This window comes from Tenrec ecaudatus, unplaced genomic scaffold (genome assembly GCF_050624435.1).
Source record: "Tenrec ecaudatus isolate mTenEca1 unplaced genomic scaffold, mTenEca1.hap1 Scaffold_328, whole genome shotgun sequence".
Classification (NCBI taxonomy): Eukaryota; Metazoa; Chordata; class Mammalia; order Afrosoricida; family Tenrecidae; genus Tenrec; species Tenrec ecaudatus.
Window position 1 is genome coordinate 94054 of NW_027459052.1, and position 144179 is coordinate 238232.

The window sequence follows — 144179 nt, forward strand, 5'->3', positions numbered from 1 at the left end:
AAATTCCAGGGAGAAAGAGTGGAAGTTCCCAGAATTCTCATGAGAAGGTCAAGCCCACCAGGAAGCATCATGGAGCTGTGACATGAATGACAGGCTAACCTTCACCCCTAGACTAATTTATCAGGTGAATATGAAATTATGTAACTACTACACCTGCTTTCATGTGAGGTTTTCTGCCCCCATGGATAAATCATGAATTGTCAAAAAAATAAAACAAGAAAACAAAAAATCAATCACTGTGATCGAGTCAATATGGACTCAGAGGGATGCTTATAGGACAGGGTAGAACTGCCCTTGTGAGTTTCCAATTCAGCGTCCAAATTAAGTTCCCATGGTTCAGATGTTTACATATTTTTGCAGTAGTTGATTTCACAGTACATGATTTTACATTTACCCTGTAATTATAATTCATGAAGTGTTGTTTTACTTCCAGTATTGCTGCTTCCAACCCAGTAGCTGCTTTTAACAGACTAGATACTTTCAACACAGCAGCTGCTCTCTACAAAGTAGCTGCTCTCTACACATGTGTTCCTGGTAAGCAAAAGCACATTATGGCACTAACCCTGTCACACACACTTGCATTTGTACGGGGTGTATGTGATTGGGTTGGAGTTATGATATCATTACGCCAGTTACTCATATGTGGGTGTTTTTTGCATGTGGGAGGATCTGCCTGGAGACAGATAGAGGATTGGTGTCTTGGTTCCTAAGACCATCAGAAATATGTGTTTTCTGATGGTCTTAGGCGATCCCTGCAAAACGGTGTTTGTCTGGGTATTTTAGAGAAACAAATCCAAAGAAACTCGTGTATCAGAGAGAGTTTTATATAAAGGTTAAGTACACATCGAGAAAATATACCAACCCAGTGGTACCCAAGCCCACAAGTCCAAGATTAACCCTTATGTCTGACACCAATCCATTAAGTCCTCCTCCACCTCACAAAATACACACAATGACTGGAGGAAAGCCAAATCAGAGAACATGTAAACTTCTCAGTGCTGGAAGGGGTCTGCCACGGCTGCTCCAGGGCTGTATTGGGGTAGGTCCATGCGACTTCTCCTTGGGGATGTCTTGCAGGAAGTGAACCTTGTCAGCTTAAGCAGAGAACTGGCCAAGGCCGCTGCACCCTGGTCCGACCATCACAACGCAAGAGACCTGGGAACTAGAAAGGCAAGGCTCACCGAGTCATTTATCCCTCGGCCCTTCAAACAATCCCACATGTGTTTATCGGCCAGGTAGGCACAATAAACTAATTACCTTGAGTAGTTCGACCTTCAAAGGGGTATCGACCCTCCAAGTTGAGAACCAGTGCTCTATAGGGTTTATATCAGTCTTAAGTGACTGGACAGATGTGAATTGTATGTTTGGGGTCCAGCCTCTAGCGTTGCACCTGAGATAGACCCAAGGTAACAAGGACAATCACAGTTAGCCATGTGTTCAAGAGGAGCATCTCCCCACTCTCATGTCTGAATTCCTAAGGTACTCTCCTCTGGAAACAGCTCCCAGAATGGACTCACTTGATTTGATTTTTCTAAATATAAATCAACCAGTTTTTAGGGAAGAGGCTGAAAAGAATTTATTTCTACATAAGTCCAATGGTCACAAATCATAATATGCTTCATAAAGGAAAGGCAGATGAACCACTCAAGAGAGATTTGAAAACAGTTTCCCCTTGCAAATTAATGGATTGAAACCTGAGGACACAGGCTTGAATGACCCAGCAAACTATAGTGAAGAGCAGTCATTGTGAACTCCAATGAGGCTAACCCTACTCTCTACCCCTGGTTTTTCCAGCTTTCCACCTGACCACTTTTTAGCACTTATTTCATGGAATATATTTGTTTTCCCTTTCCACAACTTTTTACCTTATGCTACTATTTCCTTTCTAAAGCTTTACAGCAATCCCTTTCTCGTTGTTGTTCTACTAATTCTACTACTTCTGCTTCATCTTCGTTTTCTTTTACATTAAGAGAAAATAGAATGGTTCCTACTGGAATTCCTACTAAATCTGTTGCTAAAATGCAAATTTTGTTTGAACAAAATAAACTAAAAACCACAGCAGACCATCCTATTTGTGCTCTCACTTGCACCTACTCCTGGATCCTGGGCCTGTGCTTTTTGGGCCTGAGCACACCCATTGCCCTGAATTCCCTTCAGTTCAACCCCAACCCTGTGCTGCAGGGTGGTTTATATGGGAACTCACATTAACTTTCCCTCACTGTGTCTTCTTGCACAGTCATACGCAGCCGGGTCCTCCACGGTCACAGTGCTCAGGAGCAGGGAGAACTGGTTCTTGGATGTGTCTGGGTTGATGAATAGATGATCTCTGAAGGATGGTGTGTATTTGCTAAACCACTCTTACCTGTAGAAGCTCCTTCCTATCCACCCAGGGCCTCTCCCAGGGCTGCCTGATCTGCTCCCAAATAGCGCTGGTTCTGGAGCCTGAGTCCCCAGTGATGGTGCAAGTGTGCGTGAGGGTCTGTGATGCCCTCACCACCTCATGGTCTGACTCCTGCAGCTTCACTTTGGACGGGACACAAGGAGACTTACAAAACAAGTATTAAATATCCCACCTGTCATTAAAACTGCTGTGACCTACTGTATCTCCCTGCCACTGACACAATGGGAGACACAGTACCATCAAAATGAGAAAAAGAATGCAAGCAGACCTTTCTGTATCAGAGTCTCCCTGGTACAGCAGGCTCTGGAATTCTGCTGGTTCCAGAGGGGAATCTTGAGGGTGGGGTGGGTGTTCATATCATTTAAATAATAAACCACACCAGGCTTTTGCTTATGAGTGTTACTGGCTGTTATCAGGGGGTCAGAGGATGACTATTAAGAGTGTGCTAATTGACAGGGCTCACAGCTCCACATGGAAGCTTCTCCAGAGCTGGTTCTTGAAGCACGTTGTATGGCAGTGATATGTAAGCAATGAGAGTGGGGTGGCCCACAGGCATACACTGAATTTATACCCTCCCAGATCCTAATATTTGCAATCATAAAATTATCCGAGTTCCAGTGTACCTTGTATTGTTTGATTTGAAAAAATGCATCCACTAGTGTGTGCATTAATTTATTCATTTGAGTTCTGAGAGCTATGAACACGCCAGACATTCTTCTGCACTGAGGGAAAATCAGTAAACCACGCAACTGAGCTAGGAAATGAATGATCTCTTCCTCAAAAACTAAACCCACTGCGAGTGCACCTGTCCTGATTCATGGGAACCTTATAAGATTGATTAAAGCTGCTCATAGAAATTCTCTGACTGTAAATAATAACAGGAAAAGACAACCTCATCTTACTTAGGAGGAATGGTTGGCTGGTTTGTGGTGAGCAACCCAATACTTATCCCATTACATCACCACATCTCTGTATATCTTTATACTAAGAAGCCCATATTAAGGGCTTTTTAAATGTCACTTTGAGAAGCCAAGTGGTGATACTTTCAATATTATTATATGAATATGAGCCCTGGACTATGAATAAGGGGGTCCATAACCAAATTTATGGCCATTCACTTACCTTTTGGAAAAGAATGTTGAAAGTACCATGGACTGGGCTATCAATATAACAAGCAGATCTCTTGTGAGGGAAACATAGCCTGGGAGTTCCTTAGAATGAAGGATGGTGAGACTTAGTTTCATGTACTTGAACATGTTATCATGACACCAGTCCACTGAGAAAGACATCATCAATGATAAAGGGGATCAGTAAAGAAGAAGGTGATGGACTGACACAGTGGCTGTAACAATGGGCTCAAACATATTTATTGTGATAATGGTGCTGAACTAGGCATTATTATTCAATTCTGTTTTGCGTTGAATCACTGAGATTTGAAATTGATTCTGTGGCACTTAACATCATCAAAATTAAATGAAAAGACACAATATTCTTCCAAAGTTGAATGACAGTGCTGGGGAAAGGATATATGTTTTATTTTCCGTAGCAAAAGGAAATATGTAACAGACTACACTCTTTATAATTGTTCTTATGTGGAATTTCATTTTGCCTTGGTTAAATATTGGTTGCAAAAGTCTTGTCTTCATATTTATAGAACATTAAGCATCCAAGGTTGTTTGGGTGCAGGAACATAAAGACTCTTAGTGACCCTACATGAAAGAGAACTCTCTGAAAGGATTTTCTTTTCTGTAATAATGATGGGATAACCTTATCAGGTCTTTAACCAACTGAGTCACCATGTGGTTTTGAACTGCCAACCTTTTGGCTAGAAGTTGAGCATTTAATCATGCCCACATAGTTTTGTGGTCCAGGTTCTACTACATATAATTTACATGTATCTACTTTTACTTCCTACAGGTGAATATTTATGTGTATGTTGACTGGTCTTAAGACATTATGTAGAGTTCTTCTAGGTCAATACTGTTACTATTATTTGTTCCTTGAGTGTTTAATATGGGATTCTGTCCAATGCATTGTGTGATTTTAGTAGTAACCCTGGGCACCGTCTTCAGTGCCAGAAACACCTCCAAGAATTGTGAAAACTAAGAGTGACTCCTGTAATGGCCAAATACCCCATAAGACATATCAAGGAATTGATGCATTTGGGTTATGTTGTGGCAGTTTCATCATCTCTTGTCAACTTGGGAAGGGATGGAGTCTAGCCTGTCAATGAGATCTCAGCTTGATGACTTCATTTGTAGGTGCAAAGGAGATGAATATCTCCCTGGAAGCCAGACCCAGATAGCATCTCTTCTTGTTGAGACATTCCTGTTTACAAAGCCACATGGAGCTACACTGATGCAGCTAGAGCCCTGGAACTGGAGGGGCCATGTGCAGACCCATGACAGTGCTGAGATGCTTCCATCACCATAAGAACCACAAGACTTTCCACCCACCGGCCTGTGATCTACATCATTGCATGTGTTTCATGAATCTGAAGAAGAATTTATAGACTGATATCAGACATAGGGGCTAATATTGGACTTATGGACTTGATCTAAGCTGGGATGTTTTCTTAATATACAAATACTCTTTGATATAAAACTCTTTCTTACACACATGTGAGTTTCTCCCTGGATTTGTTTCTCTAGTATACCCAGAATAGCACATGGTGTTACAGAATAATATTAAATCTGTCATGGGCTGCCTGAAGGACAAGCAGGTCTGTCTTGGAGTAAACACATCTTGTTTAATTCTTGTAATCATTCAAATAAGATTGTAACCCACTTATTTGGGCATGACATTAAGGAGAACCAGAACCCAGAGAATGATCTTGTACTTGGTAAAGTAGAATGTCAATGAAAATGTGAGAGACTTTCAATGGGACTGATTGTCATAAGGCTGCAATGATGAGTCCAAAGAGAGGGATGATTGTAAGGATGGCGCACTTTCGGGCAGTATTTCATCCTGTTTGTATTAGTCTGGGTACTTTAGAGAAACAAATCCAAAGAAACTCATATGTATAAGAGAGTTTTATATAAAGGCAAGTGCACATCAAGAAAACATCCCCAACCGGTGCTGCCCAGGCCCACAAGTCCAACATTAGCCCATACGTTCAACACCAATCCACAAAGTCCATTTCCATCTCAAAAATACATGTATTGACATTGACTGCAGGAGGAAAGCTGAGTCAATTAATGTGTAAGCATCTCAGCTCTGGCAGAGGTCTCAACATGGCTGCTCCAGTATCTAGGGTGCATTGGGGTGGGTTCATGTGGCTTCTTCTCAGGGATGTCTTGCAGGAAGTAACCCTTGCCAGCTGAAGCAGGGAACTGGCTAAGGCAGCTGCACCTTGGTCCAACCATCAGAAAACAAGAGACCCGAGAACTAGAAAGATGAGGCTCACCGAGCCATTTAGCACTCTGCCCTTCAATTAACACCACATGTTTATCCGCTATATTGCACAATAAACTAACCACCTCACTGTTGTTCATGTGATCACTGTGAACTTAAGCCAACTTAAAGATCCCTAACAAAATATTATGCAGGTTATTGTAAGTTAAAATTATTACATAAACATATATTTGTGAGTATTCACTGGAATGAAAATATTGGACATGCAGCTGATGGATTGGAGAAGATTTGAGGCTCACATAAGAATTTTATACTGCATTAATATTTTTATAAGGAGTTTTGGTGGCATAGTGGTTATGCATTGTGCTAAGATTTGCATTCACCAGTTTGCAACTACTAGCCACTCCATGGAAGAAAGACAGGGGATTCTACATCAGTAAAAATCAGAAACTCACTATAAATTGGCATTGAAATAATGGCAGTGGGTTTGGGTTTGGTTTTCTTTTAATATTTTTAACTTGACAACAAATGGCACTAGTTAGTATCCTGAATTGTAAACTGAGATCTGAGTACATATTGTTGTGAAGTCTGCCTTTGGGTAGATGGTAAATAAAGGCCATCCCTATAAAAAGAAGTATGGTCAGATGCCTGGAGATTCCCTAGAATCACACTCTGCACAATGGTCCCTAGAGAGGTGCTGACAAGGCGAGGGAACCACAGCTTCTGAGAGGAAAGCATCACTGACCTAAGTCTCTTGCATCTGCTTAAACCATGACCTGATGTACTAAGGTTTGTGTCTGGGCTCACACTGACTTCCCATCACTGTGTCTCTAGCACAGTAATACACGGCTGTGTCCTCAGGATTCACAGAGCTCAGTTTTAAATAAACTTGGCTCTTGGAGGTGGCCCAGGTGATGCTGACTTGGGCCTGGAGAGCTGGATTATAGTCTGTGCTCCCATCACCCCGTATATCACCAACTCACTCCAGTCCTTTTCCTGGGGCCTGGCAGATCCAGTACACACCATAGCTGGTTAAAGAGAATCCAGAGACAGTACAGGTGAGAGACAGGGTCTGTGAGGGCTTCACCAGTCCAAGACCTGACTCATAATTGCACCTTGGCCAGGATACCTGGGTATAAAGACAAACACAGTGAGTCGTGTGCTCAAATGCTGTAATCTCAGACTTCATGTACGAATCTCTGAAGCACTCACCTCCCAGAGTTGCCACCAGAAACAAGAAAAGCCATACACAATTCATGTTCATGTGGCTGAGATTCATGATAAAGGAATGCTCTCCAGGGTGAGAAGGCATATGACTTTAAGTACATGTATGCTGTGGTTTCATCTGAATGCATATTAGGTATTTGCATGTGGGACGTGCGGTTGTATGTAAAAAGGTGGAAAGGGCAGAATGGTGGTGTCCAAGTGTGTAATCTAAAAAGACTTTTCCCCAGCTTTGTCTTCCCTAAAAATATGCCAAACATTAGAGGCTATTTGCCAGCGTATTGTGGGAGGTAATTGTTTCCATGGAGAGCCAGAGAAATGGTCAAACCTGCTCAGTGACATCCAAAGTTAGGCTGCCATCCTGAATCTGAGATCCGTCCATCTTGGCACAGGTATACCCCAATCCCTCCCCTTCCTATTGCCTGTATACCCCTAGATTTTCATCCTCTCATTACTGTATTACCTATAGTATGACCCCTCCCTGTGATGTGTGTCTTTACCTGAAATTAGGGGGCTTGCACACCCTCAAAGATATATAAATCTTGGTTAGAAATAAAGAATCTCTCTCCCGTGGTGCTCTCCTCTGCGGTCCTCGCTTCCGTGTCCCCTCTCCCCTTGTTCTCCTTCCCCTCACTCTCCTGCCCTCAGGTCTCCCATCTCTATGGGAATCACCGAGCGGGGCTACGGTGAGCATGCTAACATGAAATTTGTCTGATTCCATCATTTTACTCTTTCTTCTATCGCCTGTATTTCTCTATGAGTTTACTATAATCTTTAATTATTATCACTGTACAATTGTGCCTACCAGACCTGGGATGATTTGTGAGGCGCTGGCTACCCTGACAGCCATGGGAGAATACAGTCTTCTCCCTGAGGTCTTCACTCTAGCAATCATACAAACATCTGTGCAGATTTCATGTTTAATGTAGCTTTATGTCATTTCCATCAAAATACCCAGATGTTCTATTGAAATTAAAGACAATCTCTATCCTAACGATTTTTAGGTAACAAGACCAGGCCTACCTGAATCTTTCCATACATCTGAACACATAGGGAAACAAGAGTATGTCATCCATAAAGCTCCTTGGCCCTATGATATTTCAGAATATTTAGAAAGGAGTAAAAATACTTTAACCCTATCTTCTAGATTTAGAGTTGGAATAAAAGGTTTCCTAACAATATGGTTATTGTGTGGTTAAAAGAAACCACAGAAATAAGAAAAAGTGCATTTATCCTCTCATGAGTTATTACCGAGGGTGGGCATTGGGCTCAGTGTATTTTGAGAGGCGCCTGCTAACAGCGAGAGGCGTTTCCTGGACTTACACTGTCTTCCACAACTGTGGGTACCTCAGCAACATTCTTTTCTGGTACTGAGCTTTCAGACTCTTGGTCAGGAGTATTACCTGGAGTTGTCTCTGCAGGTTTCCTGCCATGGGCAGTAGAGCTACCATAGTGGTCAGCACAGCAGTTCTAGCTGACCAGGCACTGCAGTCCTTACCCAGACTCCTGTCTTCACTTCTATCTTCTCTTGGTCCAGAGCTGGTGGATCCTTAGCATCCATGCAAGTCTGCTTTCTCCCTGAGACTGGTTTTCTGTCTGGACTCACACTGACTCTCACTCACCGTGAAAAGCTTGGGCCATAGAGAATGATACAAGTTGCGAACACTCTGAATTGGTTGCAGTGAAATGAAGTGAGATCGATTCATGTAGATATTTATATAGATATTGTTATGAGATATATGCCACAATAAAATATCAATCAAGAAAGACATTTGCCTGAAAGACAATCAAAGTATTAAACAGAGGTTAGGGTTCATTCTGTCCACAGAAATAGGAACCATACTTAAAGCAGATTTCTATTCAAAGTAATTCAAGCAAGAGAGTTATAGAGTTATTTATTCCATGTTAAGGAAGAAATTGTCAAGTGAGAATTCTTTTTATGGGTTTCTGTGATGCGTTTGGGAGGGAATTTTGCAGCTGTTGGTAATTGTTGAACACAATAATAATCTAATGCCATTTGTGTTAGTCTGGGTACATTAGATAAATGATCCACAGAAACTCATATGTATAAGAGAGTTTTATATAAAGGTTAAGTGCACATCAAGAAAACATCCTAACTCAGTGGTACCCAAGCCCACAACTCCAACATTAGCCCATATGCCCAACACCAATCCACAAAGTCTTCTTCCATCTCACAAAACATGCACAATGAGGCCGATGGCAGGAAGAAAGCCAAGTAAGAGAATGTGTAAGCATCTCAGCACAGGCATGGTCACCCCTCAGCTGTTCTAGCACTCAGGGCTTCATGGGGGTAGGTCCATGCAGCTTCTCTTAAGGGATGTTCTTGCAGGAAGTGAGCCTTGCCAGCTGCACCCTTGTCTGACCATCAGAAAACAAGTGACCCTAGAACTAGAAAGGCGAGGCTCACCAAGCCATTTATCCCTCGGCCCTTCAATTGACCCCATAAGAGTTTATCGGCCAGGTTGGCACAATAAACTATGTACCTCTCCATTGAATTATGTATGAGAAGAATGTTGAAAATATTATTTTGTAGCACATATATGATAAAAATAACTTAGAATATGACATAGTTTTCATTTTTTACTCACAATTAGAAACTGATGGAGAGTGTTGCTGGTACAACATTTCAAAAGACTAGCTAAAATATTCAATCAGAAAAGAGATTATGATATAAGCCAGAAATTTGAATTTATAAAAAGTGTTAGCAATGGAATAAATATTCTTTATTTAATATTTTATTTATTGTCTCACTTTTCCTCCAAAACTGTTTTATTGGGAGCAAATGCAGTTGTCATATCCATCCGTAGTTCAAGTGCATCAAGCAGTATTATACAACTGCTACCCCAATTAGCTTGAAAACATCATCTTCCTTTCTCAACTAGTGGCACCATCTCCCTTTATTCCACCACCACCACCACTCCACTGTAGTCCCAGAAACCCTTATTCTACTTGCTGTCTCTTTATGTTAATCAATTCTGGCTTTCATCTACCATCAAAAAGAAAAACATATCGCTGAAATTCAAGAATGCTATCCCCCAATGACAAAATACATGAGATAAACTCCAATAAGAATTTAAATTGAGGAAGCAGGCAGTCCAAGTGCAGTCAGCAGCCCTTCCTCGGAATCCATAACAGACCTAGGTGTGCTTCGGATGTGTCAGTCTGGCTACTGGAATGTGAGGATCTTGTCAGTTGACTGCCTTTCTCAGGATATTCTGGATCCAAAAGAACTCTTTAGTAGCTGGTGTCCTGCAACACGCCCTGTGGCTCATGCTGAACACGCAAACTGCTTGTCATATGCATGATATTGAATACAGCAAGAAACAACAAAAAACACCTACTCCCTGCCTTCAAGGAGATTTCAGCTCACAGCACAGCCTTATTTCTCTATGTTTGCTGTTCTTCAACTGCAGCACAAAGGAGGGATGCTTGCAAACCTCCCTCCCTGCACTGGCCACAGAGTGAAACCACTGGCTGTGAGGACTGCTGCCTACTCTGATGGTGAGCCGGCTCTGTCTCTTCTCTGTGAGCAAACTACTGTTGCACACAGAGCCTGTGTGTGAGCTGAGCTTTTGTCAGTGACTTCCGACACTGGTTTAACAGAAATCAACAGTTATATGTGTGCAGTACACAAGAAGGGGAGTAATTCAACTTGAAGGGAGAATAAGGTTATTTTTATAAAAGAACCTTGTAAATTGAAGCACAATCAGGAAAAATATATTTAAAAGGAAAACCATTAACATGTTAAGAAAGATTTTTAAAATAATATAAAAGATGTCACAGAAAAGGATGATATAATTAAAATGAGAATACGATATATGAAGTTTTGTGGAGACCAGGATGATGGAAAAAATAGAACAATTTTTAAAAATAGAACAATTCCTGATAATAATATGAAGTATGATTAAACACAATGCAGAATACACAGTAAACAAATTAATGGACATAAATAAACAAAACAAGATGCAAATTCAGAAATTCGATAACTATAAGCCATTGGCACCGTTGAATCCCGAATCACAGTGATTCTAGGACAGAGTAGAACTGCTCCGTAGGGTGCCAGACACTGTTAATCTTTTGGAGGAGCAAACAGCCTCATCTTTCTCGCTTGGAGGAGCTGGTGATTTCAAACTACTGACATTGAACTTTGCATCCCAATGTAAAATAGATAAAAAGATGGCAAAATGAAAACCTGTGCCAGGGGAGGCTAAGAGTTAAGTGAGAAAGCCCTAATTCCAACAGGAAATCCTCCCTGTCATCCATCTGTGCCTGTCTAAGGCTGGGTTCTCTGCGCCCCCTGCTGCCCAGTGTCTTCCCTGCAGGGGAGGTTTGTGTCTGGGCTCACACTGACTTCCCCTCACTGTGCTCCTTGCACAGTAATACGTAGCCGTGTCCTCAGCGGTCACGGAGCTCAGCTGCCGGGAGAACTGATTCTTCGATGTGTCTCTGGTGATGGAGAGTCGGCTTTGGAAGGACGGGTTATAACCTGTATTACCACCATAATCTATGCACCCCATCCACTGCAGCCCCTTCCCCGAGGTCTGGCGGATCCAGCTCCAACAGTAACCACTGCTTGTTATGGAGAAACCAGAGACAATGCAGGTGAGGGACAGCTTCTGGGACGGCTTCACCAGTCCTGGACCCGACTCCTGAAGCTGCACCTGGGACAGGACGCCTGCAAATTAAAAAAATATATATTCCATGTCAGTCACGTGAAGTCATAACTATCTACATAGACCCAGGTCAGATATCTGAATCTCTCACCTTGGGGAACTGTCACCAGGCACAGCAGAACACACAGCAATAGCATCTTTAGACCACAGCTCTGTTTCCCAAGAGACCCACAGCCCTGTCTGAAGAGAACTGATAGTTTTCCCACCCCAAGGGTGAAATTGTACCCTAGTGCCTGAAAGATAATTTGCATATGAGGGAGTCCTGTCCTTATAAACAGAAAGTGATAGAGGCCAGGCACCCCTTTATCTTCTGAGCCCATGGTACGGTAACTGTTTGAACTCATATGTTAAGCAGGGACCCTCAGTTCTTGCTTCAGCCCCATTAACACTTTGGCAGAGTTGGGGGGTTGGGTGTTTCCAGTTTGTTAGGAGGATGCACATCCACACCCAACGTACATGGTTCTATCTCAACCATGTCACCCATGCACTCCCTCTGCAAAGGGCCAAATTACTGGTGCCTCAGCCATTGTTATCTGAGTCTTTGCCGCTGGAGTTTCAGCCACAGGTGTGGGCCCTTTGGCGTGGACCGCCTCTCTCCTCTCTGGCTCCTCCCCGAGCCCCGCCCCAAGCCGGCCAGGCCCCGCCCACCCCCTCACCAGGTGCCTGTGCTGGCATCTCAGCAGAAATGGGCGGGGAAAGAGCTGCCTTGAGAGGAAGTGAAGGCAGACCCCTACCCCTCTCTGACCCCGCCAGCTCCTCCCACCCCGGGTCACGCCCAGACAGGGCAGGAAGTGGCGGTGTCTTATTCTGAACTGCAACTCACTGCAAGGATTCCACTGTCGGTACTCTGCTTGGGGTGCCAGAGAAGCGCCCACAGCCTGAGCACCCTGTTGCCGGCGCTCCCAGGTGGGAGGCTCTGGGCTCCGGGACATGTATGTGGGCGGAGGCTATTTTAGTCCAGCTGACTAGGGTGCAAGCGCCCTTTCTCTCCCCCAGGAACCCTGCCAGCGCTTCTCTTGGTGAGAGGTGGGCGGGTGTCCCTAAGGCCAGTCCTATTTCCCCGCTTTCGGATTGGGTGGGGTTCATGGTGGGAGTCCCTGTTGGAGAAAGGGGATCACGGCTGGGGTTTTGGGGTCCGGGTTCCCAGATTTGTTGCTTTGTGAGTTTCCTAACCCCCCTCCCTTGTTTCCTTCCACACAGCGATGCCTGCTCCCCGAGACTCCTTGCACCTCCTCACCTCAAAGGTGAGCCCCGGGGTCTTGTTCTGCTGACCTCCCTCTGGACCCGATCAGAGTCCGTTCTAGGCACAAGATTTCTTGCCGAGTTCGTGACAGAAACGTCTTCCCTGGCTTTAAAATATTGGTCGCGGCCCTTTTTTTTCTTAACCCCTTGTTTAGAATTCTATCTATATATTACTATGGTTTTTTAAACCATTCCCATTTCCTTTCCTTGGTATTCTTTATTGGTTCTGTTGGGTTCAGTTTGTGAAGCACAGAAGGAGTGGATATCTGGAGATGAAATAACATGCGATGGTTTGTAAGGATGTCTGGGTGGGGTCGGGGTGGGTGGCTGGCGGAGTTGGGGACTAAGAATGAAGGATTGAGGGGACTGAACACTAGAACTGAAAGTGACTAATAAGCCTTTTTAAAGGCGATTTAATCATGGTGGGAAAATAGACAATATGAAATCGATTGTGGTAATGATTTTGCAGTGCTTAAGATGGCTGAACTATGGAAAAGTGGGAATTTGTGGGATATGTGGATTCAGTGCCCCAAAAAGTGTTAAAGAAAAAAAGAAAGTTCTCCATCATAAAAGCAATCTAACTAAACTATGCACAGAAGAATCAAAAAAACAAACTGAAACAAAGAAAAAAAAAAGTAATGCTAAAGTACTTGACTTCCATTTTGGGGATGAAAATGGAAGTGACCCTGAAATGGGCCCTTGGGTTATGAACGTTGTGAGGCTGAAGGACAATTTACTTTACCAGAGTGCAGCGAGAGCTGGCCAGCCTGCCTGCAGGGCAACAGCAGGCGCACAGTTGCCAGGATGTCCCAGGCTTTGATGGTGGAGCAGTATGGAATGTGCCAGTTGAGATGCCTGGTAGGCGATGAGCCCACAGTTGTCGATCAACGAGTGCACGATGTCCATGGCCCTGAATGAGATGCTGAAGTCCAAGGGGACTTACTGGAGCACCTTGTGCACATACACAAGAGTAAGTCTCTGCTGCTGCACTGGCATTTCTTACAGTGCTCCCTCTGAGCCTTAGCTAGAGTCTCCATGGACTTATCAGGGTCAAGTGGGTTGTTTGACTGGGACAGTACACCTGGCAAAGGTAATGTAGGTGTCTTAAGGTGAGCTGAGGGAGGACAGAAACCTCCCCTGGAGCAGAAGGGCTAAAGCTTGCTGGATCTTGATTTTCAGGAATATAGACTGTGAAAGCAGGACCTCCAGATTCCTCTGACCTTGTGGGTTTTCAGCAGGAATTGCTGGAAAAGTTACCACAGGGATAACTGGCTTGTGGTGGCCAAGTGTTCATAGTGATGTCACTTTTTAATCCTTCAATGTTGGAATGATTTGATCTGATCTCCCCTGTAAGATGGGGGTGGAGAGAGAAGGGCTGGGTTAGAGGAGAGAGGAGGGAGGACAGAGGAGCGGAAGGAGGAGAGAGAGAGAGATTGGAGCAGCTTCCACACACCCTGATGGCCCCTAATCTGGATTCCCAGGCTGCCCCCTGCCCGACAAGGTGGGTATACCAGCCACTGAGTGGGGACTTAATTGTTTTTCTAGACACTACGTAGGTGGTCGACTGGTAGATCCTATTAGGAAAACACGTTGGAGATGCTCACATTGTGCACTGTGTGTCAGCATGCCAGTTGGATCCCTGGCCCACTGTCGGCGCTCTCCAACCCTGGGGTCCCCAGGCTCTCCCTCCTGTTCTCACAAACTTTTAAATAGTTGAGTTGGATTCCATTTTAGTTTCTTAGATCTTATCATTGTTTCAAAATGTTTCACAAAATGTCTATTTTCAATTCTATTATTTTACTTACGTGATTTTTGTGTGTACATATGTGCATGTGTGTGTACCATGCACACGTTTTTGTAGTATCCTTTTGGATCACCACTAAGGAGGTCGACCAGTAGTCTTGTTCGGAAATATGTGTGCTACCTGCCAAGTGCGTATATAAATCCGCTATTCCTGTTTGTGCCCATTTTAGCCCTGCAGCCGGGCTGGCCAGCTCACTATTCGCTAGCAAACAGCATCACCTCCTCCTCCTCTTGTGTTTTAGGAGGGTATCGGTGTGTTGGAAAGATGGTCAGCATCTTAATATATAAGAGTTAATAGTTTGGGAGTTGGAGATTAGCAGTTAATCACTAGGGATTTAAGTACCAAATTATTTTTGAGTGTTGAAATGTAGCCTACAACTTTTTTACATTTACTAGCTATAGCATTTATCACCTATTTGGCATCTTTTTATATGAAATCATCAATTTATGATGAAGAAGGAATTTTCATTTGTTTCTGGAAGTTTTTCTTCCTTTTATTAATTCTTTTTTTCTGATTAATCTAGCTAGTACAATTTTTAATATGAGTGGTGGAAATGGACACGTATGTTTATGCTGATTCTGAGGTAGTGTGAATTTTTTCCTCTTCTACATGTGAAATTTGCAGTTTTTTTCATGAATGTGTATTAGCATATTGGATTTGACCTATTTCATGTTAGATTTGTAGTTGTTTTTAACGTGAAAAGCTTTTGACTTTGTTTAGTATGTATTCTGTGTCTATTTAGATAATTGACTTTCCCCCCCATCAGTAGACATATTTGAGTGTTTATTTTCTTGTGTTAATTCAGTTCTGGGATGAACTAGAATTAATCATGATACATACTTATTTTAATATATTATCTGTCTCAGTTTCCTGCTTTTAATGTAACTTTTTCATTCAGATCCCTTATCAACACTGGTCTACAGTTTTCTTAAAGTATCATCATCTGACATTGGTCTCAGGTTACTTCTGGTCTCATAGATGGTGTTACTAAGTACTCTCTCAAAACTATTGTTATGTTGGAACCCAATAAGTTGAACTTAAACAACAAAACAGTAAAAAAAGTGTTTATTCATCTTTTGTGAATACTCTGCCAAAATTTTTAGTTTTCATGTATCATACAGGTAGGCTGGAAGTTTCTCATGACACTTTATTTTGATTCAATTGATTATAGACCTTCTAAACATACTGAAATCCAGTGAGTTAACTATTGTCAGTCTCTTGCTCTGCTAGATCTCTGATCTTCCAGCTGAACCCTCAGTGTACAGGACTACATGATTCACAGTTTCCTTGAAAGACAAATAGCTACTCAAAACTTAGTGACTTTGGTGTATGTGCTTGGCTGGGGAGCCAATGGGGCGAAGCTACCATCTGTGGGATTATGACTGAACGCCTCTAAGTCAGAATCCCGCCCAGGAGGAACGATACGGCAGCGCCGCGGAGCCTCGGTTGGCCTCAGATAGCTGGCGCTCCGCCGTCCCCGCCGGCAGGTGGGCCACGAGCGCATCCGCCTCGGCAGGCCGCGCGCTTGCCCCCGCTGTGCTTCGGAACCGGGGTCTGGTACAGAGTGCCCCACGTCCCGGGAAATGGGTCGCGGCCGGAAAGGCGGCCGCCCCCTCGCCCGTCACGCACCGCACGTTCGTGGGGAGCCTGGTGCTAAACCATTCGTAGACGACCTGCTTCTGGGTCGGGGTTTTGTACATAGCAGAGCAGCTCCCTCGCTGCGATCTATTGAAAGTCAGCCCTCCACACAAGGGTTTGTAAAAAAAAACAAAAAAAAACTTAGTGACTGTGCTGCCCTTAGACTAGAGCTCATGTTTGTGAAAATACTCTGCCATCTGGCATGCTGTGAGGCCCTTAGAGAACTGCCTTCAGCTCACCAAAAGAATGGATTAATGAGGGGTAGGAATGCCTCAGTGATTTCGTTGTCACCTTGTTTGTTCCAATTTTATTAACTGAAGAAACCTCTTCCCTTTTTTAATGAGAGAAATAATACCTTATGTAAACACACACTAATGTCTTTGTGTTTGTGCTGGATGCATATTTGTGGATTCTGAGACTGTTATGTCAGCTGTCATTGAGTCAATTCGATTTCACAGGGACCCATTGCACAACAACAAAGCACTGCACTCTCCTGTGCCATCCTCACAATTGAGGATGAATGTATGTTTTTAAAAATTTAATTAATTTATTTATTTTAACTCATTTTATTAGGGGCTTATACAGCTTGTATTACAATCCATGCATACATCCATTGTGTTAAGCACATTTGTACATATGTTGCTATCAATTGTTTTTAAAAAATTTTCTTTATACTTGAGCCCTTGGTATCAGCTCCTCGTTTTTTTCCTCCCTCATGAAGCCATGATAATTTATGTTTTTATTGCTTTTCGTGTCTTATATTGACCGATGTCTCCCTTCCACCCCTTTTCTGTTGTCCATTCCTGAGAAGGAGTTATATGTAGATCATTGTGTTTATTTCCCCCTTCATCCCCCACCTACTACTTACCCCCCTGGTATTGCTACTCTGATTATCGGTCCTGCTGGGTTTTATCTGCCCTTGATTCCCTGTGTTTCTAGCTCTTATCGGTAACCATGTGCTTTCTCTAGTCTAGCCAGAATTGTATGGTAGGTTTGGGTTCATGATAGTGGGGCGGGGGGGGGGGTGAGGGAGCACTAAAGATGTAGAGAAAAGTTGTATGTTTCATTGGTGCTATACTGCACCCTAACTGGCTCTTCTCATCCTTTCACCTTTTCTGATAGGTTGGTTTATTGTGCCAACTTGGGCAATAGGAACATGGTATTAATAATGTTGCAGTTTGATTGGAGGGCAAATAGATAAATGGCTAGGCAAATCCTGCCTCTCTCTCTCTCTCTCTCTCTCTCTCTCTCTCTCTCTTTCTCTCTCTTGCTCCCTTCTGATCAGATCAGGGTGTGCCTGCTAGTTCTCTGCCCCAACTTGTGAGCTACACTAACAGTGGGACTGCCAACCTGTGGATCATGTCGCTAGAACTTGAGATTCCTTCGAGAAGTGGTTCATCATGTTGCTGGTTTATACATCACTTGAGCTTGGGACTGTTGGATCCTATTGTCTTGCTGACTGTTGATGACCTGACCTTCTGTTTGCTTCCTGTGTCCACACTGCCTGCATTGCCCTACATAAGACTCACCTGTCTGCTTCCTTGACCTTGGACCCAGGGGCTCTCATGAGTTGAAGGATTTCCAGTATATTAAATGTTTCATGGAAGTGAGATGAACTGAGCACTTTGTACAGCTGTGTGGACTAATTAGCTGCTATATTCTTTTGTGCTTTATATGTCTATCCATTATATATAATACATAATAATATATAATGATTATATATATTATATAGAATGATTTTATATATCATGATTATACATAATATATATAATAGATGTATACAGCACATAAATATATATACATATATATGTATATATATTTACAAGTGTCCTGGTTTAGTTTATAAAATACCCTTCTGTAAGGGGGTGTCCACTTGCCTACAGATGGACTGTATGTCTCATTCCATACTCCCCCTCTTTCACATTGATAGGATTTTTTGTTTTGTGTCTCTGATGCCTGATCCCTGATCCTATTGATACCTCATGATCACACGGGTTTGTGTGCTTCTTCCATGTGGAGTTTGTTGCTTCTCAGCTAGATGACCTTTAGGACCCCAGATGCTATTATTTTGATAGGCAGACAGCATCAACTTTCTGCACCATTTTGTCTTAATTGATTGTGTCAGGAAGCTGAGCATCACAGAATGCCAGGTTATTAGAGCAAAGTCTCCTTTCATTGAGGGAGTACTGGAATAGAGGTCCAATGTCCGTCTGCTACCTTAATACTTAACATTTAAATATATGTACATAGATTTATTTCCGTTTTATCATATATATTTAAATATGCAAATGACTGTATTTAGAAATTTATAAATGCCCTTTGTCTCCTAGTACTTTCCTCTATTTCTTTTTACTTTCCTCTTGTCCCACTATCATGTTTGGCATTCATCAGTTTTCAGTAATTCCTCTCATTACATTGCCCTTGATCACGCCCTACCAGGCATCCCAGACTATCTTCGACATCGATTTTAGGATTTTAGATTACTTGTGTCCTTGACCCCAGGTTAACAACCACTTCCTTTCCCCCCCGCTTTCCAGTCTCCTGTATCCCCCCCCAGAACCATCAGCCCCATTGTTTTCTCCTCTGGTGTGTTTATCTTGCCTATCTTATCTAGATAGACATGCAAAGACAATAGTAAGCACAAACACAAGACAGAGCAAAACAAACAAAAAACAACTATTGGAGAAAAAGAGAAAAGACTAGAAATCGTCCCAGGTTTGTTTTTTGACCATTAAGAGTATTTTACTATCGGTTGAGTTTGATGTGGTACCATGCCTTGGCCACACACTCTATTTTTTTATTTCCCGGGCACTTCATTGCTTTGCTCCCCTTGCTGCTCTGTTGCATGCCCTTAGCATTTTGCCCCAGTGTGGTGGAGTCAGATCGAGCACATTTCCCACACTGTGCCACTAGTGTTGTCCCTCATAGTGCTATGGGTCATTGAGGGATGTTGTGTCTTGTGGTGTGGCTGGGCCTATGGTCCTCTCTGTGCATTGGCCAATTTGAGCAGGAATATCATGCTTGGGGTTTGGTGGGCCGTGATGTGAGGGTGAACAAATTGTCGCAATCACTTTGTTAATCCATTTAGTAGAGGGATTCATGTTTTTCACTGCCCTTCGTCTTTTGCAAACAGAATATCCTTTTCAAGGAATGATGTTTTCTGATAATATGTCCAAAGTATATAATATGAACTCTCACCATCCTTACCTCTAAGTAGCACTCTGTCATTACTTCTTCCAAGACAGACTTGTTTGTCCTTTGCCTGTCCATGGTAAGTGAGATATTCTTGACCAGAACCACAATTCTAATGCATTCATTGTTCCTCAGCCTTCCTTTGTCCATCTTTGAAATGCACATGAAATCAATTGACAATAGCATGTTTTGGTCAGGTGAACCGAGTCCTCGAAGTAATATCTTTTCCTTTCAATACTCTAAAGAGGCATAGTTCAGCAGATTTAGCTAATGCAGTGTAACTATTGATCTCTTGACTATTATTTTCAGTATTCAGGGTTTTTGTTTGGTCTTTTTTCCATAAGCTAACCAATTTTCTGGAAGGAGTTAAAATTTACTCAAGCTTTAGATTAAGAATTTTGATAAATGAGAGGCTGTCAGAGCCAGCCAACTAGTCAAACAGTCCTGAAAGGGGGAGTGATGATTAAGGAAAAAGGAGAGACAAAAAGTATTGGGAGGGCAACAGGGAATACTGAAGCCTGGAGTTTATTTTACATATTTTTTTTATCCATGCAGATACAACCGGGGTTAATTATCTCATTGTTAAGCAACTACATTTGATACATTTGCATACTTCCTTGTTCTTGTTTTTAAGTGTCTATTCTAAACATAAAGTCGCAGAAGAAATCAGCACACAATGATACATAGGTCATGAGAATTCTGTCCTTTCAAGGCTGAGTCTTAATGGCCTTCAACATCTCCCCCTTTTCTATTTACTGAAGGTGTCTTTACTCAAAATGTCGGCAACTGACTGTGCCTGTCTTAGGTTGTGGAGTCCTCAAATCACCCTTACCTGTCATCAGTCACAGTCCTGTTGGTGACTATGACCCGTCTTAGTTTGGGAAACTCAGACTCCATCTTACGCATCTCTGACTAACCAGCCTCCGTCTTACACCCCTGTTTGGGGAGGGGGCAAAGTGCACAGGTGTACTTCATGAAGCTTTGTTCTTAAGTCCAATAATTCAACCATAACCCTGTGCAGTATCATAGGGAGTATGCATGAGATCAACAATACACACACTCCCGCTCTGACTAGAGACATAAGCATGTGAGGTAGGCCTCTGAGATTTCCTAATGAAGGGAAAGCAACTCAAAAGTGCTGGAGCCAATCCTCAGCAAGTTTAGCGGCATCAAAATCAAGAGACTTAGCATATTTTATGGCTAATATTTTTTGATGGAGTTGTAATAAATCTAAAGACTCATTAGTATTGTGCTATATACCTTGAAGATGGTTCTTCACTTTAATCCAGCTATACTGACTGTTATTGTACTATTTAGGTGTAACACAGATCCATGTACGTACAGTATGGCACTGTAGACTAGACCTGGCCTTAAGCCCTTGCACCTCATCTCCTAAATACATGACCATGTCATAAAGAGCATTTACTTTTTGTTCTAACTTCCTGTCTATATCTTCTTGAGTTCCCAACACAGTAGTCACATTTTTGGATAATTCATTTACACAGTGGGCAGTTTGTATGATTTGTGAAAGTACAATTGCTGCAGTAGTAGCAGTAGCACCTAAACTTAGTATATCTAAAATACTTGCTATAAGCAAACCTACAAAGCACATGGGTCTGGTTAATGCTTTTCAATCTCTTCTAATACCTGTAACCCTCTTTCTGAACACCAAGCCCCAGTAATATTCACTGGTAGCATAACAAAAGAAGATTGATACAAAATGGCGATGATAATATCTTCAGGGGACCAGGTAATAAAAGTAGACAAATTACAATTATTACAAGACATGTTAAACTTAGAATCATCATGATCTATAGTAATATTCCCTGCCAAAAGTACATAAGGCGATGGTACGCAGGCAGTAACGTTTCCCTGCGGTCTGGAGGAAGGGCCCATAAGCTTCGTGTCCACTAAAGCAGCCCCTATTTTCCACCATTGAATTTGTGGAAAACCCTAGTCTGACCACCAAAGTCCTGCAGACAGCCCCCTTTCCCATTCAGCAGTGTTTTTTTTTTAGTATTGTCCTGGTTGCGAGACCAAGCTATGATATATAATTCCTTTGAGATATTATACCTGATGGGCTTGTCCGTGAGACACAATCTCTACAATACGCTTTTATTCTTTTGAGTCTCTAGTCCACAAGGGGAAAAAGACTGCGGAGTGGGTGAGATTACATTTCCTTCACTTTGTACAGGGAGGGCATGAGTCATTAACTCACACCTTGATTTCCGGACCTTCCCAGACAGGAGGATGTAAGAAGGGTAAATCAGGAACAGAAGCCTATACTGCTCACTGAGCAATGTCCTCAGAAACACACCGAGGCAAATTACCATCCGCATGGTTTGCAAACCGCACCAACTCTTCAGGCAGCCACCGTGCTCCATCAGCATCCTGCGTAAAAACACAAACATGCCCTCGTCCCCATATTAATACCGGTTCGGGGCCAAGCCTTGAGGCAAAACAAGCCAATGAGATCTCTTCATAGGCTCTTTGAAGTTGGTGGAAGGGACGCTAAAGGCAAATCTTTTACAATCATTTGGATCCAAGGGCATGGTATAAAAACAATCTTTTAAATCTAAAATGATCTCATATGTATTGGCTGGAATAGCAGAGGGGGAAGGGAGCCCAGCCTGCAGGGCTCCCATAAGTTCCATAGTATTATTAACCCTCCTTTACTGTTTTTCCTTACAAAGCAGCTGCTGTCGCAAGCCCCTGAGTAAAGAAAGGTCCAATGTCCGAGCATAGTCTGATATATTCGGACATGTTGCCCTTTTTTCTAAAAGGTCTCAGCACTGCCTGGCATTTTCAAAAGCCAATTGTTTCCATTCTGTGAGGGCAAGTACCGCGATGGAAAGTGTATCTAATAAAGATTGAGTAAAAGGGTACTCGGGACTTATTGGTCACAAGCAACCTTGAATTCTTTTAGCTGTTTGAAAGGAATAGGAGTATGATCTCTCATCAGATTACCCTGGGCATCCTGTCACTCAGTTACAGGGAACTGCATACTGAACTCCCCTATATCCTCTCCTTGTTTTGCTGCATGTGCGGCAGCACTAAGCATAGATCCTTTCCTGGAGCCCCAGTCACAACCAGTGCTGCAACTGGCAAGTCTTCTAGAAAAGGATTCCTTTCACTGAATGCACTCTGAAGCCTCTGAAATACCTTGGCCCCAGTAAGTTTTGGCACCCATTCATGGGACTCTATCTCAGAGTGCTTTTCTATTAACTTGACTTGCATTTCCCTCATCTTTGCTGCTAATGATGCATAAGCTTCCTCCCAGCCTACCACCTTTGTTTAATCTGGGCAGGACTTCTGAGTATCTTGCACCAGGTTTTGATTCTCAGGTTGAAGTGCCTCGGAGGCAGCGAAAATACCCAAATCCTCATCATGATAATGTGCCACCTTGTCCTCTAAGGGCTCCACATCGCCTGGGTCAAGGGGTTCCTCATCCTTGCTTTCAAAGCCCTCCAGTTAACTTTTCAGTGACTTCAGTGGTTGAGGAAGAGGCAGAGGCGCAGAAGGAAGTTTACTTTCACTTTTGTTTGAGCATGCAAATTGGTGTTCAGGCTGGAGTCCCTCATGCCTATGGTACAGGCTATCCCTAACTAAATCCCATAAGCTAAACGTGTCTATGGGAACCTTCTATGCCCATTAGTGGTATAGTGATCTTTTAACCATTTCCCTACTTTTTGCCAAGTTTCAATATTTACAGTCCCTTCCTCAGGAAACCAAGGACATACCTTAACCACAAAATCTAAAAACTTCTCTATTCTTTGGTAGCTTACTTTTGCTCCTCTAGCTTTTAACATATCTTGAAAAATATTTACACAAATCTGTTTGCTATTTCCTTGCCACATTTTTCTCCCAATAGCTACTCACGTCACCACCAATCTCTTTGTGTACACCTTTGTAATCCACGGTGTCCTTCACTTTGTCCCCCGTTTTCAGTGTCCCTGGTTTGGGCGCCACTCTTGTCCAAGCCAGCCAATGAGTTGAACAGTCCTGAAAGAGGGAGTGAGACAGAATTTATTGGGAGGGCAATAGTGAATACTGAAGCCTCGCGTTTATTTTTCATACTCCTTTTAACCATGCAGAAACAACCTGGGGTTAATTATCTCATTGTTAAGCAAGCATATTTGATACACATAGCAACTCTTGTGACCTATTTTCCCAGAGCTTGCACACGTTCTTGTTCTTAACAGTCTGTTCTAAATGTAAACTCACAGAAGAAATCAGCAAACAGTGACACATAGGTCTTGAGACTTCTCAGCCGTTTCAAGGCTGAGTCTTTATGGCCTTCAACAAGGGTCCTAGAATCCAACCTTGTTCTTCAACCTGCCTGCCCCAGAGCTCTGAAATTGGAACCTGGACTTATAACATAGGGGAATGGTGAGCCTTATATTCCACATATGCATGATGAGTGGGTAGGAGAAATTTTATGAAATGTGTATTTCTCTAGTAGGCTGATTTGCAGATTAGTTTTACAGGGGCACTAACCTACACCTCTGTCAGATAACTGCCACTTCACACCTCCTTGCCTTAGAAACTCACTGGTGCTTGCAAAAGGCCAATGGTAATGATATCCAAGTAGCCACTCAGGCTAATGCCTCCCCACTTGATCGCAGCACAGCCTCTTCCCTCCACACTCATTTTGTCTTCCTACCCCTTCAGCCTCCTGGTGGAGCATGTTTTACAAGCTCATGCCCACACACTAGCTATCCACCCTCTTCCTAGAAGCCCAAGTCTATGGATGGGACATCCTAGAATACAAGTGAATAATCCCTTTCCAACAGTTTGTGTTGTTTGTCATCAGTTGAACATTATTTAGAGAGCTTGAACCTCATGCTCTGGGCAAAGATGACGGAAGATTAGTTATCTCTTTCCTTGATCCATCTCATTTACCTTCAAGCTTCTGCCGTCACCTTGGATCTTGGCATTACCCATTTACCTACAACTAGGCATTCTTTGAGTATAGCATGCATCCTTTTACAAAGGCTTTATCATTGCCATCTGTAAACACAAGAGCTGCAGAGAGGAGAAAATAAGCATCCCCCTTGGCCTGTTTCCTAGTTAAGGCTGTCTCTGCATTGACCAGCTCACCTCTAGGATTTGCTGTTCATGTCCCTCTGTCTCTTATTGTCCACTTCAAAAAGAAGTTTCACTGATTAGCACACTCTGCTGTGCATATTACTATGGGCCTCTAATGGATTCCCCCAGCCTAAGTCATTTCTTAACACTCAGTAGATTATTCAAGGAGATGCGAGCTCATAAAGTTTGATGAAGAGCCCAGATGAGTTGGAGTGAACACACACTAGCAGGAAACTCACAAAATGACATTTGTATTCTAACAGTCATATTAACATACACATGCATATTGTGAACAAATTAGCACATCTACTACAACTAACAAATCTTCATATAATACCCTCAGATTAATAAATACACATGCATTTACTTAAGAAAAACCACAAAGACACACTAAAATATACTAGAATTATAATAATAAAATAAATGCAGAACAGACTACAAGTTCTGTCACATTGTATAACATCTTAAGGCAATGTGCTAGCACACACAAAACACACAGACATAAAGTGCATACAAGAACATACACTGAGCTACAAGAATGTGGAGGTCTGTGGTAGGGACATTTTCTCTGCAGGTAGAGGAAATAGGTACCTAATTTAACTAATCCTTCTTAGGCTCCTCTACATTTCTCCCCTGAGGGCCCCTTTTATCTGTGGGCTTTCAGTGACCCCTGAGCCCAGCCATATCCCTGTATTGGTGTTTGTGTCTGGGTTCCCACAACCTTTCCCTCTGTGTGTCCGACTCAGAAATACACGATCGTAACTACAGCAGTCACACTGCTAATTGAGGGAAAATCAGTTCCTGGTCATGTCTCTAGAGAAGGATATTCTGCTCTCAATAATATGTGGAGGCATAGCCACCCACAGAACTTGAAGGGAACCTGTGGGTGCCCTGTGCAGAATAGGACGTGTATAGCCCATGCACAAGGGGACATAGGGCACAAAGGGAGGTGAGTTCTGTGGAGGTACCTTGAGACTAAGCATAAAATGTGTCTTGTCTCCCTTTTCCCACTCTTGTATCAATATTCACAACTACCGAATTAAACAAACAGCCTTTGGAGAAAAAAAAAAACTCCAAAATCAGTCTGTGGTGGACAAGGGCAGACAGGAGCTGTGAATTAATAAAATGAATGAACTCAGAGAAGAAAGTCTCCGATTGGATGAATGGAGACAGGCGACTTGATATAGGATTGGGCTACTGGTGATAAGTTCTTGTAATATGTTGTCTGGAAAAATATATATACACACAAGCTAATAAAGTGAGATCCTTTGCACAGCAGGGACTGTTGTCCCAGGGAAGGAGGGAATACAGGAGGGGTATTGAATGCAAGGCATAAAGAGCTTGATGAAGCAGATGATGTGAACAGAATTCATCCTAGATGTAGGAATTACCAATTATATGGGAAATGTGGCGCGATTCAAGGGGAAAACGAAACAGAAACTAAGTTCAAAATAATCCTATCGTCACAGGGAGATTGGGTGAGTGTTTGAGAAAGACGTGAGGAGATGCACTGATTCCCTGAGGGATACCGAGAAGGAGAAGAATCCCCAGACACAACAGGAAGCCAGTAGTGAAGCTCCATCTGCACCTGCTCCTCGGTCTGAGACCTGTGCTCTGGGTCCTGAGGGCCCCTGCAGCCTAACCTCTTCCACTAGAGTACATTCGTGTCTTGGTTAACTCTGACTTCCCCTAACTGTATGCGTTGGTCTGGGTAGATTAGAGAAACAAATCCATAGACACACGCATATTGTGTATAAGAGATTTAATATAAAGGGCAATTGTACATTAAGAAAGCATCTCAACCCCAGTTAGGTCCAAGCCCATACGTCCATAATTTGCACATATGTCGGATACCAATGTATAAATTCCTCTTCAGACTTATGAAGTACATGCAGTGATCCAGAATGCAAGATGATCACAGGAAAGTGGGCAGAAAGTCTTTGGATCGAGTGGCATTGTAAGTTTCTCAGTGCTGACGGGGGCTCTACATGGATTCTCCAGCACCCAGGGCTTCATGAGGTAGATCCACATGGCTTCTACTCAGGGATGTCTCACAGGGGGTCACCCTTGTCAGTAGGGTGTCTCCCAGGGATTAGAAAGAGTGTCTTCCCCTCAAAGATGGAATATGGGATTTCCCAGAATTCTCAGGAGATCGAGATGCCCACACATAGGCGTCATTGGCTATGATCCAATTGACAGACTCCAACCCTTCCCTCTTTATCCTCTCAAGTCCCAAATTTACACCAGATTATATAACTACCACACTGTTGAGTCTTTTGCACAGAATTACAGAGCTATGTCCTCGAATTTCAGATTGTCCGTTTGAAGTTATAGTATATTCTTACTATTGTCTCTGGAGATGGTAAATTGGCCCTTCAGAGAATCTATGTGGCTTTTCCTACCAACACTATTAATGTATGAAACCCACTTCCGCCCATTCTCTGGGCCTAGGCAGACCCTCTGTGTATTATACACACAGACAGTGAATGCAGAGACAGCAGGGGAGAGTCTCAGAGAAGCCTCAGGCTGCCTAAAGTCTCCCTCAGATTCCATAGCTCCACCTCACACTGGACACCTGCAAACACACAGACATCCTGATGATGAAAATCATAACATATTCACTGCCTCTCACTCACGCCCCCTCATACACACTTTATCTGCATCAAAGCACCATTTGAAATTCCAAAAAGGAAAATTGAGCTCAATACAGATTCCATGGTGACTTGATGTGTTCAGTCCTGAATGTTGGCACCTGGGAATTCCAGAGTTGGAGCACCTCTCCAAGAACTTCAGAGTTGGGACTTGGATGGTTTTCATCAGCAGGGGAGATGTCTATTTGCATACCTTTTGCCTATATAGTCATAAGTAATGTTGAATGACTTCTAAGAGAGTCACTCCAAGAGTAGCTAAGGATGTTCTAGATATCTTGGAGAGCTCTGCGTGTGGAGTTCATTATGCGATGGGCTGCTAAATGCAAGGTCAATCATTTTAAATCTCCAATGGCTGTGCAGGGGAAAGAATGCTCTCCACACCCATGAAGGTTTACAGACGCAGAAGCCTAGAAGGGCAGTCCTATTCTATCCTATAGGGTTGTTATGAGAAAGAATTGACTTAATGGAAATGTCAACCTACAGTTAGAGACACTTCCTTGAAATGTGCCCACCTCCTCCCCACCCCTTTGTGTGGTGCTTATTCTTTTCTTGATGCAGTTAAATATTCCCCGTAGAAATATATATTTAATCTGACACAAGCTTCCCTTGTCTAATTCTGTTTTAAATTATCTTTTGGAAAGGAAATTCATATGCTAAAAGTAAAACCCTCATCATCACCTTCTAGACCTTCCCTAATTGTCCACTAGAGCTGAATATGACAGTGGCTCCTGAGTTTTGCTCCTTCCCTGCAGGTTTGTCTTGCCTTAATCAAGCTTGCCTTCCCTTCACAAATCTTTTGCACACCAAGAATTTTAAGGTATCAAGTTACACTTAGATGTTCTTTAAATGCTGAAGATCTCTACATCTCCCAGAGAAGCCAATGCTGTTCGTGAATTTGCATAACACATCAGGACGTTTCCAGGGCATCTTCTTAAAACTAGAGGAAGTCTCCCATGGTTAAGGAGTTGATTTTGATCTCCAAATCTAGGTATTATGCTTTACAATACTAATGCTTTCTTTTTTATTAAATACTTTTATTGGGGGCTCTTATGGCTCATATCACCATCCATGCATTCGTCCATTGTCAAGCTCATTTGTACATATGCTGCCATCATCATGTTGGAAGTGTTTGCTTTCTACCTGAGCCCTTGATATCAGCTCCTCATTTCCCCCCTCCCTCTCCCACTCTTCTTCCTTCATGAACCTTGATAAATTATAAATTTTTATTTTACATTTTCCACTGTCTCCCTTCACCCATTTTTCCATTGTTTGTCCCACTGGGAGGGAGTTATATGTCAGTCCTTGTGATTGATGCCCCCTTTCTACTCCCATCTTCCCATTATCCTCTTGGTATCTCTATTCTCATTATTGGCCCTGAGGGTTTTATCTGTCCTGGATTCCTTTTGTTGTGAGATCTTATCTGTAGAAGTGTACGTGCTCTGGTCTAGTCAGATTTGTAAGGTAGAATTGAGGTCATGATAGTGGGGGGAGAAGCATTACAGAACTAGAGGAAAGTTGTCTGTTTCATTGGTGCTGTAGTGCACTCTGACTGACTCTTCTCCTTCTTGTGACCCATATGTAAGGGGATTTCCAATTGTCTATAGATGGGCTTTGGGTCTCCACTGCACACACTTCTTCATTCACATGGATATGATTTAAAAAAAAATTTTTGTTCTGGGTCTTTGATGCCTGATACATGATCACATGGACACTTCATGATCACACAGACTGGTGTGCTTCTTCCATTTTTGCTTCTCAACTACATGTCTGTTTGTTTATCTTCAAGCCAGTAAGACCAGAGCCACTATATCTTTTGATAGCAATGAACCATCAGCTTTCTTCACCACATTTGCTTATGCACCCAATTTGTCGACCGCCATCGTGTTGGGAAAGTGAGCATCACAGAATGCAGGGTTTTAGAACAAAGTGTTCTTACATTTGGGGAGTACTTGAGTTGAGGCCCAGTTTCCATCTTCAACCTTAATACCTAACATATCTATTTCCCTGCCATTACATATAAATATATTTACATAGGTATATGCCTATATTTAGACCTCTGTAAATGCCCTTTGCTTTCTAATTTTTCCTCCATTTCCTTTTACTTTCCTCTTGTCCCACTAACATGTTCAGTCTTAATTTGAGTTTCAGTAATTCCTCGCTCTGACTTTGCCCTCGATTAATCCCCACTAGGCATCCTATGCTTTCTCTCCAACGATTTTAGTTCATTTGTTGTTAATTTGTCCTTGGGTTGGTTGATCCCCTCACCCCCACCTTCTATTCTCCCACCTCTCCTTCTCCCATGTCCCCCCGGGACCACTGGTCCTGTTTTTCCTTCTCTGAATTGTTTATCCAGTCTTCTATCTAGATCGACATGCAGAGACATTAATAAGAACAAAAACAAGGCAAAGCCAAATAAAACAACAGAGGAAGACAAAACCAACCGAACAAACAGAAATAACAACAAAAAGATAGCCAGTGACAAAACAAGAAATGCATATAAATCGTTGCAGGCTGGTTTTTGACTTCTAGGAATGCTTTCAAGTCGAGTCTGAAGGGGTGCTGTGCCACACTGTCCCCAACATCTAATTTTGGCATTCCCCGGGGACTTCATTGCTTTGCTTCCCTTGCTGTTGCATGCCCTTAGTATTTTGCCCCAATGTGATGGGGTCTGATCAGACACAAGTCCCACCCTGAGTCTCCAGTGTTGTCCCCCATAGTGATATGGTTCAGTTAGGGACATCATGTCTTGTGGTGTGACTGGCCCTATGATCCTCACTGTGCCTTATCTGCTATGAGCATTAATATCGTCCTTGGGGATTAGTGGGTCAGGATGTGTTCTTCTCACACTCCTACCCTCTTCGCTTCTCCCGTGTGCTCTAATCACAGATGCACATGTCCCCAAGCTTCAGCTTCAGTTCTGTTCTCTGAAGTGCCTTCTTTAGGTAGGGGAGGGGAAGGGAAGGGGGAGAGTCCACATAGTTGGGATTGGGGCAAGCGCCATTATATGATTTCTAATGACTATGAGACATTTTGATGCTTTATTAAGAATCTCAAAATGTCAGTTTCTCCAAGTTTCAAAAATACATGCAACTGTCAATTATTTCAGAAATGGTAAAATCAGGTTTGCTTTTGTTTTCTCTTCACAGGAGATATTTGAGCTGGGATTCACACACATATAGTTTCAACCTACAGTAACTGGTAAAAAAGAATTAGGATGGAGAGTAACTGATTGTGTTGAGAGAAGCACATGGAGGTCAGATTTTAACAGCCTAGAGAGATTATCGGTCCTTCTGGGATTGATTTCAACTTGTCCCAAGTGTGATTTCTTTCTCCCCTGTCTTCTCAGGAAGAACAAGGAATTTTAATTTTTAGGATCTTCCCTTCAGGAAAATAAGAGACATGAGAACTGTAGTTGCTGAAGTGTCCTTGAAGAGGTACTCCACGTGGGTGAACTGGGAAACTCCAGACACAAGAGGAAACAAACTTGGCATCCCCTGCACCTGCTCCTGTGGCAAAGATTGTGTCCCATGTACCCTGAGCTCCCTCTGCTGCCCAGTTAGTGTTGTGATGCTTGAGATGTTTGACCATTTAGCCTTCACTGTGTCTCCTGGTAAGTTTCCTACATTTACATGCCATTGTCCTCAGGTTTCAGATTGTTCAGTTAAAGTACACCCAGCTGGTTGAGCTACTGTGGTTTCAATTATCAATATGTGAAAACTGAGTTGTTGCTAAGACTCTCATCACAAGACTTCTTTGCCACCTAACACAGGTTGTGTTTCCCAGAACCTGATAGATCTAGAAACTTGATATCTGCAGACCTGAAAGTTAGACATAGCACTTTGAGACATTGCACATAGCTTTCCCAACTCCTGACTGGTCTGTAGCAGCTCTACCTGAGCAATCACACCTAGGAATAAAGGGGGGGGGGATATAATTTAAAACCATTCTAAGATGAAAATCATTGTTTTTGACATGAAGGTGCTTACAGGGTAGGACATTCATGTCACCAGGAAGAATCCAGAAGGGCGTTACCTCCACAGGCATCTATGATCAACATGGTAAGGATGAAGACCTAAGAAGTCTGACTTTCATTTGTGACTTGGAGCTCTGTTACCATATTTTACTCTAGGTGATTCACGTGTGCTGTGCATGTGGAAGCAGAAGGAGGATGGTTCTGAGTAGGAGCAGCCGAGTAATGGCCTCTAGAGGGAATTTTTCTGACCTTTGTTCTGTGAGGTCAATCGCTACCCTTCATCATTTGCACTCACTATGGACAAACAATTTCTTCCTGAAAACCATGTGTAGATTTGTAGAAATGCAGACAGTTGGCCTGAGGTGTGAGCCATAACGAAGGGAATTCCTGGGGATACTATTTTTCTTGGAATGTTCCACTTTCTCTCTGGGCAGCCCAGTTCTACCCTTAGTACAAGGGTACCCCATGAGATGTGCAGGCTGTAGGGTTAAAGTGGGAGGTAAAATGATGAACATTTCTGAGAATCCGCTTCTCTTCAAAACAAAACAAATCACTTTTATTGGCACTTTTCAAGTTATCGTATAATTCAATACCTCAATCATATCAAGAAGAGTTGTACAATCTCTACCACAGTCAATTATGGAACAATTTTCCCCTCCATAATCATTATTCATGTAATATATTTCACATACTTGCAAAAATGTATGTAACAAAACTTTCACCAGTTCAACAACTTCTGCATGTGTAATTCAGTGCCACTGAGTATTCTTTTCATGTTGTACAACCATTATTTTAATCACCCTGCATATTTTTCCACCACCATTAAAATTAATTCACTATCCCCTAAGCAAAAACTCTTCCTCCTTCACACATGGTAACCATAGATCAAGTCCCCCCCCTTTCTTTTGTAATGTTCCTGATATAACATTCAGATTTCCATACTTAAAACACTTCTAGAAAAGAGTTGTATATCCATTGTCAAATAAGCTTAATGCTCACTCGTGCCTCACAGATCCACTAATTACTCCCTAATTCCCCTCCCCCTTCCATATAAACCATTGCCTCAGTTATTGTCTCCATGCATCCACTTCTTTTTTGCTTCCAAACAGGGAGACAATAACAAAAACAATTAAAAACCCAAAAAAGAAACATAAAGAAAAATAATAATAACATAAAGATACAAATTTAAGTAGAGTATAAAACAGAGAAGGCACCTACTTCTCTTTTCCTGTCCTCCTCTTCATCTGCCTCCTTGGTTGCTGTGGTAGTTGCATAATCTGTTGTCAATTTGAGACTTAAGAATGAAGGGGTGGAGTTTAGTCTGTCAGTGCGGGTGCAGTTTGATGACCTCATTTGGAGGCATTGAGGAGATAAATAGTTCCCTGGAGGCGGGACACAAGCTCATGCCCTGTGAGACATTCCTGTGAACAAGACACATGAAGCGACACTAGAGCCCTGGAGCTGAAGGAGCCACGTGGAGACCCTTGACAGCATTGAGATGTTTCCGCCTCCACTGGATCCAAAAGAATTTCCACTCACTGGCATGTGGTCTTCCTGCATTCGACATCATTGTATATGTTGTGTGAGTCTGAAAAGAATTTATAGTCTGGTATTGGATATATGGGCTAATTTCAGACTTAGTGACTTCAACTGGACTGGGCAGGTATGCTTTCTTAATGTACAATTGCTCTTTGATATAAAGTTCTCTCTTGTACACATATGAATGTCTATGAATTTTTTCCCTAGTCAACCCAGAGTAACACAGTTGTGGAGTTTCACATGTTCACTTTCCAGGCACTAGGTAGAGGTGCCCATGGTTTATGACAAGATTTAGCTAGATCCATCCTCTAGGTGATCATATTCTGGGTACAAGATCTTAACATGGCTCTGTTCAATACTTACCTTCATTGAAAAATGAATGAAGATAAGGGCATTACAGCAAAGTGGGGTGAAAAAAAGCAGATGGTGCCAGGCTATCAATTATCTGGGGTCTAAAAGGCTTGTCTTCAAAGAAGCAGCCATCTAAGTCAGGTGTCAAGGAAGTCCACAATGAAGAAGCACACCAGCATGTGGGATCCAAAGATAGTGACAATTAAATTCAAATGTAATGAAGGAAAAAGTCCCAGAGCTCAAATGAAGAACATCCATCTTGTCGAAGGGTAGGTGAACAGTGAGAACTCAAAATCCATCTGAAGAATATCTAGTCATATTAAACCTCTGGTACATCCCCTTGAAAAGGTTTACCATCAGACAGAGATGATTGTGAACTTGATCACAGTGGATCAGACCATGGCATAATATGACAATTGGTCAGTTGACCTACCTCTCGATCCAACCTGTACTTGCTCTAAGGTAAAGTATTTCCCACTTGTTCCATAACAGTATTTTTTTTGCTGAACTTTAAAATATTGATGGTAGTCTTTCCTTTCTCATTCTTTATTTTCATTTTTATCTTTATATTATTATTATTTTCTTCTTGCAGCTTTATTTTAGTTTTGGTTTTGGTTGTTTCTATTGGGTTTCCAAAGTTGTAACGCACAGACACGGATCCCTAGAGACAATAACTGATGCAATGGTCTATAGGGCCCTAGGGGAGTAGAGGAGTAGCATGGGTGAGGAAATTTTGGGAGCAAACAATGAATGTGGGAGGGGGAAAGAACATAAGAATTCATTATGATATATATGCATATATACATATATATTTTACAACACTTTAAACATTAAGTCAGTGAATATTTTTTTAACATTTTATTTTATTTTTTCAATCTTTTTATTGGGGCTCATAAGGCTCTTATCACAATCTGTACATACATCAATTGAGCAAAGCACCCTTATACATTCATTGCACTCGTCATTCTCATAATTCACCTTCCACTTGGGTTCCTGGAATCAGCTCGGTTTCCCTTTTTTGCCCCTGTCCCCCTCCCTCCCCGATGCCACCCCTGGTCCCTTGATAGTTTATAAATAATTATTATATCTTATCTTACACTCTCCGGCGTCTTCCCCTTACCCACCTCCCCATTGCCCATCTCCAAGTGAGGAGGTTACACATAGGTCTCCGAGATCGGTTCTCCCTTTCTACACCCCCTTCCCTCCTGGTGTCGCCACTCCCACCACTGGTGTTGAGGGGTTCGTCTGTCCTAGATTCCCTGTGTTTCCAGATCCCTACTGCACCGCTGTACATCCTCTGGTATAACCAGGTCCGCTAGGTAAAATTGGGGTCATGATAATTGGGAGGGGAGGAAGCATTCAGGAACTAGAGGAAGGTTTTTAGTTTCATTGTTGCTACACTGAACCCTGAGTGACTCATCTCCTCCCCACTACCCCTCTGGAAGGGATGGGATGTCCAGCTGTCTACAGTTGGGCATTGGGTCCCCATCATTTACTCCCCCTCTTTCACGGTGATATGATTCTCACCACCACCCCACCTTTGTTGTTGGAGACCTGGTCTCCTCTGCCCTTCATGATCACCTATATGTTGGTGTGCTGCTTCCGTGTGAGCTTGGTTGCTTTTGAGCTAGATGGCCGCTTGTTTGCTTTCAAGCCTTTAAGTCCCCAGACGCTATGTCTCTCAGTAGCCGGGCACCATCAGCCTTCTTCACCACACTTGCTTATGCACACTTTCGTCTTCAGTGATTATGTGAGGAAGGTGATCACACAATGATTGTTTTTGTTCCTTGGTGTCTGCTACATGGTCCATTCAACACCTTGTATTCGCTTAGGCCGTGTGCTTCTTCTCTTTGGGCTTTGTTGCTTCTGAGCTAGATGGCCGCTTATTTGCCTTCAAGCCTTTAAGACCCCAGACGCTATATATTTTTGATAGCCGGGAACCATCAGCTTGTCTGCTAGCTTAAGGTGGGTCTCTTGCAGGAAGCAGATTGATGGGTTATGTTTTCTAATCCAGTCCTCCAGCCTCTTACTTTTAATGTACGAATTGAGCCCATTGGTATTCAGAGTGATTATTACTATCTCTGGCTTCATAGTTTCCATACTCTGTTTTGTGTTTTGGGTCTTTACCTATCTCCCTTCATATCAGTGTGCTGCGTTTGAGTGGAGGGTTTCTATCATGTCCTCTTTTCCATCTGAGACCCTGTTGTCCTGGTACTTGTTGCTGGCATGTTGACTTCTAGATGGAGATGGGATATATGGTGGCCTCCCGATGGTTCTAGTTGGAGCTTGATCTTCTGGCCATAGTGAGTCCGCCAGTATCTTCTGCAGGGTCGGGTGACTTGAAGCATATTTTTGAGTTCTTCCTTGTCCTGGAAGACCCTTACCCTCTATCTTAATGGATAACTTGGCAGGGTATAGGATTCTGGGTGAGGCATTTTTATCTTTCAGTTTTTGGAAGATGTTGCTCCATTCTCTCCTCCTTCATGGTTTCTGCTGATAAGTCTGAGCATATTCTTACCTGCGCTCCTTTGTATGTGACTGTCTTCCTTTCTCTTGCTGCTCATAAATTTTCTCTTTTTCCTCTAAGTTGGATATTTTTACTATTATATGTCTTGGCGTGTTGCTCTTGGTGTTTACCTTAGCCGGCGTCCTCTCTGCTTCCTGTATGAAAGTCTGATTCTCCTTTGCTAGGTTGGGAAAATCTTCTTCCAGAAATTCCTTTGCTATCTTTGCTGTCCATTTTTGTGTTATGTTGTGTTCCGGTAGACCGATTATTCGAACATTATTCCTCTTCATAGCATCTGTCATTGATCTCAGGCTGTCTTCTGTTTCTTTAATTTTCCCATCTGATTGTTTTTCTTGCTTGCTTCGTTCGGTTTGAGTGTCCTCAGTTCACTGATACGGTTCTCAGCCTCCTCAAGCCTAGATGTAGCTTCTGTGACCTTTTGTGTGGCCTCTGCTACCTCCTCTGTTAGTTTCTGCAGTTCCCTTTGGTGGGTAGAATTCATCCCCTCTATTGTGGACTTCATACCCTCTATTGTGTATTTCATCCCTTCTATTGTTGCATCCTTATTCTGGGTTGCTTCTCTTAGCTCCTGTATTACTGCAAGCAGAGTTCTGAAGATTTCCTTTTGTGGCTGATCCATATCTGTTTCTTCTATGAGTGACATTAGGTCTGTTTAAGTGCCTCGTTTCTCTTATTTCTTTGTTGGGAGTGATGTGGTCTGTTGATTTTTTCTTGATTCTTTCATAGGCCCCATGCTTCTGTGAGACCGGGGTAACCTTATCTATGTTATTGTTAAGGATTCTTTCAGGCAATTGCCTATGACCTACTGTAAGGGTGGGTCAGACTGCTGTGTAGACCGAGTTCCCTGTCGGGTTGGTAACCCGCAGTGCAGAGATGTATCAGCAGCTGGAATGGGGGCTGGAGACTCAGTGAGTGTCCTCAGGATGCTTTGACCAGGTGTGACAGGGTACCCTTAGCAACCCCCTTTATGGGGAGTGGAGGTTAGTAATAAAAAGGATTTAAAAGGTTAACGATTTAAAAATAGTTTTTAACAAAATATTGGGAAGGAGGAAGAAAAAAATTGGAGAGGGAGGGAGGAGAATCTGTAATAGAAGAGGGACAAGCTGTGATACTAGTAGAGGTGGAAGGAGAAGAAAAAAAGAGAGAGAAGGAGAATCTATAGAAAAGGGGCAGAAGAGAAATAAAAGCATTAATGAAAAAGTAGGAAGGAAGGAGAGAGAGAATACAGCACAGAAAGAGTTAGAGGCGGTGGCTGGGCACCATCTAACTCTCCTGGTCTCCAGGACAAGGATGGAGGGCTGTGGTGTTGGTGGTCCGTTAGTCCTGTGGACTGCTTTGTTTCAGTTTTTGATTTTCTTCACTCGTCAACTCCAGATGGGGAGAGAGGGGATCCTAGTTGCTAGAGGTGGCTTTGCAATGGAGACAAACATTTTATACTAAAGTGGGATTCTTACGTGACATTTGCGTGACTGCAGCAGCCCCTGCTCATCTTTCTCCATGCTCACCCTAGCTGACCACCTTCCTGCCTCAGAGGATGGGGCACTCCCTCTGCCCGTCCACCCTCAGGTCCTCACTTTCAGTCCCACAGGATCCTGTGGTATCAATCCCCCACCCACCCTATCAGCCCCACCTCCAGCCTACACAAGGATTAAAACCCTCGCTCCACTCAGATTCTCTGTAGCTAGTGTCACCTCCCCTGTGTTCCTCAGAGTGTGCTCTGCACCCATGAGATTATTGATTGGTTTCCACCCATATTGACCCTCTGTGTCCCACAGGGCTTGCTCTGGGGGCAGCTCTCAGAGGGGGACACCAGGAGGAGAGGGTAGAGAGCAGTTGGGCAGAAGAAGCTGTGAAGGACCCCACAGAGCCAGACTGCCCATGGAGGACAGGACCCTGTGGCTGTTTCCCCGAAGGTGTGCCCCTCAGGGCAGATCAATGCTGTGGAGACCCCGCCGCAGGTGGAGGCCCCCCGACCCCTCCTCAGTCCCGCCCTCCACACCCTCACCTACATTTGGAGCTGGGTGAGCTTCTCCTCATGGGCCGCCAGCTGCCTTTCCAAGTCCTGGTGTCAGGTATGTGGCCCTCTAAGGGGCGGATCCCTGCTCACCCCACAGTCAGGGTCTAGCAGGAGGTCCTCTCAGGAGGCCAGCCAGACCTCGGCCTGACCCAGCATTCCCCGCAGCTCCTCCTGGTCCTGGCTCACCTGGCAGTGCTCCTGATGAGGGGCCCAGGCCGTCCGGAGCTCCTGCAGCTGCCTGTGCAGCTCCCGGAAACACTGTGACCTGGGGGGCAGAGGGCTGTTGGGAGGGGCGCAGGGTGTCGCCTGGGTGGGGCAGGGCTGGGTTACCGTGGAGCAAGGAGAAGCAAGAAAGGGAGCTCTGGCCACGCACCACCCAGGCCCTAGCCCTCAGCGCGCACATCTCTGGGGCCATGACGTGGCTGGTGTCCAGCAGCTGCTACCCCGCCGGCCGCACTGCCTGGGCTCTCAGGCAGAGCTCCTGCCCCAGTGTCTCCTTGGCCCTAACTGGCCATTCTGAGGATATAGACTAGCGCCTGCTTCTCTTGAGCCCGAGTACTGGGTGGGGGACAGGGCATGGGAACGGGTCTCAGGGCCAGAGGGAAGAACAGGGAGGAGGCAGGGAAGAGCTGGGTGCCCCCACCCGCATGGAACAGAGCGAGCCCGCATCCAGGTGGGGTGGCACATACAGCAGTTCCTGGCAGTGCCTGAGGAAGGCGTGGCCATGGGCTACCCACTCCAGGTGCTGGCCCTGCTCCCAGGCCTTCATGTCCAGGTGGCCCAGGCCTCCTGCACCTCAGCCAGCTGCCCGGCCCGGACCTCCAGGACCGCAGGGTGTACCTGGATGGCCTCCATCCGCATCTGAACCACCACCTCGTCCACAGCCACCAGCTCCCTCTGCAGCTGGCAGAGAGCAGGCTGAATGCTCCTCCACCCAGGACTCTGCAGGCCATCCTGGCTGTACCCCAGGCTAGGTCAAGCCCAGGCCCGTCAACCCCCATCCCAGAGGGGGCATGGGCAGGCTGCAGTCCTGCCTGGGGTCAGCTGGGGGTGAGGGCTCCTCATCCATCTATTGCCTACAAAGAGGGGTTCTTGCGGGGGGGAGGGACTGGGGCCCTCCCCTGCAGGAGGCGGTGCTGGCGCTGCAGGACCTCCACAGACGCTAGGTCGTGGCCAAGGACAGAACCCTCCACCAGGACCACCTTCTGCATGTGGCCCCACAGCTCGAGCGCCGCCTTGTGGAAGTCGAGGGCACAGCGGGAAGGAGGGCCAGCAACTTTCTCCCTTAGAACAGGGCCACCTCCTTTTGAGCAAAGACTGTGGCTTGGGGATTTGTGGGGCTTTAACACGGAGGGAAATAGGACGAAGACTCTATTCCCTAACTTATAACAGGGAGAATCTGGAAAGCTGGTATTCCACGGTAGGAGAGCCTCTACTTTGGTAAGTTAGAGGTAAAGTCCAAGTACATTATCCTGCTTTAAAAATCATTCCCACGGATTCTCCGTTAACAGCTAGGCTGCCTTAATGTGAGCACATGGCTGATTGTATCTCTGTGTAGAAGCAGATATGATCCTTTTGCCCTCTCTTCCCACCGTGACACTCAACCCCACTTTGAGCTTCCCCCAATTCAGGTATTAGCTTTCCTCACCTTGGTGAGCTCAAGTACAGGGACCTTACGATAGATACCGCCCACCTTGTGACCATGTCACTACTGAAGAGGTGTGTCTCCAGGCTCCCTATACATGTCCCAAGATAGCAAAGGTTCCACTTCTCCCAGTTCCACGTGGTCCATCAAGAGGAGCTGAAGTGAGCATGCCTAATAAAACATGTCTGACTCTGTATTGTATTCTCTCGCCCCTGTCTTTCCTGTCCTCTGTGACTTTACCGTGACCTTTACCTATTATCATCGCTGTACATTCGCGCCTTCTGGCACTTCGGTGGTTAGAAGATGGATGGTTTCCTCTGATCACAGCAGGTTCCTGATGAGGCCCGGGGGCCACAGGCAGGGCCCGAGGGAGGAAAGGGTATTGACACGCATGTTGGGAGGAAGGCAAAAAGATGGGGAGCCCTGAGCACATGAGGACGGCGGCTCAGGGAGCGAGTGGGCTGCCTGTCAGGGGGTCTGCCTGTAGCACCTCCAACAGTCAGTGAGGAGAGGGCTGGCCCCGGGACCACCCAGCCCCAGGATTTCGGTAGCAGGACCTGTCAGGTGCTCAGTGCACTGAGACACCAGATCCCGAGAAAGGAGGGTGTGGGGAGGGGAGGCAGGGAGCTCTAAGAGTGGCGGTCAGCAAGAAGACCAGCAGGGCCTGTGCCCCCAACGAAACTGCGGCCCGTGCTCAGGGAGCATTGGGAGAGCCCACTTCGTGGTCCTGCCACAAGGAGTGACCTGCGCTGAACGACTCCAAACTGGGGGCAGGAAGGAGCGTGGTTGGACGGGGAAGGCTGATTGATGCTGGAAGCTGGAGTCAGCCATGCCCCTTCATACACACATGCACACACGAGAATACACACAGAATTATGCATGCACATACCCACATGCCCACCCCTACACATGAGCACGCACACACATCTGGGGTAGGCCCCTGTGTCCCGAGCCCCTTGGCTGTCACTGGCCTGTCCCTCTGGGCACCTAACTCTGTGCGTGCTTTCATTGCCTTGTCCAGCCTCACCCATGTGGCCTCAACGCAGCTCCTGTGGACTTGACTCAGGGCCATGGAGCTGGGGAGGCGAGTTCCAGGGCACCTGCCAGCTCCCTCAGGGCCTGCACCCTGGCAGCCCCACACTCTGCCTTTTCTCCCGGAAGACCTTGAACTTCTCTTCCAGCATCTGCCAAAGGTGGGGCTGGAGAGGGTCAATGTGGATGGGGTTCAGGCAGCTCCTAAAACTCAAGAATGGGCCAGCTGGTCCCAACAGCTCCCACATCCCTCAGCCCTGGTTCTAGAACTCTGCAGGGCAACTCCTGCCCCCTCAGCCCACCCAGCATCTACCCTACCCTCCGTTCCTCCATCCACGTTCCCGGCACACACACACACACACACACACACACACACACACACACACACACTCATACACTTGCAGAATCTCTGGAGGGCTTCTTAATTCATGTCTTTTTTGACACACACACACACACTCATACACTTGCAGAATCTCTTGAGAGCTTCTGACTTTATGTCCTTTACACTCACACCCACATACATCCTTGAAAATCTCTCAAAGGCTACTGATTTGGTTTCTTTTTACACAAACACACACACAATCTTGCAGAATCTCTGGAGGGCTTCTGACTTCGTGTCCTTATTACACACACACACACGCACACACACACACTCACCCTCAGACCCTTGCAGTATCTCTAGAGGGCTTATGACTTCTTGTTCTTTTAACACAAACACACACACACACACCATAGCAGAATCTATAGAGGGCTTCTGACTTCGTCCCCTTTTTACACACGCACACACACACACACACACACACAGAACCTTTCTGAATCTCTGGAGGGTGTCTGACTTAATATCCTTTTTACAAACACAAACACACAAACACTCTTGCAGAAACTCTAGAGTGCTTCTGTCTTAGTGTCCTTTTTACACACACACACACACACTCACACACGCTTGCAGAATCTCTATAGTGCTTCTGATTTCGTGTCTTTTTTACACACACACACACAGACACTCACACACATTCATACACTTGCAAAATCTCTTGAGAGCTTCTGACTTTATGTCCTTTACACTCACACCCACATACATCCTTGCAAATCTCTCAAAGGCTACTGATTTGGTTTCATTTTTACACAAACACACACAGAATCTTGAAGAATCTCTGGAGGGATTCTGACTTCGAGTCTTTTTTACACACACACACACACGCGCACACACACACTCACACACACTCATCCTCAGACCTTTGCAGTATCTCTAGAGGGCTTATGACTTCTTGTTCTTTTAACACAAACACACACACACACCACGGCAGAATCTCTAGAGGGCTTCTGACTTCGTGCCCTTTTTACACACACACGCACACACACACACTAACACACACTCACCCTCAGACCCTTGCAGTATCTTTAGAGGGCTTATGACTTCTTGTTCTTTTAACACAAACACACACACACACACACACACACCACGGCAGAATCTCTAGAGTGCTTCTGATTTCATGCCCTTTTTACACACACACGCACACACACACACACAACACACACACACCCTTTCTGAATACCTGGAGGGTGTCTGACTTAATGTCATTTTTACAAACAGAAACAAACAAACTCTTACAGAAACTCTAGAGAGCTTTTGACTTTTTCTCTTTTTTACACACACACACACACACACACACACACTCACACACCCTTGCAGAATCTCTAGAATGCTTCTGATCTCGTGTCCTTTTTATAGATACACACACACACTCACACTCTCTCAGAATATCTGGAGGGCTTCTGACCTCGTGTCCTTTGTACACACACATGCACACATACACGCACCCTTACAGAATCTCTGGAGGGCTTCTGACTTCTCCTTTTTACACATACACATACACACCATTGCAGAATCTCTAGAAGGCTTCTGATTTACTGTCCTTTTTACACACACACACACACACAAACTATCACGCACCCTTGCTGAATCTCTGGAGGGCTTCTGAATTCATTTCCTTTTTTGACACACACACACAAACACTCACACCTTTGAAAAATCTCTGGAGGGCTTCTTATTCGTGCCCTTTTGAAACACACTCATACACTTGCAGAATCCCTTGAGAGCTTCTGACTTCGTGTCCTTTACACTCACACGCACACACATCCTTGCAAATCTCTAGAAGGCTACTGATTTGGTTTCCTTTTTACACAAATACACACACAATCTTGCAGAATCTCAGGAGGGCTTCTGACTTCGTGTCCTTTTTACACACACACAAACACACGCACACACACACTCACACTCAGACCCTTGCAGAATCTCTAGAGGGCTTCTAACTTCGTGTCCTTTTTACACAAACACACACACACATACACGGCAGAATTTCTAGGGGGCTTATGACTTCGTGTACTTTTTACACACACACACAAACACACACACACATACACACTTTCAGAATCTCTGGAGGGTTTCTGACTTAATGTCCTTTTTACAAACGCAAACACACACGCACTTCCAGAATCTGTATAAGGCTTCTAGTTTCGTGTCCTTTTTACACACACAAACATACATGCACCCTTGCAGAATCTCTGTAGGGCGTCTGATTTCATGTCCTTTTTACACTCACATACACACAAAAACACTTGCAAAATCTCTGGAGGGCTTCTGACTGTAGGTTTTACTTACACACACACACACACACACACTCATGCCCCTACAGAATCTCTGGAGGGCTTCTGACTTCGTGTCCTTTTTAGGACACACACACACACACACACCCTTCCAGAATCACTAGAGGGCTTCAGATTTTGTTTCATTTTTACACACACAGACACATACACGCACCCTTGGAGAATCTCTGGAGGGCTGCTGACTTCGTTCTTTTTACACACACACACACACACACACACACACACACACACACACACACACCTTTGCAGAATCTCTTGAGTGCTTCTGACTTCGTGTCCTTTACACACACAACCACACACAACCTTGCATAATCTCTAGAGGGCTTCTGACATCGTGTCATTTTTATACACACACACATACTCACACTCATACCCTTGCAGAATCTCTGGAGGGCTTCTGAATTCGTGTCTTTTTTAGTCACACACACACAAACACTCACACCCGTTCCTAATCTCTGGAGGGCTTCTGACTTTGTGTCCTTTACACTCACACCCACACACAGCCTTCAAGCATCTCTAGAGAGCTTCTGATATCGTGTCCTTTTTAAACACACACACACACACACACACACACACACACACACACACACACATACTCACACTCATACCCTTGCAGAATTTTAGGAGAGCTTCTGACTTCTTCTCCTTTTTACAGACACACACACATACACACCGTTGCTGAAACTGTAGAAGGCTTCTGAATTGGTTTCCTTTTTACACAAACACAAAACATTCTTGCAGAATCGCTGGAGGGCTTCTGACTTCGTGTCTTTTTACAAACACACACACACTCACACTCAGACCCTTGCAGAACCTCTAGAGGGCTTCTGACTTCTTGTTCTTTTTACACAAACACACACACACACACCATGGCAGAATCTCTAGAGCGCTTCTGACTTCGTGCCCTTTTCACACACACACACACACACACACACACACACACACACAAACCCTTTCTGAATCTCTGGAGGGTGTCTGACTTAATGTCATTTTCACAAACACAAACACACACACACTCTTGCAAAAACTGTAAGGGGCTTCTGACTTCGGGTCCTTTTTACACACACACACACACACACACACACTCACACTCATACACTTTGAGAAACATCTGGAACAGTCTGTTCTGGAGACTCAGATCCTGAGACTGTGGTGTGGGGGCACCAAGCTCACGTGGCTGAGGATGTTTCGGTGCAGGGTGGAGCCATGCACCCCAGAGCTCTCTGTATTCCACAGGCGGATGGTGCTGTCAGAAGAGCAGGTGATAAAGGAGCTCGGGGGCAGGCAGGCCTGTTGACTGTCCTTCACCTCAGGGTAGACCTGGAGGAGCACAAGGACCAGAGGGACCTGGGTCAGACCTTGGCTGCCCACAGAGATGGGACGGGATGAGAGTAGAGAAAAGGTTGGTCAAGACTTAGCCCCAGGCTTTTCCCAGAGCAAGCAAGTCATAATGATTAGCTCTTGTCTTTAACAAGTAAAGGAATATACATTAACCAAGCACCTAGTAAGTACTAGGCATTCTAAATCTCCCACTTACATTGTCTCCTTTTCGTAAAAATCAAATGCATCAGGTATGTCATTTCACAATTGCAGAAACTAAGGTTTGGTCAAGTTCAGGAACATGTCCAAAGAGGCAAAGCTAAGACTGCACAGGGGCATACTGAAAAACGTCTGAGATGAGTCAGCACTAAAATCCCCTCCCATCCTCAGAGCCAATTAACAGATACGCAGGGACCCAGGGGCACTGCTGGGGGAGCAAGGGTGCTGGAGGAAACAAATTCCACACTTGAGGAACTCCAGCTCCTAATAGTAGCCCAGGAAACACGGTCAGTCTCAGCAGACCTGGCCCACGTACCTCTACACTCCAGAAGCAGGAGGAATGATAGAGAGCTGAATACACCTTGCCCACTTTCTTGGGTCCTTCACATCCCAGACATAAATACTATGGTCATTGTACACACAAGACAGCCACTGATTTGCAGGATCAAAGGTCAAGGCGATGGTGTCCGGATACTTCGCATTGGCCACTGCAGCGAAAAGGTGACTGAGGAAAGAGGGGGGCGGGGTGTCCAGGGCAGACAGGGCAAACTGGTGAGTGAGCGCTAATGAAATGGGGCACTCAAGGGAGGAGCAGCAGGTTGGCCAGCAGTCACTGGAGAAAGAACGCAGCAGCTGGCCTGGCATTCCTTGCCATGGGGCTCTCCAAAAGAACACAAGTTATTTCATAGCCCCCAACGTCAGGCGGGGATAGTGTGTGGCCGTGATGCAGCCAAGCAGATGTCAGGCCCTTCTAGACTCACGTCAGAGGACAAGGAAGGACACTGTGCAAGCCACAACCATGGTCATATATCATTTCCTACCAATTGCAGATTTAGTCCCATCCTGCCCTGAAAGAGAAATTAATATACCCAACTGCAGAACTGCCCCGCTTCCTGACAGCACTGAAACCAGAGCAAAACTTCACTTCCTGCAATCACCCAACCCAAGGCCCGAGGCTACAATAAGCCCCTCCTACCGCAGCTGCCACCCAGGACCACCCTGAGGGAGAAAGGCCTGCTCCATCAGGTTTCCAGTCTCTCTCAGAAACCCTAAGGAACTGCCCGTCTGTCCTAGCTGTGGTCTTTACAGGACAATGCATTACCACACGGCAGACTCAGATTACCACGGTTGCCCACAGTGAGCAAGAAATGCTAAAAGACCCACCTGTGCTTGACTGCAAGGGTCTTCCCAGAGGTCTATGTGTGCCCTCCTCTCCTTGCAGCATGCCAAGGATGGCCTGGCACAGAGTGGGGCTCTGACAGGACTCAGGGGCCCACCCACACCGCTCACCTGGCCTCTGTGATGCTGGCAATGTCTGTCCCCAGGGCATGGTGCCGGGGCAGCGTGCTGAGGAAGTGCAGGTTGGAGGGGTTGAAAAGGCGCACGGTGCCGTCAGCACAGCCACAGAAGATGTAGTCCTGGCTCACCGAGATGCAGTGGGCCACTGTGGTCTGTGAGCACAGAAGCCCCAGTCAGCAAGGGCGTCTGCACACTCCTTCACCCGACACCTCAACAGCCATGAGCCAAGAGGCAAGGACAAGTGCAAGGCAGGCCAGCTGCCCTGGCCGGAGCACCTCATTGCCACTCGCTCTAACAGCAGCTAGCCAGATGGCCCACAGCTCCGTGCAATTAGGGGGAAGGAGTCAGCAAGCCGTATAAGGCACCTGAGTTTTAGGCAGACACACTCAGAAAAGGCCGGCCAAGAGAAAGGCAGCAGAGGCAGCAGACAGGGCCAGCACACTTACTGTGATGCTATCTTTGTGCTGAGCAGAAGAGGAAAGCAGAGGAAGAGGCAGAGACAGAGAGCGCGAGCGAGCTGAGAGGTTCCCAAACACCTTCCTCCGCCTGGGGCCTCCCCCAGCGTGCATGCAGACCCCGATGCTAGCCTGAGGAACCCCGGAGCCTGGAGGTGACAGACAGGAGGGTGCCGACAAAGCATTCACTTACCCTCAGCTCCACCCACTTGTCCACCAGTCTCCGGTCACTGAACTCGCACAGCTGCCCCGAGGATGTGATACAGAAGGTGCTGTCAGCCTTCTTCCCGCAGCCACAGGCTACATCAGTGAACAGGTTGTTCCGCAGGTCCCCCAGCAGCGCGGAGCGGCCCAGCAGGGGCACAGTGGCATTCACCTGTGGAGGCACACCACAGGTGCCACCCACCCACCCACCCTGCAGGCTACCCCCTGGAAAGCAGGCCCTGGGGAGAGAGGGAAAAGGCTTCCCTTGCAGATTGACATAGCACCTGGCCCAGCTGAGACTTCCAAGGGGCTTTTGAGCATGCAGAAGGGGGCGCAGGTGGAACAGATCTGGGCAGACCCCACCCTGGTGGCTACTTGCTGCCTCACCTTTGAGGTCTTGCTGTCATCAAGGTACCAGAATTTGATGTGCCGGTTGCCTGCAATGACAAAGTAGCTGCAGTCCTCAGAGAAGGATACTGCTGTCACCCGACTGGACACCTTGTTGGAAGCCACTACAATGTTTTTTCTGGAGAGAAAGTCAAGGGAAATCAAGGCTCTGCTTCTAGGAGCTGAGGGAAAAGAAACTTACACACTGAAGGAGGTTAGACAAGCTGTGAACTTGACCTCTCCTTCTGCCCCTTCTTCAGCATCCTAGATACACAGTTGCTCCTTTCTGCTCAGAGTTCTCTAGAGAGGGACTGAGGCCAGCAGGCGGAAGTGAAGGCCACCTGTCAGCAGTTTCTTGGCTCCCCTCCTGGCCCTGCCTGTCCTGAGGCCAGCAGCCCACTCACCTTCCAGGCCCAGACATTGACGATCATGTCATGCTGGTAGCCCACTGAGACAATGTACTTGGCGCTGGGTGAGAAGGCCACACACGCCAAGCCATACTTATGCTCCTGAAGCTCTGCCACCTAGCTGCGCTCCGACACGTCCCATACCCGCACAGCAGGCATGTGTCCACTCTGCGGGGACGAAGACCACAAAGTAAAGGCCAGAGGCAGCCATCTCCCTCCCCATCCACGGAGGCCTGGCCCTCCCAGCCACTGGACAAGAGCCTGCACATAAATGAAGGACACCTAACCTAATGTGCCTGCACATGAATCAAGGATACCCCCGGAGGGAATGTGGTCAGTGTTGGGGAACAGGGACTCTCAGGGATGGGCTCCTGGCGTGATTTGAATGGGCAAGAACCACCACTCCTGCGGTTTGCTCCCACAGCCTCACAGGGCAAGTCTATGGGAGGGCAGCCCTGTTCCACACTCTGACCAGCAGGGGGACTCCAGGGATAAGGAATGTTTTAAGGAGGTGTTTTCCAAAATGTGGTTCCCAAATTGGCAGCTTCAGCCTCATCTGGAACTACTTGTTAGCATTGCAAACTGAAGAGAGCCACCCCAGACCTGCTGAGCCCGAGAGCCAGCAGTCTGTACTACGGGGCCACCATAGCACTTCTGACGCAGGCTACAGCCTAAGAACACTGCTCTAGGGCAGACCAAACACCCAAAGTGGACACCAGTACAGAAAATCAAACTTGGCACCAGTCCTATGAGGGCCGCAGGCTGTCACTCTCTGCTAAGGCCAGGCCACCCCCTCAGCAGTGCCTGAGCTTCCTACCTCACTCACCTCGCTGGTGACCAGGTACTTGCCATCAGGAGAGAAGGCAAGGGCAGTGATGGTTTTCCTGAAAGGAATGGGGGCAGGCTCAAGAGGGGCACTGGCAGCCTGGCCCAGGTCTGGCCTCTCACAGTCCCCTCTCTAAACAAGGGCAGCAAACCCGCCCTCCCTGTGCTGCTTCCCTTGCAGGCCTGGGGCCCAACAGGGCCCAATGCTACAGAGAAGCAGGTGGCACCCCTCTGGCCGTCCCTGGGGAAAGGTGGCACTCCCCAAAGCCCCAGAGCCCATTTACCTGGAGCTGTTGAGGATGTGGTGCTGCTTGTGTTTCCGGGGATTGAAGAGCACAACCACACACCTGGGGAGAGGGAGAGGGGAGCACAGGCTTAGCACCCCACCTCAGTGGCCCAGCCCGGAAGACCCCATGTTGCCAGAGTGCAGCTGGCTCCTGGCAGCACTCTTCTGCCTTTCTCCCCTTCTGTAGCCCCACACGGTGCAAGGGCCTGTAGGGAGCCCTGGGTGCCCAGTGATGGGGTGGCCGGTCTTCCCAGAGCCCTTGTCCCTACCCCAGGGCAGAGGGCAGAGAGAAGGATGCACATGATTTGGGTAAGAACAGGCCTCAGCTGTGCCCTTGTTTACAGACCTCCTTGTTTCCAGGAGAGAGTGGGATCTCTCATGTCTGCACCCATGTGTGTACTTGGCAAGAGACAGCCCTCCACATGTTGGATGAGGAAGCAAGTGGAAGGTCAGGGCCCAGGGCCAGGCCTGCAGGGAGACTAAGGGGGATGGAGAGGCAGAAAACTACCTGAGGGAGGGAACTTCATGGAGCTGCTGGCCCAAGTCAGACTCTTTAGCCCAAAGAGACTGAGCAGCGCCATTCTAACAGCCTCCAGGCTCCCTCTCCAGTCAGGCAGCAAGGCTGGGTGAGATTACATGGAGACTGAAATTCAAGAGTGAACTCGAGAGAGGAAGGCAGGTAAGAGTCAGGGACAAGGAGCTGGGAGCCAACAGCTCGCCAGTGTCTCAGGGGCCATGGCGCTCAGCAGGTTTAGGCCCTCTGCCCAGCTGTCCCCTCTCTTCATTAGCGCTGTGCCTACTACTTGCTATTAGCTGGCCACAGCAAGCCTGGAGCCTGCTCCCCCAGGTAAGGGGGTCGACTGCGTAGACGGAGGAGAGACTCAGTAGAAAGCTACTTGTCCCAACACTGCCTTTTACAACAGGAAGCAGACACAGGACCCGCATCTGGACCCCACTGCTTGCAGATGGGAGCAGGAGCTGCAGCACAGGGCTTGGTCTCTTCTGCAGACAGAGGCCTCCGGCTCGGCTCAATGAGCCAGTTCGCTATGCAAATTCCACTGTCAACTACGGATTCTGGGATCTTGGAGGTGCACCAGGTAAGCTCACAGTTGGCTACCAGGCTGATTGACAGCCTTAGAAGCCTGAGCATCATCCTCTTCTCCTCAGAGCCCCCCCCCTCCAATCCTTTTTCACCCTCTTTTTCTTTGTTCTCTTTTTTATCTCCTTTCTCTCTTTAAACCGATTTGAAGACCCCTGCTCTCCACATCCCTTGAATGAGGAAAACAAGATGACGTTGGAAACACGCAGACTCACACTTGCCCAGTTGCTCTGAAGGAGAGTCTAATACATGAGACTGGCCTAACTCCTCTAAAACAGAGCTGCCTGCACAGAGGATGAAAGGAACTGTGCTCAAACACTCAACCACATTCACTGTCGCTGAGTCGATTCTGACTCACAGTGACCCTACAGAACACAGCAAAACTGCCCCTGTGGGTTTCCGATACGAACTATCTAGGGGACCACAAAGTGTCATCTTTCTCCTTTGGAGTGCCTGGTGGGGCCTAACTGCTGTCCTTGCCATTAGAACCCCAACACAGAACCATGACACCCTCAGGTATCTGGGCATCCAAAATTGAGAGATAAGGACCACTAAGGAATAGAGCCAGGGTTCACAAACAGGGCTTCTGATTTCGGGTCCTTTTTACACACACACACACACACACACACACACACACACACGGTCACACTCACATCCAAATGCATACCCATACCCTTGCAGAATCTCTGGAAGGCGTCTGACTTCATGTCCTTTTTACACACACACACACACACACACACACCCCTTGCAGGATCACTAGAGGGCTTCTGATTTTGTTTCCTTTTACACACACACACACACACACACACACACACATCATACCCAGGCAGAATCACTAGAGGGCTTCTGACATTGTGTCTTTTTTACACACAAACACACATACACACCGTTGCAGAATCTCTAGAATGCTTCTGATTTACCGTCCTTTACACACACACACACACACACACACACATACACACACACACACACACTTGCAGAACCTCTGGAGGGCTTCTGACTTCGTGTCCTTTTTACACACTAACACACACACATATACACACATGCACGCACCCTTGCAGAATATCTGGAGGGATTCTGATTTCCTGTCCTTTTTACACGACACACCCACACAGACACACACACACACCCTTGCAGAATGTATAGAGGGCTTCTGATTTCTTGTTTTTTACACACACACACACACACACACACTCACAATCATACCCTTCCAGAATCTCCTTAGGGCTTCGGACTTCATGTCCTTTTTCCAAACACACACATACATGCACCCTTGCAGAATCTTCAGAGGGCTTCTGACTTCGTGTCCTTTTTACACACCCACTCACACTCATACCCTTGAAGAATCTCTAGAGGGCTTTTGACATCTTGTCCTTTACACACACACACACACACACACGCACACCCTTGCAGAATCTCTGGAGGGCTTCTAAAGTCATGTCCTTTTTACATACAAACACACACATCCTTTCAGAATCTGTAGAGGGCTTCTGACTTCGTGTCCTTTTTACACACACACATTCACACTCATACCCTTCCATAATCACTGGATGTCTTCTGACTTCATGTTCTTTTTCCACACACACACACACGCAAACACACACACACACTCACACCCTTGCAGAATCTCTGGAGAGGGTTTGAACGACCCTGTTGGTCATGGTATGTCGTGTGACTAGAAGTGTATATGAGCAGAGAATCCCTAGAGAACAATTACTGAAGTCTATAGAGCAGGGGTCAGGGATACACTGCGGGTCTCTCGGTCCATGCATGTGGCTCTGAAGTAAAATGGAAACCTATTCAAGGACAGTTATTATTCAGATAATGGTGATTGAAGTTGCAAAACTATATTTTTTATCTCAAAGAATGTTTCAATTGTTGTGAGAGACAAAGTGGGCTCTTCTATCTCAAAAGTTTGCCTCCCCGGATGTAGATCAAGATGGCGGCTATGTCTAGAAACAGTCACTTCACATTTTGATATTTTTGCTTAATAAAGTGTCTGTGGTTTTAGAGCAATGCTTTCTGACTTACCCTCACATACTTTTACAGAATAAGTGATGAAGCAGCTGCTTGGACTGGGTGGGCACAGGGAAGCTGGGAAGGGTGAGGACCAGGAACAATCACTAGATAATAAATTATTTAATACATCTGCATCGGGACTGTGGCTCCAGAGCTACAACTCCGGTGCTGTGCAGCACATTTCTTCCAATTTGAAACAAAATTGGAGTCAATTATTATCTTCCTCATCAGTCATCATTTCCTATGGTTCTGGGGATTGGCAGTACTAAGCTAGCAGATTCTTCTGTGCGGTTGCCGTCTGGCAATGGCTTCTGATGGAGACATCTCACACAGCTTCCCCACTGGTGTACTTGACAATGGCCACTGGTGTTTGCTGGGACTTTAAGAGGGACTAGTGTCAGCATCTGCATGTGGCCTCTTCATCACACTTCCTCACGGCAAGGGGACTGGACTCCGAGGGTCTTGTACAGAGAAAGAGCCAGGTGGGAGCTGTATTACCTCAGAAGTCACACCGCACCTCACCTGCCAAACTTGACTCCTGGAGAGCCATAAGGCCGGCGTGGGTTCAAAGGAGGAAACATAGACTCCAACTTGGGATGCAGAATGACAAGATTCTGGAAGAGCTTGTAGGGAAGAAACAATCCCTGAAGGCGTTTTGTGAGCTACAGTCTTCCCCAGGACATAAACCTTAACTGGGCAACTCAGTGGTAGCCTTGCCAACTCTGGCTGGTGAGTTCCAGTGACTTTCTTTTGAAGGGAGGGAAGGCAAATTTGGAAGGGAAGCCTCAGAAGCCCCCAAGTGGCCTAGAACCTCACCTTGGCAGACACCCACTGAGAGATCCTTCCTCCTTCAGGGAGTTAAGCTGGGCGAGAGGATGGTAGCTGGAAGGACAAAAGGAATTGACTAATACTCTGGAATTACATCACTCGCTCTCTTTGTAAGTTTTTCACTCTTGTTCTTGTCCTGTGTTGAATCTATCTTTCCCTTACTCTCCCCTAGGACCTTCCCCTTAGATATGGGGCTGCGGGGACGGGTTGATTGATCTGTGCTGAAATCGGGGAGGTAGGTAGTAATAGAGGGAACCCGTTACTACTCCCAGAGTTCCCATAGCAACCTGGACCAATTGGTGGGAGGAATGGAAAGATAAAGGCTGCATTGGGGGTTTTGGTGCTTGGTGGAGGTGAAGGCTGACGTGTTTAGAGTGGGGAGAGGAAAACAGCCTGTTGGGGAAATGTTATTGGAGATGGCTTTGAGACTAGCCTCTACTGGTCTCTTGCTTCTCACTATCCTCTTGGTAGCAGCACGTGTGTTCCCCTCCCCACCATCCCCTCATCCCAACTTGGAGCCCTTCTGGCTATTATTTCCTTATGGAAAAGCTGTCAGCTCATCATCCTGCTTTCTTCCATTCATGCTTCTTTAGCTCCGTGTTGACTTCTAACAGGAGAGAATCAGAAAAGTTAAGTCCCCACCCCACAGGGCATTTGCTGAAGGAGACTGCAATCTGTGTACGGAATATCTCCTAGCTCACTCTCTCACTTCTCCCTAAGAGATTTTTCCTGCCACTGCTCCTGGCTGGAGGGGATGGAGCGTTCAAGTGATGCCACAGAAGTCACAGCAAAAGAACCAAGGCACTTGGAGGACCATTCATGAGCTGGAATATGATAGAAGCTCTTGAATGGGAAGCCACCATTCTGGCAGTAAACATGCTCCTATGGACCCTCCCAGTTCTAAGGCTTTAGTGCAGTCCCACCTGAATGAGTTCTCCCTGGGTGAGTTCCTCCTGAAAGCGAAAGAGGGTTTATCCTTCTTTTTCTTTGAAGCTACACCTTCTATACCTACTGGATCCAGATATTGAGGATCTTCGCTTCCTGATTCCTGAACTCAACTGTGCTGATTGAGAGCTGCATGGCCAAGGACCCAGACACAGCTCTGGATTCTCTGTTCGCTCTCTTTAGCCACCATTGTTTTCCTTTTGTCTAATTGTGCAATCTCGGGGGATGCTTTATTGTAAAGTTCTTCCACTTCCCTAAAGGCGGGTATAGAGAAAGGCAAAGTTAACTGGAGTCTCTCCAGCACACACTAGAACCCCAAGGGGGCTGCATAGGTCTCATCCAAAAGTGGAGATCTGCTGCCTCACGCCTAGACTGGGTACCCATCATGGGTAGGGGCCAAGTGCTGTTTCTATCTGGACCTTCAGTGTCTTCTCAGTGCCTGGCTCATAGAGGAAATGAAAAATGCTTGTTTCTTCTTAACAAGTCAGAGATTTACTATTGTTGTTAGGGTCGGTCCTGTTGGTTCCCACTCATAACAACCCTATGTCAAACAGAACACAACGCCACCCAGTACCATCATCACAATTGTTCTTATGTTTGAGCCCATTACTGCAGCCCCCATGTCCATCCTTCTCATGAGAGCCTTCCTCTTTTCCATTGCCCTTCCACTTTACCAAACATGAAGTCCTATTCCTGGGCCTGGTCTCTCCTGACAACATGTTGAAAGTACACATCCAAAGGGTGACAAAATCTGGCCATCCTTACTTCTAAGGAGCATTTGGCCTGTGCTTCTTCCAAGACAAGTTTATTGGTGCTTCTGGTAGTCCATAGTACTTTCTATGGTTCTTTTTTCCTAGCACCATAATTCAAATGCATCGATTCTTCTTTGGCCTGCCTTATTTAATCTCCAAATTTTACATGCATAGGAAGTGTTTGAACATACTATGGCTTGTGTCAGATGCACCTTAGTTCTCAAAATAACATCCCTGCTTTTCAATACTCTAAAGAGGTCTTTTGAATATTTAGCCAATACAATGCAATGCATTTTTTAAGCTCTTGACTGCTGCTTGCATGAGCATTGATCATGGATCCAAGGAAGAGGAAATCCTTGACCACCTCACAATTCTACATCTAAGCATATACCTCAAAGAATAACAAACAGAGACTCAAAGAGATAGTGGTATACAAGTTCACTGCAGCACTACCCACAATAGCTGAAAGGTGACTATTACCAAAGTGCCCAGGGCCCGAAGAATGGATAAACCAAACAATATCTAAGTCATACAATGGAATATTATTCAGCCTTTAAAAAGGAATGATGTTTTGGAACATGCTACACCATGCAGGGACCTTGAACACCTTCTGCTGAGTGAAACATGTCAGACCATAATGAGATTGATATAAAATATGCAGAATCCATAGGGAATCCATAGACAGCAAGCAGAGTCACGGTTGATAAGGATTGGGTGATGAAAGCAATGGGGAGTGACTGGTTAATGAGCATTGACTGTGTCTCCATTCAGAGTGATCCAAATGTTGGCCTGATCCTATATTCGATTTGCATGGAGCCCCTGCCCTCTCCTGAGGGGTAGCCTCAGCAAAGGCACTGACAGGCTCAGAATCTTGGTTTCCTGACCTGTGAGTGTGCTGGAAAGATTAGATGGAGTAATAAAGAATGACACTGATCACAACCAATAATTATAAAGCACTTACTATGGGCCAGACATTGTTCCCCAGCCGTGCTTCTAGCAGGCACACAAATACAATGCCCTTGGGGCCTAACAGAAACTCAGATTCCACTTCAGCAGATCTGAAGCAAGCTGTGAGAAATGGAGTTTCTAATGGGGACAACAGTGAGGACCAGGATTCTCAGAAGGATTGAGGCATTTGAATGGCAGTGATGGCAAAGACCGTTTGTGGAGTATACTGTGTGTGGCCAGGAGAACGAGCAAATCAGTCCTGGAGGAAATTGAGCCAGGACACTCTTCACAGAATGTTCCTAGAAGAGAGAATGGCAAAATTTTGTCATGCTGATTTTGGTCATGTCGTTAGGAAAGACCAGTTGCGAGAAGAGGACATCATGTGGATCTGGGGAAACTCTTCATGACACGGACTGGCACCATAACCGCAACAATGACCTCAAACCAGCCGATGGGCAGGAAGATGGCATAGGATCTGGCAGTGATTTGTCCTATCAGACCTACGGTCAAAAGGAGTCAAATTTGACTTACTGGAGACTAACAACAACAACAAGGTCTTTCTATGTATTGATGCATTCAATCTCAACCTCGAACACACAACCTAAGCACTATTTTTCACTTCCCTTCTACACACAGCAGCGCAAAGGGGGTCCAATGATTTGTCCCAGGTCATGGAGCTCGAAGGACATAGAGCCAGGACTGGACAATGGAGCGATCTGACAACAGAGACATTAAACATAAGCAGGGCTTTGTCTCCCACAAAGATCATAGGCATAACCATAATGGACTTGGCACAAGTCCTGCCGCATGGCAACCTTTCAGCAGATAGGTGCTATCTTAGTGCCATCCAGTTGACAGCAAGTCAGCGACTGTATAGGACAGGGTAGAACTGTCTGTGGGTTTTTGACACGAAATATTTACAGCAGTAGAACTCCTCATCTTTCTCCCACAAAAGTCCCTATGATTGTTAGTAATTTGGTCAGAAGTCACTTTAATGGTGACCAAATCCTTCCTTTTTTGGGATTCAACATTATACCACAGTGCTTCTAATAGCTCCTCGCCCTAAACCAAAACAGGCATGAGAGAGTTGATTCTGACTCATGGTGCCCCATGTGTGCATTGCATAGGACTTTCAAGACTATAGGCTTTAAGCAGGTTGCCAGGCCATTCCTCCATGGTGTCCCTGGGTGGGTTCCAATGGCAAATGATTTGTTAAATAGTTGTGTGTGGAACTGTTTGCCCCCCTTCAGGAACTCCAATATCCTTGCAGCTCTCTATTCACAAAGAACTCTCCTTCCAAACAAGAGCTCAGAGTGCTTGTTTTCTCTCTCTTATTTTCTTTACATCAAGTTGTTTGGGACTCCCCAGGAGCTGGGTCCCAGGGACATATTTATATGTAATTATGACCCTGTCATCTACAACATGATCAGGATAAATGGAGAAAAGACTGAAGTGATCAGGGCTATCTTCTTTCTGGAGTCCACAATAAATGATCATGCGAGCCCCGGTCAAGAACTCAAGGGATGTATTGTATTGGGTAAATCTGCTGTTTGAGATCTCTTTCTTTTTTCTCTTTTTGCAGCTGGGAAAGAGAAAGGGGAGATGGGCTGTTCTCCCAAGTTGGGGTCCCTGCCAGGGCACCCCCCACTCAAACCTGGCCAACTCCACTCGGGAATAGAGTTCCCTGCCACTACTGTAGAACTGCCCTGTGGAAGGACCAATGTCCTAAAGGTTCAGAATGGAGAAGACAAGTTTCAAGAGCTACAGCCTAGCCCCTTACAGCCAGAGTGTGACTCAACAAGGGCCCCCACAGGCACTTTCTAGGGATCTTAAGTAGTTGGGGCTTAAGGAGAGTGGCATGGGGCCCTAGCAAGCTAGGAGCCCATCCCAGGCTGGGGTTACATATCCCAAGCACTTGATGGGGAGGCCTCAGGTAAGCAGTGGGCCCAATGGAGTTCTGGGTATGTGGGCCTGGGGGAGGGGAGCCACCTTTGGGGCTGGACCAACCCAGGGCATCCCAAGTGGGATGGGGTGCAGGGGCCTGGGTAGGGTCCCTCTTCCTCTCCATCCTCCATGGCCAGTCAGGCTAACACAAGATCTTCGGCAGGCAGGGGGCCTGGGGCAGTGCCCAGATGAGCCAGGGGCTAGCTGGGCAGGTGGTGTTTCCTGGGTAGGCAGAGGGCATCGGGCAGGGTCTTTGTGGCAGGCCCAGTCCCAGGTGGGCAGGGACTTGGAACAGGGATCCCATGCATGTGCCCGGCCTGGACTGGACCCAGGGTTGGCAAAGGCCCTGATGCAGGTTCCTGGGTGGGCAGCGGGCCCAGGGCAGAGTCTTGGTGGTGAGCAGGCCCAGGGAGGGGTCAGGGGTCTGGAGTGTGGTCCTGGGTGTGTCAGCTGGGCAGGGCGGGGATCCTGGTGGCTGGCCAGGTGCCTGGTGGGTTCCAGACCCACATCAGGGGTCATGGTGGCAAGGCCCTTCCTGGTGGGCAGGGGTCTGGGAAGGGGCGGGAAGGCTGCACAGGCCACACCTGGTCTTTGAAGTCCTAGGCCTTGCGCATCAGGTCATTATGGCCCATGGAGGCAGTGCGGCTCTGAGGCTTCAGAGCTTGGCTCGCTCAGCTCCTGAGCCCTTGACCTCTATAGGAAGTGCTGGCTGACCTCCTGTCATGTTCTCAATAGGCTCCAGCTGCTGCCAAGTAGGCCAAGCCTTAAAGGGGCCATGGGCTTCCACCTGTGCGCCCCTCCTCCTCACCCTTAAAGGGGCCGCGTGCTGCCGCCAGAGACCTCTTTCAAAAGTGTTCTTCAAAGGGTTTAAGAGCAAGAATGTTACATTAAGGTGCACCTGACTAAAGCCATCTTAGTCATATTTTCGATGGCCTTCTATGCACGTGAAAGTTGGACATTGAAAAGTAAGATCAGAGAAGAATCAATGCATTTGAATTGGGAGGCTGGTAAAGAATATTGAAAGTACTATGAACTGCCAAAGAACAAACAAATGTGGGTTAGAAGTACAGCCAGAATACTCCTTAGAAGCCAGGATGGTGAGGCCTCCCCTCACGTACCGTGGGCATACTGTTAGGGAGAGACCAGTCCCTGGGGGAGGAAGGACGTCCTGCTTGGTGAAGCAGAGAGGCAGTGAAAATGAAGAAGAACTTCGGCCAATGGATTGACACAGTGGCTGCAACAAGGGGCTCAAACATAACAACAATTGAGAGGATGGGGCAGGACTGGGTTGTGTTTCGTTCTATTATCCATAGGGTGGCTAGGGGTTGGAACTGACTCAATGGCATCTAACAGCAGAAACAATGTCTACACCCGCTACTAACAGGACAGGAAGTTTCCCAACCCCTCTCATCTCTCAACCCCAGGAACAGAGATGCCACCTTCCTTCTAGCTGTATTCCCAGTATCTAGAACAGAGCTCAGCAATGAAGTACCTAACAAACCTGAAGTAGCTGTTACTTAGCTCCATGCCTCAGAGGTCTCAGTTCCCAAGTCCCGAAACAATGACATCAGTGTTGTTGTTTGTTGCCATCAAGTCGACTTCCAGTTACACCTGCGTCACACCTGCCTACCTAGAATCCCACCTTATGAAAATAAGCCAGAACAATGATTCTTGCCCACGGTGTCTGCAGACTATGACTCACCACACTGAAGGGATGTCATGTAAATGTTGAACTGCTAGCTCAAAGGTTGACAGTTCAAACCACCAGCTGCTTCAAGGAAAACGATGAGGCTGTCTGTTCCAGTAATGTTGGACAACGTTGGAAAATTTACATAGGGCCTCCATGAGTTGGAATTGACTGGACAGTAATGGGTTTGCTGTACCTGGAATGATGATGCGACCAGAGAAAGAATGAGAGGGAAGTCTGAAAAAGAAGCACCGACCTGCCCTCCATCGGGCTGTTTTGTGATTTTTTTGCAGCAGATGGTTCAAAGGGAACAGGGAATGAAGAGGCAGAGTGCATGGCACAGTTGAGGGCTATTTGCCTTTCTGACCAAGTGCCTCTGTGAGAAAAGGGGGAGGGGAGGCTTGACCTGGATCTTGATCAAAGCCCAAGAAAATATATGAATTTCCAGAATGAGAGAGGTTTCCCAAGTCAGGGTAGTAACAGGAGCTGACAGCTCTCACCTCTGACCCTGTGGGCCCTGTTCAAAGAATCTCCTGGACTGGGTGGGAGGTGGGTGGTTAGTCAGAGAGACAAAGAGACAGTCGAACTAGGAACTCTGGCTCTTTCCCAGCCTGAGCCTGAGCCCCTGAGCCTCCTCAACTCCACTCTCCCCCTTCCCCGGCCCCCCACAGAGACACCTTCCAGAGGTCTTCCCGTACCCATATGTAGGTTTTGGCTCTTCCTGCTTTTGGCTCTGCTCAGTGGCAGGGCATTTGAAGGGTGGTTGTGGGATTTGTACAGTTGACATTAGGGTAAATGTGTGATCATTTCTTAAATTGATCCTACTGCAGCTTTAGGCTGTGTTTCCAAACTCCCTGTCCTCACAGAGGCTCTGCAGAGGGGACAGTGGCTCTGATTCCACCTGGAAGTTCCTGGTTGAGCACATGGATTTCCCATCCCAGTCTAGCCATGGCACCAGGGATCAGGGTGCTAGGAGAGGGGCAAATGGGTCCCCAAAGGAGATGTGTGGTGACCACAAAAGTGACACACTGGTGGTCACCTACTAATTGTACATGGTGGTGCTTGCCCCTCTCAAGGTGGAAACATACAATTTTGCCTATGCCTCTTCTCTAAAAGCAAGTGGACCTGCTTGTGACAGGAGGTTTTGGAAAGTTCTTTCATGGGCCACAAAGAAGTGTGGCTGATCCAGTGTCTCAAGCTGATTTCGAGTAGTGTCCAGAGAGTTCATGGTGAAAGGGGGTAGGGAACTGTGGGGGGCTGGCCAGGGAGTGAACACGGAGTAATTTGAGCCAGACAGAGTAATGAATGGGAGGCAGAATGGATATGGAAGTAATCTGGGGGACGAGTTTGGATCTGCCTCTGTGGGTTTCTGGCACTATAAATTTGTCCATTGTCAGAAGGCCTCATCTTTCTCCCTCTCAGAGCAGCTAGTGGGTTTGAACTGCTGGCTTTGAGATTAGTAGCGGGATGCTTAACCCACAGCATCACCAAAACTCCTTAGCAAGAAGGATATTACCACAACCACAGCCACGAACCCTTTTTCCTAATTTTCTGAGAGATAGAGAGGAAAGAGTGCTGTCCAGCGTTCGACTCCCTTTAAAGAAAATGGGAGGTCCAGGGTGATGACAGCAGGTGGCTGGAACATCCTAGCCTGGCATCCAGGGCCACCCGGAAAGATTCTCCCTTGTATGCTCTGTGAAGTAGGCACACTCAAAGACCACAGGACCTCGGTCTCAGCTGTCGGCCTCGGGGCTTGGGTTTCTTAGTTCCTGCTGCTTGGGGAGGGGCTGCTCGATGGAGAGCCTCGTCACTTAGCATCATGGCTGCTCAGACGTGATACCCCTGAGTCGTGTAATTTACATTTCATGCACAATTGAAGCAGCTAATGGTGTCATTCTCCAAGGGGGGTACAAGTTGTCATAATGTTAATTACATTGCAGGCGTGCTCCCTCTCCTTTGTCCCCAAGTGCTCCATTGGAAGTTCCCAGGTAGCAGTCGAGTGGGTGTCCAAGAGAGTGGCTTTGGCTCTCTCCAAGGTGTCATGGCTGAGGAGTGGTTACAAGGCCAAGAATTCTTTCTCTGATTTCGTTGTGGGTGTGTTGGCGCAGTGCGAGTAGAGGTGGCAGCTAAAACAGCCCAGTGATCTCCCCATCCTTTTCTCCCCTGCGCGTGTGCAATCGGGCAGGGCTGGAGGGTGCCTGTTCAATGCTCAAGCTAATTTTGCTTGATAGGGGACAGTGGAGATGATGTGTAGGGAAAAGGAGGCAAAATCCAACCACTCTTAGTCCAGATATCAGCAGACGGTAGAGCTAAGCCTGTAGTCTCTGAGGCTGGTCTGCTGGGATTTAAATTCCAGCTCCCCCTTGGATAACCTGGTTACCCCTGGGCCAGATGGCTTCACCTCTCTGTGCATTCGTGTTCTCACCTATAGACGGAAGCTGATGCACTACCAATGGGTCAGTCGATTCCAACTCATAGTGAGCCTGGAGGACAGAGTGGAACCATTCTATAGGCGTTCCCATAGGCTGTGACTGATACTGGAGCAAATTGACGCATCATTCTCATGGGAAGCTGCTGAGGGTTTCGCTGAGCTAGTGGTAAATAGTCAAGGGCTTCTCTACTGCCCCGCCAGCGCTCCTCTTAAAGGGGTTGCAAAAGTCACCAAAACCCCACTTCTCTAGAGTTCATTCAGACTCATAGCAACTCAGCAGGATAAAGTAATAACTGTCCCTGCAGACGTCCGACCCTGAAAATCTTTATGAGCTCAGACAGCCCCATCTTGATTCCGAAGAACAGCTGGTGGGTTTGAATCACCGACCTTCTGGTTAGCAGTTCTAATGCTTCACCCACACCACCACCCGTGGGATGAAATGAGTGAATGTACATGCAATGCTTAGGATACTTGTACATAACATGCACTTAGTAATTGTGAGCTATTGTGGTAGGAGGGGAGTCCAAAAACCAAACCAAACTCACTGCCATCGAATCCACTCTGACTCCTCATGACCTGAGTTTTACCCTATAGGACAGGGTCCAACTGCTCCTGTGGGTATTTGAGATTGTAACTTTATAGGATTGGAAAGTTTCATGTTTTTCGCTGAGAGTGGCTGGTGGTTTTGAACTATTGGCTTTGGGATTAGCAGCCCAATATGTAATCACCCACGCCATTATTAAATGTGAGCTACGAGTTTCTGACATTTTCTGTGAGGTGGTAGAAGTATATGTCATTCCTATATTTAAAGAAGGTAAATCTACTGAAACAGAACAATTGCCATGGCTTTCCAAAGAGAGGAGAGATGTCAGTTTTAAGGATATATAGAGCTGTGAGTCATCCCTGGAGAGTACAAATGGTTAAAACACTTGGCCATTTTAACAGAAACTGAGGAGGTTCAAGCGCACCCAGAAATACCTTGGAAGAAAAGCCTGGCCATCTGTTTCTGAAAGGTTATGCCCATTGAAAGTCCTATGACTCACCATGAATCGCAATCAACTCAGTGTCAAATGGTCATTTTAAATTTCAAGATGGTTCCTGGGCTGAAAGAAAACATTCTAAGTTGTCTATTGAAGAGGAGGTTTGTGAGAGCACCTGGCCCATTCAAACACAACTGATGAGGAACCTCGGTGGGGCCACTGTACACAGACCAGGCCATGCTTTCTCCACATCTGGTTCTGTTGGATGCTGTCAAGTTGGTTTCAACTCGTGGCGACTCTACATACAACCGAAAGAAACACTGCCTGCTCCTGTGCCAGCCTCACAATTGTTATGTTTTAGTGTGTTGTTGTAGAAACTGTGTCCATTCATCTTGGTGAGGGTCCTCCCCTTTTGGGTGCCCCTTTACCAAGCATGATGGCCTTTTCCATGATGTTGTTCCTCATAGCTCCTGATGCCCAAGGATGTGAGATAAAGTCTAGCCATCCTTGCCTCTAAGGAGCAATCTGGATACACTTCTTTCAAGACAGATCTTGCTCCTCAACTGAAATTCTTGCAGAGAGAGTGAAAACACACCTGATTTTCCTAGAGTCTCGTTTCCCAAAGTGGGCAACACCACCCACCTACTGGGCACAGAAAAATCCAGAGATCTACAAAGCAGATATCTACATTTTATCCTGGATGGTGGGCTATAGTACAAAATTATTTCATTGCTGGGGGGTCCTGAGTAATTTCTTTTTCTGAAAAGAGGGCAGTAGGCAGAATAAGTTTGGGAACCTTTGGTCTGGAGCAGGAGCTGGAAACCTGTTTTTCTGCCAAGGACCATGTGGTGATTTATAACATCATTCATGGGGCCATACAGGTCAAATATTTAATGAACTCACCCCTAAGGTGATGGCTACAAATGCTTCTCGTTGTTGAGATGTGTGATGCTGGCAGCTATTGATTATTTGGGGGGCCCTATACAGCCCTCGGGCCATACATTGGTCTAAGGTAGTGGATCTCAACCAGTGGGTCACGACACCTTTGGGGGTCCAATGACACTCTCACAGGGGTTGCCTGGTTCATCGCAGTAGCACAATTACAGTGATGAATTAGCAATGAAATAACTTTTATGATCGGGGTAAACACAACCTGAGGAACTGTATGAAAGAATCATGGCATTCAGAAGGTTGAGAAACACTTGTCTAGGGAAAGGTTGGGATCTCCATGTAGACTACACATGAACTTCATAGGCAGTCAGGCAGCGTATCACTTGGGTTTCATTGGAGAGGAAAGAACTATTGATCATGTCTCAAGGACAAACAAATCTGGAAGGAAATGTTATTGTGGATGAAAACAAAACATAAAACAAACTCTTGAAAGATTTCTGTATTCTAGAGATGAATTGCAATCAAGAAAATTAAATGATATCTCTGAGGGTTCCAGCAGAAAAAAAAACGATGCCGAAGGTTTAATTAAAGAGAGTTTAATGAAGACTATTCACAATGGTGGGGATGGGCTTAAGAAAGCCAACAAAAGATAAGGAGGCCCCGAGGGTCTAACAAGAGCATAAAGCTGTTGCCACCTGTCCTATGGAATTTTCTCTTCAGCTCTTTGACTTTGTCATTTCTTCTCATTGTCATAGCTACTCTATGATATAGAACAATTCTGACTCATAGGAATTTGATACTACTGTCATCTCCCAATTTCCTTTATTTTCCAACTTCATGTGTGTTAAAATATGCAGTATTGCATCAGATTTCCTGTGCTCTAAACCAGTGGTTCTCAACCTTCCTAATTCCTTGGCACTATAATGAAGTTCCTGATGTTGTGGTGAACATCCATTCGTAAAATTATTTTCGTTGCTACTTCATAACTGTAATTTTGCTACTATGAAGAAGAGACCGACCCCTGTGAATGGGTAGCTCAACCCCCAAAGAGGTCCCGATCCACAGGTTGAGAACCGCTGCTCTAAACTAAGAGGTGTTTCTTTAAGATGTACTTCAGTATATTGTTAGACGCCCAAGTCCTGTTATTGTTGTTGTTAAGTGCCGTCGAGTGGATTTTGGCTCACAGCAACTCTATGTACAATGTACCGAAACACTGCCCCATTAGTGCATTCCTCACAGTGGTTCTTTGCTTGCGCTCATTGTTGCAGCCACTGAGCTATTCCAAATTGTAGGGGCTGCCTCTCCTTTGCTGCCCTTCTACTCTACCAATATCTGTGTCTTCCTCTAGGACAGTGCTTCTCAACCTTCCTAAATCCACGACACTTTCATACAGTTTCCTTTGTAGTGGTAGACCCCAATCATAAAATTGTATTCTTTGCTACTTCGTAACTCTCGTTTTGTTACAAGTTATGAATAGTGCAACCCTGTAAAGGGTTCGTCTAAGCCCCAAAGGGGTCACGACCCACATGGTGAGAACCGCTACTCTAAATTGAGAGGAGTCTCTCTTAAGGTCTATTTCACCATACTGTTAGAAGCTCAAGTCCATTTGTTGTTGTTGTTAGGTGCCGTCGAGTGGGTATGTCTCATAGCAACTCTACGCACAATATAATGAAACGCCGCCCTGTCCTGTGACATCCTCACAGTGGTTCTCTGCTTGCGCTCATTGTTGCAGCCACTGTGCTAATGCATCTTGTTGGGGACCGCCTCTCTTTTCCTGCCCTTTCATACCAAGATTTGGGACTTCCTCTAGAGCAGTGGTTCTCCACTTTCCTAATGCCATGATATTTTCATACCGATTCTCATTTAGTGGTGACACCCCCAACCATAAAATGATTTCATTGCAGCTTCATAACTGTAATTTTGTTACTGTTATGAGTCACGACACCCCTGTGAAATTTTCATTCCATATCCACAAAGGGGTCGCGACACACAGCTGAAGATCCCCTGCTCTAAACTAAGAGGAGATTCTCTTAAGATAGAATTCAGCATACTGGTAGATGCACAAGTTCTGTTGTTATTGGTGTTAGGTACCATCGAGTGGGTTTTGGCTCATAGTAACTCTATGCACAATATAATGAAACGCTTTCCCATCCTAGCCATCCTCACAGTGCTTCTTTTGCTTGTGCGCATTGTTGCAGCCACTGTGCTAATCCAACTTTTGGGTAGCTGCCTCTTTTTTGTGGCCTTTCTACTGTACCAAGACTTGTGAATTCCTCTAGGGCAGTGGTTGTCAAATTTCCTAATAACATGACCCTTTCATACAGTTCCTCATGTAGTGGTGACCCCCATCATAACATTATTGTTACTTCATAACTGTAATTTTCCTACAGTTGTGAATCATTTCACACCTGTGAAAGGGTCATTTGATCGCCAAAAGTGGTCGCGAACCACAGGTTAAAAACCGCTGGTCTAAACTAAGAGGAGTTTCTCTTAATATCTACTTCACCCTATTGTCAGGAGCACAAATCCTATAGTTATTGTTAGATTCTGTTGTGTAGCTTTCGACGCCTAGCAACTCTAAGCACAATATGATGGAAAGGTGTCCTGTCCTGCGCCATCCTCCCAGTGGTTCTTTTGCTTGCGCGGATTGTTGCAGCCACTGTTGTATTCCATCGTGCTGTGGGCTGCCTCTTTTTGCTGCCCTTCTACTGTACCCAGATCTATGTCTCCCTCTAGGGCAGTGGTTCTCAACCTTCCTAATGTCATGACTCTTTCACACCATTCCTCATGTACTAGTGACCCCCCCCCCAATCATAAAATTATTTTCCTTGTTACTCCATAACTATAAATTTGCTATTGTTATGAATCAGGTCACCCATGTGAAATGCTCATTGTTCCCTCCTAAGACGTTGTGACCCACAGTTAGAGAACTGTTACTCTACACTAAGAGTTTCTTTTAAAGTCTTCTTCAGCATAATGTTAGAGGCACAAATCCTGTTGTTTGGTGCCTTCGAATGGGTTTAGGCTCATACCAACTCTATGCACCATGTAATGAAATGCTTTCCCGTCCTGTGCCTTCCATACAGTGGTTCTTTTGCTCACACTCATTTTTGCAGCCACTGTGCTAATCCATCTTGTTGGGCACTGCCTCTCTTTTCCTGCCCTTCTGTACCAAGATATGTGTCTTCCTCTAGAGCAGTGGTTCTCAACTTTCCAAATGCCACAACCACTTCACACCATTCCTCGTGTAGTGGTGACATCCAACCATAAAATATTTGCATTGCTACATCATAATTGTAATTTTGCTTCTGTTATGGATCAGGCCACCCATGTGAAAGGTTCGTTAGTCTCCTCAAAGGTGTCTTGACACACAGTGTGAGAACCAATGGTCTAAACGAATAGGAGTTTCTCTTAAGGTCTACTTCAGAATATTCTTAGAAGCCCAAGTTCTTTTTATTAGTGTTTGGTGCCTTTGAGTGTGTGTTGGCTCATACCAACTGTATGCACAATATAATGAAACTCGGCCCCATCTCGTGCCATCCTCACTGTGGTCCTTTGCTTGCGCTCACTGCTGCATCAATTCCATTTGTAGGGGCTGCCTGACTTTTGCAGCCCTTCTGCTGTACCAACATTTGTGTCTTCCTCTAGGACAATGTTTCTCATACATCCTAATTCTGTGGCCCTTTCGTACAGTTCCCAATGTAGTGGTGGACCCCAATCATAAAATTATATTCATTGATATTTCATAACTGTACTTTTGCTACTGTTATGAATCAGGCCATCACTGTGAAGGGGTGTTTCGAAACACCCCCCACCTGAAAGTGTTCACGACCCAATGTTGAGAACCCTGCTGTAAACTAAGAAGAGTTGCTCTTAAGATTTACTTCAGCATATTGTTAAACACACAAGCCCTGTTGTTATTGTTGTTAAGTTCTGCGGAGGGGGTTTTGGCTCATCGCATCTCTATGCACAATATCATGAAATGCTTCCCAGACCTGTGCCATCCTGTCAGTGGTTGTTTGCTAGTGCTCATTGTTGGAGCCATATTTGGGGGGCCTGGCTATTTTTTGTTGCCCTTCTACTCTACCAAGATTTGTGTCTTCCTTTAGTGCAGTGGTTCTCAACCTTCCTAATGCCACAACATTTTCATACCGTTCCTCATATAGTGCTGACTGCCAAATCATAAAATTATTTTCATTGCAACTTTGTAACTCTAATTTTTCTACTGTTATGACTGGGCGACCACTATGAAAGGTTCATTCATCCCCCAACAGGGCTCATGACTCAAAAGTTGAGAACCGCTGCACTAAACTAATAGGAGTTTCTCTTAAGGTCTACTTCAGCACATTATAAGAAACACAAGTCCTGTTGTTTTGTTGTCAGGTGCAGTCGAGTGGGTTTTGACTAATAGCAACTCTGTGCTCCATATAATGTAACGCTGCCCCATGTTGTGCCATCCTCACAGTGTTCCCTTAGCTTGAGCTCATTGCTGCAGCCACTATGCTATTCCATCTATTTGGGGGCTGACTCTATATTGCGGCCCTTCAACTGTATCAAGACTTGTGTCTTCCTGTAGGACTGTGGTTTTCAGCAATCCTAATGCCACGACCCTTTCATACAGTGCCTCGTGTAGTAATGACCCCCCAACCAAAAAAATTGTACTGTTGCTACTTCATAACTGTAATTTTGCTACTGTTACGTATCTGGCCACGCCTATGGGAGGGTCATTCGAACACCCCCAAAGGATTTACCACTCAACTCACAAGTTGAGAACGGCTGCTCTAAACTAAGAGCAGTTTCTCTCAAGGTTTAGTTGAGCATACTGTTAGATGTATGATTCCTCCTGTTATTGTTGTTCGGGCCGTGGAGAGGGTTTGGGCTGATAGCAACCCTGTGCACAATATAATAAAGGCCTGCCCAGTCTTGCATCATCCTCACGGTGGTTCTTTGCTTGCGCTCATTGTTGCAGCCACCGTGCAAATCCGTCTTGTAGGGACTTCCTCTCTTCTGCTGCCCTTCTACTGTACTTGCGTCTTCCTCTAGGACAGTGTTTCTCACGCTTCCTATTTCTATGACCTTTCCATACACTTCCCAATGTGTAGTGGTGGTCCCCAAAGCATAAAGGTTTTTTTCTACTGTTATTCCATAACTGTAATTTTGCAAGTCTTATGAATCTAGTCACCCTGTGAAAGGGTTGTTCAACCAACCAAAGTGGTCACAAATCACAGGTTGAGAACCGCTGTTCTAAATTAAGAGGAGTTTCTCCTGTGGTCTTGCTCAGTATATTATTACACGCACGAGTCCTGTTCTTATTGTTGTTAGGAGGCTGTCGAGTGGGTTTGGCTCATAGTTGGCTCATAACAACTCTATGCACAGTATCATGAAACACTGTTCCATCCTCTAACACCCTCACACTTTTCTTTAGTTTTCACTCATTGTTGCAGTCTCTGTGCTAATCCATCTTTTGGGGGACTGCCTCTCATTTGCTGACCTTCAACTGTACCCAGATTTGTGTCTTCCTCTAGGGCAGTGGTTCTCAAACTTCCTAATGCACGACTCTTTTACACCATTCCTCATGTATTGGTGACCTCCCCCCCCCAATCATAAAATTACTTTCCTTGTTACTTTATAACTAAAATTATGCTACTGTTATGAATCAGGCCACCATGTGATATAGTCATTCTCCCCCCCACCCCCCAAAAGGCATCACGACCCACAGTTTGAGAACTGCTATTCTACACTGAGGAGTTTCTTTTTAAGGTATGTTTCAGCATATTGTTAGAAGCACAAATCCTGTTCTTGTTTTTGGCTGCCTTCCAGTGGGTTTTGGCTCATACCAACCGTATGCACAATGTAATGAAACGTTGTCCTGCCCTGTGCATCCTCACGATGGTTCTGCTGTTTGGGCTCATTGTTGCGGCCACTGTGGTAATCCATCTTGTTAGGGACTACCTCTCTTTTCCCGCCCTTCCGTACCAAGATTTGCGTCTTCCTCAAAAATAGTGGTTCTCAACTTTCTGAATGCCACTACTATTTCATACCAGTCCTCATGTAGTGGTGACTCCCCAACCATAAAATATTTTCATTGCTACATCATAACTGTAATTTCGCTTCTGTTATGGATCAGGCCACCCATGTGAAAGGTTCATTAGTCTTCTAAAGGCACTGTGACACAGTTTGAGAACCACTGGTCTAAACTAAGGGGAGTTTCTCTTAAGGTCTACTTCAGCATATTCATAGACGCACAGTCCTGTTGTTATTGTTTGGTGCCTTTGAGTGTGTGCTGGCTCATAGCAACTCTATACACAATATAATGAAACGTGACCCCGTCTCGTGCCACCCTCACAGTGGTTATTTTGCTTGTTGTCATTGTTGCAGCCATGGGCTAATCCAACTTTTGGGGGGCTGCCTCTCTTTTGCTGCCCCTCTACTGCCCTTTCATTCATTTCCTCATGTAGTGATGAACCCCCATCATAAAATTATTTTCATTGCTACTTTGTAACTTTAATTTTGCTACAGTTATGAATCAGGCCTCCACTGTGAAAGGGTCATTTGACCCCCCCCCCCCAAAAGGGCTCGTGACCCACAGGTTGAGAACCACTGCTCTAAACTAAGAGGAGTTTCTCTTAGGATCTACAGCACCATATTGTGAAAAGCATGAGTCCTACAGTGATTGTTGTTAGGTGTTGCCCAGTGGGTTTCGATTCTCAGCAACTCTACGCACAAGATAATGAAACGCTGCCCCGTCCTGTGCCATCCTCACAGTGGTTTCTTGTCTGCACTCATTGTTACAGCCACTGCGCTAATCTATCATCTGGGGGTCTGCCTCTCATTTGCTGCCTTTCTGCTCTGCCAAGATTTCTGTCTTGCTCGAGGACATTGGCTCTCAACCTTCCTATAATGCCACAGGCCTTTTATACCACTCCTCATGTAGTGGGTACAATCCCAGTCATAAATTTATCGTCATTGCTACTTCATAAGTGTAATGTAGCTACTGCTATGAATTGGGCCACCCCTGTGCAAGGGTAGTTCATCACCCTAATGGAGTCATGACCCACAGGTTGAGAATCTCTGCTCCAAACTATGAAGAATGTCTCTTAAGATATATTTCAGCACATTGTTAGAAGCAAAAGTCCTGTTGTTATTGTATTTAGGTGCCTTCAAGTGGGTTTTGGCTCATAGCAACTCTATGCAAAATATAAAGAAACGCTCCCCCATCCTGTGCATTCCTCACAGTGGTTCTTTGCTTGTGCTGGTTGTTGCAGCCACTGAGCTATTCCAACTTGGAGGGGCTGCCTCTCCTTTGCTGCCCTTCTACTCTACCAACATTTGTGTCTTCCTCTCAGACAGTGGTTCTCAATCTTCCTAAATCTACGACCCTTTCATGCAGTTCCCAAAATAGTGGTGGACCCCCAGTCATACAAAATTTTCGCTGATATTTCATAACTGTAATTTTGCTAATCTTATGAATCAGGCAACCCTTGTGAAAGGGTCATTCAACCCACTCACTCCCCAAAAGGGTTCGTGATTCATAGGCTGAGAACCCTGCACTAAACTAAGAGGAGTTTCTCTTAAGATCTACGTCAGCATATTGTTAGAAGCTCAAGTTCTTTTTGTGTTGCTGTTAGTTGCCGTCGAGTGGGTTTTGACTCTCAGCAACTCTACGCACAATATAATGAAACGCTGCCCCGTCCTGTGCCGTCCTCACAGTGGTTCGTTGATGGCACTCATTGTTGCAGCCACTGAGCTATTCCATCTTGTAGGGTCTGCCTCTCACTTGCTTCCCTTCTGCAGTACCACGTTTTGTGTATTCCTCTCGGGCAGTGTTTCTGAACCTTCTTAATGGCATGGCTCCTTTATACAATTCTTAATGTTGTGGTGATCCTCCAACAGTAATTTTTTTTCATTGTTACTCCATTACTGTGATTTCACTACTGTTATGAATTGGGCAACACCTGTGAGAGGGGGTCGCGACCCACAAGTTAAGAACCACTGCTCTAAATTTAGAGGAGTTTCTCTTAAGATCTACTTCAGCATATTGTTAGAAGTACACGTCCTGTAGTTATTGTCGTTAAGTTCCGTCGAGTGGGTTTTGACTCTTAGCAACTCTATGCACAATATAATGAAACGCTGCCCTGCCCTTAGCCACCCTCACCGTGCTTGTGTGCTTGGCCTCAGTGTTGCAGCCACTGTGCTAATCCAACTTGTTGGAGACTGCCGCTCTCTTCCTTCCCTTCTGTACCAGATTTGTGTCTTGCCCTAGGGAAGTGGTTCTCAACCTTCCTAATGCCACGACTCTTTCATACCATTCCTCATGTAGTGGTGATTGCCAAATCATGAAATTATTTTCATTGCTACATCATAACTCTAATTTTTCCACTTTAATGAACGGTCCACTGCCGTGAAAGCGTCATTCATCCCCCAAAAGGGGTCACGACCCTCAGTTTGAGGCCCGCTGCGCTAAACTAATAGGAGATTCTCTTAAGGTCTACTTAGGTACATTGTTAGAAAAACAAGTCCTGTTTTATTTCTTGTGGGTTTTGCTCATAGCAACTCTATGTCAATATAATGAAACACTGTCCTGTCTTGTGCCATCCTTGCAGTGTTTCTTTGGCTTGTGTTTATTGTTGCAGCCACTGTGCTATCCCATCTATATTGGGGCTGAGTCTATTTTGTTGCCCTTCAACTGTATCAAGAATTGAGTCTTCCTCTTGGACAGTGGTTTTCAACATTCTTACTCACGACCCTTTCATCCAGTTCCTCATGTAGTCGTGACCAACCAACCATACAATTATTTTTGTTGCTACATCATAGCTGTAATTTTGCTACTGCTATAATTCAGGCCACCCCATGAAAGGGCTGTTTGACCCCCTAAGTAGACACGACCCACAGGTCGAGAGCCGCTGCTCTAAACAAAGGGGAGATTCTCTTAAGGTCTTCTTCAGCATATTGTTAGAAGCACAAGTCCTGTTGTTACTGTTGTTGGGTGCAGTCTAGTGGGTTTGGCTCATAGCCACTCTCTGCACAATATAATGAAACTCTGGGGGTCTTAAAGGCTTGAAGGCAAACAGGCTGAAATCTAGCTCAGAAGCAACAAAGCCCACAGAGAAGAAGCACACAAGCCGAAGTGAGCACGAGGTGTTGAAGGGATCAGGTAGCAGACACCAAAGAACAAAACCCATCATTGTGTGATCACCTTCCCCACATAAACGCTGAAGATGAATGTGTGCATAAGTATGTGTGGTGAAGAAGGCTGATGGTGGCCGGCTATCAAGCGATATAGCGTCCCGGGTCTTAGAGGCTTGAAAGTAAACAAGCTGGCCCAGAAGCAACAAAGCCCACATGGAAGCATCACACCAACATGTGTGATCATGAAGGGCTGAGGGGACCAGTTTTCAAGCAACAAAGGCGGAAGGTGGGATTATATCATCGTGAATGAGGGGAGTGCATGACGGGGGACCAATGCCCACCTGTAGACAACTGGACATCCCTTGCGGAGGGGTAGTGGGAAGGAGATGAGTCACTCAGGGTTCAGTGTAGCAATAATGAAACTCACAACCTTCCTCTAGTTATTAAACGCTTCCTCCCCCCACATCTCATGATCCCAATTCTACCTTGCAAACCTGGTTAGACCAGAAGATACACAGCGGTACAGACAGGAACTGGAAACACAGGGAATCCAGGACAGATGAACCCCTCAGGACCAGCGGTGAGAGTGGCGATACTGGGAGGGAAGTGGGTATAGAAATGGGAAACCGATCACAAGGATCTACATATAACTTCCCCCCTGGGAGATGGGCAACAGAAAATTGGGTGATGGGAGACGCCGCGCAGTGTAAGATAAGAGAAAATAATGTATAAATTATTAAGGGTTCATGAGGGAAGAGGAGCAGGGTGAGAAGGGGATAGGGGAAAGGGGAAATGAGCTGATTCCAGGAACCCAAGCAGAAAGCAAATTTTGAGAATGATGAAGGCAACGAATGTATAAGTGTGCTTTACACAATTGGTGTATGTATGGATTGTGATGAGTTGTATGAGCCCCAATAAAATGATTTTAAAAAAGAAAAAGAAAGAAATGTCTATAAATGAATGAAGGCAACATATGTATAAAATGCCTGATGCAATCAATATGGATTGCAACAAAAGTTGTAAGAGTCTCCAATAAAAGATTTTTAATAAAAATGTATATATAATAAATATTTTCCTAACTTATATAAATGATTAATAAGAATAAAATTAAGCAGCCTGGGTTTTTTATAGGAAAAAATGATAAAAGAACAAATGAGAGATTCAGCAGGAAGCAATGGATAGGAAAGTATTATAAGGAAAGTTTTCTCTTATGTGGAATGTACATTCTCTTACATGACAACAATCAGAATATGCCGTAAGAACCTCAGACCAAATACTAGAATAAAATAGAGGAAAAAAATCCCAACCCTTCAATAAAATGCTATATGCTTTCTATGATTTTCACAAAAGTTCAAATTCTTTAACAAAATATTTTGTTCATTCACATTTTTAATTATGCATAAATTTATGTCTACTTGCATTACATCTCATAAAAAGGCATAAGAATTGTTTTTGCACTGTTTAAAACTAAATAGAAGATAGTGAAGGTGAAAAAATAGCTTTCGTGAATGTTGCTTTGAAATACAAATGGCATTGTCCTAAGAAATATAAATGAGTTAATTTTTTAAAATCATTTTATTAGGGGCACATACAACTCTTATCACAATCCATACATACATCAGTTGTGTAAAGCACATCCGTACATTCATTGCCCTCATCATTCTCAAAACATTTGCTCTCCACTTAAGGCCTTGGCATCATGTCCTCATTTTTCTCCGCCCTCCCTGTTCCCCCCTCACTCATGAACCCTTGATAATTTGTCAGATCTTACATATTTTGTCTCCCTTCACCCACTTTTCTGTTGTCCATCCCCCAGGGAGGAAGTTATATGTAGATCCTTGTAACTGAGGTCTCAGAGCAGCTGGGTGTGATGCAGGGGAGGCTCTGGAAGCAGCTGAAGACACTGTGGGAGTTGGCAGCCCAACAGTGAGGGTCACTGCATCCGGGGGTACCAGAAAACTGGCTGGGGTTGCTTATTCCCCTAGATGCTACCCCTGCCTTGAAGAGAACCGTGACAGAGGCCTATAGACATGTGTCAGGAAAAGATGAGTCCTTCACTGTTTCCTCTTCCCACAAACCTTTGAGGAGAGCCTGCAGGGCAGGGGCTTGGCTCCCTGGCTCCAGTCACCTGCCCTCCCCCACAGCCACACCCTCGCCAGCCCCAACTCCCCCTTCCCTGGGTTTGCTTCTTGAATCCAGAGGAGCAGCCTGGGCAAAGACCATGAAGAACCTTGTCCTTCAGGCAGCCCCTTTGATTGAGTCCCTTGTCCTCCAGAGTGTGGACACATGCACACTAACTGTTGGGGGACTCAGCTGTCACCACAGGGGCCAGGATCTGAAGAGGATGCTGGCACTGCAGGGCTTCCTGAGGGAAGCCGAGGACTTGCAGAGCTGGCTGAGCAGCCAGCAGCTGGTGGCCAGAGGAGAGAGGACTATGAGCACACCCTAGTGAGGAAGGGGCTAGGGGCAAGGAAGGTACCCTGGAGCCGAAGGAAGACGGGTGGTGGAGGGGGGGCTGCATGCACAAGGGGCTGATGGGGAACATCAGTCTGGACTGAGGACAGCTGTGGCTTCCTATTCCCCTCTCTGCATAGAGGGGCAAGTTCTGTGGCTGTCCAGTCTTGCCCTGCCCAGTCACTCACTGAGGTGTCTCACCAGCCAGGGCCCCCTGGGACCCCTCTCCTCTCTTCTCAGCTCCTCTTAACCAAGTTTGCAATGTTTCAGCACCAAGTGAAGATGGGTGGCCACCAGGGGGCAGCCTGCCCCACTAGCGGAGAGCCTGCTGGAGTGGCGGCCCAGCACTGCCCCCAGGGCCCAGCAGTGGTGACAGGACCTACAGTGAGTACCAGCAGCCTGGAGCAGGGGTGAGTTTGGGGGAGGTGCTGGGCATGGGCTGGACGGGCTTCCAGGGAGACCCTTGCTGTGCTGCGGCTCTGCCAAACCCCTGAGAGGTGAACTGGCTTTCTGTGTGCCCACATTGGGGGCCCGGGCCACGTGTTCCAGGGAGCAACTTGTGCAGCCTGGAGTTGGGACCCCTTACTTAAGCTGAGAGGCCATGTCAGACGACCTTCAGCAAAGCTCAGCCTTTGAGTTCTGGGCTTCTGGCTTCAGGGCACGGTGAGGGCAGCTGCTGGTTCTGGCCCAGCTGCAAGCAGCCTGGCTGTACCTGGCCCTTCTGGGGACTCCAGATAGCACTGGGGAAACTGGGTGCACCGAGAGGCTGGGTTACTTGCTAGAGACCACAGCTAATTAGCAGTGAAGTTGAGACGCGATATGGCCCTCACCATAAAAAGGAAGTGTTTTCTGCCCTGGTGACCCTTGGCCTTCCCTGAGGTCAAGGGTGACCATAGCAGCCACATGAAGAGTGTCAGAAGCAGGGCACCGTGACTGCCTCAACCTCCCCACTCTCCCCTGCCGGGGCTCTTCCAGTCTTGGCCTAGTGCCTCTATTGCTGGGGAGCAGGCTGGAGAGTACCCCACCCCTGCAGGGCCCACAACCTTCCTAGCAGTGCCAGCGGATCTGAGAAGGCACAGTCTGGCACTGTGTGACCAGGCTACCTGGAAATGATCCCATTGAAGATCTGGAGAGCAGACCGATTGTTTTCCTTTGATTGTGTTACAGACACCTTACAGGAGAGAAGGACGTTTATAGATCACTGTCTACAGTTTCTGACCTTCAAAGCACTCAAATCATTGCCATCGAGTCGATTTCTATCATCGAGGCCCTGTAGGACAGCACACGACGGCCCCTGCGTCTCTGAGGCTGTCACTACGGGAGCAGACAGCCGAGCCTTGTCTTTGTGATGGGTTTCAGACCACTGACCTTGCCATGAGCAGCAGCCCGGGGCATGCCTTTTCTGACCTTGGGTTTGACCAATATATATATATACACACATATAATGCACATATATATATATGAATTTTAATATAGAGGGTTTTGTTTTAAGTGGAAACATGCAGAGCAGTTTAACAATTTCTACACATTTTGTTTGCAGCTCTCATAATATAACACAGCACTCTTCTTGCCTTCTCCCTGGCCCCTCCCTCCCTCCTGAACTTTGAGGGCAAATGCTCCCCTTTGCTCTGGGAAGCACTTGCCTCAGAGGTGCCATGCGTTCACTTTATCAGCTCGACTGTAGCTTGGGCAGGGGTGATTCCTGGAGCTGCACTCTGTTTTGGATTTGAAGGGCCTTGGTCTCGGGGTTCCAGCAGTCCCTGTCAAACTTGTAATGCCCTCTTCATGAAGTCACCTTCCATTGGCTTTCAAGCTGTGCACAAGTTGCCAGTTTGAGCTCAACCAGAGCAGTTTGAGGCGGTGGCTGGGCACCATCTAACTCTCCTGGTCTCCAGGACAAGGATGGAGGGCTGTGGTGTTGGTGGTCCGTTAGTCCTGTGGACTGCTTTGCTTCAGTTTTTGATTTTCTTCACTTGTCAACTCCAGATAGGGAGAGAGGGGATCCTAGTTGCTAGAGGTGGCTTTGCAATGGAGACAAACATTTTATACTAAAGTGAGATTCTTACGTGACATTTGCATGACTGCAGCAGCCCCTGCTCATCTTCCTCCGTACTCACCCTAGCTGACCACCTTCCTGCCTCAGAGGATGGGGCACTCCCTCTGCCCGTCCACCCTCAGGTCCTCACTTTCAGTCCCACAGGATCCTGTGGTATCAATCCCCCCCTATCAGCCCCACCCCCAGCCTACACAAGGATTACAAACCCTTGCTCCACTCAGATTCTCTGTAGCTAGTGTCACCACCCTGTGTTCCTCAGAGTGTGCTCTGCACCCATGAGATTATTGATTGGTTTCCACCCATAGTGACCCTGTGTGTCCCACAGGGCTTGCTCTGGGGGCAGCTCTCAGAGGGCGAAACCAGGAAGAGGAGGGGAGGGAGCAGTTGGGCAGAAGAAGCTGTGATGGACCCCACAGAGCCAGACTGCCCATGGAGGACAGGACCCTGTGGCTGTTTCCCCGAAGGTGTGCCCCTCAGGGCAGATCAATGCTCTGGAGACCCCACCGCAGGTGGAGGCCCCTCGACCCCTCCTCAGTCCCGCCCTCCACACCCTCACCTACATTTGGAGCTGGGTGAGCTTCTCCTCCTGGGCCACCAGCTGCCTTTCAAAGTCCTGGTGCCAGGCATGTGGCCCTCTAAGGGGCGGATCCCTGCTCACCCCACAGTCAGGGTCTAGCAGGAGGTCCTCTCAGGAGGCCAGCCAGACCTCGGCCTGACCCAGCAATCCCCGCAGCTCCTCCTAGTCCTGGCTCACCTGGCAGTGGTCCTGGTGAAGGGCCCAGGCCATCCGGAGCTCCTGCAGCTGCCTGTCCAGCTCCCGGAGACACTGTGACCTGCTGGGCAGAGGGCTGTTGGGAGGGGTGCAGGGTGTCGCCTGGGTGGGATAGGGCTGGGTTACCGTGGAGCAGGGAGCAGCAGGAAAGGGAGCTCTGGCCACGCACCACCCTGGCCCTAGACCTCAGCGCGCACATCTCTGGGGCCATGACGTAGCTGGTGTCCAGCAACTGCTACCCCGCCGGACGCACTGCCTGGGCTCTCAGGCAGAGCTCCTGCCCCAGTGTCTCCTTGGCCCCAGCTGGCCCTTCTGAGGATATAGACTAGCGCCTGCTTCTCTTGAGCCTGAGTGCTGGGTGGGGGACAGGGCATGGGAACAGGTCTCAGGGCCAGAGGGCAGAACAGGGAGGAGGCAGGGAAGATCTGGGTGCCCCCACCCGCATGGAACAGAGCGAGCCCCCATCCAGGTGGGGTGGCACATGCAGCAGTTCCTGGCAGTGCCTGAGGAAGGCGTGGCCATGGGCTACTCACTCCAGCTGGTGGCCCTTCTCCCAGGCCTTCATGTTCAGGTGGCCCAGGCCTCCTGCACCTCAGCCAGCTGCTCGGCCAGGCCCTCCTGGACCGCAGGGTGTACCTGGATGGCCTCCATCCCCATCTGAACCACCACCTCGTCCACAGCCACCAGCTCCCTCTGCAGCTGGCAGAGAGCAGGCTGAATGCTCCTCCACCCAGGACTCTGCAGGCCATCCTGGCTGTACCCCAGCCTAGGTCAAGCCCAGGCCCGTCACCCCCAATCCCAGAGGGGGAAGGGGCTGGCTGCAGTCCTGCCTGGGGTCAGCTGGGGGTGAGGGTTCCTCATCCATCCATTGCCTACAGAAGAGGGGTTCTTGCGGGGGGGGAGGGACTGGGGCCCTCCCCTGCAGGAGGCGGTGCTGGCGCTGCAGGACCTCCACAGACGCTAGGTCGTGGCCAAGGACAGCACCCTCCACCAGGACCACCTTCTGCATGTGGCCCCACAGCTCGAGCGCCGCCTTGTGGAAGTCGAGGACACAGCGGGAAGGAGGGCCAGCAACTTTCTCCCTGAGAACAGGGCCACCTCCTTTTGAGCAAAGACTGTGGCTTGGGGATTTGTGGGGCGTTAACACGGAGGGAAATAGGACGAAGACTCTATTCCCTAACTTATAACAGGGAGAATCTGGAAAGCTGGTATTCCACGGTAGGAAAGCCTCTACTTTGGTAAGTTAGAGGTAAAGTCCAAGTACATTATCCTGCTTTAAAAATCATTCCCACGGATTCTCCGTTAACAGCTAGGCTGCCATAATGTGAGCACATGGCTGATTGTATCTCTGTGTAGAAGCAGATATGATCCTTTTGCCCTCTCTTCCCACCGTGACACCCAGCCCCCCTTGTAGCTTCCCCCAATGCAGTTATTAGCTTTCCTCACCTTGGTGAGCTCAAGTACAGGGGCCTTACGATAGATACCGCCCACCTTGTGACCCATGTCACTACTGAAGAGGTGTGTCTCCAGGCTCCCTATACACGTCCCAAGATAGCAAAGGTTCCACTTCTCCCAGTTCCACGTGGTCCATCAAGAGGAGCTGAAGTGAGCATGCCTAATAAAACATGTCTGACTCTGTATTGTATTCTCTCGCCCCTGTCTTTCCTGTCCTCTGTGACTTTACCGTGGCCTTTACCTATTATCATCGCTGTACATTCGCGCCTTCTGGCCCTTCGGTGGTTAGAAGATGGATGGTTTCCTCTGATCACAGCAGGTTCCTGATGAGGCCCGGGGGCCACAGGCAGGGCCCGAGGGAGGAAAGGGTATTGACACGCATGTTGGGAGGAAGGCAAAAAGATGGGGAGCCCTGAGCACATGAGACGGCGGCTCAGGGAGCGAGTGGGCTGCCTGTCAGGGGGTCTGCCTGTAGCACCTCCAACAGTCAGTGAGGAGAGGGCTGGCCCCGGGGCCACCCAGCCCCAGGATTTCGGATGCAGGACCTGTCAGGTGCTCAGTGCACTGAGACACCAGATCCCGAGCAAGGAGGGTGTTTGGAGGGGCGGCAGGGAGCTCTAAGAGTGGCGGTCAGCAAGAAGACCAGCAGGGCCTGTGCCCCCAACGAAACTGCGGCCCGTGCTCAGGGAGCATTGGGAGAGCCCACTTCGTGGTCCTGCCACAAGGAGTGACCTGCGCTGAACAACTCCAAACTGGGGGCAGGAAGGAGCGTGGTTGGACGGGGAAGGCTGATTGATGCTGGGAGCTGGAGTCAGCCATGCCCCTTCATACAAACATGTGCACACGAGAATACACACAGAAGTATGCATGCACACACCCACATGCCCACCCCTACACATGAGCATGCACACACATGCACACACATCTGGGGTAGGTCCCTGTGTCCCGAGCCCCTTGGCTGTCACTGGCCTGTCCCTCTGGGCACCCACCTCTGTGCGGGCTTTCATTGCCTTGTCCAGCCTCACCCATGTGGCCTCAACGCCGCTCCTATGGACTTGACTCTGGGCCATGGAGCTGGGGGAGGCGAGTTCAAGGGCACCTGCCAGCTCCCTCAGGGCCTGCACCCTGGCAGCCCCACACTCTGCCCTTTCTCCCGGAAGACCTTGAACTTCTCTTCCAGCATCTGCCAAAGGTGGGGCTGGAGAGGGTCAATGTGGATGGAATTCAGGCAGCTCCTAAAACTCACGAAAGGGCCAGCTGGCCCCAACAGCTCCCACATCCCTCAGCCCTGGTTCTAGAACTCTGCATGGCATCTCCTGCCCCCTCAGCCCACCCAGCATCTACCCTACCCTCCGTTCCTCCATCCACTTTCCCAGCACGACTCACTTCCACACCCTTCAGGTCCTGCCCACACTGTCTCTGGAGATAGCCCGAGTTCAGGGAACCCAGGGCAGCCCCTGCTGTCTGCAGCCTGTGGAGGAGGCAAAGCTGGGTCGGTGGATCAGGGAGCCTGGTCACAAAGCCCACTTAGCAGGGTCACTTTCCCAAGCCAAGGGCTCCGTGCACCTGCAGGGGTGTTCTGGGAAGAGTTGAGCTGGGCTGAGGATGCCCTGCACAGCCCCAGGCTGACCCAGGTCACAGTACAAGCTACTGCGTTTCCAGCCCAGATGGAGCTTAGGCGAGATAACGATTTGCCCATGATCCTAGCCCAGAGGCTGGCCCGGAGTCTCAGGGGCCCTGCATTTGCTGCATGCAAGAACCATGGAGGGGTGCAGCTTCTACCTTTGAAGGGTGTGCAGTCTCCTCCAAACACACAGCATGCCTGGGTGGCACACAACGTGGCTACCTGCGGAGTGCCGGGCTTTAGAATGACCCCACCTGCTGACTCATGGGGATCCTCCAGAGGGTTTGCAAGCCTGTAAATCTTTCCAAGAGCAGGGAACCTCTTCTTTCTCCTGAGGAGCAGTTAGTGGGACTGAACCAGGCAACAGCCCAACACTTCCCAAGCAGGCCTCCTGGAGCATCGTTAGAGCAAGGGGTAAACTGCTAGTGATAATGGGCTCCTGGGAGGAGAGTTTGCAGAAAGGCCTGAAGCGCTGAGCAAGATCTCAGGACGGTGGCCCTCTGGGAGCTTAGGACAAGTTCTAAACCCAGCCAGGAAGCTGAAGGGCTGACCAGACAGAAGCTGAGGGGGAGGAATGAGCATGCTGGGATAACTGCTGACCCCCGCCTGGGGGCAGGGCTTCCTGGTTGGAGCTGTGGGAGCTGACTCAGGCCAGACCCCACCTGCTCTGAGACACTGAGGCCACCCTCAAAGTTCACAGCCAACTGTCTCACGTGCTCATCCATATCCAGGTGGGTGCCTGGGGGAGGGGGTGGCTTCTGCAAGTGCTGCCACCCCAGGCCCAGAGTCCCACCCTCAATGCCCGGGCCCTTGGCCACCATGCTGTCTCAGGAGAAAGCCACAAGCCTCCCAGATGCTGTGTCCCACTGGGTGGAGGCCCCCCTGAGGAGATATGGATCGCACCAATGAATGACACAATCTGCCTCTGACCCCTTGAGGTCTCATCACCGCCCACTATCATCACCCCAGTGCCGCTTCCCACTCTGGACTAGAGTGCATAGGTATTAGCAAGAGATAAAACTCACAACACATGGAACCCAGGAACAGGAATGGGAATAGAGATACCAAATGACATATAACCGCACACCCCTCGCAGGGAGAGGAGCAACAGAAAGCTGAGGATAAAAGAGACAATGGTCGATGTGAGATATGAAAATAATAACAATCTATAATCTATCAAGGAACCACGAGTGGGGGAGGAGGAAAAAAAGGGGAGCTGATCCCAAGGGCTCAATAGAAAGTAAATGTCTAGAAAAGAATGATGGCAATATACGTATGACTATGTCAGATACAATTGGTGTATGGATTGTAACAAGAGTTGTAAGAGCCCCCAATAAGGACACACTGAGGATGACGAAATACACCACTGAAAACCTTATGCTAATCATTGATACACTGTCAGGTAGTGGAGGACTAGTAAAACTAGGCAGAACCTTGTCAGAGAGAGGACCAGATGACGAACACTTTTGGTCAGATTAAGGGGGAGGATCAGTGACAAAGAGCCAGGCCATTTGCAGGATGCATGGCCACGGGAGCTGCAACGATGGGTTCAAACATCAGAAAGAAATGAGGGTGGCCCAGGACTGGCAAGCCTTTCCTTGTCCTGTACATTGGGGTTGCTTTGAAGCAGACCAACTGGACAGCACCTACCAACAAGACCAACCGAGGAAGAGGAAGCCACTATGGTCCCAGAAACAGACATCACTAGGACGTGTCAGGAGACTTTTATAAAGGTAACCAATGGCCTGGCCCTTCATCACAGAAAGCTGGGGAAGCACCATTGTCCTGGTTTACCAGACGTTCCCCAGATAAATTACTGTCCAGCTGCCCATAGGAAGGAGAAATACCTATAGACATGACGGAAGGGAGGTTCACTCCGCTATGGGAATGTGCTAATCTGTGCACTGAAATGTTGAAATCCACAGACACACGTGTATAAAAGAGAGTTGTAATTAAATGTTTTACCGTGGAAGACGGGTCACCACAGAGCTCTCTCTTTTGTGTTGAGACAAACTTTGCTGAATTTACCTGCCAGCAGTTGCGTGTCCTCCCTTTCTTTGAAGGTCGATGGAGACTCACGAGAGTAAGGAGAATGGTCAATGGTGGCCGTTCATAACCCAGGATCATCAGAAACCGCAGAGTAAATTTTAGGAACGTAGATGTAGGACAGCGGAGAAAACTTCACTCAGGGACTTCAGTGAACTCTCCTTACAATGCTGAGGCCTGACACGCCAAGTGCCTGGGGGCAACCCGGCTCATGCCCTAGGTAGTTTTGTTGAGCGTGCCTCCCTCAGGTAGTGCCTTTTCTCTCCCAGCAATATTGCTCCCTGAAATTCTGCCAATGATGAAAACTATTTGCCATGGGTATGTCGTTTCACATCATTGGCCTCCTCTTAGAAGTACAAATGCTTTTCTACACGGGTGCTGCTCCCTGAGCTTTCCTTTGTCTTGGCTCAATTGATGCAGATTCCTGTGCTGAATACGCATGGACAAGCACAGGTGGGTGCTTGTCATTATACTCCGCAAACTCAGCAATTTCATTTGTCAAGACCCACCTGGCTTGATCAAGATTACTTATTCCAGTGAAAACGATTTTTATGCAAATTCTAGAGGAGCACCACAGTGCCTCTGGGAGCTACACCCGGGCCTGTGAACAGAGGCTCCGGAGTTTTCATTTTCTGACTAAAATTCAACAAGGAATTTCATGGATCTAAGGAAACCGTGAATTCTGGACGTACCAGAATCTCACATCTTCATTGTCTAAGGCAAGCTTAAGTTTCCCAGTCTGATCCGGCTGCCACTTCATTTCTGGCAATGACCATTCAATTTTGCACGTTCAGCCTTCTTCGGAATTCTCTTATACCGGCATGTTCCCGTGCCACACTAAGACCACTCGGTGGAGGTTTATGTGACTCAGGACAACTCTTTATTTCAGGCGTCTAGAATAAAGGGAATTCACAAAGGTTGATGATCACTTATTAAAGTCCCGTTTCTCTATAAAGCCCACTGATGACACTTCTACATCTGAGGGCAAAGTTCTCGTGCAGCATGATATTCTCATTTCAGCCACGCCGCCTGCAGTTTCTTCCTTGCAGAAAAAGCTTTCCCAGTGTACTTCTTTAAAATGCTGCAAAATAGTGGGCCAGAAGATTTCGGTTTAGGGTTAACTTTAAACGGGCATAGGTACAGGCATGTGGGCATGTTTAGAGACAGTGTTCGAGTTCAGGTTAGAGTTAAGGCTGCGTGAGGATTCAGGTTATGGTAAGGTTGTGGATCAAATGTAGGGTGAGTGTGAGGTTGAAGGTAAGAGTGCTTAAGGATGAAAGAAACTATTGTCTCATTTAGGCTTCTGGTAAACTTGACTGTTTAGGTATGGGTTGGGGTTAATATTTGTGTGAGGGTTAGAAAGTGTGCGAGGTTAAGAGTTGGGGTCAGGCTTGCGGCTTGTGCGTTACATCCGTTTTGGTTGTGGATAAGTTTAGCTCTCTGTTTAGTTTAAGGGATTGGATTGCATTAATGGTGATATGGAGGCTTGGATTGAAGGTGATGGATAGAGTTAAGTTAGGTTCAGGTGAAGGGTGACGGTTAGGAGTCAAGTTAGTTGTAGGGGGAGCTGCATGTTCACATCAGATTTGGGGTTAGGATTAGGCTTAGCCTTAGGGAAGACATACGGTTAGGGTAGGGCTTGGTTTATGGTGAGCCTTAGGTTATGGTTCAGTTTAAAGTTAGGAGTCTACAGAATTAGACCTAGGCTTAAGGTTACACCTCTTTTTAGGTTTAGACCTAGGGCTAGGTTTTGACCTAGGTTAGGGTTAGGATTAGGGTTGGTTTTAGGATAGGATTTAGGTTTGAGGTTTCATTTAAGTGTAGGATTATTGGAAGTACATCTGCTCTCCCTGGTTTTCCTTCACGATCACAATGTTTCTGGGATTCATGGTTTAAGGAAACTCTTGCTCCTTGCCGGTTTCAAGGCAAAAAGGCGCCACCGGCAGTTGGTTTTTCCGTCAAACTTATGCTCTCTCTTTGAGAACCTTGAGTCTTTGGGAAAGCTGTGAGTCCAGCAAGATTTTTCAATTCAAGTGTGCCCCAAGCAGTGGGTTCTACCTCTGAGCAATACAGCCCGTGGAATTCCTGAGAATCTGGAACCTGCCATGAAGTTCAGCCTGCGTTTTATTCACACGGAAGAAGCTCCTTCGAGGTTCCCATGTCTCTGTACACTGATGCTTCCAGCAACGCCATGTCTCACAGGTCAATAGTGCTTGTCTGAGTTTCACTGGTGTAGGGTAAAGGGTGAAGCGCCTGGGTTCCCGTGCTTCACTACTGTATGGCCTCAAGATGATGTTTGTAGGCACAGCGGCAAATCCATCGGTGGCAATTCTCTCATATTGTCATTGCGATGGGAAGATTCCTTATTCGCTAGGAAATGTTTTACCATGGAAGACGGGTCACCACAGAGCTGTCTCTTTTGTGTTGAGACAAAGTTTGCTGAATTTACCTGCCAGCAGTTGTGTGTCCTCTCTTTCTTTGAAGGTCGATGGAGACACACGGGTGTAAGGAGAACGGTGAATGGTGGCCATTCATAGCCCACGATCATCAGAAACCGCAGAGTAAATTTTAGGAACGTAAATGTAGGACAATGGAGAAAACTTCACTCAGGGACTTCAGTGAACTCTCCTTACAATGCTGAGGCCTGACACGCCTAGTGCCTGAGGGCAACCAGGCTCCTGCCCTAGGTAGTTTTGTTGAGCGTGCCTCCCTCAGGTGGTGCCTTTTCTCTCCCAGCAATATTGCTCAGTGAAATTCTGCCAATGATGAAAACTATTTACCATGGGTATGTCCTTTCACATCATTGGCCTCCTCTTTGAAGTACAAATGCTTTTCAACAAGGGTGCTGCCTCCTTGAGCTTTCCTTTGTCTTGGCTCAATCAATGCAGATTCCTGTGCTGAATACGCCATGGACTAGCACAGGTGGGTGCTTGTCAGTATACCTGGCACAAGCAGCAATTTCATTTGTCAAGACCCACCTGGCTTGATCAAGGTTCTTTATTCCAGTGAAAACGATTTTTATCCAAATTCTAGAGGAGCACCAGTGTGCCTCTGGGAGCTACACCCGGGCCTGCTGAACAGAGGCTCCGGAGTTTTCATTTTCTGACTAAAAGTCAACAAGGAATTTCATGGATCTAAGAAAACCGTGAATTGTGGACGTACCAGATTCTCACATCTTCATTGTCTAATGGAAGCTTAAGTTTCCAGTCTGATCCGGCTGCCACTTCATTTCTGGCAATGACCATTCAATTGTGCACGTTCAGCCTTCTTCGGAATACTCTTATACCGGCATGTTCACGCGCCACATTAAGACCACTCGGTGGAGGTTTATGTGACTCAGGACAACTCTTTATTTCAGGCGTCTAGAACAAAGGGAATTCACAGAGGTTGATGATCACTTATTAAAGTCCCGTTTCTCTATGATGCCCACTGATGACACTTCTACATCTGAGGGCAAAGAGCTCGTGCAGCATGATATTCTCATTTCAGCCACGCCGCCTGCAGTTTCTTCCTTGCAGAAAAATCTTTCCCAGTGTACTTCTTTAAAATGCTGCAAAATAGTGGGCCAGAAGATTTCGGTTTAGGGTTAATTTAAACGGGCATAGGTACAGGCATGTGGGCATGTTTAGAGACAGTGTTAGAGTTCAGGTTAGAGTTACGGCTGCGTGAGGATTCGGGTTATGGTAAGGTTGTGGATCAAATGTAGGGTGAGTGTAGGTTGAAGGTAAGAGTAGGGTTTAGTGCTTAAGGATGAATGAACCTATTTTCTCATTTAGGCTTATGGTAAACTTGACTGTTTAGGTACGGGTTGGGGTTAATATTTGTGTGAGGGTTAGAAAGTGTGCGAGGTTAAGAGTTGGGGTCAGGCTTGCGGCTTGTGTGTTACATCCGTTTTGGTTGTGGATAAGTTTAGCTCTCTGTCTAGTTTAAGGGATTGGATTACATTAACGGTGATATGGAGGCTTGGGTTGAAGGTGATGGATAGAGTTAAGTTAGGTTCAGGCGAAGGGTGACGGTTAGGAATAAGGTTAGTTGTAGGGGGAGCTGCATGTTCACATCAGATTTGGTGTTAGGATTAGACTTAGGGTAGACATACGGTTAGGGTTAGGGCAGGGTTTAAGATGAGCCTTAGGTTAGGGTTCAGTTTAAAGTTAGGAGTCTACAGAATTACACCTAGGCTTAGGGTTACACCTCTTTTTAGGTTTAGACCTAGGGCTAGGTTTTGACCTAGGTTAGGGTTAGGATTAGGGTTGGTTTTAGGATAGCATTTAGGTTTGAGGTTTCATTTAAGTGTACGATTATTGGAAGTACATCTGCTCTCCCTGGTTTAACTTCACGATCACAATGTTTCTGAGATTCACGGTTTCAGGAAAATCTTGCTCCTTGCCGGTTTCAAGGGAAAATGGCCCCACCGGCAGTTTTTTTCCCGTCAAACTTATGCTCGCTCTTTGAGAACCTTGGGTCTTTGGGAAAGCCGTGAGTCCAGCAAGATTTTTCAGTTCAAGTGTGCCCCAAGCAGTGGGTTCTACCTCAGCAATACAGCCCATGGAATTCCTGAGAATCTGGAACCTGCCATGAAGTTCAGCCTGCGTTTTATTCACACGGAAGAAGCTCCTTCGAGGTTCCCATGTCTCTGTACACTGATGCTTCCAGCAACGCCATGTCTCACAGGTCAATAGTGCTTCTCTGAGTTTCACTGGTGTAGGGTAAAGGGTGAAGCGCCTGGGTTCCCGTGCTTCACAACTGTGTGGCCTCAAGATGATGTTTGTAGGCACAGCGGCAAATCCATCGGTGGCAAATCACTCATATTATCATTGCGATGGGAAGATTCCTTATTCCCTAGGAAATGTTTTACCGTGGAAGACGGGTCACCACAGAGCTATCTCTTTTGTGTTGAGACAAACTTTGCTGAATTTACCTGCCAGCAGTTGCGTGTCCTCCCTTTCTTTTAAGGTCGATGGAGACGCACGAGGTTAAGGAGAACGGTGAATGGTGGCGGTTCATAACCCAGGATCATCAGAAACCGCAGAGTAAATTTTAGGAACGTAGACGTAGGACAGCGGAGAAAACTTCACTCAGGGACTTCAGTGAACTCTACTTACAATGCTGATGCCTGACACGCCTAGTACCTGGGGCAACACGGCTCCTGCCCTAGGTAGTTTTGTTGAGCGTGCCTCCCTCTGGTGGTGCCTTTTCTCTGCCAGCAATATTGCTCCGTGAAATTCTGCCGATGATGAAAACTGTTTGCCATGGGTTTGTCCTTTCACCTCATTGGCCTCATTTTGAAGTGCAAATGCTTTTCGACACAGGTGCTGCCTCCATGAGCTTTCCTTTGTCTTTGCTCACTCGATGCAGATTCCTGTGCTGAATAAGCCATGGACTAGCACAGGTGGGTGCTTGTCAGTATACCGGGCACACGCAGCAATTTCGTTTGTCAAGACTCACCTAGCTTGATCAAGGTTCTTTATTCCAGTGAAAACGATTTTTATCCAAATTCTAGAGGAGCACCAGTGTGCCTCTGGGAGCTACACCCGGGCCTGCTGAACAGAGGCTCCGGAGTTTTCATTTTCTGACTAAAAGTCAACACGGAATTTCATGGATCTAAGGAAACCGTGAATTGTGGACGTACCAGATTCTCACATCTTCATTGTCTAATGGAAGCTTAAGTTTCCCATTCTGATCCGGCTGCCCCTTCATTTCTGGCAATGACCATTCAATTGTGGACGTTCAGCCTTCTTCGAATTCTCTTATACCGGCATGTTCACGCGCCACATTAAGACCACTCGGTGGAGGTTTATGTAACTCAGGACAACTCTTTATTTCAGGCGTCTAGAACAAAGGGAATTCACAGAGGTTGATGATCACTTATTAAAATCCTGTTTCTCTATGATGCCCACTGATGACACTTCTACATCTGAGGGCAAAGAGCTCGTGCAGCATGATATTCTCATTTCAGCCACGCCGCCTGCAGTTTCTTCCTTGCAGAAAAATCTTTCCCAGTGTATTTCTTTAAAATGCTGCAAAATAGTGGGACAGAAGATTTCGGTTTAGCGTTTACTTTAAACAGGCATAGGTACAGGCATGTGGGCATGTTTAGAGACAGTGTTAGAGTTCAGGTTAGAGTTACGGCTGCGTGAGGATTCGGGTTATGGTAAGGTTGTGGATCCAATGTAGGGTGAGTGTGAGGTTGAAGGTAAGAGTAGGGTTTAGTGCTTAAGGATGAATGAACCTATTGTCTCATTTAGGCTTATGGTAAACTTGACTGTTTAGGTATGGGTTGGGGTTAATATTTGTGTGAGGGTTAGAAAGTGTGCGAGGTTAAGAGTTGGGGTCAGGCTTGTGGCTTGTGTGTTACATCCGTTTTGGTTGTGGATAAGTTTAGCTCTCTGTCTAGTTTAAGGGATTGGGTTGCATTAACGCAGATATGGAGGTTTGGATTGAAGGTGATTGATAGAGATAAGTTAGGTTCAGGCGAAGGGTGACGGTTAGGAGTCAGATTAGTTGTAGGTGGAGCTGTATGTTCACATCAGATTTGGGGTTAGGATTAGGCTTAGCCTTAGGGTAGACATACGGTTAGGGTTAGGGCTGGGTTTAGGGTGAGCCTTAAGTTAGGTTTCAGTTTAAGGTTAGGAGTCTACAGAATTACACCTAGACTTAGGGTTACACCTCTTTTTAGGTTTAGACCTAGGGCTAGGTTTTGACCTAGGTTAGGGTTAGGATTAGGGTTGGTTTTAGGATAGGATTTAGGTTTGAGGTTTCATTTAAGTGTAGGATTATTGGAAGTACAACTGCTCTCCCTGGTTTAACTTCATGATCACAATGTTTCTGAGATTCACGGTTTCAGGAAAATCTTGCTCCTTGCCGGTTTCAAGGGAAAATGGCGCCACCGGCAGTTTTTTTCCCGTCAAACTTATGCTCGCTCTTTGAGAACCTTGGGTCTTTGGGAAAGCCGTGAGTCCAGCAAGATTTTTCAGTTCAAGTGTGCCCCAAGCAGTGGGTTCTACCTCTGAGCAATACAGCCCGTGGAATTCCTGAGAATCTGGAACCTGCCATGAAGTTCAGCCTGCGTTTTATTCACACGGAAGAAGCTCCTTCGAGGTTCCCATGTCTCTGTACACTGATGCTTCCAGCAACGCCATGTCTCACAGGTCAATAGTGCTTCTCTGAGTTTCACTGGTCTAGGGCAAAGGGTGAAGCGCCTGGGTTCCCGTGCTTCACTACTGTATGGCCTCAAGATGATGTTTGTAGGCACAGCGGCAAATCCATCGGTGGCAATTCTGTCATATTGTCATTGCGATGGGAAGGTTCCTTATTCGCTAGGAAATGTTTTACCGTGGAAGACGGTTCACCACAGAGCTGTCTCTTTTGTGTTGAGACAAAGTTTGTCTCCGTGTTAATGCTGCTCAGTTCAAACATTTTCACAGGCCCTGGCGAAATGAAACCCGTGCTTACTACCTAGGTGGAGTTTCAGGCGATTCAGCCCATTTGCTTCTGCTGAAGAGGCTACCTCAGAAAAACAGGAAATAAAAACATAGAGGGTGCCATTGACATTAGGTTTCTCATTTTCTTCCTTTCTTCCCTACCTTCCTTTCTTCTTCTTGTCCTTCTCTTTCTCTTTTCTTCCTTCCCTCCCTTTGCTCACGTCTTCCTGCCTGCCTTCACCTTCCATCTTCCCTCCCACACTCCTCCATTTCTTCTTCGCTCCTCTCTCCCCACCACCACCTTTTTCTTTCCTTCCCTGCCTTTTCCCTTCAGCCTCCCAGTCTCCCTCCTTCACTCTCTCCCTTTGCTCCTTCCTTTCCCCACCTTGTTTTGATCCAGTGATTTGTACTCCTTTCTTCCTCTCATCCCACCCATCCCCATTGCTGGAGAAACATCAGTTCCTTGTGGCGCTGGTTTCTTGGCACCAGACCCTGTTCTTTGGGTGTTCACAAGTCTGCGTCCTGTGTGCAAACATAAGACAGACATATGATCAGGGTTGGACAGAAGATGGGATTTGACAGGTGTACTGCATCCCAAATCTCCAGGAGGCAAAGGTAAAGTCAGGCTCCTGCCTTTAAGGTTATGTCTCCCATTGTAACTGCATCCCACAGAGGCTCCTGCCTCCTGGGCACCTGAGGCCTGCTGCCTGCCTTCCTCTAGCTCCTGGGGAATTGGGGCAGCAATGGCAAGAACAACAAAAATCCCCAGCAGTTGACAAGAAGGGAGGCTGCCTTGCTCGAAAGACGGCCCCCCTCAACCACCTGCATGTTGTTGAGATGCAGGTTCTCATCCCTGTGGCTGGGCAAGAAACGCCCCCTCCCCAAACGCAGTGGCTTCAAACAAGGACCATCATCGTGTGGTTGCTGGGACGCCACTGGGTCGTGCTTGGAGTCTCCCATGAGTTGGCAGTCACATGGGAGCTGGGGCAGGGGCCTCTGGTGACTCCAGTGCCTACACGTGCACTCAGAGGGCTGGCAGCTGAAGCTGGCCGTTAGCTGGGTGCTTAGCTGGGTTGTTGGTTGGAGTGTCTCCACGTGACCTTTCCAGGCGGCTCAGGCTTCTTTCAGCATAGTGTCCGGGTGCTGAGAAGTGTCCTGAGAGGTAGCACGTGGAGGCTGGACATTCTAAGGGTGAGCACTCAAGAAGAAGTCTTTGAAGGGATTTTTCAGAAGCTGTGAAGCACTTTGTGGGAGGGAAGGGGGTTGCCCAAACTAGATGTCACTGTGTCATCTTCTCCATAATCTATTGGTCACAGAGGTCATGAAACATCCCAATTTAAGGGCAAAGGGCATAGACTCTACCTTCCTATAGGTAGCCTGTCAAGGAATTTGGGGGTCACATACGAAGACTGGGAGACCCTGGGTGGCACAAATGGTTAAGGACTCAACGTATCAAGAGGTAGGCAGTTGCACCCCTCAGAAGAAATAACTAATGGCCTGCTTCTAGAAGCCCACAGGCTTGAGAATCCTGTGATGTGTAGTTTCTCCCTGGCACCCAGGGGGTCCTCGGGAACCAGAACCAACATAACAGCAACGGGTTGGGTTTTTGATGGTTTTGTTTGGGCTAATATTAAAACGACTAGTATGAAATTATATATGTATTGTGTTTAACTCTCAGGACTCTGATTATGCTGAAGTTGAACAAAACCGTCTGCCTCTTCTATGAATGCCAGCCGATGGAGGCAAAGGGTGAGGGTCTAGAGGAAGAATGAATGTTCCATTCCCGTCCTTATGTTTCAGTTGTCCTTAAAGGGCACAGGGGACAAACCAGACGTCTTTGATATGATTTTAGCCTAATGATGTGCTAGTATGATGATGAGCAGCCTGAAAAGTGGTTTTAACTAATGTGATCCAATATTTGAAAAGTTGACGATTTCACATCGAATTTTATATTCTCAGCATCTCAGTTACAAACAGAAAATCAGGCCTTAAAATCCTTGCATTTCCCCAAGGCAACAACAGTCTGGAGCTAGAATTTGAATGTCCCCTGTGGATGAGCTGACACGTGCCTGTTAACCACAGTCCCCATCTATCCCTATTGCCCCCAACACAGAGGTTGGCTACAAGTATCCTTTATCTATATGGCTAAATAGGTTAGTTGGTTTGGATTGGGTTGCTAGTTTTTCCTGTTTTGTTTTGCTTACTTTTGATTTTTTGGGGGGGCTAGGAAATGGTGTGTATTTTGGTACCATGTCTTCCAAAGCGAGAAAACCAAACCCAGTAAGCCAAGAAGGTCAAACAGTCTAGATTAATGATGAAAGGAGGAGCCCTGTTGGTGAGGTAGATTACGAGTTGGACTTCTAACTGCAAGATCAGAAGTTCGAAACTCCCCCCACCCCCACTCCACAAGAGAAAGATGAGATTTTCTACTCCTGTAAAGATTTACAGCCTTGGAAACCCACAGGGGCAGTTCTATACTCTGTCCAAAGGGTTGCTATATGTCAGAATTGATTCCAGGGTAGTGAGGTTTTCTTGATTGATATAAATAATTTTTGGTGAGTATTGAAAAAACCAGTCAATATTATTTTTAATACACATCAAAGAAGGTCCACATTAATTGTTCACACAACCCTGCCACCTTCTTTCTTTATTCCCTTGCCTCCCACTCTCCTTTCTTCCTCCCTATGGTCTTTTATCTCATTCGTTTCTTTCAAGGGTTAGTCAAGGAGTGGGAAAGTCTGACTAATTCTTAACCAAAAGATTAAATTGGTTTTATTGTTGGTGTTATTACTTGGGTTAAATTTTTTTCTTTTCTCTTCTTCTATTGGTTTGTGTCATGTACCCCAGAAAATGGGGAAACATTTGGAACATCAAAACACTATCCTTTCTCAGTAGACTACAAGCATTAAAGGCAACAGAGATAAATACTCCAATAATAACAATAACATACAAGGATAGCTAAAGAGATAAATAGATAGATAGAAAAACCACAAAATCTGAGCAGTTGTGGGAAGGAGAATGGGACTAGCCCCGTGAATAAATATAGGTTTGCCAGAGAATAGTTCTATATACATATTAGCATATACTACAAATATGACCCTGAATATAATAGTGCATCCAGGAGGCATAGTTATGAAAATGTCTTAGCTAGAACAAAACCCCTTGAGGGAGCGTGTCCTAAATATCGGGGATCAGGAACATAGCTCTGAGAGACCTCAAGATCAATTGGTACAAACTAGCTCACAAAGACAATGTTCTGTATCCATCAGGGAAGTGACTGGGGTCTTCAAAAGCTAGTGAGTAGCAAACTAAAAGTCGGTTCTTGGTCTCACCCTATGTGTTGGACAGGGTTCTCTAGAGAGACAAAACCATATTGCTAGTAATTATATATAAATATATTTATAAAGCTAGATATTCAATACAAGAAATGAACCACTAAATTATATACAGATAGATAACACAAGAAACTAACAGTTAAATTATAAAACAGTGAGACACTAGCAGTCCTTTAAGGCTGAGAGCCGCCAGTTGCCAGTCCCTTTCTGTAGAGAGAGTTGGGCTATATATACCCAGGCAGCAAACAGCAAGGCAAGTCACCAACTGTCACCAACTGTCGGTCCCCAGCTCCAGAGACGAACATTCCAATCCTGTGGGATTAAATGGACCTCAACTTACAGCGACACAGTCCACAAGCTAGGCATCCCACAGACAGTGTACCCCTTTAAATTGAGGCACAGAACAAGCAAGGTGAGGCTCACGAAGCCATTTATCCCTCTGCCCTTCTATTAATCCTACTTGTGTTTATCGGCCAGGCTGGCACAATAAACTATTGCACCCTGTCTGGAGCAAATAACGTTGAAGAAGCTCAAGATGCCTGGCAACAATTAGTCCAAATCAGTAATGGACTATGCGTACCTCAGCCTCTATGATGCTAAGGTCAGAAGAACTAAATGGTGCCTGCCTATCACAAACAGCTGCTCTGAAAGGGATCATGGTACATGATCCTAGATAGAGTGGGGAGTAATGTGTAAGAAAACTGAAAGTCATACTACTACTACCAATAGTAATAATAATAATGATAAAAGATGAGGTTTATTGGTTAGATAGACTAGTGAGATCCCCACTACTATGGTCCTTCATCACCCTTCAGGTCTGGAACTGAATTCAACCCCCTGAAAAATAGACAGGTTTATAAAGTGAACCTTATGAGAAAAGATTGCAGCCCTCAGTATGGATTACAACTCAATGTCAAGAAGACACACATCCTCACAACTTGATCAATAGGTACCATGATAAATGGAGAAGTTTGTTGTTTTTTTTTACTTGTTGTTATTTGTTGAAGTTGTCACGGATTTTTGTCTTGATGAGGTCTATAATCAATGCTCTTGGAAGCTGCAATCATGAGATCAAATGACGCATTCCATATGGATACATTTGGTGCACAATACGTCTGTAGAGTGCTAAAAAGCAAGGATGTTACTTTGAGGACTAAGGTGCACCTTACCCAAGCCATAGTAATTTAAATTGCCTCATAAGTATGTGAAAGTCAGACATTGAATAAGGAAGGCTGAAGAAGAATTGATATGTCTGAATTGTGGTGCTGGTGAAGAATATTGAAAGTAACATGGACTGCCAAGGGAACAAACAGATCTGTCTTAGAAGAAGTATGGTCAGAGGGCTCCTTAAAGGCAAGGATGGTGAGACTTCCTCTCACATACTTTGGTCATGTTATTAAGAGAGACTCGTCCCTGGAGAAGGACATCATGCCAGGTGAAGTAGAGGGACAGTGAAAGAGAGGAAGCCCCTTAAGGAGATGGATTGACAGTGACTGAAACAAGGGGCTCAAGCTTGGGAACAATTAGGAGAATTATTCAGGGCTAGGTAGTGTTTCTGAATGTTTGGCATAGGGTCAATGTGGGTTGCAACTGGCTCAATGGCACCTGATAAGAACAACTACACCAAAATGAATCATAGCACTGAGGAGCACACATTCCTCAGAACCATCAACCATTCAAAAGCAAATAGGCAGTATTTGCCCAAGGCCAAATTCAAAAGGCAGGCAAGGTTAGGGGAGAAGGGTGAATGAAAACAGGAAGCAGAGTTTCAATGGCATGAGTGATATTACATTGCAGGAGATTGTCATCAATGTCACATAACAAAACGTGTATAAATTGTTACGTGCAAAGCTGATTTTCTCTGTAAATCTTAACCCACCTTACAATAAAAAGTTTCTTTTTTTAAAACAAAGACACCATCGTTCATATTAGAGACACAGCCAAAGATCTCCTGGACAATCCTAAAATGATCTCCCAAATGATTGGGGTAGTTAGCCCTCCCCAGGGAGTTCTACCCATTGAAACGCTGGGCGGTTATGGCTGCAATTATATTTCAGGCCAGAAGAGGCAGCAGAGGCCTGGTTGTTCAAATGCTGCCAAACTACCAGACAATGGGCAAACAGTTTCTTTCCACGGACGACTAGCGGCTCTGTCATATCCATGTCTGGTGTTCAACACTTGGCGACAGAATCCAGCCCGCTGGGTTTGGGTGGGGTCTGTTTCTCACCCATGCTTGGCTTGGGATTGTTCTATGGCATCCACAAAGTGGAGTCCTTTCCTTTCTGATATCCCGAGAAAGCTGTTTTCTCCTTTTTCTCTCTCTGGCCCTCTTCCCAAGAACCCTGGGGTTCACTCTGCTTTCCTCTGGTTGATGTTTCTCAGGCAGTTACTTGACCTCGGTTCATCTACTGCAGGTGACCATTAGCAAGTAACTGTACCGTCCTTGGATGGTATTGCTCATGAGCTAGGCTGCGAACTACGGGTTAAAGGTTTGAGTTCACCCAGAGGTGCCTTCCAAGAAGGGCCTGGTGATATGCCTCTGGAAAAGTACCCACCCCAGCCTTGGAAAATTCTAGGGACCGGACTTCTCTAACACAGTTGGGCTCTCCATGAGTCCGAGTTGACTCAATGGCAATTGGTTGCTGGTATTCCTGTAAGTAGAAGACAACAATCTTTAAGCAGTCCCTCTTGGATTCATGGGAGGAGGATGGCTTCCTCTGAGAGAACTTCTCAGGGCTCCAAGGGCTCAATGATCTTACAAAAAATGAGAGAAATGATGAGCCTGATGACAGATGATATTGCTATGCAGGCCTCGTCTCAGGATGCTCAAGTTTCCAGGTCTTTCCCTGACTCACAGTGGAGCCCTGTGAGGTTCCAAATAGAAGGGCATCCTTGCTCCCAGGACCTGGAGCCTTGTAGCTGAGCAGAGCAGTCATGATGAGAAAGAGGACCCAAGGGGGAAGTCAGGGGGCTGCTTCACTTGTCTCAGTGTCAAGCAAACAAATGTTTTCGCAGGAAATTTCTCTTCAAGAGTGTTCTGATTTCTTGAAGGAAATCTTTTTCTGAACCATTTCCTCAGGGGAAAACCACTCAACTACCTCGGGAAGGAAGATTTTTCTCCTTCCAAGCTTACCAGGCTGTGCTAACTCACAGAGGAGGTGTGACTAGCAGGCAATGAAACTGATTTCCAGACTCCTATGAAAATCAGCAAGTGCTCGGCTGCTAAGTGAAAGGTCGGCAGTTGGAAAACCCCAGCTGCTCTGCAGGAGAAAGTGGTGGCTGACTGTGTCTGACAAGATGACAGCTTTGGAAACCCAATGGGGCAGTTCTCCTCTGTGTTCTACAGTTGCTTTGAGTTGGAGTGGACGTGACAGTGATAGATCTGATCTTTTTCCCCATGAAAATCAGCTTTCACGAATACATGTGCATTCATGGATGTCTGTGTCTGCTTTGGCATGCATGTGCACATATGTGCCTATTTGCACGTGGATGAATACGTCTGTGAATGTGGGCGTCTCTATTTACTTTGCCATGTGTGTGCACGTGTCTGCCTTTGTCAGTATGCATGCGGGCTCAGGCAGCATAAAGAGATCACAGAGAAACTTGGAGAGAAAGAGAAAAGTAACCTATTTTCTTATGGGTCTCCCATACCTGACAGTCTACTGGCATCCACCGCCACGAAGACCAGAGGTCACTTCATGCCATGTGTCCAGCTGCCCATTGCTGGTTGAGGTCAGTCACCAGGGAGGCAAGTCAGACTGGCCTCGCCAACCTACCACCCACCTGCAGGAGTGATTCCCACCATCTGTCCTGGAGCCCCTCCCACCTTACTCAGCCTCCCTAGACCTTGAGTGAAAGGCGTTTCCAACGTTTTTACATAAAGATTTCTGAGATTGACTGAAGAAATGATTTCCTTTGACAAAACAAGAAGCTTTGAATTTAAAGATTTGAGGCAAGTGCCCTCCAGAGAGGGGGACACAGGACGGGGCCATGCTCCCTTCCGGTATGCACAGGGGTTGCTATGAGTTGGAACCAACTTGATGAGCACCTGCCAGCAACAACAACAACCAGAAGTTGTCCAAACTTCTGTGGCCTCAACTCAGAAATGAGAATATTAATATTGCCTCCTAGAAAGAACTCAAGGTATGTACAATTGGTTAATAGGCGTTTGGAAAGTGAGTACATTAAGTGGACTGATGACATTGATAAGCCAATAAGAAACTGAGAAGGTTTCACTAACAGGTGCTTTCTTATCTGTAACCAGTAGATTCCTTCCTTCTTCATCTCTTGCCATCTTAATCAGCTCCCACACTTTCCAGGCAGCTTGAGGGATTAAATATTCAGTCTGATCCTATTATAAGCCTCAGCCTCAGAATCAGAGGCTTTACCTGAGGTTTGAGGAGCTACACTGGGAATGAGGGAGAGTAACCTGTCTTTTCTATTGCTCTCCTATCGCTCCCTCTTCCCTAGCCCTTCCCTGTCTCTGGGCCTGCCTTTCCTCCCTAGAGCAGTGGCTTCCGGGAGAAGGGGATGGAAACAATGAGCACAATGAGCACATTCCTGACCAGGCCTCTTACCATGCTATGTTCCAACCCTCTCTTGGAAGGGCCTCCACGAAGTCCTCTCATGTCATCTCACAATAGCTTGTTAGATACCATTGAGTGAGCTCCTGACTCATAGCAAAAGTACACACAAGAGATTGAAGCACCACCTGGTCCTGCACCGTCCTCACAATGGTCCTTGTGTGTGAGCCCATGGTTGCAGCAGTGTGGAGGAGATCCTGTCCAAGAAGGCTGCCAGTGGGTGGGAGGGGCTGCAGCTTTCAGAGACTTTGGAGGATGCCAAGGTGGATAGTTCACGGCGTATCATATGAGGTCAGCCAGCGGGCCTTGGGGGCCCTTCCCATTATCCATAGATATATGAAATAAATGGAGGCCCTCAGCAAGATGGGCTGCAGACACCTCCAGGACTCACTTGATCCTTGGCAAGCTCCCTTAGCCTTAGGACACCACCTGCTGGAACTGTGGCTTTGCTGCCTCTCCTGGCTCTCAACTTCCCTCCTAGAGGACTCCAGCCACCCTTCTCCTTCCATATCCTTCCAGCAGGAGGCAGATATTGGTCTCTATGCTTTTGCATGTGGCCAGTTTTCTAGGGACAGATCAGCCTCTCCCAAGAATTTGGGTTCACCAGAGTGAGCGTGCCCACAAGTCTGCAGAGCGTACGGCCAGGCCTCTGAAGAGAGAACTGCTGGAAGATTTGCCCCTTTTCAAAAGCGCTATTTCCACAGTTGAGAGCTCGTCTCCTGGGGACTCAGCTTGAGTCTCAAGGAGCACATCCCCTTTGACACTGCTGGCAACTCGAGGTGCTGTGGGTCATTTTCTTGCCTTTGAGGAGTGCAAGGGAAATGCTACAATATGTCCCTTCACATGAACCACCAATCCTTATCTGGAGAACTCTCCGAGATGACAGGGATGGGAGGGAGATGTTTCTGGGGCACGCTTTCACCTGCACATCTCTCAGGTGAGTCAAACATTTGACCCCCAAAAGTTGAGTATGATGGTGAGAATTCAGGCTGGGAGATAGAGTGTCTGGGTTCAAATCAAGAGACTGCACATCTCAACTCCCATGGTTCTCCTGCATAAAACCCAAGCCAAGCAGTTTATCACTTCCCTGCTGAGTATCCTACTGAGGCCAGCTAAACTCATTCTTTGCTGATGACAACGTTGCTTGTACCAAATGGCTTTGCCATGTAGCCCTTAGCAATGGCCAGAAGGGCTGCTCATCAAACCGCAGAGCAGGGCTTCTGGCGCACACGTTAAGAAGGGGGCTATTCACAACAAGGTCAGTAGTTCAGAACCCACTAGCTGTTTCTCTGGAGAAAAACTGTGGCTGTGTGCTTCCATAAAGATGCCCAGCCATGGAACCCCCCTGGAGAGGGCCATGATGAGCTGGAGTGAGCTCTACAGGAGTGGGATTTTTTACTGTGGATGTAATCCCACCTGGGCAGAGATTTTCTTTGTGACATTAAAGAGGTTGTACCTTACACCAAACACTTGGCTGATACAAAAGGATTCAATTCAACACTGAAGCAAACCAACTCCAAGGGAAGAAGGCAGCTGCCATGCAGAGAGCTCCAAGGACCACCAACCATGGAGGTTATTGAAGCCAAAACAAGAATACCGCCCACCAGCCCTCAGCCCCCAGGGATGGACAAAGAGAGCCTGCCCATCAAGCTGGTGCACTGGCATGATGCTGTCAGCCTCCGGTGCTGTGAGAACATTGACTTTGGTGTGTTAAAGGCACCCACTTGTGGTATGTTTGTGATGTCAGCGTGTGGAAACTATGGCAAGCCCCCCTCCCTGCCTCACAGCAGCAAAGACTCGGCATTAAAACCCCGTGCCTTCTGTGGCGCTTGCCAGCTGTGAGAGGGCAGGAAATGCCCTTGGCTTTTCTGCTCCTTGTTGCGACCTCCCTCTGAGGCAAGGAGCAGAGGATGTGAGGTTGGAATCTGTTTTTTTTCATCACTACCCTTTGTCATCTCTCTGAACACTGTCATGTGCTCCTCACCAGTGCTTCGCCCTCTCTATCACCAAGCCATGTGCTCTTTAAAACATGCACACACACACACACACACACACACACACACACACCTAATGTTCACATTTTGAGGCACATTTGTCTTTAATTCGCTAATAATAACCATAATTATTCAAAGCCACTTTACCATCTGAAAAGAAATCTCTATGCATACACTTAGATCATGGATGCCAACTGCCTTCTTAAGAACATTTCCCAATGAAATATTCAGCAGCGATTATATTAAGCCTGAAGCTGTTCATCCAGTTTGTGTAAATCAAAACAAAAATAAGAGACGAAGAGATCCAAAAGGACATGTAAGATCATAGACTGAAAGTAGCCCCATCGAGCACCAAAGGCGTGTCCAGAAGGGCAGAGCCACAGGTAAAAGCTACGTCTCTCTGGAGTTGCTGGCATTTAACTAGATGCAAAATGTCAACGCAGGAAATGGCTTGCCCAATGCAAATACTAACAAGGGAGGCATGTGTTCCTGTGTAAATGGAGCTTTAGCCAATCCGGGCCTTCAGGATCCAGCTCCCATCGCAGCATCCACGGGAAGCACCAGGGGAATGATCCGTTTGCTTATTTTCCCTCTCTTTGCTAAGAAGAAAAAGAGCCTTTGTGGCCTAGTGGCTACAAGTTGGGCTGCTAATTGCTATATCAGCAGTTTGAAACTACCAGCTGCTTTGTGGGAGAAAGATAAGGCATTCTGCTCCCATAAAGAGTTCGAGTCTCAGACACTCACAGGGGCAGTTCTACGCTGCCCTATAAGTTGGCTGTGAGTCAGCATGGATTCGGTGGCAGTGAGTTTTCTAAGAGTAAGAAGTATCTAGGGGTGTAAACAGTTAATGAGCTCTGCTATTAAGGGAAAAGTTGTCATTCCCAACCCACTTAGAGGAGCTGTGAAAGAAAAGCCTGGCAATCATCTTCAAAATCCTCGGCCATTGAAAAGTTTATAGAATGTATTGACCTTGGTTGTTAAATAGATCCAAGTATATGGTGGAGCATACAGGGACCAATGTCAAAAATCTCTGAGACAGATGCAAAAACTGTGAGGGAATGAGTTGTTGAGCCTGGGGGATCAGGACCATCGTCTCTGGGATTTTCAAAGTTCCTGAGCAATCAGGAAAGGGGCAACAGTTGGTCTCTCCACATCCAGAGGACAGCAGAAGAGGAGAACTGATTGGGCACAATGAATCAATGACTAGTGACTCAAGCAACGATCACCCTCCACCACTGGAGACCAGAAGAACTAGATGGTGCCTAGCTCTCACTATCGACTGCTATGAAAGAGATCACATTAGAAGGGCTTGATTAGAGTAGAAGGGAAATGTGGGGCAAAACTCAAAATCATGATAAAACACCAAGCTTACTGTTTGGATAAAGGCTGGTGAAATTGCAAGACTATGGTGCTTAGTTACCCTGCAGGTCTGGAACTGAACTCATCATGGCTCGATGTTCAACCAAACAATAGACAGGTCTATAATGGGAACAATGACATTAGAGACATACAAATACCGTAGAATAATAGATCACATGAGATCAAAAGACAGCATTCCCCCAAGAACGAAGTTCAAAAAAGTTGAGAATGAAGGCAGCTTGGAGACAAGAAACAAGAAGATGTGGGGGAAGTGATGGTACATTGTGGGAATTGCTATCAATGACATGAAACAAAATGTGTATGCGTTGCTCAATGGACAGCTGAGCTGCTCTTTAACCTTCACCCAAATCACAATAAAAATGTTTTTAATCAAAGAAAACTTCATGGTTCACTTCTAATCTGACACACATGGGGTGATGAGGAAATAGTGTCAACCGGTTTGCTGTGGTCCAACCACCAGACATGTGCTTATGGGAGAAAGAGCATGCTGACGCTGGCAATACCGAGCAGGACCAAGATGGTTTTATTTGCCTGCATCATGAAGATGGTAGCCCTGGTGGTGAGATGATTCAGAGCTCAAGTGCTAACCAAGAAGCCACCCAGTTTAAACTCACCCAGCCCTACTGAAGGAGATTTCCCTCCTCAAAGGTGTTGTTGGGTGTTATGTGCCATTGAGGCGATTCTGACTCCCTGTGACGGGAAGGAAAGGCACACTGTGCTATAGTGTAAGGGTTTTCAGCGGCTACTTCCTCTGAAGTGGGCAGTGGAACCCTTCTTTGTATTCTGTTCATAGCCTGGAAGTTTCCTTGACACCTCTTCACTTGAGGTAACCCTGCTGGCATTTGAAATACCAGTCACGTGGCTTCCAGCATCACAGTAACACACAACTCACCACAGCACCACAAATGGACAGACAACAACAGGATAGGAGTCTTCATGGGAGCAGGCAGTCACGTCTTCACTCTCTCGATGGGGATCAGTGAGTTCAAACTGCCAGTCTCTCTCTTACAGCCGCACATGCAACCACTGTGCTGCTAGGTAAATTTCCCTAAAATTCTGCCTAGAAAAACCTGTGGAACAGTTCTTCTCTGTCACAGAGGGTCACTGTGAGCCAGGATGGGCTCTGAGACACACAAATGCAACACCATGAAGCCACCTTACTCTGTCCTGCTCTTATTTAACTCTATTCTTTTCTGAGCTAACTTTTCCATATATTCAGAAGAGACTGGAACTGAGCAGTGTTAATTCCACCAAGGTCAGGAAGGAGATCAAAGAGTCACAAAGGACTATCTCTTTGCTCTCATGCCACTGCACTAAGAAGGCTTGGGTGGCAGCTGGAAGCTGCACATTTCACTCCCTGTCCCTACACTCTTGGCTGAGTCTCCTCAGAGTGAGACTGCCCCTTTACCCAGCTCACTGCATTGGCTGTCTTGCTCTGAAAAGAGAATTCGCACATGTGAGTCTGACTGGGTGACAGATGGGAATCTTAATGCTGCTCTTTGGAATATGAAAGGCCTCCGATCAGAGTGCTGCAGGGGAGTGATGTCTGCAGAAGACCTGCTGGTCTCCCAGTTAGAAAGAAGCCTTCCCCTTTGCCTCAGAGGTGCGTTCACTGTGGGTGGCAAGTCAGATCCTTGGGCTGGCACTCTCAGTAAACAGATCATATGGGCACCTTGAGAAGTGCTTGCTCACTGACCCAGCTCCCGAAGGATGTAAATATACCAACCAGGATGACTAAGGACACCAGTGCCAAGAATGATCACATTCTTTGCATGTGTACAAATGAGGTGGGCAGCCACCTTCGCTGATGGTGGCTGCACAGTGTCTGGAATCACACCTGGCTAGGTGGACCATTGAAAGAGTTGGTGACATGATAATAGGGAGTACACCCCCTTGCCAGTAAAGCTGAGGAAATGGCATTTGAGGAAGCAGGGGCAGCTGGGTCACCAGCATGAAGTCAGCGAGAATGTTGCTTGTGCCTCCTTTGTTCACTGGTGGCTGCTGGCATCTGGGTAGTGAGGACACCATGGCTACTGCCAGAATTCTCCACGGTCCCTGGTTCCACTCTCAAGTCGCTGGCTTCATCACTACCACTGCCATCGAGTTGATTCTGACTCACAGCAACCCAAAAGGACAGATTAGAACTGCGGCTGGTGGGTCTGGGGGGCTGTGGGTCATTATGAGAGCATTTCTATCTCGCAGTAGCTAAAGGGTCCAAAATGCTGGCCTTATGGTTAGCAGCCCAACATAACCCACTTGGTCATGAACCCTTGCCAGCTGATCCAGGGAGTCCATTCCCAAGTGCATATCTAAAAGAATGAAAGACGAGTACCCAGATGGATGCTGCACTAATCACTATGGGCAAAAGGTAAACAATAAGCCAACAATACCCATCAGTAGAAGAATAGAGAAAATATGATCTACACAGAGTGGGATATACATATAGTCTGCCACAAGAAAACTAAGGCCTTTGATTCAGACAGACTCTGTAACACAGGTGAACGCAAGACATGTAGTGAAAGACGCCAAACACCAAATGCCTTGTATTGTGAGTCCATTTAGAGCAAAAATGCTGGACAGGTAAATCCTGTAGAGCCATAGAGTAGATTGGTGGTTTCCCAGGGTGGGGTGGGAGGGGCAATGGGGAATGACTGCTTAATGGCTGCAGGGTTGATGAAAATGTTCTGGAACTGGATGGTGGAAAGCTTTCACAGTGTCCTTAAAACTACTCTTAAAAAGGGGAGAGAAAGAATCTGCAGAAAGCACAGTTCTGATTGACTCACATGAATGCGGTCACCAAGAATTGGAATCCACTAGAATTGGAATAGCAGCTAGATTATTGTTTCCTTGGGAGGTAACTCCAGGAAGGACCAGTAGAGAAGGGTAATACTGATAGAGCAAAGGGAAGAGGCCGATAAAGAAATGTCATTGAGTAGGTTCCCAGAGACAGTATAAATCCTCTTGTAGTTGTCCCACCCAAAGGCTGAGGGAACTGGAGTGTGGCTCCACCTATCCTCATGTGTCATTGGTTAAAGTGGCATTAGGTCCTGGAGGATGTCAACTCCCCTGTCTGCTCAATGACTGTTCCCTGTGTGGGGAGTTACATGTGCTTCTTGTGAGACCATTGGTATTTATGGGAGTGGTGGGTGCCAAATGCTAATACATGGGCACATTAGCAGCTGCTACAGCAAGTGCTGTACATTTTTAGCTGCTTGAGTGACAGGTGGGCCCTACCTCCTGCCTATATTCAGTGGTAGGGTGTTCAGATGGGGGCATCCGAAAAATAATAAGGCCCTATTCTTTGCAAACAGACATTATTATTATTTTAATCTGTCCCAACCCCCTTTCTTATCTGTCCCTGTGAACTACCTCACTGGCTGAAACATCAGTTCCCTGGGGAAGACATCACATTTCAATACGGTCACAATGCTGTTTTCATTGGCCCAGTGGAGACACTGACATAAGATGTGTCAACTAGACGCTTTTTCTGGAGCATTTCCAAACAAAAAACGAAAAAGGAAGTCCCGCTTTTGCAAGTGGCCTGGCATCTAAGAAGCATAATTCAGAAGCACATGTCCCGCCACTTGGAGGAGGCAGTCTATGTTGCGAGATTACAGCATGTGCCCTGAGAGACAGACACAAAGAACACAGGAACATGCCAGTGGTGGTCAGGAACTGTCGACAGAGCCAGCTGTCCCCTTGTTCTCCCCACCTTTCCATTTTCCTAGGATTCTCTCTTCCAAGTATTGGTCTCTTTACCTGTTTAAAACCAAATGAGCCCCAAATAAGATCCAGATCATAGAAATAGAAGGAGGAAGTTGGATGGAGACTGCAGTTCATACTCCCCGGAAGCCATTCAGACTCCCTGAAAGAAGGAGACACTGTGATGGAATTAGCTCTGGATTCCTGACATTTATTGAGGAATGCTCAGGGAATAAGCACCTGTGGGGGGAATCAAGGAAGGGCACAAGAGGGAAATCTCAACAGAGGTCTCAGCCCTGCCTATGGAGAGTGTCATAGTCAGTGTTCCCTAGAGAAACCAAACCAGTTATATAGCTGTAACTGGAGATATTGATATATCTACCAGGGCTCCTATGGTTAACCACTGCACCGGCCACTCATTGCCATCAAGGTGGACTCAAAGTGACTGTGTAAAACAGTATAGAACTGACCTTTTGGGCGTTGGAGACTGTAACTCTTCAGGAGATTACGAAGCTTCATCTTTCCCTCAAGGAGCCCTTGGTGTTTTCAAACTGATGTCCTTGCTGTTGGATGCCCAAAGGGCCACCCACTACGACACGAGAGCCCCAGAGAGTGAGGCTTATTTCTAGGAATTCGCTCACATAGGGAAATGGCAAGTTCCAAATACATAGGTCAGGCAACAGCCTAAAGAGCTCTGTAGATGTTCATCCTAAAATCGATAGGTTAGGTGATGGGAAAAGACAAGAATAAGAATGGTCAGAACACACCCTAGGTAAACTCCCTTTCTGCGCTGAAGGCCTTTGGCTGATAGGTTTACCCCTTCCCACATTATGGAAGGTATTCTATTTTGCTTGAGACCAACTCCTTCATAAGAGCAAATAGATGAGGTGAACAAGCGGCCATCTAGCTCAGAAGCAATAAAGCCCACCTGGAAGAAGCACACCAGCTGGTGCGATCACGAGGTGCCAAAGGGACCATGTATAAGGCATCATGCAAAAATAAAAGAATATATATCTGTGTGTATATGGGTATATATATATATATATATATATATATATATATGTGTGTATATGGGTATATATATATACCATAGAGAATGAAGGGGGAAGTGCAGAGTGGAGACCAGAGGCCCAAATGTCGACCACTGGAGATCCCCTCATAGAGGGCTTTAGGAGAGGAGATGGGTCAGTCAGGATGCGATGTATTACCGATGAAGAACACAGCTTTCCCCCAGATCCTGGATGCTTCCTCTCCCCAACTACTAGGATCCAAATTCTACCTTGCAGGACTGGATAGGGCAGAGGCTGTACACTGGTGCATATGGACGCTGGAGGCACAGGGAATCCAGGGTGGATGATACCATCAGGACCAGGGGTGTGAGGGGTGATACTGGGAGAGTGGAGGGTGAGTGGGTTGGAAAGGGGGAACTGATTACAAGGATCCACATGTGACCTCCTCCCTGGGAGATGGACGGCAGAGAAGGGGGGAAGGGAGTCTCCGGAAAGGGCAAGAGATGACAAAATAACAATCTGTGGATTATCAAGAGCTCATGAGGGAGGGGGAGCGGGGACAAAAAAAGAGGACCTGATGCGGAGGGCTTAAGTGGAGAGCAAATGCTTTGAGAGTGATTAGGGCAAAGAATGTACAGATGTGCTTTATAAAATTGATGTATGTATATGTATGGATTGTGATAAGAGTGGTATGAGCCCCTAATAAAATGTTTAAAAAACAAGAGCAAATAGATGAATGCTTGTTTGACCAAAAAACTGGGCACCATAGCCTCGCCACATTGATATGCAAAAGGAGCCATTACAGGGAGCTCTGTAACTGGGACCTGGCCAAGTGGTGACCAGTAGCCTGGGACTTTGTAGCCTAATGTGTTGCAGCAAATTGCTTACTAGTTCTCCTCTAGCTATAGTCTTTGTAACGCCTACCAATGACAGGGTGGAACTATGCCACCGAGGGAAGTAGATAGCATGCTAATAATATCAGTAAAGTGCATGGCATCCTCGAAGAGGTGAGACCATTCAAATAAGACCTGTAGACCCATAATGTGGGGATTGGTCGGTATGGTCATCCTGGGTGAGTTAACTCAGAAACAGAAAGTGGAGTTTCAAGAGCACCGAGAAAGATGAGCCAGCAGTGGAGTGTGCTCTTTGGACCCAGGATTATTACTCTGAGCACCACCTCTGTCCAGGAGACAGAGATCCCTGACACTGGATGCATCAGGAGACACTGAAAAACAGTGGCAGATAAATAGCTCATGGAAGCAGAGGCAGCAGCACCAAGACCCCAGAACAGGGAGCTCGCCAGCACACAGAATGAGAAAGCTGAGTGTTTTGGGTCAAGGCTTCCAGACAAAGCGGGCTGCCTCAACGCACCTATCAGCAGAGCTGAAAGAACTTTGCACACGGTCCCAAGCAGAGCAGAGGTCAAGGAGCTGCAGGGCAGAGGCCAAGGACCAGAAAAAGTTCTGCCTCTGGACACCACTGGGAAGAGACTGTCCTGACTGAAGAACTATATCCCCAGTCATTTCTGATCCTGAATTGTCACCTGCTAGGTCCCCAATTAACCCCAGAAACATAAGTGTTGTTTGCGAGTTCTGTGTGGCCATTGCCACTTAAGGATTATCAAACCCAGCAGAGAAGAAGAGAGTGTCATGGTAGGGATGGTTGGTGTCAGAAACTGTGAAAAGAAAGGAGGGTGGAGGCATTTTGATCTCTGTCTCATAGGAATGAGCCTTGGGCTGTTTATCTTGATTTTCCTCCATTGCCTTTTGTGAAGTTACAGGGGGGTCAAATGCCTCCACTATGCCATTTATACCCCTACATTGACAAGTCGTTGGATGAAGGTTAGTTTGGGAAGGAGCAGACCATGGATGAGCTCTCATCAGCTGAGGCAATCCCGATAGGGGCCAGACAGCTGGGACCTTTTCTATCAGTGGCTCTCTCAGCAGCTGGGGAAATCAGTCTCTTGGCCCTGAGAGGAATCTGGGTGACACATTCATCTATGACAATACCCTGAAGAACAAGCTCCCACAAAAACCTGGCTGAGAACTCTCGCCTAGAACACAGGAGTGCATGCCTAGCTAATAATAGCCATTTACTGAAGGCCCTATGATTGGAACTGTGCTTCATTTACAGATGGAAAACTAGAGGAAGGGATTTCAGGTGGCTAAGTTAATAAGTGACAGAGACAAGATTCAAACACAAGTTTGAAGCTGGTACTGTTAGCTTTTTTTCCAGGGCTGGGTTTTAGATGAGGCAAATGAGACACTTGTCAGGCACACAAGGTAAAGAGGCCTTCCCTCTCCAGTGTGACTTTCCCCATAAGTCTGAATCATGGGCCTGGTGTGTCTTATTTGCCTTCCCTGAGTCTCAGAACCTGGTCTAGTCTGATTTGCTATTTGGAGGAATAAGCCAGAATGCTCAAGTACTCTGAGTCAAGACCCAATCTCCCCTGGTATTGTTCAGTGGGACTTACCAGCCTCTTCCTTCGTGTTTCACTTTTCTAGAAACCTCCATGGAGGACTAGCTCTCATGAAGAGAGCTTCAAAAAGCTCATGGCAAAATTCCATTATTTTTTCATATCATTTTTCCACACGCTTTTGGAAGCTCCCTCCTCATCCCTTTCCACAGTCTTTCTCAAGGAAAGAGACTGTTGCTGGTTGATGTCAGATGCCCGAGTCTGTTTTCTACTCAGAATGCTCTGCACAAACTCTATCAACAAATGACTTAGAGTCAAACGTGCTGTGTGTCTTTAAGTTGATGTCAGCTCATAGTGACCCTACTGGACTGAGTAGAACTGCACCCAAAGGTGTCCTAGGCTTAGATCGTTATGGGACCAGCTCATCAGGTCTTTTCCCCTTTAGAGCCCATGGGTAGGTTCAAAATACCAGCCTTTTGTTTAGCCACCCAGTCCTTAGCCATTGTACCACCAGGGCTCTTTAAAACAGGGATTAGGTTGATTAATTTTAAAATCTCCAGGAACATTTGAAAGCTGCTTCCCAGAACACCCTTCCCCAGATTGTTGATTAAGACGGGCATTTGGGGACTCATTTCTTTCTCATTTGTGTAAGTGCACTCTATGAGAGGGGTTTCCCTTCATAGATAGGTGATCACATACTATTTTTCCAAATTGAACCACTCTTGGTGGTATAATGGGTTAAGAGTTGGGCTGCTGCTAATGGCAAAGTTAATGGTTCAAACCCACCAGCTACTCCTTGGGAGAAAGATGAGGGTTTTCTGCTCCAGTAAAGATGTGCAATTCTGAAAATCAGCAGAGCCAGTCTATTGTGCCATATATGAGGTCAACCCCATGGCAGTGGATTTGGTTTTGGTTTGGGTCTGTGGGGGAAGTCCTTAAGTCATTCTTTAGTCACATGGAGGAGTCCCTGGGTAGTGCAGTTGGCTAACATATTGGGCTACTAACTCATAGGTTGGAGCTTCAAGCCCAGCCAGAAGTGTCTCTGAAGAAAGGCCTGGTGCTGCATTTTAAACAACAACAACAAAATCAGTTATAGAAAACAACAACAGAATGTCGTTCTACTCTGGCCCAAAGGAGTCCCTATGAATCAGAGTTAACTTCATGGCAACTGGCATGGGTTTGGTCCATGGGAAAAAAGAACCCTTCATAATTGCCTCCATGCCCAATAGTTCCTTTCCTGTATCCCTAGACCACCCCAGCACCCTCAGCATCTTGCCTTATAATTGCCATGGGTCCGTCTCTCTTCCCAATGGGCCAGGCCGTGATGCAGCCGCTGCCGACACAGAGGGATTGTGCAGTCCCTGCATGATCTACAGTCCTCATGACATATATCTTGAATGAAGATTAAGTGATCCTCTCTAGAGCTTAGCTCAGGTGAATCCACTACCTCAGCTGGAACCGAAGTGGTGCCAGACCAATATCTGTTTTTAAAAGATAGAAGGGCATTCCTAATCTTTGTGGAGAAACAGAGAGGATTTAGTGAAATGTTTCTGTAGTTGAGGCTAGAGATGATCTGTTGACATGGTCTAAAAGGTTGTAGGTGGTTTAATGTCTCTCGGTACCATCAATTTTGTTTTGTCCTGACTTAGCAAATTGGTTGGGATTTCGGCTTACTGACAAGGACCTTCAGAAAGAATGTGGTTGCAGGAGCAAGTTTAAGAAAGGAAAGAGCTTTGAAGCAGCCCTCACTGAGTGCCAATCCAAAACTCTGTAACCCAGCACCTCAGAGGGCTTGACCTGGGATGGACTATGGCAGCAGCACCATGAGCCACTTCCTCCAGTGGCCCTGACTGAAGGCTCAGAACCTGCCTCTGATTGGCAGCTGAGAGATACTAGGACCGTCACCTGCCACATCGCCTGTATTTCTCCTGGCAGTAAGAAATCCCCAAATTACACTATGTTCGGGCAATCGTTCCAGCCTACAAGCAGTTGTTGCTTATCTCTGTTAGCTTTGTGCAGGGGAACAATCAGGCTTTGAAATTGAAAGACTTGCATGTGACCCATGAGGTTAAGAGCCCAACACATAACCACTATATTACCAGGGTTCCTGCCTCTTGAAGGATAGGTAAGCAACAAAAGGACCATTTCTCTTAAAACCTCTGATCTAGAGTGGCACACAACTCCTTCCACTTTTATTCTATTGGCCAAGCCCTTCACTGGCAGGGCAGGGAAGTTTACTCTTTCCTTGGATGACTAGGAAGTGAGTGAAATTTTGTCATCTCATACAAAGGGAAAAGGGAAACATGCTCTATGATCAAATAAGTTTTAAAAAAAGTGCAAATATTCATAGAATCTGCCGAGTGTGGCAAAAGCATGAGCACTCCCATTGTAGAAGAAACACTGCTCTCGGAAACCACACTGTGCCTGGCAAGGGAGGCTGGGAGGATTTATGCTTGCTCACTTTGGCCGAGTCATTAAGCAAGGCTGATCAGTAGAAAAGGAAATCGGGTTTGGTGCGGGGATGTGTCATTGGATATGCAGGCGATTCTCCTTGAGATGTATTGGCCCACAACTTTGGACTCACATACAGCAGTGACCATGAAGATGGCATCGGACCTGGCGACATTTCATTTTCGTATATAGAAAGTTGACACAAGCATCTCCTGGTGGTGTAGTGGGTTACACATTGTGTCCCTAACCTTAAACTCAGCAGTTCGAAAACAGCAGCACTCAGTGAGGGAAAGATGAGGCTTTCTACTCCTGTCAAGAGTTACAGGCTCAGAAACTCATGGGGGCAATTCTCCCCTGTCCTACAAGGTCGCTATGCATCAGCAGTGACTCGATGGCAGGGAGATTAAGTTGATATTACCTATTTTAGAAAACGGTCCTGGTTATTCAATTAAGTAAGGCAGGTGCAGCCCTGTCACACAGGGTTTGTTTAGATAGCACAGTAGTGTCCACTCACTCATTAGCTCAGTGTGTCTGGAACCCCAATGTGTATTTCCACATGGGACAAGTCAGGTTGAAGACACTGGGGATTCGTGCTTTGTTGAGCAAGCCCTGGAATTGCAAGAGTTCTAAAAGGAGGTCAAAGTTCCTGTTTTTATAACTCTCTCTCACACACACAGACACACACACACACACACACACACACACAGAAAGTGGTGAACTTCACAGAACGTAGTGGGGACTTCAAAGAAAGGGGGGTTGATAGCCGTGAACAGGGTTGGGATGGGTCTTGTTCTATCCATTTGAAAGTCTCTAGGCTAAACAGAAATGTCCTGGTGGTATAGTAGGTTCGGTGTTGGCCTGCTAACCACGAGGTCAGCAGTTCTGAATCCACCAGTTCCTCCATGGAAAAAAGATGAGGCTTTCTATTTGAGTAAAGAATTATAGTCTCAGAGACTCATTGGGGCATGTTTATTCTTCCCTACAGGGGCGCTGCGAGTCAGAATGAACTCAGTACAGTATGCAAAGAACAAGCTGTGCTAATACCATTCCAGAGAGACAGTGGTGTTCCAGGGACATTGGTTTTGCCTGGCCCCTGACCCTGAGGAAACATGAGGTCTTCAGGTCCTCTCCTGCTGCTCTTTTTTACCATCCTCCCATATCCTCCTCTGCACTCCCAAGTGGTGGGCATGATTTATACACACAGAAATCCACTTACTCCTTTGGAAAAGTGGTTTACTTCACCCAAAAATTCAGAGAACTGTGTCTTCTCCCTTTCAAAGTAAATTATACGATGAACATACAATATTGATTGCAGGCATGTGGATTCTTAATCCTCAAGTTCCCATGAAACCCTGCTTTCCATGGCAAATCAGCCCGCCATTTCAGCACGCCAGTATTGCCAGGAGAAAGGAGCCTCAGCAGCCACCACTGCTCCGCAGCCTGCTTTTCACGGTCATGCGGGGATGTCAGAGTGCCCCACACCTCGTGCACTTGACTCAGTGCTTGCTTGCAGGGGTTGCATTTCGTTAGAGCCCAACAACTTCCGAGCATTGGCAAATTCCCTCAACCAAAGGTGGGCAGCGGCCTCATAATGTCACCAGTCATTAACCACCAGCAGGGCTGCGTTATGCTCGTCAGTGCTGTCATGTGCAAGGGGAAAGACAATTCCCACAGGCTGCCAGCTGTGTTTGGGGAGGGAATGCCAGGTGGGGAAGCTGGGGGTCCTCACCCCAGCAGCCACAGTTCCTGGCTCCAGGCCCTGCCCCAGGCTGTGTCAGGACGAAGACCCTGGACTCTCAGAGACTCCATAGCTCGATTTCCACTCAGGTTGTGTTGTGTTGATCATTCCTTCCCTAGGCTGCCACCCATCTGTCAGTTTGTCATCATGTTGTCATTTGTCTCTAGCTGTGATTGCTGTAAGCGGTGTCACCAGCTACGATTATAACCAGAGCAAGCCACTCTGGACACGCTTCACCAGAGCATCCAAGCTAGGACACACTGGGAAGAAAGACCTGATGATGTACTACTGAAAATGAGTCCATGGAACCCTATGGATCAAAAGAGAATACCGTCCAAACAAGTACTGGAAGAGGAGCACCCTAGGTGGGAATACACTCACACTATTCAGTGGGAGGACTCCCTGGGTAGTTTTTGACTAGCACCCAGGAGGTCGGCAGTTAAATCCCACCCAGAATCCAAGAGGTGCCTAAGGAAGGTAGGCCTGAAAATCTGCTTCCGAAAGGTCACAGCCTTAAAAACCCTATGGAACAGTTCTACTCTGAAATGCATGGGGGTCGCTATGAGTCAAAATGGACCGAAAAGCAGCTAATAACAACAACACTGTATAAAGAACAACACTGCAAGTCCTTAGGACAAAATACACAGCAGGCACAATAGCCTCGACCCCACAGAATAGGGCAACTTATTTTCCTTTGTACCAGAGACCGGAACTGTACAACGGAATGAAACCCTGCCTGCTCTTGTGTCATCACCACAGTCGTTGGTCCATGTTGAGCCCATTGCTGTAGCCACTGTGGACATCCATCTTATCAAGGGTCTTCTTCCCTCTTGCTGCCCCTGTACTTTAACAAGCATTATGTCCTTTCTTAAGAACCAGTCTCTCCTGATAGCATGTCCAATGGATGTGAGATGAAGACTTGCCATCCTCACTTCTAAGGGGCATTCTGGCCGTGCTTCCTCCAAGAGGGATTTGCTTGTTCTTCTGACAGCCCAGACGACTTTCGGTGTTGTTTGCACATCATTCACATGCATTGATTCTTCTTCAGTTTTCCTTACTCACTGTCCAGCTCTCACATGCATATTGACCATTGAAACTACTTACCTTGAATTCAGAGCTTAGGGTACACTACCCAAAGCCACATACCTTGTGAGCGGCTGAAACATGTCTGCTGCCAGGATCTGTCCAATTTATTTTATTGAAACATCATACTCAAAAGGTGCTTTAGGCAAACATATTTTGTCTTTTGACTACATGTCCCAATAATATAACCAGGCTCAGACCCTCACATTGTAATGATTCAGCTATATGTCTGAGAGGTAAAAAGACCGCCAACCATATAACTGATGGGAGAATAGGTACTGACTGTCACCCGCAATGCCATACTTTCAACAAATATGTATTGAGTGTTATTCAAATGACAACATTTTGCAAAGCTTTAAGAAGACCCAGATGTAGAGAACACAGTCCCTGCTCACAGGAGACTCACAGATACTGCATCAGGGCATTCAGATCAGGGACACCACAGATAGATGCTGAAAGTAAAATAATAAAAAATAGCAACCACGCACGGAATCCAGGACAGATAAAATCCTCAGGAACAGTAATGGGAGTAGCGATACTGTGGTAGCTTTTTAATCTCCCATCATCTTGCATAGGAGTGGAGTCCAGGCAGTCACTCAGGCCATAGCCAGTGAGGTCTCAATGTGGGCATGGCGATTCTGGCAACTCCTGTATTCTTTCCTGGGGGTGAGAGACACCCATGACTTGATATTCCTGCTGACAAGACACATGGATCTACATTGACGGCAGCCAAAGCCTTGAACGGGGAGGAGTCATGTGGAGACCCATGCCACTTTCCACCTCCACTGGGTCCATAAGACATTCCACCGACTGCCCTGTGATCTTCCAGCACTTGGTGTCATTGCATGTGTTGCATAAGTCTGAAAAAAATGTACACACTCTTATTGGATATATGGGTTAATTTCGTACTTATGGACGTGGTCTGGACTGGGCTGGGATGTTTTCTTAATATAAAATTATTCTTCTATATAAAGCTTTTTTAAGACACATGAGTGTTTATGAATGTGCTTCTCTAGTCAACTCGAACTGACTCAGATACCATGAGGGCACAGGGTGGCTGTGTAGGGAAGGGGAGGAAAAGGGAACTGATAACAATGGAACACACACACACACACAGCCTAGGGGCCGAATAACAGAAATATGAGTAGAGGGACACAGAAGACGGTGTGTATAAAGATATTAATTTATATATAATTTAGTAAGGGTGTGAGGGTTGAGGAAAGAGGGAAAAACAGGAGCTGATATCAAAGGGGTCAAGTAGAATGATAGTGTTTAGAAAATGATGGTGGCAGCATATGTACAAACTCGCTTGATCTAATTGATTTATGGATTGTTATATTATCTGTCAGAGCCCCCATTAAAATGTGTTCTTTTTTCGATAACAACATAAACTCACTGCCATGGAGTCAATTTTGACTCAGTATAGAACACCCCCTGTGGTTTCCTCGCTTGCTATTCTTTAAGGAAACAGAAAGCCTTTGCTTTCCCCTGCAGAGTGGCTGGTGGTTTCAACTATTGACTTTGAGGTTAGCAGGCACCATAGCACCATGATTCCTAAGGATGCTGATAGAAAGGGAGAACCTTGTGGAACATAATTTAAAATTCTTTAATTATCTAGACTTACTTAACTGGAAGAGTCCCAGAGACTATGACTCTGAGTTACTCTTCAAACCTTGAATTGAAACTGTCCCCTGAAGTCATCTTTAAACTAAATAACAATTTAGCTCTTAAAGGATTGCATCCTTGAGTATTGCAGTCTTTAAAAAATCAGCACAAAACTAAATGGGCTACAGATAATTCAAAATATATATGTGAGAGGGTTGTGGCAGAGAGATTAAGTAAAAAGAAAGGAAACACCTAGAATAGAAAGAACAAGAATGTTAATTCAATATGAAGAGTGTGACCAATGTCACTGAACATTGTGTCCAGAAAGGGTTGAAATGGAACAGATTTTGCTTTGTATGTTTTCACATATCAAAATTAAATATTAGTAGAAAAAGAGAGAGACTCGCATCTGTTTGAGGCAGACTACCAAATACTGGGTTATATATAATGCTAAGTATTGAATATTATCCCATTTTCATATGGCAAGTATGGAAAGCCAAGGATGGAGTGAGGCATTCACAGGGGAGGATGGCATTTGAATGATCCAGGAAAATGGCTAAAGAAGATGCTCATTCCCGAGTGTTTCCACTGGGTTTGCAAACACATCAGCAAATGAATGTCAAATAACCCGCCTCACCCTCTAACTCAGAGCTGTGCAACCGAACTCTCTTCTATGATGAAAATGTTCCAGAGCAGTGATTCTCAACCTGTGAGTCGCGACCCCCATGGGGGGGGGGTGTCGAACAATGCTTTCACAGGGGTCATCGGATTCATCACAGTAGCCATATTATAGTTATGAAGTAGCAACAAAAATAATTTTATAGTTGGGGGGAGCACCACACATGAGGAACTATATGAAAGTGTCACAACATTAGGAAGGTTGAGAACCACTGTTCTAAAGGCATGACATCCAATCTGGTAGCTACTACATTTTATCAGGAAAGACCAGTCCATGGAAAGGGACATCATGCTCGGTAAAACTGAAGGTCCACAAGAAAAGAGACTGACCATCAAGGAGATGGGCTGACACCATGGCTGCAACAATGGACTCCAACCTAACAACCATGGCGAGATTTGGCACAAGATCAGGCAGTGTCCTCAAAGTAACATCCTTGATCTTCAGTCTTTTTAAGAGATCTGTTGTAGCACATTTAGCCAATGCAACGTGTCGTTTGATGTCTTGACTGATGCTTCCTTGAGCATTGATCTGGCTTAGGGTTTAAAAATTCCCCTTGGCTTCTCAATCATACAGGAGGCCCACACACTGATCATCTTTCCTCATTACACAGAGTGTCATGCCCCACTCACATTGGTCTCCTTGCTGTTCCAGGAAGAAGCTTGGAGAACCCAATCACAAGGCCTTTTGCACTGACTGTCTCCTACCTGGAACACTTTCCCCACCGCCAGATGGCCACTCCTGTGTCTTCCTGCCTTATTCAAGTACTGCACTGTCAATGAGATCTTCCTTGGCTGCGATGCACTACTTGCCCCAAGTTTCCCATCCAGCGCAGTTTAGTGAAAAAAATCTCACTGCTACCTGCAGGGGGGGAGCCTCGGCACTGGCATCTCAGAAAATGGAGCATAATCAGAACAGAAATGTGACCCTACCTCTCATGCTAAAAGGCTGCTAACTGCAAGATCTAAACCACCACACAACCAGCCACTTCTCAGGAGAAAGGCTGAAAGTTAGTCTCAGAAACCTACAGGGGAAGTTCTACCCTGTCTTATAGTGTCATTATGAATCAGTATCAACTCTATGGCAGTAAATTTGCATTTGGGGGCGGGGCGCGTTCTAAGGAGCTCTGGGTCACATACCCTGATCAACCCAACTGGCAGCTGCATCAGCTGGCTAAGGCTTCAAAAGACTGAGTAGGTAACCCAGAGCTCATTGCTGTTGGCAGAAACTTGTGGGGGGTCAGAAGGACTTGAGGTGATGGTGTCCTTCTCAGTAGCCTCAGATAATCTTCTCCCCGGTCTGGGCATCAGCATCTTCTTTGCAAAATGGGATGATTGCATTAGAGAACCACTAAACTCCTATATACCTGAGCAACCAGGAAGCAATTGTGAATCCTGGAGAGGAACAAAGACTATGCTGGTGGCTCTGCAAATCTTGGGAAGCCTGGATCCGATGCGGCTGGACCTGTCCACTGCGAGGCACCAAGAATCCCGAGAGCTGTAGTTCAGGTCTCCCCCTTGCCTGTGTACCATGGAAGATTTAATAAATGTTCTCCTCATGCTACCTTTAGGATCCTTGGTGGCAAAGTGGCAAAATCCCTTCATATTGGCCTGTTAACTGCAGGGTTGGCAGTTCAAACACACCTGCTGCATTCCTGTAGAAAGGGCAGCTTTCAACTCCCACAAAGAATTGTTGTTTCAGAAATCCACAAGGACAGTTGTATCCTGTAACTATGGGTCAGAACTGGCACAATAGCAGTGCGTGATTGAGCTTTAAACTACATTTGAGACTGGGGTCTATTTTGAATTCCCCTACCTGTACATTGGGTGTCATGGGAAGAAAGTAGATAGGAGAAAAAAGGGTAGGAGGCAGTGAGGGAGGAAGGTAGAATGTACTGGAGTAACACATTCTGGCAGAAAATTGTGTGTATGTGTGTGTGTGCGTGTTCTATTGTAATTCACACAGATTATGGGTGGGGGAGGGAACTGAAAAAGTAAATATCCATGAAAAAGAAAAATTTTTTTCTTTGGTGATTTTCCTTTTGTTGAGCTAAGGGATGGAGAATGTACTGCATGGGCGTGACCAGCCACTGGACCGGTGTGCTGTTAACACACCCTCCTGCCTTTGCATGCTGGGGGCCTCTCTGTAAACAGAAGTGACTTGTGACTTCGGATTTCCTGGGGCTCTAAAGAGAACCGGAGAATAGAAGTTCTAAATCGTGAATAAAGGAGAGACAAAGGGTTAATGACAGGACAGAATTTTGAAGTTTCATTGGATGAACACAGCGCCAGCATCCAACAAGCATGCCAAAGGCTGAACTCTGCCCGGAAGTAATGAATGAGCACTGCCTTTAGCCCGTGTCCTCACTCTCCCCGTCTCCTGCACTCCAAGCCAGCCTCACTAAGAGTAGTCAAAGGTGACATGGTGGTCCTTTCATCTCTCTCTGACCCCTCACGCTGCCTTCACCTCTATCCAAGTTGCTTCATCCTTCCCCCTTCTCCCTGATCTTCCTCGTGGAAAGATCTAATTCATACTAACTGGTAAAAGTCAGTTAGCACACAAGAAGGAAGACATCTCCTTCCTCAGTCTATGCTGCAGAAAAGGAAACTCGGGCTTGAGCTCATTTGCCCAACTGTCAAAGGTCCCATCACGGGCAGGGCCCTGATGTGAAAATTCAAGCAAGCAGTCCCAGAGCCAGAGCTCCCAACCCTCATCCACTGCAGTTCAAGTTCATGGGGTGAAGTGGTGAAAAGCTAACCAGAAACTGAGAGTCAATGTAGATACCCAAGGCATTCTTTCCAGGGCACTCACTCACTGCCATTGAGTCAATGCTGACTCATAACAACCCTATAGGACAGGGTAGAATTCCCCTGTGAGTTACTGAGGTTGTATCTCTTTATAGGAATAGAAAGCCCCAGCTTTCCCTTGTGAGTGGCTAGTGGTTTTAAACTGTTGCACAAAGCATAACCATGACACCATCAGGACTCCAAAACATGCCAGGGCAATCAATGGTTCTGTGAGATCTCTCAGGATAGAGATATACCTTGCTCCTTGGCTACACACGAGAAAGCATTCACCTCCAAGCCTAGTTTGTGATCCAAGTGAGTTTTATGAGAATTAGAAGAAGTTTCAGGTTTATAAAGGCACCTGCAGGGCTCTTCAGAAATGTGCATCTCCTTAGAAGCTTCCCTGAAAGTCACGAGGTCTGCTCTGTGCTCCTGCCTTTTAAATTACTCCCAGAGGTGGGGCGTGCTGGTGACCCTGGTTGAACTCATTGGCTGAACTGAATTCACCTGGCCTTGTTGGGCCAATTCAGGTGCAGAACACACCCAGGTGTACCTCCCCTTCCTGGCTGGGAACCTGAGCCTCTGAGCATGCGCAGTGTACCACTCGTTCATGGGACAAAGGCTCAGACTGCTGACCATGCGTAATGGATGCCTCAGTCCCTAAGCTAAACTACCTAGCAGTTCCAAAACCCCACTGCTGTGTAGTGTTCATGAACTTTGGCAGGAACACATCCTTACCATGAAGAATCCTGGTGGCCCAATGGCTAAGCACTTGGGCTTTAGACCGCGGTCAGTAGCAATGCATGAGAAAAAGGTCTTGCCATTGTAAACATTCCACCCCACTGCCATCAAACGCAAAGGACCTCTGGTGACATGGCGGGCTACTCACAGAGCTACTAAATGCAAAGTCAACAGTTCTAACCCACCAGCTTCACTGTGGGAGAAAGATGAAGCTATCTCTTCCTATAGAGACATAATATCTCAGAAACCTATAGGGAAAATTCTACCCTGCCATGGACTACTAAACGAACAACCTAATCTGTCTTGGAAGAAGTCAGGCCAGAGTGCCCTTGACAGCATATATGGCAAGATTTTGCCTCCCAAATATGTTGGACATATTGCCTGGAGAAGGACATCCTGCTTGGTAAAGTGGAGGGGCAGCACAAAAGAGGAAGGCCCTCAACGAGCTGGATTGACACCGTGGCTGCATCAATGAACTCAGGCAGAGAACAAATGTGATGATGGTGCAGGACCTGGAAGTGTTTGGTTCTGTTGTGCATAGGGTCACTTTGGGTCAGAAACCACTCAATGGCACCGGACAGCAACAACAACAAGTATATAAGATCACCATGAGTTGGAATCAACTCGACAGAAAGTGGGCTTTGGGTCTGTCATGGAACCAACCCTGGCTCATAGCGACCCAATAATGGGATTCTGAGGCTATAAATCTTCATGGGAGCAGAGGGCCTCATCTGTCTCCTGCGGAGCAGCTGGTAGGTGTGAACCCCTGACTTTGCAGTTGACAGTCCAACACTTCCCTTAAAGTACCCCCCGGGGCTCCTTTGGTAACGATGACAGACTAGGAAACCCAATGGGGACATTTCTACTCTGTCACATGAAGGCATCCTGTGCAGAATGGCCTCAACGGGAACTAACACCAACCCCACCACTTTTAACACCATCCCAACCTTACAGACTGTGCTAGGCTCTTGAAGGAATTGACTTTTTGCACTCCCACTGAGCGAGCTATGAGCATGCATGCATGCCAACACGTAACTTCCGGTCCTGAACTAGGGATCAGCTGCACATGTAAGGATGTGCTTCTAATGTGGAAGGAAGTAAAGAGAGGGGATCTGGAAGCAGGAAAAGCCAGGAAGCAGGAGTCACTTAGGCAGACCCCTTTCCTAAACCAGCTTAATTAGCATATCACAGATCCTGGCTCAGAGGTGATGTTCAAAGAAGAATTGTTGACTGAATACACAAGGGAAGGAACAGAGTAAGTGAACACAGAAATGTGCTAATGACCAAATTGACTCACAGTTCCCACCCTGCTCTTCTTCTTCCAGGTTCTTCTCTAGTTGCTAATGGTATTTGCTCGACCTCTCACAAGCACAAAAGGAGCCCTGGTGGCCTAGCGGTTAGGCAGTGGGCTGCTAACCACCAAACTAGCAGTTCTAAATTAGCAGGCATTCTGAAGGAGAACAACAAGCTGTCTGCTCCTTTAAAGAATTACAGTCTTGGGAATGCACAGTGGTAGCTCTACCCTGGCCCATAGGGCTGCTCTGAGTCTGACTCGACTGGACAGCAGTGAGTATGGGTTTGGTTTGGTTTTCACAGGTACCCCGATCCGTTGGTGGTCTTGGTAAATTGCACACGCTGGTTCAGTGGACCTTGTGTAGGGCTTGAGAATTTGCACTTCTAACAAGCTCCTGATGTTGCTAGTCTGTGACCATATTTGGGGTGGCAAGGCTCTGGACTACCGGGGTCTTCCTGGTGGCTGCTGTCACAGCGCAAGTTCCCAAGAGTGCACCGCTACTCATTTCTTTGGAATCAAGGTTTTTGGCTATTTGTTCCATGACACTGAAAAATTTGGACCTGACATACGCAGCTCAGGCTGTATTATCTATCTTCTCTGCCCTCTTGGATTGGAGATGGATCACCTATGAAGCGATGAGGGTAAGAAGGGTTGGGTGTCCCCGGGTAATGTGAACAGTTAGCACGCTCAACCACTGCTGATTAAAAGGTTTGCGGTTCAAATCCAAGGCCCCTCAGAAGAAAGGCCTGCTGATTGACTTCTGAACGACCAGCCTTTGAAAGCTCTGTGGGGTCCCGTTGTGCTGACCCACATGGCGTCACCGTGAGTTGGAATGGACTCCTCAGAAACGGGTTTAGTAAGCAGCACAAAGAGGAAACTCCTTGGTGAACTGGAGGACACGGTAGCTGAAACCATGGGCTCCAACATACTACCCCTGAGGCTGGCAAAGGACCGGGCAGTGCTGCCTTGTGTTGCAAAGAAGGTCCCTGTGATGTCAGAATGATTGGACAGCACTAACAACAACAAAGGATGTCAGGGCCCTTCACTTCCCCAGACCACTGACCAGGTTCAAAGACCCGCATGCGAGTATAGTTTCACAGTTAGATGTGTTTAGAAAAAATAATGTTTGCAAAAGTAAAATCTTGGTTTACATTTTACAGAGCATGCACAATGAGTAGAACGCTTAAGGTCCACCGGAACCTGTTTAGGGTCCCCTCCACTTGCTCACCACCGATAAGTCGATTCTGACTCATATTGATCCTACAGGAGAGGTTAAAATTTCCCCTGTGGGTATTTCTGAAACTATAGCGCCTTATGGGAATAGAAAGCCTCCTCTTTCTCTGCAGCTGGTGGGTTCAAACTGCCAACCTTGTCTTTAGCAGCTCAGGACTGACTTGTATCTCTATGAAACCAAAATCTACCTCACTGCCAGGGAGGTGATGCTGACTCATAGTGACCCTATGAGGCAGAGTAGATCTGTCCCTGTGAGTTTCTGAGACTGTAACTCTTTATAGGAGTAGACAGACTCTTCTTCCCACGGAGTGGCTGGTGGTTTCAAAGTGCTGACTTTGGTGTTAGCAGCCCAACATGCAAACACTATGCCACCAAAGCTCCTTTTGTACCCCTATAAGTAGATAAATATTTCTCTTATATCTGTGTTTCAACCAAAGGCATGGCTATAAAGGAAAAAAGACCATGAGTGTCAAGAATGATTTGAAAATGTGGAGTTCTTTTGGGAAAGGATATATATATATATATATATATATATATATATATATATATATATATATATATATATATATATATATATATATATACTTGTGTATATAAATAGAATTCTGACGGCAAGAGTGGTCAGGAGTTGGACTGTTAATCTCAAGGTCAGCAGTTTGAATGGCCAACCGCTCCTCTGGAGAAAGAGGAGATTTTCTACTCCTCTAAAGAATCACAGTCTCAGAAACCCATGGGGGCCATTTTACTCAGTCCCATGGGCCTGTGAGTTGGAATGGACTTGATGGCAGTGAGGGCATGTAAATATGCAAACACCCACCTCGGACTTAGGATTTGACCTGCTCCCTCAGCCCCGTGAGCATCTGCATCTGAAGCCATGGACTTGGCCTTCTGTGAAGAACCCATTAGTACACCGCCACAAAGAGAATGAGTTTCCTCTGTGTCAGTCCATTACCCTGCCAACGTTCATGATGGAGCCAACACCCTTGGTTTCCCAGAGAAATTGGCTCAACATCCCCCTGATGTGGTTGCATGACATAGGCCACTCATGCAATGCACTGCATGTGCTCTATTTAATGCACTATCACCAACAAGTCTACATGGGTGGTAACGCTGAAAACCTTGCCCAAACAGCTGGCTTCACCAAAGTATATGGAACCATGTGGAGTCGTCGACCAGTTCGACTCTGCACTGGCTGTACGTTGGCATTGCCAAGGGGGCTTTCTCACTGACCGTGACCTGAATCCTGCTTCCACTAAGCCTTGCTTCATTGGTCTGGGATGGGGCCAGGCCAATGGGAGGCTTGAAAGCTCCTAAGGGATTCCAAAGTATGACCAAGGGTGAACACTACTGTTTTTGGCCATCACATCCGGGAAGGCCCTTGGGACTTCGCCACTCAAAGTATGATAGGTCAAGGAACCAGCAACATCAGCATTAGCTTCTCCCATGCTAATGCCATCGAGTTGATGCTGACTCATAGTGACCCTACAGGACAGGGTAGAACTGCCCTTGTGTGTTTCCCAGATTGTCACTCTTGCCCAGAGTCTACAGCCTCATATTTCTCCCAAGGAGTGGCTGGTGGTTTAGGACTACTGTCCTTGTGGTTAACAGCCCAAGAGTACCAGGGCCTCTAGAACTGCTGGATCCTAGACCCCACCCTGAACCCACAAAATCAGAATCTGCCCCCCAGCCCGATTTCCAGGAACCTGGGTAAGTGCATGCATGTGAAAGTTTAAGAAATACTTCCTTAGAAACCATTACTTTCCAGAACAAACTCCTCCTGCCAGAGGTGCAGAAATGGAAGCCCATTAGGCCATGCTCGCCTAGAAGCAATTTGAGGTCTCAGTGCTCCTATATCCTGGCTGTCATCCAGATTTCCTTATTCTCACCTGGACTGTTGTCACTGCAGCAGGTATTGGTGAGTCCTCAGCACGAACAGCCCCAAATTCGGTCTAGAGACACAGCTCCCATTTCAGAGTAGTACAATCCACAGTTTACTGTAGAGTTTCTGGCTTTTACTGGCTTGGGGTAGGGTCTAGTGGGAAACGCATCTTAGCAAGAGCCATTATGTATTCTGGATGTGCACAGTGAGTTTGTCTTGAGGCATATTTATGTCTGACGTTGTTATGTATTCTCTTTCTATCCCATGCAACGTTATTTTTTTTGAAAATTTATATTTGCTTTTAATTACCCAGACATATAAGTGATTTATAGCTAGGTCTGATCGATTGGAATCAGATGACCACGCCTGGATTAACCATGGGTCCTGGTGACCATTAGGCACTTCTTTCCATGAATGATATTTTCACCTGGGTGAATGCATTCACGACTTTTCTTCTCTTAAGGTAAATAAGCAGGTGGGTATCATTTTGCTATGCTGGCACTTCCTTGTGATGTTTTAAGTTCACCCAGCAATTTTTAAAAAGAGAAACATATTACACCTGTCACACACTTTATAATTCATGTGGAAAAATTTGGGGGAGAGCTAAATAGAGGTGACCCGTGGTGCAGTCTTACTTACTGCTTGTTAGAAGGTACTGAAATTTTATATACATAAACACTAGAAACCAGGAGAGAGGAAATGGTGGTTCCATGGCAGAATTCTCACTAGCCATGCAGGAAATTTGGGTTTGATTCTTGGCCAGTGCGCCTCCTGTTACAGCTACCACCTAACTGCTAGTGGAGGCTGGCATATTGCTATGATGCTGAACAGATTTTAGCGATGTTTTCTGCCTACAGACAGACTAGGAGGAAAGGCCTGGTGAACTCCTTCAAGCCATCAGCCACTGAAAACCCCCCAGCTGACAAGGGGTCAAATCTACAACCCATTGAAGGAATGGGGCAGGACCAGTGGGCATTGAGTTCTGTTGCACATGGAGTCCGCATGAGTCAGGAGCTGGCTGACTTGAAGGCAATTGTCCACAGCACTCTCTAGGAAGGCAGTGGTTGGAGCACATAGGCGTCCTTCATGTGGCCCCATGATCATCAAGCCTTAAGTCATGCAACCAACTCTGGGAAATGAGAGATGCCCGGGGTACCAGGGATATTTGAAAGATCTGGTGTAAATTGGTTCAGCCCAGGGGAGTTCTGGAAACCACCGAGGTAAGCTTCCTGCTGAAAACACTAACTTAGCTCCAGTGTGAGTGGATGGGTGTCTGCACATGTACCCAGCCACCATTAGTGCGTTTGTTGTTGTTGTTGCCGTTCACGTCCGTAGAGTCGATGCCGATTCACAGTGACCCTATATGACAGGGTAGAATTCCCCCTGTGACTTTCTCACACTGTGACTCTTTACAGGAGTAAAAAAGCCTCATCTTTCTCTTGAGGAGTGGCTGGTGGTTTTGAATGGTTGATCTTGCCATTAGTCCATTGCGTAACCAGGTGCTGTCAATTTGGTTCCAACTCATGGCCACTCTATGTACAGCAGAATAAAACAACACGCTGCCCTGCGCATTTCTCACAGCCATTCCTACATTCAACTCATCTTGTGGAGGTTTGTCCTCCTTTTGGCTTGACCAAGCATGCTGCCCAACTCCAGGGACTGGTCCCTCCTGATAACACCCAAAGTACATGAAGCCAAATGTCACCATCCTCGCTTCTAAGAATCAATCTGGCTGTAGTTCTTTCAACATAGATTTGTTTGTTCTCCTAGAAGTTCCTTGGTGTATTCAATATTCCTCACCAGGACCATATTTCAAATGCATCAATTCTTCTCGTGGGACTTCCTTATGCATTTTCCAGCTTCCACATGAAAATAATCATGCCTTGGGATAGGATACTCCTGAGTTTTTAAGGTGACAAAGTCACCTTGGTTCAAAAAAATGTTTAAAAGGCCTTTTGCAGCAAATTCACTGAAAGCAATTTATCCAGTGATTTCTTTACAGATATTTCTATGAGCGTTGGTTGTGGATGGGTCCAAGTAAGATGAAATGCTTCATCATTTAAATCTTTTCTCTGTTTATCATGTTGCTTATTGGTTCAGTGGTGAGGATTCTTGTTCTTTTAACCTCGAGTTGTAATCCATACTGAAGACTATCATCTTTGAACTTCATCAGTAAGTGCTTCAACTCCTCTTCCCTTGCAGCAAGCAAGGCTGGTCGCCTGCATATTTCAGGCTGTTCTCAAATCTTCCTGCAATCCTGAAGTCTCCAATTCAGCCATCCAAAACTCAAAACAGCTCAATGCCATGGAAGTCAAGTCAATTCTGACTCGAGCAAACCTGTAGGCCAGGAAAGAACCTCCCGGAAGGTTTCCAAGGCTGTAATCTTTGTGGCAGCACATGGTCACATCTTTCTCACTCGGGATAGCTGGTGAATTCCAAGTGTTGCTCTTTCGGTTAACAGTGAAGTGCTTAAACATTGCCCTACCTGGATTCCAAGTGTGAGCTAGCAGCCACAATTTTCTTCTGAGACCAAAGGGGTTGTTAGGTGTGAATTCTCGACCAAGGGTGGTCCAGCAGACCTGCTCAGTATTCGCCCAGGTGCAAAATCCATCAAGAGGATGCATTGTCATTATTTTTAATCACATAACACACCCAGGTGTAGCAGCAACCCAGCTTTGTAATATCACCCTGGTTTTGATAAATATGTACCATTCCTTGATAACGCTTCCAAATCCTTTAATATCCTGCAGCTCAGTCCCTGATGTCTGGCTGTAACAAAAGGTGTGAAGGGAGACCATATGTCAATAAACTCTCCCCGTCTGCCACAACTCAGCGCATAATCAGCTCCACGGTAAAATGCATGGTAAGTCAGTTATGCGCTGGCGGGGAGGGCAAGGGGCCCCTTTCAGGTTTGTCTTCTGATGAAGTTGACCAAAATGACTTCTTATTTCAACCTATTAGGAGAGTGAGAGTTGCCCCCCCTCCCTCGCCATTTTTCTTTTCTTTTCCCTTTTTGTCCCTTTCCCCTTGGAGGGACAGCCTGCTCTGCTATTCTGAAAGGGTTTTCTGTTTTATGCTGCGCTCTCCACTCCATTAAATCACCTTTCCTCACATTAAATACAGGTCTTCAGGGTGGTCAGAGAGCTTTGCTGTGAGGGATAATGATATAATGAGGATGACATGCATGAAAAATCATTTTTCAGCTCAATTCCAGGCAGACCACGGGGAAGCATGAAATGGGAAGGAGGAGAGGTGTACCTCACTGTAGACAAGAGCCAGGCTTCTGAGGGGGCCAGTCTCGACCTGGAAGGCTGCTGAAGGCTTCTTTACCTCACTCACTCATTCACTCATTCATTCAACCAGCTTGCTACTTACTTATTAAATGCCAGACCTTGGGGCTCTCTCACTGAACAAAAGAGACAAAAATCCCCCTTCTGTCAAGAAGCTTCCATAAACAGAGGCATTCAAACACTTCCTAGAGAATGTGTTTAAAGTCCAATTTACACAAAAGCAGAAGAAGAGACTGATGCGAGGGGTTTCACACACACACATGTTCATATATGACTCCCATTGCAGCGACAAAGTGTAGGACTCTTCCAGGAGACACTATTCATTGGAGTTAAATTGCTCCCCCCAACCCCCTGAGCTCTCGCTCTCTCTCTTTTTTTTTTCTTTCTTTCTGAGAGCAATTGCCCTTGGAAGGGATTAGCTGTTATCACTCTCTAGCACCTTAGTGTGAACTTATTTATTGGCTCCTTTTCCTGCCTAGATAGGAGGGGCCTCCAGGGCTGCTAAAAGCCAGAAAAATCCCCAAAAAAGGCAGCAACAAGAGAGGCAGAGGACAATTGGGGCCAGTGTTTCTCATTTGAGTGGGGGGGGCATTTGTTAAAGATGCAGATTACACACACATACAGCACACACACACTTCCCTGCCACCCCACCCAATATGGCCCTACTAAATAAGGATCCTACCCCACCATCTGTCTGGGAGCCCCTGAACTGGCCCTTCCCATGAAACAAGCCAGGGCCATTGAAAGTGACTCTTTAGGCAAAAGACCGGTGACTTAGGTTTTCCAAACCAGGATAAAGCCCATTTGTTAAGCACTTGCATATTAACCAAAAGGTTGATGCTTCAAACCCACCCACCGGTTCCTAGGAAAGCAGGCCTGGTGATCTGTTTCTGAAAGGGCACAGTCTTGAAAAGGATCCCTGGTAACATATTGTCCTGCTAGCCATAAGGTCAGCAGTTCAATACTACCAGCTGCTCTGAGAGAGAAAGCTGAAGCTTTCTACTGTACAGATGTATAATCTCAGAAACCTACCAGGGCAAGTATACTCTGCTGCCATGAGTCAGAATTGACTCAATGGCAGCAAGTGAGTGGATGGGCAGGGATTGATTGGGCACCAACTAACACTAAGAACAACTATTTTGGGTGGCAGTGACATTCTTCTGCTTTATCTAGAATCTGAACTCTCAGCGTCATTAACAATGGAGGCAACAGACAAATAATTATAAACTACAGAAGGGTAAAGAAAAGCTAAAGAAGTTACTTCTGTTTGGGGTTTAGTTGTGTGCTTTTTTTAGCAGAAAATATGAACTATGAAGGAGCAGGGACTTGCTGGACTTAAATATGAACTGTAAGATCTCTCTCCAGGCTAGAGTTACATCTCAGTTCTTGGCTCTGCATGAGAAAGAATTCACGCCAAAGCCTGGCTCGTGATCCAAGTGAGTTTAATGAAAGTTAAAAGAAGTTTCAGGTTTTACGCGCCACCCCTAGGATTCCTCCCCACCATGCAGCCTGGCAGAGACTGCTCGAGGTCACGCAAAGATCTCTCTCCTAAGTTTTCCTCCAAAAAAACACCTGTCTCATGTTCTTTCTCAAGTTCCCTCCCCAGTTCCTGTCCCCAGTTTTTCCTTTCTCCCCCTCGCTCCTGCCTTTTCAAGGATTCCCGGGGGGAGGCATGGTGAATGACCCCAGGTCGATCCCATTGGCTGAATTGCAATCACCTGGCCCAGGTGGGCTGATCCAGGTTTAACGCCCATCCGTACCCACCAGCGGGAAAACCTAGGCTTTTGTTCTATGCTTGGTTCTCCTGGGCATGCGTCAATGGACATCTCATTCCTGCCTATCTGCCTAACAAAACCTATTTTTCAACCCCAAGTCTTTCTTGCCAAAAAATAATGTCCCATAATAGGAATGGCATGAGCAGGGCTTCTGTGTTGGATCAGATCAAGAAGATAGCTTTCATGCCCTGTACTAAGATCACAAAAGAATGTAATCCAGTGCCTTGTAGACAGTCTCGTGTACACAAAAGGTTTTCTAAGAGTCTCCAGAAGGCTGTGCTACAGCCTAAATAGGCTGAACTGCAGCCTAAAACAGAGAGGGACCCATTTCAAAGAGATGTGGGGACATGGCTTTCATAAAATTGAATGCATCATGTAATCCAGTGCAAGGGAAACCCAGTAACTTTGGGAAGGAACTGCATTGGCTTGGACTAAACAGCCAGAGATAGTGCTACATAAAAAGAAAGAAGATGATTGATAAAGCAACCCAGACATCATTGTGGAAAAGGAAAGGGGACTTAGAAGACAATCAAAAGCTACAAGGAACCTCTCCTAGGGAGAAGTCTTGTGGTTTCAACTTGTGTGCTCTGGGGGATATTTGGCAGTCACGTATTAAATTGTGCATTCAATTTAATCCCTTTAAGGGATTTTGTCACTGGGCCTATAGCCCAACTATCCTGACAAAAAAATCTATCTTGAAAATCACCCTGCTGTGAGGAAGCTAAAGGCAAGCACATGATACGATCACATGGAGGGAATTTGGGGAGCCAACGCAACAGCAAGAACCCAGGCCCAGGCCTATGAACCAAAGCAAACCCATCTTGCCGGGTCTCGCTACTTGAGCTGGTTTGGCCAATGCCACGTGGAGTGGAGATGTGCTGCCCCAGCCAAACCTTCCTCAAATTACAAAATTATGAGCAAATCATACACCGAGTGGGATTGAAAATCACTAAGCAGCAATAGGTAAGTAAAACATATGGGCCTACCATTACCTATCTGTAAAGAGTCTTTGGCAACTGGTTTATGGAAGACGCAGGCCCTGATTACCTCCCATAACACGTATTCTTTATCATAGCCACGGACACTCATGAAAACATTAAAGTTGTGCTTGAGAGAGGAAAAGGTGAGTTAAGAACTGAGAAAGATGGTCATGTGGCCTGGATATTGCTCAAACACTCCATTCTCCTTGGTCTCTTGGAAGAAGGAGAGGGATGAGAACCCAAAGCTGTAAACACTGTGTGGATTAGAAACGTGTTAAGTTTGGCGTGAGGGCTGAAGGCCCAGGTTGGTAAAATTATTTCTGTGGGATTTTCTAGAACCAGAGCTGCTCTGAGGCCCACACTGGAGAGAATGCCATGGTCATTACCCTTGTATGCTTTATTTTGGCTGAGTCCCTCCACCATCATGTGTCAGGGCTTACCCAGTGCCCCTTCTCAGCCCTGATACACGGTGTTGCCAAAAGGGCTCAGAGATGTTAAGCAATCTGATCAAGGTCATGGGGCTTAAGGTCAGGTACAGAGCCAGACACTGAAATGCAAGAAGACTGACTCCTATGCCCAGACCTGGGACAAATCTCTCTGACAGACCTGGGTAGATGCCCCTAAACATCCGTCTTGTGTGTGTGTGTATTTGTGTGTGTGTGTGTGTATCCACATATATATGTTTGGTTTATTTGTAATCAACATAATTAGAGTATTTCTATCCAATTAAAAAATGAAATTAAGCCAAGGTTGGTGGTTTACAATTTGCACAAGTGCCTTTATGAACTATCATGGTTTACTTTCTTTCATTGGGAGGCAGCTCCAAGCTTCAGACCTCTTCACTTCCCAGGTGAGGTGCTACATTCAGACCAGAGTCAGAGGAAAGGATTGACCAGAAAGAGTCAGATCACTGAATGAGGTTCCTTTGAAAAGGAAGCCAAAATAGCCCTTAAACTCATGGCCATCAAGTCAATACTAGCTCATAGAGAGGGACCCTGTTGAACAGGATCCTATGGTACAGGGTAGCTCTGTCCCTGTGACTCTGCAAGACTAACTCCATGGAAGCAGAGAGCACCAGGTTTCTGCCACAGGGCTGATGGTGGTATCAAATTACTGGCCTTTGGGATGTCAGCTCAACTTTAACCACTATGCCACAAGGGCACTTAGTCAATCTAACAGGTCTGGCAAAATGTAGAGCCAGACATTATATACTGAAAATGGCTCACCACCACCACCACCACCAAAGGCTGGCTTTGTGGTGGGGTCTTCTGAAGGGTAAGGGGTTAGGGGGTAAGGGTAAGAGGTAGGGGGTTAGGGGGTTAGGGGGTAAGGGTAAGGGGGTTGGGGGTTGGGGGGTAAGGGGGTAGGGGGGTAGGGGGGGAGGGGGGTAGGGGGATAAGGGGGTAGGGGGTGAGGGGGTGAGGGGGTGAGGGGATGAGGGGATGAGGGGGAGAGGGGGAGAGGGGGTGAGGGGGAGAGGGGGTGAGGGGGTGAGGGGGTGAGGGGGTTCGGGGGTGAGGGGGTTCGGGGGTGAGGGGGTTCGGGGGTTCAGGGGTTCAGGGGTTCGGGGGTTCGGGGGTTCGGGGGTTCGGGTTCGGGTTAGATAAAATTGATGTGTGACTTTACAGGGCCACTAGTAAGCCAGCATATATAAAAGACTTACTCCCTCCCCCAACAGAATGGGTTCTTTTCTCCAAGATTTCACGAAACATAGCATGACCAGGAAAGACAACCGGTCCAAATTCCTAAAGCCACCAAAGTGGAGGCCGTCCCTCCCCTCCCCTCCCCATCCCCGTCCTCTTTATCCCACTTTGCAGGACAACTCAAGAGCGGGAGAGCTGGCTTAAGACCCATTGTGACCGCTGCCTGCCTATCAGTTCATGGGGGCAAAAGGAAGAGAAATACCACTTCTTTTAAAGTCACCCCGCAACACGTGCACTAGTGTTGGCATATCCTCTCCATCCCCCAAGAAGGATCACTGGTCAGCAGCATTCTCTGCTTAAGCCAAGCAGCCCAAACACCTGGGGAAAACCCAAGAGTCCCTCTTTGGGTCTATGTCCCATTTTTTCCCCCAGGATTGCATAATTGGAATAAACAAAACCCCCTGTCTGAGAAACCACAAGGTCTGATTTCTTTGCTAGACTAGCTTTTCCACATGCATCAGCCCACCTCAGACAAGTGCCAGCCACTTCTGCAGGTGCTGTTCACAGCAGAGGAATGCGAGCCCTTCCAGAGAGAGGCCCAGAAAGCAGTCAATAGAACTGATGGTCAGCCAGCGGGCACTCCCCAGTGGAGAGAAACTCTTTTTACCACTCCACGAATAATGTGGGACCCAAACTCCCAGTAAGGCCCCGAGGGCTTAGCCAGGTATCACCAGTCTCTCTTGCAGGGCCTCCGCAGGACAACTAGGAAACCTATGCATTTATCTAAGGTCAGTGAGAATTTTCAGGCGCCTACAAGCGAATGTCTGTCTGCCTGCCTGCCTGCCTTTTTAGAGTGGCTGATGGAAGCCTGCGTTCTTTGTACCCCAAAGGACCCAGAGGCCCCTGAGAACAAGAGGGAAATAAGTATTGTCTTTATTACTCAGCCTGCCTCAGACATGAAAAAGAAATGGGAAGCATTTGAAGGGAACAATCTTCGTGATTTGGTAGAAGTGTCTTATTGGGTGTATCACAACACAGATGACCCTACCACGACAGAGACAAAGAAATAGCTAAAATACTAGGAATTGCCATGAGATACAACAGAGACTCAGAAAAAGAGATCATGGCCCACTCACGGAGAGACTGACCTGTGGCACCGCCAAGCCCTGAGAAAGGAAGGATCCAGGTGCCTACTACAGAAGAGACAGACATTGGAAAAAACATTGCATTGAAAACTCCAGGAGAGACGGACAAACCTCCACTAGAGAGGACGGGCCTCGTCCTCGCCTAGAAAAACCCAAGTGAGAGACAATAACGCTTGAGGAAGCTGAAGGAATGTCTCAGGGCTCTGTTTCACTGGCCCCCAGGATACCGTGCTAACTGTCCAAGTTGGGGGCCAGCCAGGAAATGTCTTGGAGGACACAGGGGCCATCTTCTCAGGTTCAAAAAAGAGAACGGACACATTGTCAAAGGAAAGATTGGAATTACTGTCAGCCTATGATTGCTTCCAAAGTACTCACACCAGAAGGTTTGCATGGAGATTGGGGGGCTTCCCAAGCCATCAAGGTAAAAATGTCTCTCTACCCTATGTCCCAGTTAGCCACATGGTTTTCATGGCACTGGCTCCCGGTTCGGCTGTTGAGCCAGTGAAACTCTTTTAGCAGGAGTTGAAGTGGCCATCAGCGGAAGGACAAAACCTCCACAGTGGGCTTCCTGTATCAATACGAAGCCACCTATATCACCTCTTGGACATTATCATTGTCCTGGACTCTGAATCGCCACCCCAGATCTAGAATGCGCCTGACATGTCCACATGGTTTGAATCAGGTTCGGATTAACCCCTCTTGATCACTTAGTGACATGGGACACTAGACCCTGGAATACCTTTACTTTCCAGATGAGAAAACTCACTCAAAAAGACACAGGTACTGACCAACTGGAACACAACTGGTTAACAACAAAGCCACATTCCCAACCAGTGTCTGGAGCCAGAGCTCAGAGCCCCATATGCCTGTGCCCAGCTGAGCAGTCACCCTCTCCTGGACCCTCGAAAGATCTGAGCAGATCCTCCCCCCACACATGCCCCTCTCCCACACCCAAATATGTTTTTTCATAGGATGGCACTATATCTGCAGCTCTGGGAGAGGGACATATCTGATGGAGAATACGGAGCAGACGAAGGGGGAGGAGGAGAGAATGGAGCACATCCTGGCCCACCAGGCCTTGAGGATGATGTTCCCACTGAGAGAAGACAGTCCACACAGAAGACCACATGGCCAGCCCAAGATGCGACACGACGTCCCTCAAAGACCCATAGCCCTAGAAGGGACAACACTGGAGAGACAGTGCGGGAACGGATCCCGCCACACCGAGGCATAGCACTAAGGGGGTGCAGCAGAAGAGTAAGGAGGTGGAGCAACAAGGTCCCCAGGGAATGCCAAAGGAGGACATTGGGGGCAGGACTGGGTGCCCACACAGACTGGACAGGAAAGCACTGCCAAGTGCCAACAAACAGTCCGTGAACTAACTACGAGCTTTCCTTTTTTGAGAGTTGTGTTTTCTTTGATGGTCATTGGATTTTGGCTATTTTCTTTCTTTTGGTGCTTGCTTTCGCTCTGTCTTGTGTTTGTGCATGTTATTACCTCTACTGTATGTCTAAAAAGAGATGCTGGATGCACAATCTGCAGGAGAGCAAAAAGGGGACCAACGCTTCGCAGGAGGGCCATGGGAAAGAGGGAGTTGGGGGGAAAGGGAGTGATGTCAAGAAACCCAGAGACAAGGGAACAAGTGGATGCAAATCCGTGGTGAGGGCGATGTAGGAATCCTGGTAGGGCGTGATCAAGGGTGAAGGAACCAAGAGGATTTACTGAAACCCAAATGAAGACTGAGCATGGCAGTGGGCACAAGAGGGAAATGAAAGGGAATAGCAGAGCGACCTAGGAAGCACGGGCCAGTTATACAGGTCTAAAGAAAGCCACGCACAGATGTAAATATATTTATCTGTGAGCATGGGGAAATACACCTATGTCCATATCTTTATAGTTGTCCTATTAAGGTAGCAGATGGCCTTTGGGCCTCCACTCAAGGACTCTCTCATTGCAAGAATACCTTGTTCTATGACATTGGCATTCTATGATGCTCACCTTCCCGACACGTTCCTTGAAGTCTAAGCGGTTGCATAAGCAAATGTGGTCAAGAAAGCTGATGGTGCCCTGCTATCAAAAGATATGGCGTCTGAGGTCTTCAAGGCCTGAAGGGTAAGCAAGCGGCCATGTAGCTCAGAAACAACAGAGCCCACATGGAATAAGCATACCAGCCTGTGCGATCACGAGGTATCAAAGGGATCAGGAATCATCAGCACAAAAAAATCTCATTGCGAATGAGCAGGGAATGCTGGGTAGAGAGCCAAAGCCCATTTTCAGTACACTGGACATTCCCTTAAGTAAGGTCTTGGGGAAGAGACAAGCCTACACAGGGTACTAGACAGCAACGGTGAAACACAACTTTCCTCTAGCTCCTCAATGCTTCCTCTCCCCTCACTATCAAGATCCCAATTATAACTTACAAATCTGACTAGACCAGAGAATGTACACTGGGACAGATAGGAACTAGAAACCCAGGGAATTCAAGGTGGATGAGCCCTTTAGGACCAGTGTTATGAATGGGGATGCTGGGAGGGTGGAGGTAGGTTAGGCTGGCACCAGGGAACCGATGACAAGGATCTACATAAAACCTCAAAAGAAAAGGGGGTGAAGGGGGACATCAGACAATGCAAGATATGACAAAATAATAATTAGTAAGTAATGAAGGATTGATGAGGAGGGGTAGTGAGAATGGAGGGGGGGGAATGAGGAGCTGAGGCCAGGGGCTTGGGTGGAGAGGAGATATTTTGAGAATAATGAGGGCAATGAATGTACAAATGTGCCTTATATCAGTGATGTTTGCACGTATTGTGGTTATTGTTGTATGAGCCCCTATAAAAGGAGAGAAAAAAAAGACCCTGGCAGAGGGCTGATGCTAGGATGATCTCAGGCTGGATTAGACCAGCAAAAGCAGGTGCTGCAGTCGCCTCACCCTGTGTCTATTCCTATGTGAGGCATGAAGCTTAGGGTTCACAGCCCCGGCAGCTGGACAGTGAGAGAGGCGGGGCTCTGAGGTCATTCCACAGGGGGAATGGCCCTCCGGTTCCTGCAGGGCCCACCCTCCTTTGTAGTCCTGCTGTATGGGGCACCTCTTTCACGGAGCCCACACCAGGGGAGCTCTTCAACTCATGGGGGATTGGCAGGAAGCCTCTGCTCATGCACACACACCACCACCTAGCTGGAAGACCTCGGTGAACAAAGCCTGAGTCAGACAACAAGCCCACTAACTGATCCTGTGAGAGATATAATCAGGATCCAGAAACCGGCAACTGGGAGCAAGGGGCAGCATACCTGGGTCCCAGCCCCTCCCACTGCCCTCTGCAAGGGGTGACATTCCAAAGCACAGTGTTTTCCAAAAGCACTGTCAGGACTTTGGAATGGGCAGCTCATTTGTGGACATGGATACTATGTGATCCAGACATACTACCTCCTCTGATCCTGTCAGCCGAGACTAAAAACCCTTCCAAGCAGAAAGTCATGCATCTGAACAGTATCCACCAGCCACTCACGTCCACTCCTGCTGCCTCCAAAGAGCTTTCCTGGGTTGGTCAGATCTCTCTGGGGACAGATATCCCTCGGTCCTTGGTTCTGCGTGAGAAAGAATTCACGCCAAAGCCTGGTTTGTGATCCAAGTGAGGTTTAGGAGCGTTAGGGAGGTGTGGTGGGCAACCCTGGTCGATCCTAGTGGCTGAATTGAATATACTTGGCCTACGTGGGTCGATATAGGTGCAGCGCCCACCCAGGTGGACCTGCCCTTCCTGGCCGGAAACCTGGACCTCTGAGCACGCACAGTGTGCCACTCCTTCCTGGGCCATTAACTGGGCCCTCTGAGCATGTGTAATGGACACCCCAGTCCCTATGCTAGCTACCTAACATTTCCACCCTGAAGAGATGTGGACCCAAATCTTTGGGGTACTGGGCGACGACATCTCTAGCTACTTCCTGCTGGCAAAAGGGGCGAGGTGGGGCTTTGGGTCCACACCCTTCCTGCTCTGCTGGGAGGGGTTGTCCATTCAGATTGGATGGATAAGGTTGAAGTGGTCCAGGAGATGGTGGTCCTGGAGCTGGCACACTTGGATTAGGGGCTTTGGTAACTTGAGAACTTCTGGAAAAACCAACAAACGCACAAAAGGGTGAACAGTTTAACTGAGACAAGGCTAGGATTGTGAGGTGGGAGTGCCCTTGAAAGTAGGTGAATATCACAGTAAGTAAGTAAAAATCTTAGGATTATCAGGCGTGTGTGTTTGCTCATTCTAAGTACCGGCACGGGGGTAAAAGCATTCACAATTTCCCCTAGGGGGGTCCAGGTTTTGGCCACTACTGGGTGCAGTGGGATCACCGCTTCACTTATGATCCTAAGGCATTGGCCCCTCTGATAAGAACTATCCTTCTTTTTAACCCTATAACGCCTCACTTTTAAATTTTTGGGCAAAAAAAATTTCGTTTTGATTCATTACTTTCATAGTTATCAATATATATACATTTACATTCATTTCATTAAATGTTAGGGAAAGGTCATGCCTGGCGTAATAGGGTTAAATTGTAATATTGGGATGCTACAGGCGGATTCAACAGGGATCAAAAGTAGAGTAACTGCCTGTGTCGCTTTTAATTTTCTCGGGTTCCATTTGAGTAAAAGGCTTGTAAGTTACCCGGGGACCAAATGCCCCTGGTGCCTCTACTAGGGGTAGAATGTTCAGGGAGGGTTCAGGGGTGGGACAATAGTGACCTGAAGTCCAGGATCCCTTAGGGCAGGGGTCCTCAAATTGTTTACACAGGGGGCCAGTTCATTGTCTCTCCGACCGTTGGAGGGCCAGACTATGGTTTTCAAAAAACCTATGGACAAATTCCTATGCACACTGCACGAGTCGGCTGCTAAGCAGGACAGGCAGTGGCAGCAAAAACACCCCGAGGGTGAGATAAATGGCATCGCGCCACATGTGCCCCATGGACCACAGTTTGAGGACGCCAGCCTTAGGGGTTCCTGGGTGCACTGGGGACGAAGGTCTCCTACTGCTCCTCGAGAGGAGAAATGCTCTAAGTTCTGGCATCTCCGCCCACTTTCCCGGCACTCTACCGAACTGTTCCCGGTGAATCACGGTTGGAAGGGAAAGCGTACCCTTCTCTGCCCACCATTCTCCTTTCTCAAAACGATACTGTGGCCAAATAGAGTTGCAAAGTGAATCTATCAGCTTTTGTTTGCCCAGCCTCTCTGTATCAACTCTATCCCAATTGGACACGATTCATGCAAGGAGGCAATTCCTGAGCATCAAGCTGCTAAGTCCCATCTAGAAAGCACAAAACAAGGAGGCGATTGACAGCTTGCTGCCTCCAGGTCAATAACCCCCACTTGAGAGCACACCCCTGGGTTGCCCTGAATCTCATGCCTCAGCCTGAGGGAAGGGGTCAAGGACTAGTCGCCGAGGGCGACCTTTAGGTCCAACCATTTTTCTGGACAACAGGCTAGGAGGACCATTGCTTGGGATGGCCCCAAGGCCATTCCAAGACGCCTGCTGGCGGGGCTGATGCTCAAATCTCTCAAGGGAAGGGACACGTGGCAGCTCAGGGAACCTTAAGGGAAATTGGAATTTCTGGCTGGAACATCATGGCAGAGGAGCTGTGTATTAAGTAAGAGCTGTCCCCAAAAGTGCCTGAAGCAGCATCGCTGAAAGCCTAAATAACAGTGACTCCGCCTAGGCTTCCGAACGCCATTGGCCAAAGCCTGGGCCACGGAAAAGCAGCCTGTAAGAAGGAACAAACCAAATCTGGAAGAACACTAGCCCTACAACGCCTCAAGTTTTAAATTTTGGAAATTTTTTTTGGGGTTTTTATTATTTACTTTCATAGTTATCAATATATATGACATTCAAAATATATTTTAAAAGCATAAAATTTTCAGTGTTTTTGAAATGTGACCAAATTGTCACATTTATAATTTGGGTACCAGATACGTTTTCATTAAGAATTATGACAATTTTGTACTTGACGTTATAGGGCTAGAGCAGCTTGTTTGAAAAACCAGGAGAAAGGCAAAGGGAATGGAGGGGAAAAGGGAAACTTTGGGCTCCCGGGACCAGGCAGGGCTAACTCCCAGGCCTCTTCACCCAGCTCCCTAGGCAGCGCCCTTCCACATGTGGACTGGTGGGTGCCATCTTGGCCATGGTCACAGATCCTGTTACCTCTCGGCTACAATGGCGACTGTGTAGGATCTCTGGGAAAAGCTGAAACAGCTTTGACAAGAGTGAAGCCATTTGGGGCTGACAGAAGCCACCATGAAAAGAAAATAAAGTAGCTAGGAAGTGTAAATGAACTAGCTGATATTGGGGAGGTAGGCTGTGCAGACGTCGCCCAAGGGAATGTCATGAAGGAAATGGGTGTTCAGAAGGCTTGCGAGAACGACCAGAGCAGTTTTGGTTCAACTAAGAATGGCTAACCCTAATACCCCGCTTCTCACTCGCCTAGTCCTGAGGAAGTATCCATGTACCTACTATACAAAACAGTGACATTGGAAAAATCAGTGCCTTGAAAAGCCCAGGAGAGGCGGACGAGCCACCACTAGAGAGAACGGGCCTAGTCCTCGCCTAGAAAAATCGAAGCTACAGACAATAATGCTCGAAGCTGAATAAAGGTGTCCAGGCTCTGTTTCACTTGACCCCAAAGAGCCCATGCTCACTCTCCATGTAGGGAGCCAGCCAGTAAATTTCTAGGTGGACAAAGGGGTCACCTTCTTGGTTTCAGAAAAGACTACAGGTGCCTTGTCAAAAGGAAAGGCTTTCATTACAGGGGCCCCAGGGCAGACCCAAGCACACCCATGGACAACGGCCAGAATAACAGATTTAGCACAAGAGACAGTTACACGCTCACCCTGGTAATGCCTCAATGCCCCTTTCCCCTAATTGATCGTGACTTATTATGAAAAATGGCAGCCATAATTACTTTCTCATCTGCTACAACCACCTTAACCCTTGAACTTGAAAAGCCAAAAGTTTTGCTCACCGCTCCAATGTCAGAGTGATATGTGTTTTATCAAGGAGCAGAAGAGACCTCCTCAAAGGAACTTCTCGATAAATCACTAAAAGATATTCCTTTTGTTTGGGCAGAGAACAACCTGCCAGACCTTTCTGAACTTCAGGTGCCTGGGGTCGTACAACTTCTGAGCTCAGCTACACTGGTGTGTCAAGCTCACCCTACTCCCTGGATAGCAAAAGTGGGTATTTCTGTTCCCATTTGCAGACTAAAGAGGACAGACATTTGGGTCCTCTGCAAGTCCACATGGAATGCTCCCTTGCTGCCAATGCAGAAGCCGGGAACTGAGGACTTCCAACCGGTGCAGGATCTCAGAGAGGCAAATGAGAGGATAGAAACTGGCCACCCCACGTGCCAAACCCCGAGACCCTCCTGAGTACTATCCCTTCAAACTGAATTTCTTATACTGTTTTGGACTTAAAGGATGCTTTGTTCTCCATACCCGTGTCCCCTGCACATCAACCCAGTGAAGACTTACAGGGACACAAGGAGGAACACCCCCAAACCACCTTGCTCCAGTATGCAGATGACCTCCTCCTGGCCTCCAAAACCCTGGAGGAATGCCAACGGGCTACCAAGGACCTGATAATAGTCCTTGGCCCATTGGGGTACAGGGTATCTGCAAGAAAGGCTCAACTGTGTGTCCATAAAGCTGTATACCTAGGCTACCAACTGGAGGAGGGAAAACGGACCTTGTCCCCCAGCCGCACTGAGGCGATCCTCAAAATCCCAGTCCCTGAGACTAAGAGGCAGTTGCAAGAGTTTCTAGGAGCTGTGGGGTACTGTCCATTGTGGAATTTGGGATTTGCAAAAACAACGAAACCCCTATATGCAAGTACTGGGGAAAGGAAAAAGAACTTAAATGGACTGAAGTAGAACAACAAGCGTTTGAATCCTTTTAAGAGTCGCTCATATGGGCAACCTCTCTTGCCCTTCTAGACATAGTAAAGCCCTTCCAATTGTCTATGTGAGGCCAGAGGCACAGCATAAGAAGTGCTAACTGAGAACTTGCGGCCATGGAAGAGACCTGTGACCTATCTTTCAAAGAAACTGGACTCTGTAGCTGCAGGATGGCTGAGCTGCATGCGAGCTGAGGCTGCCACGGCCATCCTAGTCATAGAAGCTAGGAAGCTTACACTGGGACAGGATATTGCTGTGGTAGGGGGACCTATGGTTGAACCACTCCTAACCAGTCCCCCGGACCGGTGGATCTCGAATGCCAGGACTATACCACAAATCCCCAAGGTAGTGGCTGTGACCATGCCATCCCCAGTGTTACAGCCACAACCTACATACTCAGAAAATGATCTAAAGATAAGCCAAGAGCTGGCCTGCCAAAATGACTGGGAGCATCCAGGGTGGCTGGTCCATCCTGATGGAAGAAGATTCATGCCAGAAGCTCTGGGAGAGATCTGATTCAAGGACTACATGAAGGTATGCATTTGGGATCCTCTCTAAACTGTCTCGGTTGCTTCTCAGGCACTTTTACATACCCAGGCTTGGACACTGGGTGGCAGATGTCACGCACCGTTGATTGCACTGTGCTCGGGTAAACAACCCCAGAAAGAAAAGGAGCAACCCCAACCACGAGCTCGAGGTAGTAGTCCAGGAGAATTCTGGGAGGTGGACTTTATGGATATCAAACTTAGAAAGTATGGCTACCGATATTTGCTGGTGTTCGTAGACACCTGTTCTGGATGGGTGGAAGCCTTCCCAACAAAGAAGGAAACTGCTGCCACTGTGTGTAAATTATTAGTAACTAAAATTGTCCCTAGATTTGGCCTTCCCACCATCTTGGGGTCCAACAATGGCCCAACATTTATTGCTCAAATTACTAAAGTCTTAGCAATGCTTCTAAATATTAACTGGAAGCTCTTCAGGGCAAGTAGAAAAAATAAACAGAACCCTAAAGGAATTGTTCGTTAAGTTGCATTTAGGACCTGGCGAGAACTGGGTTGATCCTTACTTTACCTTTTGCCCTACTTCAAGTCCGATGCACTCCCTATGTGAAAAGCATGACCCCATTTGAATTTATGTTTGGCAGACCTTCCCCAAATCCTTCCAAGATTGAAAGAAGTAGAAATAATGGAAGTCACTAATCGTTCCCTCATCGAGTGCCTGCAGGCTGTGCAACAGGTGAGAGACAAATCATCTGCTCTGACACCGTCATTTTGGGCCTAACCAAGGGAAAGGGAACAGGCAGCCAACAACGTGCCACCAGGAAACTGGACATGGGTAAAGAAGCACCAACCTGACACCTTAGAACCTGGGTGGACTGGCCCATACCAAGTGATACTTACAACACCAACTGCTGTTAAAATAGTGGGGAGGGGGCCGTGGATTCATCAGTCATAAGTAAAAAAAAAAAAAAAAAAAAAAGCCCTCCCTGAGCATATCCTGAAAAGATGGACACCGAGAAAGACGGAAAATCCCTCAAAATTAAGGCTTTACAGAACTTAATTGTTTTTCTCTGAGTATTGCTGACAGCACCCACTGTTTCCCCCAAGCACAAACACATCTGTGGACTGCTATTCTAACCTCCAGCAGACTCAGGTTTACACAGGCACCTCAGGGCCCCTCATGGGGCACAGCCTACCTAGAAGCTGCTGGAGAGAAAGTCACTCAGTGGGCTACGGGATCCTGCCTTTGGGATGATGTTCCCACTCAGAGAAGACAGTCCACACAGAAGACCACATGGCCAGCCCAAGATGAGACACGACGTCCCTCAAAGACCCATAGCCCTAGAAGGGACAACACTGGAGACACAGTGCGGGAACGGATCCCGCCACACCGAGGCATAGCACTAAGGGGGTGCAGCAGAAGAGCAAGGAAGTGGAGCAACAAGGTCCCCAGGGAATGCCAAAGGAGGACTTTGGGGGCAGGACTTGGTGCCCGCACAGACTGGACTGGAAAACACTGCTAAGGGCCAACAAACAGTCCGTGAACTAACTACGAGCTTTCCTTTCTTGAGGAGTTGTGTTTTCTTTGATGGTCATTGGATTTTGGCTGTTTTCTTTCTTTTGGTGCTTGCTTTCGCTCTGTCTTGTGTTTGTGCATGTTATTACCTCTACTGTATGTCTAAAAAGAGATGCTGGATGCACAATCTGCAGGAGAGCAAAAAGGGGACCAACGCTTCGCGGGAGGGCCATGGGAAAGAGGGAGTTGGGGGGAAAGGGAGTGATGTCAAGAAACCCAGAGACAAGGGAACAACAAGTGGATGCAAATCCGTGGTGAGGGCGATGTAGGAATCCTGGTAGGGCGTGATCAAGGGTGAAGGAACCAAGAGGATTTACTGAAACCCAAATGAAGACTGAGCATGGCAGTGGGCACAAGAGGGAAATGAAAGGGAATAGCAGAGCGACCTAGGAAGCACGGGCCAGTTATACAGGTCTAAAGAAAGCCACGCACAGATGTAAATATATTTATCTGTGAGCATGGGGAAATACACCTATGTCCATATCTTTATAGGTGTCCTATTAAGGTAGCAGATGGCCTTTGGGCCTCCACTCAAGGACTCTCTCATTGCAAGAATACCTTGTTCTATGACATTGGCATTCTATGATGCTCACCTTCCCGACACGTTCCCTGATGTCTAAGCGGTTGCATAAGCAAATGTGGTCAAGAAAGCTGATGGTGCCCTGCTATCAAAAGATATGGCGTCTGAGGTCTTCAAGGCCTGAAGGGTAAGCAAGCGGCCATGTAGCTCAGAAACAACAGAGCCCACATGGAATAAGCATACCAGCCTGTGCGATCACGAGGTATCAAAGGGATCAGGCATCATCAGCACAAAAAAATCTCATTGCGAATGAGCAGGGAATGCTGGGTAGAGAGCCAAAGCCCATTTTCAGTACACTGGACATTCCCTTAAGTAAGGTCTTGGGGAAGAGACAAGCCTACACAGGGTACTAGACAGCAACGGTGAAACACAACTTTCCTCTAGCTCCTCAATGCTTCCTCTCCCCTCACTATCAAGATCCCAATTATAACTTACAAATCTGACTAGACCAGAGAATGTACACTGGGACAGATAGGAACTAGAAACCCAGGGAATTCAAGGTGGATGAGCCCTTTAGGACCAGTGTTATGAATGGGGATGCTGGAAGGGTGGAGGGAGGGTAGGCTGGCACCAGGGAACCGATGACAAGGATCTACATAAAACCTCAAAAGAAAAGGGGGTGAAGGGGGACATCAGACTGCAAGATATGACAAAATAATAATTAGTAAATGATGAGGGATTTATGAGGAGGGGTAGTGAGAATGGCGGCGGGGGGAATGAGGAGCTGAGGCCAGGGGCTTGGGTGGAGAGGAGATATTTTGAGAATAATGAGGGCAATGAATGTACAAATGTGCCTTATATCAGTGATGTTTGCACGTATTGTGGTTATTGTTGTATGAGCCCCTATAAAAGGAGAGGAAAAAAAAGACCCTGGCAGAGGGCTGATGCTAGGATGATCTCAGGCTGGATTAGACCAGCAAAAGCAGGTGCTGCAGTCGC